The sequence below is a fragment of the Eumetopias jubatus genome, unplaced genomic scaffold, assembly GCF_037043125.1.
Source record: "Eumetopias jubatus isolate StellerSeaLion01/CBP00866 unplaced genomic scaffold, mEumJub1_p1.0 scaffold_10, whole genome shotgun sequence".
In the NCBI taxonomy this organism is placed as follows: domain Eukaryota; kingdom Metazoa; phylum Chordata; class Mammalia; order Carnivora; family Otariidae; genus Eumetopias; species Eumetopias jubatus.
The window spans coordinates 58,516,172-58,651,274 of record NW_028274816.1 but is presented as its reverse complement, the minus strand read 5'-3'; the positions used below and the strand labels follow the sequence as shown (position 1 = coordinate 58,651,274).

The following is a 135,103-nucleotide window of genomic DNA, read 5'->3' as shown; positions in this document are numbered from 1 at the left end:
TAGATGAGTGAAAAGCAGGGCCAAACCTCCAGGTCGGGGATGTGCCTGGGGTGGAAGGAGCCTCCTGAGGCCAGTGTGGCTGGAGCAGGGAGAGGGTGGGAGGTGAGGGCCATTCGGTAAATATTTGTGGAAATGAGTGTATGAAAGGCAGTGCCTCAGTGTGGGGAGTTGGGGCCACGGGAGAGGAGACCCCGCCCCCTCCCAGCAAGTCATAGCCCGTGAAGCCTGGTTCTGCGGGCCAGTCACCGGCGGTGGTGGCTGGGGCGAGTCAAGAGCTGAGCCCCCGACCTGTTTCCTCAGCAGCAGCTTACGAGGAGCCTGGGCAGCCCTTTTCCCAGGGTTCCCCCACCTCAAAAGTTAGGGGACTGTCAATTCTCCGGGCTTTGGGGTTGCTTTCATTTGAAAAGTATTCAGGACAGGGACTGGCTCAGAGGAACACACGTGTGAAGTTGTTTCATCCATCCCTGAGGCTTGCTCTGCCCCTACCCTCCCCCCACCAACCTAACAGCTCCCAGCCTCGCGCACATGACAGGCATCCAGAGAGAGAAGTGTTCAGCTCCCTCTGGCTTTGATGTCTCTCCACCCTCCAGGCTCCAGGCTCCACTTCCGCCCCAGTCCCTCACAGTCGGGAAGTTCTTCTTTAGATCTAACCTCCATCCCTCTTGCTGCGATGGCAGTCAATTTCCTATCTTTTCTCTCACCTTCTGAACTTCCCCCAGAAAAATGAGTATGCCTGACAGGAATGTTCCCTGCCTCCCTTTTCTCCTCACCCCACCTCCCCTGGGCCCCCGAGTTTCCGATCTGCCATCTGCCTGAATCCTCTCAGGCACAGTGCCCGAGATCTCTCAGAGCTCGGGCTGGGGAGGATGGAGAAGCTGGTGAGGCCTCGGCTGTTACGCCTTCCTGTGGTCCTCAGTTCCCTCTCAGGCTTTCTGTGCTCTCCTGCCCCCTCACGTGCACGGTCACGGTCGCGTGTGGTATATCGGTCTCCAGCCTCTGTCTTTGTTCCTCCTCTCGCTATGTCTCTGCCCCTTTCTGCCTTACACGCCTCTTCTCTCTTTGGGGCCTCTTGCCTCTCTGGCTCTACTTCATTCCTTGCACCAGGTAGGGGCGGAGAACAAGCAGAGAGTCCTCTCCCAGGGCACGGGGTTGGAGGGGGAGAGGTTCTGGGCCTTGGTTTCCCGTCCCAGCCATCCCACTCTGCAGGCTGCGTGACCACCAAGCAGTGTCTTCAGCCCGCTGGATCTGCTTCTCCCTCCGTAAACCGGACACGAGAACAGGCCACGGGGAGAAGCCAGGGGCTGGAGGTGTGGGCGGTGCTCAGCACGGCACTGGGCACAGCGTGGGTGCTCAGTGAATACTTCACATCACTATTAGGGATGCAAGGTGGCAAGCAGGGGAAATCACTGACGGGTCACGTGACGTCTACCAGCAGGGTGTGGAGCAGGGTAGCGTTGTCACATCCTGTGCCGTGGCGATGAGGCAAGGCTGGCAGGAGGATGACCGTTGTTCAACATGGCCCCCAGGAGACTTCTGTGGGAACTGTGGTTGCTGTCCTGACAAGCTTGGGGGTTTCTGGGGCCTTTCTGCTCTGGTGAGGCTGACCAGGGAGAGGCCATTTGCTAGCTGGGCAAGTGACTTTGCCTCTCTGTGCCTCCGCTTTCCTATCTGTGAAATGGGGATAATAGCAGCCCCTCTCAGAGGGCTGAGGGGAGAACTACAGTTATTGCAAGTATAACAGCTAGAATGGTGTTCGGGCAATGCCACGTACGTGGTGGACGTTACCAATAATGGTGGTGGTGTTATTCAAGGAGTTGGTACCTAGCCGGCAGTCCTGCCATCTGTTGGAGGGATGGATCTGGGGACAGCTGGGGACAGGCATCTCCTTGGCACACAGCAATATGCAGGAGTGTAGCTCACACAGGTGGTGTCCTAGGTGCAGCTCTCCTCAGGGCACGACGTTCAGTGGGGCACAAGAGCTGCTCTGGGGACCTGCTCTTTGGGACTCTAGTGTATAGTATCTGGGACCTGGCCATCCAGGTAGCACCATGGCGTGGGCACAGGCATCAAGCCGAAGGCAGTTGCGTTTGTGGCATATGGATGTGCTGCCTCCACCGGGCAGGCCTCCTGGGATGAGAGGGGGACCTCAGGATCGGGGACGTCTGAGGTATGAGCTTGAGACATGCAGCTGTTGGAGTGTGTCCTGGGCTGGGTGCACAGAGCGAGGGATAGGGGTGGGTGAGTGTGTCTCTGTGTGACTGTATGAGGGAACGTGGTTCGTCTGTGGGGAATACAGACGAACAGTAATGATAACTTACTCGTTCATTCCTTTGTCCAATGTTTACTGAGCACCTATCATGTGCCAGGCACCACCATAGATGCTGGGAACCAAACTGTGCACAAAACAGATGCAGTACCTGCCCTTGGGGAGCTTACCCTCGGGTGTGGGCTTGTAAGAGGCCAGATGGTGACAGACGTTATACAGAAAGTAAAGGAGAGAAGGTTCTGGAGACGGGCAGGGTGCGCTGTGATTTGAGGCAGTCAGGTTGGCCTCATTGAGAAGGTAACATCTGAGCAGAGACCTGAGAGAAGGCAGGCACACACTGGGGACCCTCTAGCATCCAGACAGAGGAAAGAGCAAGAGCAAAGGCCCTGGGGCAGAAGTGTCTGCAGCCTGTTCTGGAAACTGTGAAGAGGCCAGTGTGGCCTGAGGTCAGTGAGTGAGCAGGGGAGGAGGCAAGGGCTAAAGGTCAGAGAAGAAGCCCAGCCTGCGGAGAGAGGGCCTGTAAACCACGATGATGTCCCTTGCCCTTGTACCTCGTGAGACTGGCCCAGCTGGGAGGCTGTGGAGCAGGGGAGGGGCAGGGTCTGCCTCGGATGTTGACAGAACCCCTCTGGCTGCCTGGAGGAACAGACTGGGAGGGAGGGCAGGGGGGGATGGAAGTGGGAGACAGTGAGGAAGGATTCTGATCTCAGGGAGAGTTGCGGGCGGGAGCGATGAAAAGTGGTCAGATCTGCATGGGTTACTGAGCATTTAGCTAGGCGGCCCCCAACGGCCCCAGGAGGCCAGTACTATTATTACCCCTGTTTCACAGCATCTTCTGCAGCTCAGAACAGTGAAGTCACTGGCCTGAAGTCACACAGTCAGGAAAGAGCAGACCCAGGATTCAAACCCAGCCCGGCCGACGCTTGATCCATGTGCTCGGCTATAGCTATTTGTCTCCTGTGGCCTGTGGGTGTCCGGGTTTTGAGTGTGGAGGCAGCCTTTGTCAGCATCTACACCAGTGCCTGCACGTAGTAGGGACTCAGAAAATATCTGTGGGCTAGATGGGCAGACGGACGAATCCAACAAATGAACGCGCTGCCTTGCCCATTTTGCAGAAGTGTATGGAGAGGCAGTTCTCAGGCTCTGGCTGAGGTCCAGGGGAGAGGGCTGCATCTAGGGCTGGGTTTCTCTGTGGCATGCATGGGGGCTGGCCCTTGGCCGAGGACTGGGTGACGATGTTGTTGGCCCAGGTTCGCTGGTATCTCAGCCATGAGGGTAGGAGTAAAGGGCTGTGTGGTGTGGTGAGGGGCTTGGGGGAGCTCCTGGAGGTGGCTCCTGCAGGGAGACTGTGCTTGGTTGTCAGCCCTTTGGGCTGGGGGCACAGGTGCAGGAGGGGTGGTTGTGGGCAGCAGTGGGGGGTGGGGTCGGCGGTGGCCCAGCCTGGTTATGCAGCAAGTCTGTGCCATGAGGCCTGAGGCCCGAGGCCCGGGCTTGGCACAGCCCACACACCCCCCCTCCCAGGGCAGCCCAGCCAGCAACCTTCCTCCCCCGTTTCCCCGACCTTCCCCTGCCGCCCAGAACCAATGGGTTAATTAGATAACGGAGCCTTTGATTAGCAGGGGAGGGGGAGGCCTCCCAGTGCAGGGAAGGGGGAGCGAGGAGGAGGGAGGAGAGGCGCCCTCCCCGTTCAGAAGGAGAGAAAGAAGGAGGGAGGAGGGAGGGAGGGAGGGAGCTGAGGCACAGCTTGGCTCTGCACTGCCGTGTGACTAGAAACTGTAATCGCGGAGAAAGAGACAGACAGAGCCTGGCCAAGAGAGAGACCAAGACAGACGGACAGACAGAGAATCTGACCAAGACGGTCTCCCCAACCTACCAGAGGGTGATGGGGATGGAGCCAGAGTGAGGAGGAGATGGAGGAGAAGGAGAGAGGGGGCCTGGTCGTCCCGAGGGAGGCGAGACAGTGAGAGGAGCCTGAAGAGGGGCCTGGGGCCCAGGAGGTGGACAGGGACAAGGCCGGGGGACCGGCAGAGAGAAGGGGGCTAGGGGCAGTGGGGGGAGAGAAAAGAGGCTGGCGGTGGGGGGAGAGTGGAGGTAGAGGTGGGGGTGGGGGTAGGAGACAGGAGGAGGCCAGCAGGGAGGGGACGGGGAGATGGCTGCAGTGGCCTAGACGGGCCTCCCCGGGGTGGGAAGGGCGACCGGCGAGGAGGGGGGGGCGCGGGGAGACCCAAGAAACCCCTGCGCCCCCCCCCAGCACGACCTCAAAGGAAGCCCTGGAGAACTGGGAAGGCAGAGCCCCCCGGCCCGCTGGAGGCATGTGGAGTGGGGGGCCTGGGGCCCAGGGAGAGGCCCAGCGGAAGCGGAGTCACCGGGGTGAGTGTCCCTCACTGTGGTGGGGGGGGGACAAGGACGGAGCCGGCTGAGGGCAAGGAGGGAAGGGGCGGGAGGCCCAGCCGCTGCAGAAGCTGTAATGGGGGGGGAGGATGCGGGCTGTCTGCAGGAGAGATGGGGACAGATGCGGAGGTAGGGCCGCCGCAGCGGGCCTGGGCCCGGGGAGGCTACCGGGGGGCCTCCTGGCCTGGGGGTTCTCCAGCTGCAATTTCTGGCCCGTAGGGCAGCGCCGGCCCCTGGGTTTGAAGGGTGTAGGCTGGGTCATCACCGGTCTTGGGAGGTGGGAAAGGGAAGGGCGGGTGCAGGAGCAGGACCGGCAGACAACCCCCCCATCACACTGGAGAAGCGGAGACCCCGCTGCACTCACATGACTTGCAGACAGAGGCACACACAGCCCCTAGCCCCCCGGGGGGAAAGGAGTCCGGGACACAGATTCAGAACCAACCCCTCCCCCCTCTCTGTCTCTCTCGGTCTCTCAGTCTCTCCGTCTCTCACACAAGCATTCAGGCACACAGACTATGCACACGCATTTTTGTCTGAGTTAAAATGATCTTGAAAACTGCAGAAGGAGGGAGTGAATGTGTGTGTGTGTGTGTGTGTGTGCGCGTACACGCACGGGGCGGGGGGTGGCCCTGTGTCCGTGGCTCTGAGAGCCCACTGTCTGAGGGTGTGCCCGTCACTGCCCTGCGGTGCATGCTGTGCAGCCCGCTTCCCTCGGCCCTCCCCGCTGGGGAAGTCGTTCGGTGCCGGAGCGGAGCCTGCTGCTGTGGACACACTTGTGTGTGTACCCAAGACGCTGCGTGGAAGGGAAGGTGCCCCCGGGCCCCAGTCTCCCTCTGCCACCCACCGGCCAGCTCCGTGCTGGGACGAGTTGCGCCCCCTCCTAGCGCCTCAGTGTCCTCATCTGTGGATTGGGCGTCCTAACACCTTCCTCCTCCGGTTTCTGTGAGGCTTAAATGAGAACACCATGTGTGCTGAGTCTGGGGCATAGAAAGGGCTCCCCGCAACGCTGAAGCTATTATTATTATAGTTCTTGCCATTGTTGTTATGATCAGTCCGCCCCCCATCCCCTGGCCCCAGCCGCCCACCCCCCGCCCAGAGCCCCGCCCCCAACCCCTTCCCCACCAGCTGTCCCAGCACCAACCCACCCACTGAGCCACCCACCATCCGCTGCCTTTGCCCTGAGCACCTGCAACCTCAGGGCCCCGGCGGTCGGGGGGGTGGGGGGTGCAGCCCTCCCAGGGCCCCCTCGGCCACCTCCTCCCCCTTTGTCTTCTCCAGTCCGCCTCCTCCCTCCCGCCCCGCGGCCTCCCAGCCTCTCCTGCCCACACTTCACCTCCACCGTTGCCTTGTCTGGCACCTCACCTTCTCCAAGTTCTTCCTTTGAGTCTAACTCAACTCTCTGTGGCTGCTGCGAGGCCACGGCCTGGACGGGTGCCGGGAGTCTGATGGGAGCCTGCGGCGGGGCCCCGCGTGGAGTGTGTTTGGTGCTGGGGAGCTTGTCTCTTGGCAAACACTCCTGGGCGGGAGAAGGATGAGGGAACAGGAGGTCCTGCAGGCGTCGAGAAGACTTGGGAAGCCAGACTCCAGACCCCCGGCCCCCACCCCAGACTTCCGGACCTGGCACATCACCCTCTCTCTGTTCCTTCGTCTGTTTGTCTCTCTTTCTCTCCCTCCATCTCTACCTCTTTATCTACCTTTCTGAAACCGTGCAGAGAACTAAGTTTTGAATCAGACTGACTTCTCCATTACTGGCCAACTGCCTTGGGCAGCCTTTCTCTCCCCACCCCACCCCTGCCTCGGTTGTCAGTTCTGCGAAACGGGTATACTCTTCCGGTCAGGAATGACGAGACAGTGCAAGAAGGGCAGGGTTGGCCGGAGCAGGGAGGTGATGGTGGCCAGCAGAGAGCCGCCTGGGGGTTGGGAAGCAGGCGGGCCACACACGGGGTCCCTGTCCTTCACTGAGCCTCTCGCTCTTTCTCCACCCCACAGCCCCCCGGCGCCCTCGCGGAGCATGAACATTGAGGATGGCGTGCGCCCGCAGCTCCCTGTGCCCCCCACTGCCGCCCGGTAGGATGTCCTGGCCCCATGGGGCCCTGCTCTTCCTCTGGCTCTTCTCCCCACCCCTGGGGACCGGCGGGGGCGGCGTGGCCATGACAGTGGCGGCCGGAGGGGGCTCCCCGCCGGCCACCTCCTGCCCCGCGGCCTGCTCCTGCAGCAACCAGGCCAGCCGGGTGATCTGCACGCGGAGAGAGTTGGCTGAGGTCCCGGCCAGCATCCCTGTCAACACGCGGTACCTGAACCTGCAGGAGAACGGCATCCAGGTGAGCTGGGCCAGCAGCCAGTGGGGGCGGGGGGGCCACAGGTGGTGGCCGGGTCCTCCTGCTCGAGCTGGCAAAGGCCTTCTGGGTGTCCCCTTGGCACTTATGAGATCCTGTTTGCATCCTGTTAACTTGAGCTCAGTCTGTCTGGGTTTTCTCGCGCGAGGTTCCCTGTCTTTGTGCCAGCGTGTTGGGCCTCAGGGGTAGGACCACCTGCCTGCCTCCCACAGTGCAGGACAGGTGAGCCCATGGCCTAGCCCCGGAGTCACAGGTGTGCAGAGCGACCCTTGCACGAGGCCTCTGTGCTGTCCACACGGCTCTACCCGCGACATGGCCTTGGGCTGCTGAGGGCATGACTTTGCGCCTCAGTTTCTTTATCTGAAAAATGGGGGATGACAGAGCCCCTGCCCCCAGGGGCTGGGTGAGGACTGATGGGTTTCATACTTGTCAAGGACTTAGAATCTTCTGACACCTGGTGAGCACTCCTTTGCTGTGCAGCGTGGAGCTCGTGTGCCCGCTTCCCGGAGGTGGTGTGACATTTGGAGATCTAAGCACTCTCACTTGCCCGGTCCCGTGTCGGCATATGGCTGGGGCTCCGATGGGGCACTTGCCATCCGATTCGCTGTGACCGTGACTGAGGTGGGCTATAAATGATGCTTTGAGAGCAGAGCTGTGCGTTTTTAATGCAGGGTCTCTACTCTGTTGGCATCTGGGGCCTGGTGGGCTCTGGCTGTGGGGGCCGTGCCATGTGCTGTAAGATGTTGAGCAGCATCCCTGGCCACTAGACACCAGCAGCAACACCCCCCGCCCACTTCCCCAGATAGCTCCAGATGTTGCCAGATATTCAGGGAGGAGGGATTGCCCTAGTTGAGAACGACCATTTTAAAGACATGTGTCAGTACCCCACACCATGCAAGCCACTCCTGACCCTGGTCCATAAAGCCAGGAGAGAAGAGGGTTCCTGTGTGGTGTCCCAGGCCACTGGGAGCTAACATCCCTTCCCCCATGGCACACCCTGGTCTGTCCCTGGGAGGGGAAGGGGTCGGTGTTCCCCATCGCCCTGTCCTGGAGAGCCTGGGGATGGGGTTCCCCTCTGCAGAAGAGAGGGGATCTTTTAGGGACACAGCACCAAGGGGGCTGCCAACATCAAGAAGGCTGTCCTGGGTGGCCACGGAGCAAGGACCAGTGAAGCCAGAGTTGGGGTCCAGAAACAGAAGGGGCCTTGTCCCATTGCCCCAGCCCTGCTCCTGCGGGATGGTGTCCTCCGGCTCCAGGCCCTCCTCCTCAGCAGCGCCCCTTTCCTCCCCGTGCGCTTTGAGTCCACCCTGCATTCTCAAGCTCTAGTCTCAGCTGACCAGCCCCTGACTCCTGGAGGGGTACTGACACCCTCACTTTGTTCTCCCCTTACATGCCCTTGTTCCCTGGACTCTGTCTGTCCGTTTCCGTCCTTCATTTCCTCATGTGACGATCAAGACGTGGCCAGCGCCAGCTCAGTGCCAAGCCCTGGTTTTGGCCGTGAGCGGGATGGGCAGGCCCCTTCCCTGCTCCTGGGCGGCTCACCTTGCAGAAGGGAAGAAACAGTAAACAGACGGGATGGCATGTTTCCGGAAGGGGCGATGTTTGCGCATTAGGAAGTGCTTCTGTGACGAGGGGCTGCACCCACAGACTCGTCCTGGCGACCAGAGATGCCCTCCCCCAGGCCCAGACCAGCCTCCCAGTGGCCACCGAGGCGTGCTCGCCTCTGCCTAAAACCCCCTGGCAGGTTCCTAGACTCTGGAATGAAGTCCAGGCTCTTTATTGTGATAACAAGTCCTGTGCCGCTGGGCACAGCCTGCCAGCCTTATAGTTGACACCAGTTGCCCTCCCAGGGCTGAGAAGTTGCTCAGGCCACCGCTCTGCCTGAATTCACCTCTCTCTGGCCCTTGGGTCCCACAGGCAAGCCTCTCTTCACTGCCTTCCAATCTGGGCCCACAGACTCCCCCTCCAGACATCCGTGCCCTCGCCCTTGACGCCTGTGTTTGTTAAATATCTCTTGGTTGTCTTCTGGGTAGGGGGCAGTAGTCTAGGACAACCAACACTGCACCTCCCCCAGCCTGCATTCTAGACATAGGCATGGTCAGTAATAAGTAAATGGTGTGTGTTCAGGATGCTGAGGGCTGTGGGAAAGGGAAACAGATGGGGGAAGGGGATGGTGGGTGCAGGAGGAGGGGTGGTTGGCTGCGGCTTCAAAGATGTGAAGTCAGGGTGGCCTCATGGAGAAGGTGACATTTGAGCAAGAGATGAAGGTGGAGCCTTGTGGAAGGGCGTTCCAGGCAGGGAGGACCGCAAGTGCAAAGGCCCTGGGGTGGGAGCCTGCCTGGTGTGTGGGAGGAACAGCGACAGGCTGGTGTGACGGGAACAGAGAGAGCCAGGAGCGAGGTTGGGAGGTGAGGGCAAAGTGACAGATCCTGCAGGGCCTCATGGTTATGGTAAGGACTTGGGCTCTCCTCTGAATGAGACGGGAGCCATTCTGAGCGGAGGGCAGGTGGGCTGCTGACTTGGGTCTCTCTGGCCGAGGTTTGGGAGGCCTGTAGGGCACATGGATCAAGCGCCAGGGGGCCTGGGTTTGAATCCTGGATCTGCTGTTCCCTTGCTGGTGCAGAGTTCGGGAGAGAGATGCCGGGAGCTCGGCTGGGACCAGGCTGGTTGCGGTGGAGGTGGTGAGAAGTGGGCAGATTCTGGGTCTGTTTGGAAGGTGGAGACAACAGGATTTTCCAGCAGAGTGGGTGTGGGAAGAGGGAAGAGAGGATGACTCCCAGGTTTTAGGTCTGAGCTGGCCCCTTTGCTTGGGCCTGTTTGCTTGGGTGTCTGTCACCCCGTCTCCCAGGCCTCTGGCTTCCAGACTTTTGATCCACATCCCTGTCAGAGGAATGGAGCCCCATGGACGTGGGTGAACTTATTTGTGAGTCATGCGCAGGTCTGCTGTAGGCATGTGTCGTGCGCCCTCAAACCGCCTGCTCCCCCAGGGTGGAGAGTACCCTGCCCCCAAGAGTGGACTCTTGTGAACATTCAGTGAAACGGGCCTCCCTTCGGGGACACCCTGCAGCTGGGGGGCGGGAGTGAGGCTGCCGAGGGAACCATCAGAGGAACTTGAGAAAATAACTTTTTAATTATCCAAATAAAAAAACGAAAAAAAGAAAAAAACACCCCTAGTCCCACCGCCTAGATATAAATAACTACTGTTTATATTTTGTTTTAAAGCCTTCCTGGCTCTTTCCTGTGCCCATGTCAATGGATTTTTAAATTATTTATTACAGAATGAATGCAAATTAATTTAGAAAAACTAGGAAATACACCTAAGTAAAAACACAGGGACAAAAGCCAAGCGGAATTCGACAGACAGGTAACTCCCATTAGCATCTAGTTCTTTCCGTTCAGATCCTCTCCGCGCAGGCTCCCGGTGTGCGTCCGGTGGGCAGCCCTGGCCAGCAGATTTCTGCCTTTTTTTTTTTCTTTACTTTTTGGAGAAAAAAATGAAATCACACCACTTGATACTGGTTTGCAGCTGACTCTAGACACCTGAGCGCGTAGTAGGAGCATCTTTCTCCCTGACGCTCGTCTAAAATGTCAGTGTTAGTGGCTACGTGGGATCCCGGTGCATGGCCTTCCCATTACTGCACCGGTCGCTTCTTCCCAGTGTCGGAAGTGATAGAGACAGCCCTGTGGTCAGCATCCCCGGTGCGCATTCTTGGAACTTCCCAGAACCCGCCCCTGGGATAAATTCCTAGAAGCAGAATCTCAGGGTCAGAGGGAAGACGACAGAGGTGCTGCCGACAGGTCCTGTGTGTCCTGCTCTCTGATTGTCCTTCCTCACAATGGCTGGTACTTCCCCCGCACTCGCATGGCAGTGTGTGTGCGTGTGTGTGTGCGTATACAACACACTCACATACGCGGCCTGACACCAAAGCCCCAGAGAAATGGCCAGAGTTCTGGGGATGCGAGAGTCTGCCCTGTCCTGTCCGTGGTCACTTGCTTGTTGTCTGGCTCCGCACTGATGGTCACTCCCACGAGGGGGGGGCCTTCACCGTGCTCCCTGCTGTATGCCCAGCACCTGAACAGAGCCTGGTACACACTGGGTGCTCAGCAGATGTTTGTCCATGGAGAGAAGAAGGCCGGCTCCCGAGCTCCCACCTTGAGGACTTGGCAGTGTGTGTGTGTGTGTGTGTGTCCACCGGCCTCTCTAGAACAGTGCATCCACCTTCGGGGAGGGCTCAAACACTGTTCTGAGACATGACAGGGACAGCATGTGCCCTTCAGGAGCAAAATAATTTTCAACTATCTGCAGTCTTCCATGGGTCCTTAATTGTTTCTGATGGGACAGGGGTGTGCAAGCCCAAAGCTCAAGGAGATACCCTCTAGGCAGAGGCCTGGAGATGCCCCTTCCCCCTACCTCCCAGTCCCCACGCCACTCAGGCCATGTGTCAGTGCCCTCACACCTCACACAGCCCCCCTGCACCCCCCCACAGGCCTGCTCCTCCTCCTAGAGGCTGGGGTCCTCCCTGGCACTGAGGCCTTGTGCCTTCTCCTTCTTCCTCCACTGCCTCGTATCCACGTCCCCACTCTGTTCCCCTCCTCCCCACAGCCAGTTGTCCTAATGTGTTTACTGTGGATCCTTCTGCTTGTGTGTGTTCTTGCAAAATGCTTATTGTTGCTTTGTGTGCATGTATTTTTAATTTATGTAAATGAAGCTGCATTATAGATGGCTTTCTTTGTCTCTCTGTTTTCACCCAGCCCGGGTTTTTAAGAGCCATCCACATCGGGGTGTGTGCGTGTGTGTGTGTGCGTGTGTGTGTGTGCGTGTGTGTGTGTCTACTCTGTTGCTTTAACTGCTGCAGAATTCTCCTTGATGGGTGTTCCCCCCCCCGCCCAGTTCCTGCCCTCCACCTCCTAAGTCAGGACAGACACCTGGGAGGCATGGAGCTGCCTCCACCACAAATTCTCCCTTGAGACCCCTTTGGAAGCTGTGTGATAACATCTTTGGCATACACGCCAGGGGGATCGCTGGGTCAGAGGTCATGCACGTACTTAACCTAACGAAGTACCTGGAGCCATGGAGCTTTCAGGGAGCTGCCCGGGGTCCCTCGGGGTCCGCCATGAGGTCATTTGGGCAGGGTGTGAGAGCACTCGACTAGGAAGGGTGCCTCTGTCCTAAGAAACCAATCCACCCACCCGAAAGAGGGGCTTAGAGGTGCTTCAGAGAGTGAGCTCGAAGGATGGCCCAAGGGCCAGAGGGCGGAAGCCGGCTCAGTTCTTGGGCATCCTGGCATTGGTTCTTACAACAGAATGTTATGCAGCTTTTCAGAACAGAGCTTCAAAGAATATCCAATGGCACAAGGAAATGCTTAGAATAGGCTCCTGAGCTCTCAAAGGATGCAAGTAGGACGTCCCATGTGTTTTCAACACTGCAGGGAAAGCAAAAATAAAATGCGGGGACCACTCAGAACTGTTCATACTGCCTTTCTCTTCGCACTAGTGTTCTGGAGGATATTGAGTTTCTTCTTTTCCCTCTCTTTAACGTCTGAATTTTCTTCAGTGAGGGCACTGCGTACTTTTTGTAATCAAGGAAAAGTTATACTTAAAAACAATACGTACAAAAGGTTGTACAAGCTGAAGACAGAAGTCTGTACTGGGATTTGCTCACCTGCCCCTGGAGAAGGGAAGAGAAACCAGTTTGCTGAGCGCTGACCCTGATTGGGGGGTGGGGGGGTGGACTGGGAGTGCTTTTCCTGCAGGGACCTCTTCATTCCCATGAGGACAGAATTACTTCTCCCATTTCACGAGACAGCCCCTCCCCTGACTCCTCACTTCTGAGCCTCACACAAAGAATCTCGTGTCTACACTTCTGTCTGCCTGGCTTCTGTGTGCTCCCCGTGGCTGCCAGGGCTCCTCCTTGTCCTCCCTCAAAGCCACGGCGCTTCCCCTCTGACCCTTTTATTGTTGGATGATATTCTGTCCCATGAAGTTACCACCATCTCTTCATCCATTTCCTATTGATGGGCATTTGGCTTGTTTCCAGTGTGGGGTTCTCCCTCGTCCTGACTTTAGATTTAGACTCCTCCTGAGCCCGAGCAGGCACAGTGGAACTCCTCCCTGTTCATTCCGTGGAGAGGGGCCTGTGTGCTGCGGGCTGGAGAGGTCCCTGCAGGAAAAGCACTCCCAATCCCCTTGCTCAGGGTCAGTGCTCAGCAAACTGGTTTCCAGGGCGCCTTGGGCTCGGGCCTGACTGCACACCTCTGGGACTGTCAGCGAGCCACAAAGGTGGTGGAGTCCGACACCATCGGAGCTCAATCCCACAGGTGTCCCCCCTGTCACGGGGAACCGTCTGAGCCTACCCAAGACAGAACCCTTCAGGACGTGGCCCCGCCAGCCTCCTGCATCACTGGGCCCTCACGCTGGCCCCCTTCTGCTCCCGCTCAGCTCAGCGCCTTCACGCTTGATGTTCCTTCTTTCTAGAATGCTGTTCCACTCTCCCCTTCATCTGCTCAGCACCAGAACTTATGATTGTGGGGGACAGTGAGGTGTGACTCACAGCTCTTCCTGGGGTACATTATCGAACCCGTCTGGGCCTCAGTTTCATCATCAGTGAAATAGGGATAATAACATAGAGCTGCTGAGAAATTCAGTGCCTTCGTTCTTTGGACAAACAGACTGAGCGCCACTATGTGCTAGTGGGGGATGCTGGTCACATGGGGATGCAGTATCACAGGAGGCAGCGTATGTATATGCGCTCCTGAGGACCTAGCAGGGGACCCTTGCGAGTGGCCTGCTGCTGAGCAGCTCTAGCAAGTGTTGACAGTGAGACTTTTGTCACGGTCACCCTGGTCTTTTTTTTTTTTTAAGATTTTTATTTATTTATTTGACAGAGAGAGACACAGAAAGAGAGGGAACACAAGCAGGGGAAGTGGGAGAGGGAGAAGGAGGCTTCCTGCCGAGCAGGGAGCCCGATGCGGGGTTCGATCCCAGGATCCCGGGATCGTGACCTGAGCCAAAGGCAGACGCTTAACGACTGAGCCACCCAGACGCCCGCCCCCCACCCTGGTCTTTACTGACTCAGGGAAATGTCTCAACCTCAGAGGTGCCTTCCCTGAATTCCCAGTCAGGTCAAGGCCCCCAATGCCCATGGCATCCCAAATGTACTGATCACACTTGTGCACACTTGTCAAGTCACCACTGGCCCAAAACACAACCATGAAATTAACAAATCAGAAAAGGTCTTGCCATCTTACAGAGCCGTGTGGCCTCCCAGGAGAGGGACAGGTGGGGGTCCCCGTGTTTTAGTTTGAGTAGCTAAGGCCTGAGAGACAGAAGAACCATGTCTCCCCCTCCATTAATTACATCACCTCTCTGAGCCCGCCTCTCACCGGGGAGGGTGGGAGGAGGGGGATGTGTGTGGCCCCCAGCCATGCTCCAGGCTCTTTCCACAACAGCCCTGTGAGTAAGTCCTGTTCTTACCCCATTTCACAGGCTGGGGAGACCATGGTGTAGGAGAGGAAGGCCCTTGTGCAAGAGGCCACAGTCCGGAGAGGAATTGGGACTTAGCCCAGGCAGTTTGGCTGCAGAACTGGACATTTTCAACACTATTCCAGACGTTTCCTAATTCGTAGTTATCTGGGCTCTCTGTATCCCTGGTGATACAATCACAACATTGTATCAGAGTCCTGACTCTGTCCACACAGCCAGCCCCTGCTCTGGCCTTGTCCTTCCTCACTGGGACACTCGCCCCAGCTTCCTCCGGTCTTCCCGTCCCCCGCTGTTCCCCGCCCCAGTCAGAGTCACCGCATCATCCCTGGACTTTAAACCGGCTAGTGCTCCCCTTGCAGCGAAGACCCTTCCCAGGCTGGCCTGTCCCTGACCCAGCCGCACCACACTCAGGCTGCCCTCCGCTGGGCCCAGACACTGCCCAGCCCTGCCCTTCCAGCCCTGCGGAAAACACACCTTGACCTTGAATGGCCACGGCCACGTTCTGCACTTGCCTGGTACCAGGCACCCTTCCTCGAGGGTTCCAGATATCTAGTTTAACCCTCACGACTATGATACCCAGAAGTGAGTCTCGCCCCACATAGAAGCAGGCTCCACGCTGGGAGCTGCCCTGAGACCATGAGTCCCTCTCCCTGTACTGCCTGCGCATCCTGTGCCTGCCGGGCCCTGGCTTGTTCACAACCCTGATTCGTTTATTGAGCAACTACCGTGTGCCAGGCTCTGCTGTAGGCACAGTGAACAGGACCTGCTCTGTGCTCCTGATGGAGGTGGGAGCTGAGCAATCAGTGGGGGGCGGGGGGGGCGCGGGGGGCCAGGGAGCCTCCCTGGGAAGGAAGGAGGTGTCTGGCCCTGGCCTGAGCCTTCTCCTGGTCCCGCCCACCCACTGCCTTAGGCAAAGCTGGGGTGTACTTAGCTCCTGATATAGACCTTACCTCTCCTCCTCAGGCATTATCTACACCCAGGTTCAGATGCCTGTCTAGGCTAGGGGTGCCGGTGCAGAGGTGGGGAACAGGCCAGACTCCACCAACAGGGCAAGGCTTGCCGCAGGAGGCCTGAGAAGGCAGCTCCTAGGTGGATGAATGGGAGGAGATGAGGGGGAGGGCAGGAGGGATGAGTGGACGGAGGGTCACACGCGTGAGTGAATGGGGCGGGTACCTGGGAGGAAGAGGTCTCACGGAGCAGGGATGGTTAGGAGGCCTTAGCAAGGAGAAAGGCTTTTTTTTAGGGAGCCTTGAGTGACTAGTGCCCTGAGCAGGTGCAGAGGCTGGGATGGTGTTCCGGGAGGGGACAGCATGAGCCCAAGTGTGGAGGAGGAGAAGGAAAGTGACAGAAGCTCTCAGGCACTAAGCTCCTAATGTGTGAAAAGGCACTTAATCCTCTCATCAATCCTAGGAAGTAGATTTTATAATCCCCTTGCACAGATGGGGAAGCAGGCCTAAACTTGACCCCAAGTCACAGAGGTAGTAAAGGCGCAGCCATCAGGACTCCAGTGGTGTGACCAGCAGGCTACGGGGCTCACGAGCGAGAGCAGCCGGTGGGGCTGGGGCAGGGAAAAGACAAGCCTAAGTCGGCCTGGGGTGCTGAGGAAGAGTGGAGTTTGGGCTCTCTCCTCTCAGGTGAATAGTGGGGGCCGCTGAGCTCTGGCCAGAGCCCTTCCCCACCCACCGCCCCGTGCAGCGGTGGAGGGCCGGCCCGTGGGGGCTGAGAGTTGGCTCCAGCCACCCTCACCCAGCATGGTTCCTGGAAGGTGGGGCATGGAGCCTCTGGGCACCTGCCGGTAGAGCTCAGTGCCAGCATGGCCTGGAACCTTCTAGCAGGTTTAGAACTTGTTGGGCCGCGAAGGGGTGGGGTTGACAGAAACAATTATGGATTTCACTGAAGGAGATACTGTGTTCTAAATGGCCACCCTGCCCCTGGGTTGTGCTGAGTTGCTGTGATACGGGATTGTTCTCACTTAGTCCTCAGGGCCCCTGCACCCATGTTACAGAAGAGGACACCGAGGCCCCGGGAGGCTGAGTCTAGGCCCAAGAAGCTCAGTGCAGGAGCCCCCAAGCCTGCCAGGCTCCCTCAAGGAAGTCCCCACTGAAAAGAGAGGCACAGGGCCCTTATCTCAGGGAAGGAGGAACTACAAGAAATCATCACAAAAGCACTTGGTACAGGAAAACAACGTTTTTAAAATTTTGAATGCAAAAAAACGTAAGAAAAGACAGTAAGCTACTAAACTTTGTTATTGGTTCATTACATTCAAAATGTATAAAAACAATTTATCTTCATAGTGTTAAGATGAACAATTCACTTAATCATTTCCTACCACAGTTAAATTTTTAATAAAGGATTTCTTGACAGTTTAGTTTCTTAAAAACCCCAACAGAATGCAGTGGGGTTTTTCAGTGTTAGTGATGTTTACCTACCATAGCTGAAGTGGAAAGTCCCCTAAAGAATAGGCCAAGTTCCAGGATGAAAGGAGAGGAGAGGTCCCCCTTAGGGTTGGGAGTGGTCCTCGATGGGGCCCCCTTCCCTTGCCTGACCGGCATCTGTACCCTTGATACTGAGCACAGAGCCAGGCGCACGTGGAGGAGGGCTCAGCAAACGTGGGCTGAAGAAGTGAGGGGCTGTGGGTACTTGGCTCTTAGGTAGCTGTCAGAAGCAAGACCCCAGGATTACCTCCTCTGCAGCATCACAGAACATCAGTGTCCTTCCAGGCCCAATGTCCACTCCAAGACTCCAAGAACCAGTCCCCACCTTGTCCATCCTACCCTGGGCCAGTGGTCACAGGAGTGCCCCGGTTTAAGATGATCTGCTTGGGGGGGGGGGGGGCGTCAAACTGTGCTGTGGAGCAGCCCACACCTGCCTCTCCCCCTGCAGGCAGGGCAGCACCTGCGAGCTGTTTACACCATCACCACTTAAATGATCATTTGCATAATTATTATGTTTAGTGTCCTCCCCACTTGAGGTCAGGCTCTGGGAAGTCAGGGCTGCGTCTTTCTTTTCCACAGCTGGATCCCCAGAGCCCAGCAAGATACTTGACACATAGCAGACACTCAAAGAATATCTGTCGAATGAGCAAATCAACACGTGGGGTAATGGTTGAGCAAGGAACAGGTGCCACAGCTCAAAGAATACATTGGAAACAAGAGAGAGCCCAAGCCTCTTGGCTTAGGGTGGACAGACGTGACGGAGACTTCATATTTATTTAGATTGAGGAGAAGCAGACTTCGAGTCCTGGTTCCGCTACTTTGGAGCTGTGAGACCGAAGGCAGGTAACTTTTCCTCTCTGCAGTAAACCATCAGATATGAGGGGAGACAGAGACATGTGGCTGATAACCCCCACGTGACAGGATTTCCACAAGAGCTAAATAAGATCACCACCTCAGAGCATTTGGTATGGGGTCTGGTACACAACAGGCACTTAACAAATAATGGCTTTGCCCTTCTGCCTCATCAGGAACCTGCCCAGGATGATGCTTTATTTCAGAGTAGGGATGGGATCAGCCTTGTATTGCTTGGGAGGAGAGGAGAGGAACCAGCTGACTGTGGTCTTTAGGTATGCATGTTAAATTTTAAGGGTGACCACTGGAAGAAGAGAAAGGGAAAACATATAAATTCTAAACTAGAGGGGCACCTGGGTGGCTTAGTTAAGCATCATGGCTCAGGTCACGATCCCAAGGTCCCGGGACCAAGCCCCACGTTGGGCTCCCTGCTCAGCATGGAGTCTGCTTCTCCCTCTGCTTGCCATTCCCCCTGCTTGTGCTCTGTCTCACTTGCTCACTCTCAAATAAATAAAATCTCTTTTAAAAATTATAAAAAATAGTAGATGAGGGAAATGGACTAAAAAGAAAATCAATGAAAAAGATGGCAGGAAAGAGAAGGAATAGGCTGCAAAAAATCAGGACAAACAAAAAGCACGAAATAAGAGAATAATTCCCAATGTATTAGTAATTACAATAAATGTAAATGGACTAAACATCCAGTTAAGAGACAGAGATTTTCAGACTATATTAAAAACAAAATCCAAAAGACACACCTAAGACACCAGGTCAGAATGGATGAAAGCAAGTAAGATGGCACATGCTGACCAAAAAAAAAAAGAGTAAGTTGGAACCAGTTCTGTCACTGAGGGTTTCAGCACGTTGGCATTGTCACCCAGGCCAAAAGGTGTGCAGTACACAACAGCTGACACAACTGGGGTGCTCTCCAAACCTGAGCCTTGTCCATTCTGGCCACTCACTCAACACGCTTGGCTGAAGTTGGCCATGAACCAGGGGACAGGGAATGCGGAAACCATGCAGATGGCGTCCACTCATAGCCTAGCCAAGAGGAAGGACGCATTAAGCCAGTGTGATAGGAGAATGTGTATGACATGTTGGTGAGCAGGGGAACGAAGAGCGCTTGCTGGAGGAAGGCAACTGGAATTTCCCAGAGAACAAGGAGGAGGATGGCATCCCAGGCAGGGGGCACGGCCTGTGCAAAGGCAGAGCACAGACAGCATGTGGAACCCGTACATCTCCCTGTGGCTGGAGCAGAGGAGAGGCAATGGGACAGTCCTGCAGGGCCTCTGACCCCAGGTCGAGGGTGATAGGGAGCCATGGGAGGACTGTGAGCAAGGATGTGGTGGTGTCTGAACTACATGTTAACCAATGTAGAGGAAAGATGCTGAGGAAGAAACTGGATGCCCAAAGTTGGACAAATGGCCATGCTCACTATGAGCTGAATCAACAATTTTAAATATATATATTACTGCATGTTTGCCATGTCCCAAGCACTCTCGATCTCATCCAAGCCTCACAGTAATCCTGCAGTACCTGTGAAGAAAGTGGGCTCAGAGATATTAGGACACTCACCAAAGGTCACACAGCTGGTCAGGAGCAAAGCCACGATTCAAACCCAGACCCAGCAACTCCCCACTAGGCTGCTCCCCAGGCATCCTGCAGAGGAGGGAGAATTGACTGGGATCCTGGTAAAAATAAAAGCACTCACTATTTAAAGCAACCCTACAGCACATCTTCAATAAAACCAGGCTTCCCTTTGCAGCAACACCCCCGTCCTCCTTAGATCTCAAGTGCATTAGTAAAGTGATTGGGGGGACCCCACCCCCCTTGGAAATGCCCCTCAATCTCCCTTCACACACGCCCTTCCCATCGCTCCTGAGACAAAGCACACAGAGCAGGAGCGGCCTCAGACTCGGCCAGCAAGCACCTGATGGACATACGGTAGTCGTGGTCGCTCTATCCAGAGGACCAGGGAGACGTGGGCTGGAATCCCAGCTGTGCGCTTCCCAGTGGGCACAGTGGGCCGCCCTACCGAGTCACTGGACCTCACTGAGCCTCGGCCTCCGGGTTCACACCCCAGCTCCGCTGCTTCCTCATTATGTGACTTCACTGAGCAGGTTCCTTCTCCGAAAAGTAAGCCTAATGACACCTGCCTTGCAGGGCTGGTGGGGGACAGCTGAGGTGACCAACGAATGCTCAGTCCAGAGCCTGGCATTTGTCACCTCAGCTCAGTGAGCACCTGCAGTGCCAAGTCCTGTGCTGAGCAAATGTCAGCGATTCCCTTGAATCTTGAGGACAACTTTGTAAGGTCGATGTCACAATGCCCTTTCACAGCAAGGACCCCCCCCCCCCCCGCCGCTTGCTCCTTCAGAACTGCTTTATCCCCACGCAATAAAAAGCAATGGATGAATGAATAAATGAGGGACATTTGGTCTGGATCCAAGGGAGTGAGCAGGAATTTTCCAGCAGAAAAAAAGGGAAGGACATCCTGAGAAGAGGGAACAGCATATGCAAAGAGAGTTCCAGGAGTTGTTATTGGCTAAGTGACACTGGAGTGAGGACTGCAAAGGGCAGGGGGCCGTGCAGAAGGGAGGGGAGAGGCAGGCAGATGCCAGGCCAAGCAGGGCTTCTGATGTGGGCTCAATTTCCTCTGAGAGCACTGGGGAGCCATGGAGGGCTGCAGGCCCACCTTCCACCAGGAAGCTGGGCTGGGGGGCTGCACTGAGAACAGGGACCCTGGAAGGAGGGAAGAGCAGGTGGGCACACAGTGCTTTCCTGCTCAGCTTGCAGATGGGTTTGCTGGGAACTGGGGAGGCCCCAGAGCTAAGTGCCACGGAGACTGGATGAGGGCAAGTTGTCTTCGGCTCCTGGGCCAGCAGCCCTTTTGTGCTAGATTTCTCGGACCAAACTCTCACGCCTAACCTTTTAAGAGCCCACTGCATTCTCCCCCTGGTGATTAGCAACAACCGGATCCTCCTCCTGCTGCTGCAGTTGTCCTTACTATTATTTTTAATAGAAACGGCGAGTGAGGGCCTGCTTTGTGCCGCACCAGTGTTTCCCAGGGTGATGATAAAAGGCACCCTGCGAGGAGGGTTCTGTGCTTGTGATGTTTGGGAAACCCAGAGTGGAGCAAAGTGGAACCATCCTTCCCCACAGGACTTCCCGGACTTCCAGCCCACAGCAGTGGCGCCTCCAGGAGGGACTGCGCGGCTCTAGACGTTTGATCAGGGAAGCTTTTTGTTGCTGCTGTCGTGTAGCATCTCATGGGATGAGCCCGGGTCTCCCCGGTGCTCCGTCGTTCTCCCTCCGAGGAGGGAGCCGAGGCTGCAGCCACCCATGTGGCCACGGGAGCCGGGTCCCAGGGCTTCTCAGAGTCCTGGGGCTGCGCCCCCTAGTCTTGGGTACAGGCTGGTTGCCTGCAGAGACCCCGGGCCAGCCCTCCTTGAGGCCAACCTGCCAGCGTGCTCCGCCCCTCCCCTGGCCCCCAGAAGTCAGATCCTGCGGGTGCCACCAGCGAGCTTTAGACCAGACTCCTTCATGTGATAGCATTTACTGGGGTTTCGTCCCGCTCTAAAAGTTAGTCACGTTTACTGCAGGAAATTAGAGAAGGCAGAAGTGTATTTCGGAAAATAAATAACTGACCCTGGCAATTCCATCTCAATGTCCCAAAGGAGGTATAACCCTGGGAAACAATTCTAAATAGCCATGAAAATTGTTTTTGAAGCATATATCATGAAAGGGAAAATACAGTGTAATACTATTTTTTAAGTTTTATTTTTATTTAAGTAATCTTTACCCCCGACGTGGGGTTCAAACTCACAACCCCAAGATCAAAGAGTCACACACTCTACTGACTGGCCAGCCAGGCGCCCCTACAGTGTACTACTACTATTAAGGGGAAATGCAGGGCCAAGGAGAGAATACTATGTCACCAAAATTTTGTGAAATATAAAAAAAAAATGTAAAAAAGAGATATATCCCTGCATTATATGCAAGGAAAAAAGATTAGAAGGATGTATGCCAAACTGTTAAGGTAACATAAGTAGAGGTCCTTTGGCTCATTTTTCTTTTCTTAAGACTTTTTCCTGAAATGAGTATATATTACTTTTATCAGCAGGGGGGAAAAGGCGTACGGAAATTTGCTTTGTTATTCTAGCTCATGTCCACTGAGGCCGCAGGAGGTTTTAGCTGATGTCCCTTCCCAGTCCCTCCTCTGAGCTGTGTTTTCCCCGGCCACCCAAACTCCATCCCCCTGTTCCTGGAAACCATTCACATGATCTGAGAATCACAAAGTTTTAACAGCCCAAATGTATCTCCTCGTCTGTCCCTTTCACCCTGAGCCCACAAAGACTCCCTCCTCAGGCCAGGTGCCCAGGGCTGTTCTCCTCAGGAATCTGGTTTCCACGGAGGGAAGGACCCTAGGGCACCGCTGCGACCCCTGGAGGGGCCTGGACTCTGATGATAAGGGCATATAAACAGCAGAGGCAGGGACTGGGGGGGGTGGCACGGGAGCTGGGTGTCAAAGGACAGATGTCAGGAGGCCAGAAAAAAAGTGGGGAAGGTCTTCCTGGCAGAGCGAACAGCAAGTGCAGAGCCCCAGAGGCTGTGTTCTGGGACCTGCCGTGAACAGGAAAGGGAGGAGGAAGGGGAGGGCGGAGACTGGCTCTTATTATGGGATGGCACTATCGGGGCGTCATTCCTGGTCTGCGTCCGTGTGGAGTGGAAGAAACTTGTGCTGGGAATAATGGGGCTCCTGGAGGGACCAGGGGTGTGGGCATAAACAGAAGTCTGGGACCAGGTATCCAGGTGGGAGAGGAAGAGGCTGAGTGCGGCTGGGCCATGGAATGGAGAGGAGGGAATGGGACAAGCAGGGCCGGGGAGGGGGGGGGGGGACTGGCGGGCCCCAGCGCGTGTCAGGCTCACGTCCCTGATTTTCAGTTAGATGGTGCAGTAGGGGGCTCTCTGAGCTGCCCTCCACAGGCTCCGATCCCAACGGTGCACACGTTACTGAACGCCAACAAGAGCCCCCAAGTGCTCTCCAGCGATCGCAGTGTGGCCTCCAAAGTGGCTCTCATTCTCCCTTCACGGCCAGCCCTGGATGGGAGGCCCAGAGAGTCCAGCCACCAGGCCCCATAGCCAGGAGGTGGGGACGGGATGCAAACCAGGCTCTGTCTTCACTGCGCAGATGGTGTCCGAGCCACTGGCCACCTCCGTGGGCCTCCGTTCCCGCCTTTCGGAAACGGGCACTAACAGTCCTAGTTCATAAAGCTGCTGGAGGATAAAACGCAGCTGTGTTCACAAAGCCTCGAGGAGTCAAGGAAGCGCCTGGTAACCTGCACGGCCTAACAGGATGGCCACACTGGCCACACAGGGCCGCTGAGCGCATGGGCTGTAAACCACACATGGAGTTTCGAAGACTGTGTGCAAAAAGAGGGTAAAATATCTCCTTCGTAAGTTCTCATCTTGATTACATGTTGAAATCGTAATATTTTAGACATATTGGGTTAAATAAACATATTATTAAAATTGATTTCACCTGTTTTGGTTTTGGTTTTCTTTTTTTAATGTGGCTTCTAGGAAATTTAAAAAGTAAATATGTAGTTCACATTGTATTTCTGCTGAGTAGCACTGACATGAGTAGTGGCTGTTGCTACTCTGTGATTATGACAGTGTCAGGAATATTATTGTTCCTTAAGCTGGGTGCCTCTCAAGTACGGTCTTTTTAAAAAATAATTCTTTATTTACTTAAATATCTTTTTTTTTAAAGTAGGCTCCATGCCCAGCTCCAAGCCCCAACGCGGAGCTTGAACTCATGACCCTAAGATCAAGACCTGAGCTGGGATCAAGAGTCGGACACTTAACCGACTGAGCCAACCAGGTGCCCCTAAAAAAGCTTTTTAAAGTGTTTTGCTACTTATTATAAAAGTACCTTGGGTTCATTAAAGAAATAAGTAAATAAAAATTGTCCATAATCCCTGACAGCTGGAGTTCACTGCCAAGAAGAGCCTGGAGTATGTACTTACGGTCTTTTCTTGGTGCATATATGAGTATAGCTAATTCTTCAGCTTCTTTTTAAAATTCTACAAAGTCACAGGGTGCCTGGCTGGCTCAGACGGTGGAGCGTGCAACTCTTGATAAGGTTGTGAGTTTGATCCCCACACTGGGCGTAGGGATTATGTAAAAATAAAAACTTTAAATAAAATAAACCCTACAAGGTCGTGACCACATAGTATGCTGTTTGGAGTTCTCTATTTCCCCTTCAATATTATAACGCAAGCATTCCCTCAAGGCGTTAACCAGGCTTCACAAATGCCATGTGATGCCTGCGTGATCGGCCACGCCTCAGTAGACCCGGCACTGTGACTACTAAGGAGAATCTGGTAAGATTCTGCCTCCCGGGCCCAGCCCAGCACCGCCCCTCCTGTGGCCCCTCAGCCTCTGCCCTGAGAGGTGGGAACCAAGTTCAGGGGCTAAGAGGCGGGACTCTGGAGACAGATGGCCTCAGTCAGATAGCAAGTCTGTCATCTCCTCCTTTGTGACGTTGGGCGAGTCACTGCACCTCTCTCCGCCTCCCGCTAAGATGGAGATAATTCATAATCCCTCCTGTGAAGCCCTTGAGGCCAGATGTTCTGACATCTGCTGGTAAACGGTGAGGCACTAATGTCCAGCGCATATTTTATACCGCCTGCTGGGACCTTCTACCCCTTAGCAAGTGTGGGACTAGTTCTAGAGTGAAGTGTTTGAATAGTCACATGAGTGGGATCAATAAAAGCTCTAAATAGCTTCACATGAGTTCTGATCAGGCTCTACCACCGAATGGTATTTTGGTGCCAAAGTTAGGGAAAATCTTCCGGTTTTCGGGGCTTTATGGATTTCACAGTCCCAGATACTGAGTAAGTACCTATCTCGTAGGACAGTTTGGCAGATTAAATGAGTTGTTGCCCATAAAGCATTTAGAATGGTGTCTGGTGCCAAAAAGGGGCTCAGTGCCTGTTAGCTGTTGGTGTAAGTATTTTTTTAATCTTTTTTCCTGAGGTGTAATTTACATGTCACAAAATGCCCCTGTTTTCGGTATAGTTTGGGGAGTTTTGACAGTCTTATTCATCCAGATAGCCACCACCCCAGCTGAGAACATTTCCATCACCCCAGAAAGCTCTCTCATGCCCTTTGCCAGCCTGGCCTCCCCCCACACACTTAGAGACCACCACTTAGCACATGTAGGACGTGGGATGGACGGGACCCTACCACTCACACTCCTTCACGTCTGGCTTCTTTTGCTCAACACCACGCCCGCCCATGAGATTGGTCGTGTGTATCCATAGTTGCTTCCTTCTCAGGAGCCACAGTGTTCCACGGTGCGGACACAGAGCGTGGGTCCTCGAGCGGTTGGCAGACATTCGGGTCATGTCTGGTTAGGCCATAATGAACACAGGCGCTGTGAGCACCCATCACAAAACCTGGGAAGGACAACTGCTCTCCTCTCCCTCCGGGAAACACTCGGGAGTGGGCGGGCCCGGTCGTAAGTAACGTGTGTCATAACGTGTGTCACGGTGTGTTGAGCCTCGTGAGGAACAAACTGTTTCCCAAAGGGGTCTTCCGGTCTCACACTCCCACCCGCAAAGAGGGAGGGGCGGCCGCTCCGCACTCGCACGGGCCAGGCGTGGGGACGCTGCGGTGATTACCAGTCGTTCAGGCCTCGTTGACTGGTGTCTCCCCTCCCCCACCCCAGGTGATCCGGACGGACACGTTCAAGCACCTGCGGCACCTGGAGATCCTGCAGCTGAGCAAGAACCTGGTGCGCAAAATCGAGGTGGGTGCCTTCAATGGGCTGCCCAGCCTCAACACGCTGGAGCTGTTCGACAACCGGCTCACGACGGTGCCCACGCAGGCCTTCGAGTACCTGTCCAAGCTGCGGGAGCTCTGGCTGCGCAACAACCCCATCGAAAGCATCCCTTCCTACGCCTTCAACCGCGTGCCCTCCCTGCGGCGCCTGGACCTGGGCGAGCTCAAGCGGCTGGAGTACATCTCGGAGGCGGCCTTCGAGGGCCTGGTCAACCTGCGCTACCTCAATCTGGGCATGTGCAACCTCAAGGACATCCCCAACCTGACGGCCCTGGTGCGCCTGGAGGAGTTGGAGCTGTCAGGCAACCGGCTGGACCTGATCCGCCCGGGCTCCTTCCAGGGCCTCACCAGCCTGCGCAAGCTGTGGCTCATGCACGCCCAGGTGGCCACCATCGAGCGCAACGCCTTCGACGACCTCAAGTCGCTGGAGGAGCTCAACCTGTCCCACAACAACCTGATGTCGCTGCCCCACGACCTCTTCACGCCCCTGCACCGCCTGGAGCGTGTCCACCTCAACCATAACCCCTGGCACTGCAACTGCGACGTGCTCTGGCTGAGCTGGTGGCTCAAGGAGACGGTGCCCAGCAACACGACGTGCTGCGCCCGCTGCCACGCGCCCGCCGGCCTCAAGGGCCGCTACATCGGCGAGCTGGACCAGTCGCACTTCACCTGCTACGCGCCGGTCATCGTGGAGCCGCCCACGGACCTGAACGTCACCGAGGGCATGGCCGCCGAGCTCAAGTGTCGCACGGGCACCTCCATGACCTCCGTCAACTGGCTGACGCCCAACGGCACCCTCATGACCCACGGCTCCTACCGCGTGCGCATCTCCGTCCTGCACGACGGCACGCTCAACTTCACCAACGTCACGGTGCAGGACACGGGCCAGTACACGTGCATGGTGACGAACTCGGCCGGGAACACCACCGCCTCGGCCACGCTCAACGTCTCGGCCGTGGACCCCGTGGCGGCCGGCGGCGGGGGCGGCGGGGGCGGCGGGGGCGGCGGGGGCGCCCCGGGAGGCGGCGGCGGCGGCGGCGGCGGCGGCTACACCTACTTCACCACCGTGACCGTGGAGACCCTGGAGACGCAGCCCGGAGAGGAGACCCTGCAGCCGCGGGGGACGGAGAAGGAGCCGCCGGGGCCCACGACGGACGGGGTCTGGGGCGGGGGCCGGCCGGGGGACGCCGCCGGCCCGGCCTCGTCGTCCACCACGGCGCCCGCCCCGCGCTCCTCGCGGCCCACGGAGAAGGCGTTCACGGTGCCCATCACGGACGTGACGGAGAACGCCCTCAAGGACCTGGACGACGTCATGAAGACCACCAAGATCATCATCGGCTGCTTCGTGGCCATCACGTTCATGGCCGCCGTGATGCTCGTGGCCTTCTACAAGCTGCGCAAGCAGCACCAGCTCCACAAGCACCACGGGCCCACGCGCACCGTGGAGATCATCAACGTGGAGGACGAGCTGCCTGCCGCCTCGGCCGTGTCCGTGGCCGCCGCCGCCGCCGTGGCCGGTGCGGGGGGCGTCGGCGGGGACAGCCACCTGGCCCTGCCCGCCCTGGAGCGCGACCACCTCAACCACCACCACTACGTGGCGGCCGCCTTCAAGGCGCACTACAGCGGGAACCCCAGCGGCGGGGGCTGCGGGGGCAAGGGCCCCCCGGGGCTCAACTCCATCCACGAACCTCTGCTCTTCAAGAGCGGCTCCAAGGAGAATGTGCAAGAGACGCAGATCTGAAGCCGCCGGGCGGGCCCCCCCCCCCCCCCGGGGCTCGGGCCACACCGGGACCCTCCCCACGGCCCCGGCCCCCCGCAGGGAAGGTCGGGGAAGGAGGGGCCGCAGCCCCGCCCGCGTGCGCACCCCAGGGCGGCTCACCCCCCGCGAGGACAGGGCGGGGGCTCCGGGAACGGAGCCCCCGCGGTTCTGGCCGCACCCCCCCCATCCCAGGCGAAGGGAGGGGCTGCAGGATTCCGGAGAAGTGGCTGGAACCCTCCGCTTTTCCTCCTCGCGCTCGCAACCGACCCTTCCCGGCCCTCCGCCTTCCAGGAAGAGAGAGGAGCTTTTGGGGGGGTGTCCTTTCCCCTCATCCCCAACGACCCTCCTTTTACGGTTCATTTTTTGCAGTTTGACGCCCGTCCCCCCTCCCGCCCCTCTGCCCTCGAAACTGAAGAGACAGACGCGCGGTCAGAGCCCCCAGACACCCTCCCCCGCCCCTCCGCCCTTCGCCCCCAGCCCTCACCTGCCCCACAGACTCTTTTGATACTGAAGGGAGGTTTGCGTCAACGACTACCTGCTCTGTAATTACTTTAAGAAAAAAACACGGAAAAAGTAAAAAAAAAAATATTTTTTTTGGTCATGAAAGCATGGAGGGCAGAGAAAACAGTGAATGCGGGCGAGGGCACAATGAGGATGGAGAAGTCAAGTGTCATGGGCCCCACCCAGAGGGTCGCAGGGGTCGGCCCTTCTGGGTACTCTGAGGCCCCTCACCCTTGACCTCAGGAGCCCCAGAGAGGGGCTCAGGCACCCAGCACATAGGGATGTACTGGGGCCCTCGTCCCCCACCCCACCCCACCCCACCCCCGGGGTTCCACGGGCTGGGGGCTGGGCAACTCCTAGTTTCGGGATCCAGGAGCCCAGGATCCAGGTGTGGGCAGGGCCATGCTCCCTCTGGAGCCTGTGGGGGAGGATCCTTCCTTGCCTCCTCCAGCTCAGCTACACTCCAGTCTCCACGTGCCCTTCTCCCCGAGTCTCCCCCTCGTCTTCCTTCCACGCATGCTCTCTGTCCAGATTTCCTCTTATAAGGACCCCGGTCATATGGGATTAGGGCCCACCCTACTCCAGCAGGACGTCATCTTAACTTGATCATCTGCAAAGACTCTGTTTCCAAATAAGGTCACATTCACGGGTCCTGGAGGTCAGGACTTCAGCATATCTTTTTAGGGGACACAATTCCACCCAGAACAGCCAAACCAGAGAGCGTCCGGCCCCTCTGCAAACCCACAAGCCACTGCAGGGAGCGAGGAGGTCAGGCCGAAAGGGGGAAGGCAGGCCGGGCCCAGGGAGCTGCTCTGCCGTCCTGCTTACACAGAGGCAGGAGGGAACAGGAGCCAGCAGGTGGGAGCGAACCCCAGGGGTCGGCCAGGACGGGCGGGTGGCTGCTGGTGGGACCCGCCAGGGCTGCCGTCTTGGGCTGTTGAGCCCCGCACAGGCTGAAGGAAGCAAAGGGTCCACTCGGGGCTGCTCCCGGCAGACGCGGCCCATGGACAGGCAGGGCTGCGCCCTCCTCTTCCCCTCGGCGCAGCCGGGCCCCCCCCTCCGCCCCCGGCAGGCCTGGGCCCTGTGTGCTCTGTGCCCCCTTCTCTGGCTGCCTGTGCGCCACAGCGTCTCATGACTCCCCCACCTGGGACTCCTCCTAAAGCACATTCTTCCCTTAGGGGCCCGACATCCACCCGCCTCTGCCGCGATGGCCGTCTGGGGTCTCTGGCCCCGTCTGCGTCTGTCTGCTCCTGCCTGTCGACCTGGGACTCTCAGAGCCCGGCTCCCCGTCGCTCCCTTTCATGGTCTCTTTCTCTCCCGTCCTCTTTTCAGCGCGATCCTGGTTGCCATGGCAATACTGCAGCGGGTACCAGGTGGTGGCTGGGGGCAGGGAGCCGCACCGCCGCTGCAGCCTCTGCGGTCTCTGATGCCAGGCACCTGCAGGGCGCCTTGGCTGGGCCTCATTTGGGGGGAACCTCAGGACCTCCGCGGGCCTCACGGACTTCTCCGTGTGGACAGTGGGAGGTGGGGAGGTGGGCGGGGTGTGGGAGTGAGAGAGTGCGGTATTGGGGGGCTGGTGGCATCGTGGCTGGGAGAGGGGTGGATGAAAGCTGAGGAGTCAAGGTGCACTGATGGGCGACCGGACTGGAGCCGGGCTGGGGGCAGGGGCGACAGGGCTGGGTTGGGCCGGGCTCCAGCTCCTGCTGCCTGTGGGAGACGGGCGCGGCCAGGCCAGGCCTCCCTGGGAACTTGGGGTGGGGAGGAAATGCGGGCCTGGCCCAGCTGGGGACAGAATGGCAGCCAGCCCAGAGAAGGCGGGGCGGGGCTGGAGGGCTGGAGGTCCAGGGAGAGAGGCCCGGAGACAGCGACAGGATGGAGGGAGAGAGTCAGGGACAGAATCAAGGGAGGAAAAGATGGAGGAGGAATGTTGACGAGAAACACCGGTGCTGAGACATGGGGTTGGGGGGTGGGTAGCAGGCCTGAGGGTGGGGACCGGAAACTCAGGAGCAAGGGACAGACTGGGAGCCCAGGGTCCCCATCAGCATCTCCTCTCTCTCGCTCCCAACCCTCTCTACCCCCATCCCAAGCAGGATGCAGTTTCCATGACAACCTGCCTGGCCAGAAAGGGGGGCTGGGGACTGCAGAGGAAATTTTCCACATCAGCAGGAAGGGAGGAGGGTGGAAAGCAGGGAAGGAAGGGTCTGGGTATAGTGGGGGCCAACGCAGGGCCCTGGAACCCCAAGTCATCGTGCCCACTGCCCCAGAATCCTCACCCCCACCCCCCACCCCCAGCAAACCTGCACCATCTCCACTGGGCCGCTGTGGGGAAGGGGGAAGGTTCTGGAGAGGATCAAGGGTCAAATGTCCAAAGATCAGCCACTGCCCAGGCCTCGAGGGGAGGGGGGCAGTGAGCAGCTGACAGAGCTCAGGCCTCATGCAGACCACCAGATTCAAGGGCATGGCTCTCGACAGGGTCCCGAGGAGGGTAGGGGTGGTGGGCTACGGCCGCCTTGGTGAGTCACTGACCCTCTTGGGGCCTCTTCCCCAGGCCCCTTCCTGAAGCCCCCAAAGCCCTTTGTCCTCCACAAACACACTTTCATGTGTGTCTATCTGCACCCTGGCTCTGCCTGTGTCTGCCTGAGCACCATCCACTTCCCACCACGGGGCCCCACCCCCTCCCTCTGGGTCCCTGTCCCCCTCCCCCAAGTCCCTGACCCCCTCTCTCTGGGTCTCTGTCCCCCTCCCTCTGGGTCTCTGTCGCACTCTCACTGAATCTCCCTCCCTCTCTCCAGGACAGTCCCTTGTTTCTCACCTGCTGACTCAGGGACCAGAACTGGGCCTAGAACTTGTTTTTGTCTGGAATCGTGACCCGGGGCGAATGGCAGGGAGTGTGCCCCCTTCCCTGCAGCTCCAGAACCTTGCTGCTCTTGGGGAGAGGTCAGTGATCCCACCATGAAAGACTGGGTCTCCCTGAAGCTCCTGTTCTGGCCTCACTTAGGTGCTGTGATCTCAGGCGAGTCTCTCACCCTCCCTGGGCCAAATGTGAAACAGGACAGGCCAACCTGCTTCCCCTAGCAGGCCAGGGTGAAGAGTGACAGGCCTCTAGAGACTCTGGGGGAATCTGAGGAGGGAAGGTCCAATACCTCTCCAAGGCCCTCCCCCCCATCTCTCCCCTCTCCCAGGCACCCTGACCTTGTGGTGGAAGTGGCCCATCCTAAAATAATCCAGGAATCTGGGGCACAAATCCTGCGCCATGCCAATCTCCTGGTGAGCCCTGCCCAGCCTGCCTCAGCCCCACCCCACCCCACCCTAAAGTGGGATCTGCCCCCTGACCTCAGCCCCTCCCCACCTTCATCCACCCCAGGTGGGGTCCCCCTCAGCCCTGGCTGACCAGGCCACGGAGCAGCAGCTCCTGGAGGCCTCGCACCGCTGGAACCATGCTGTGTTTGTGGCCCGGGGGGCCCTGTGGGGCACTGAGGACATCACCAGATTGGACACAGCTGGGGGCCTCCAGGTGAGGGCCCGCTGGGCTCCCAGGCGAACGGAGGGGGCCTACAGAGACCCCCAGTCCCATCACCCTGGCTGTCACTTCCAGAGTCTTCGCGTCACCATGGCCACGCACCCCGACGGCTTCCGGCTCGAGGGACCACTGGCTGCAGTGCCCAGCACTGGGCGTCGCACTGTGCTCTATGAAGGCCCCGTCCGGGGACTCTGCCCCTTTGCCCCCCGCAACTCCAACACCATGGCGGCCGCCGCACTGGCCGCCCCCAGCCTGGGCTTTGATCGCGTGGTTGGGGTGCTTGTGGCTGATCTCAGGTGAGTGAAGGCGTGTGGGGGGTTCAGGCTGGGGCCGGGCCAGCCAGACTGACCGCCCTGCTTGCCCCAGCCTCACAGACATGCATGTGGTGGAGGTGGAGCTGAGTGGACCCCCGGGCCCCACAGGACGAAGGTTTGCTGTGCACACCCACAGAGAGAATCCTGCGGAGCCAGGCGCTGTCACGGGCTCTGCCACTGTTACCACCTTCTGGCGCAGCCTCCTGGGTGCGGCCCCTCTCCCCAAGCCCTGGGCCCCCGTGCTCCGCCGAGCTTGGGTCTCAGGCTCTGTTTGGTTCTGTCTGTCTTCAGTTGACTGATCTTTATTTCTGTGTCTCCTTCACCTTCTACTCCACGGTTTTGGGAATCTTGACAGATCTATCTCTGTCCAAAGCTCCTTTCTCTGAGTTTCTGTATCCTCCTCTCCCTGGGAGCCTATAACCTCTCTCACTGTGTGTCTCCGTCCCCCTCTGGGTCTCGGTCCTTCTCTGTCTTCCTCCACCCCCCACCCTGGTCTGTCCCTCCCATCAGGTGTCTGTCTCTCATCTCTCGAACCCAGGCTTTTATTCCCTGTATCTCCCCCGCAGGCTGCTGCCAGCTCCCCTCCAGGCCGGGGATCCATCTCTGCTGAGAAGCCTCCTCCTTCCCTGGTGGACATCTTCGTCTCATTTACGTCCCCCCACCACGGCCCTGACCCCGGTTACCCCCGACCTCCCTCCTGTCTCAGTAAACATTGGAGGCTCTTCTGCCTGCATGGCCTGGTGTCTCTGGTCCCTTGTTTCCCTACTGTGACGTCACGCTGCAACTTCACACCAGGATTGGTGCCACCGCAGACGACGAGCACACACGCGCGGCAGCAACGCGCCCGGAAGCTATCGCGAGAGCCTCCCCCCACTACATTTCCCAGAATCCTCTGAGCGCCAGGGGGCGTGGCCGCGCGCGAAGGCGCGGGGCGGGGGCCTCTGTAGGGCATATTTTCAGGATTCACCGCGGCGACGGAATTGCAGTTCCGCCTTCTCGGGGCGACACTGGACTTCCGAGCCAAGCTGCCCTCGCGGGGGCCGCCGGAAGACGTAGTCCGGCACGCGGGGGCCGCCGGGAGCTGTGTGCGTCCGGCCTGGCCAGTCAGCGCCGCGCTGCCTGCCCCGCACTCGGAACCCACAGCCGCCGCCCAGGGGGATGCGGGAGCCTCTGGTTTCGGGGAGCAGAGAGGCAGGCGGGGTGAGGGGCGTTGCCGGGCAACGAGCGAGCGCCGCGGTCGGGGTACGGGCCGGGGAAAGGGCTCTGTTCCTTGGTGTCCGGGGAGGGGGCCCTGTTGCCGAGTGACAGGAGCAGAGAACGCTGTTGCTTGTGAGAGGGGAGGGGAGTCTTCTGTTGCTAGGCGACTAGAGGAGACCCTGTTACCTAGAAACAGGGGAGGAAGATGTCTCTATTGCTAAGTAACCGGAGGAGAAGCTTGTTACCTAGTTGGGGAGAGGGTACTCTGTTGCTAGGTAACCAGAGAGGGAGCCTGTTACCTAGGGACAGGGGAGGGGTTTTGCTAGGTGACCGCCTCTGGGACTCTTTCACTTAGGGATGTGGCGGGGGTGGTCCTCTGTTACTAGGTGAGTAGAAGAGTCTTTTCTTAGCAATAGGGGATGGAGGTACCCGGTTGCCAGGAGAGCGCCTGGGGAGCAGGGTCAGGGCCCCAGTGTCCCTCAGGCTGCCCTGAGCCCCCACCTCAATGGCAGTGCCCCCAGGGCCTGCTGGCAGGTTGGGCCTCCAGATCCCAGGCCCAGTACCTTCTTCCGTCGCCCCCAAGCAGGAGCCGAGGGCGAGGGCGGCATGTCCCAGGCCCCAGGAGCACAGCCGAACCTGCCCTCCGTTTATCACGAACGGCAACGCCTGGAGCTGTGTGCCGTCCACGCCCTCAACAACGTTCTGCAGCAGCAGCTCTTTAGCCAGGAGGCTGCCGATGAAATCTGCAAGAGGTGACCGCCACCCATCCTAACCCCTGGAGAAGCGGGGCTCATGGGCAGAGCGACCAACTAGGTCTCACAGCGAGGCAGGGACAGAGCCGCCCCATCACCTGCCTGGGGAACCCTGGGACTGAGAGATGGAGATGGGGCCTCTCACACCTGCCCTTCGCCATGGCCACGGCCATGGCCCCAGCTCAGGCCTCACCTTCCCTTATCTGGACCCTCATCCCCACATCCCCTCCAGCCTCTCAGCTTCTGGATTTTTTTCTCCACCCGTCCACGCTCTGCACAGCCCCAGCGCTGACCCTGCCCTCCCCTGCTCACAGCCCTCTTGTGGCTCCCCGGCAGCCCTGGGAGAAGTACCAAGGACTGCAGCCTAATAGCCCTGCATGCTCTGGTCCCCATCTTTCTCTTCAGCATCATATCTCACTGCACCCCCAAACCACAGTCCTCCCCAGTCCCCGAATGAGCCCTGCTACAATGCCTCTAGGCCTTTGCATGGGCTATTCTTTCTGTCTGGAACAACTTCCTTCTCTTGGCAGCCTGGGATGTTCCTCCTCACTATGCAAGATTTCAAACATCACTTCTTCATTCCTGCTCTGCCTGGTCTCCTCCTCTCCGTCCCCATAGCCCCGGCCCTAGCCCAAGCCCATCATCTCCTGGATCCTTCCGCCTGTCAGTAAACCCACATGATGCTACCCCCAGAGATGACCCGGCCTCCCCACTCTTGTTTACAGCCCTCCCATGGACCCCGCAGCATCCTCAAGCAGAGTCCCAGCCCCTCAGACCAATTATTTTAGAATTTATTCATCTCCCCTGGCATTCACAACAGCAGTCCATCAACTCCTTTCCACCGAGGCCATCCATGCTGGAGACCCAGAGACGAGTCCAGTAGGAGCCCTGCCCCGAGGGAGGCCAGGCAAACAGATACACAGGAAAATAATACAGATTTTCCCTCTCCAACCCCTCCCCCTGCCCTGCCCAGCCCACCAGGGGCCCAGAGAAAGAACAAAGGTGCCACTGTTCGGAGAAGGCAAGACCCAAAAAGACAAGTGGTGGCAGGGTGGGCCTCCTGAGCTGGGGGATAGCTGGAGGAGAGGCTGGGAGGCAGGAGACAGGTTGAGGACAGGTGGCTGGGGTGGGACTGAGACTCGAAGGCCAGCAGAGGGGATGAGACTTTATCCTGGGTGACGGGGCACCAGGGGAAGCTGGGAGCAGGGGAGCTGCCGTGGAAAGAGCCCCTGGGATGGGAGGGGAGGCTGGAGGCCGGATGAGGGTCCCGGTGGGGGAGGACAAGGCCTGAGCTGGGAAATGTGGCTCCAGGACAGAGCAGAGACAGCTGGGGACAGGAGGAATCAGGCTTGGGGCTGATGAGCCATGCGGCTGAACAAAGGGAAGAGTCCAAAGGCTGGGTGATTCAAGGACCCTGGGACTCTCCTGCTTTGTGGGGAGGGTGAGACCTTTTCAGGGGCCCCCAACTCAGGTCTGACCATCCCCCAACCAGGTTGGCCCCAGACTCCCGGCTGAATCCCCATCGCAGCCTCCTGGGCACCGGCAACTATGATGTCAACGTGATCATGGCCGCCCTGCAAGGGCTGGGCCTGGCCACCGTGTGGTGGGACAGAAGGAGGTGGGACCCCGAGCGCTGCATCGTGTGTGCTGAGCCCGGCACAGTGGGTGCGGTGTGACAGTATCCGTGGGAGACAAAGCAGGAGACGGGTGGGCGGACAGGAGGCAAGAAGGAAGGGCTAGATGGGTGGAAGGCTGGCATGGCTGGACGATGGACGGGTGGCAGACTAATGGGTTGGGAGATGGTAGAAAGATGAGTGAATGACTGGGTCGACAACAGGATGAGCCGAGGGGTGGATGATGGGTAGACAGATGGTAACCTGGTGACTAAATGGATGGTAAATGGGTGGTTGGGTGTGTTGAGTAGGTGGGCGGCTGGCTGACGGGGTGGGTGAGTGGTTGAGTGAATAAAAGATGGATAACTGGTAGGCAGTGGATAGCAAACAGGTGGTTGGATAGTTAGTTGGATGGATGGACGGACGGATGGACAGATGGACGGAGAGCTGGATAGCTGGGTAAAGAGTGGGTGAGGAGTTGGAGGATGGTGGGTACGTTGTTGAGTTGGTGGCTGGCTGGCTGTTCAGTCATGTCAGTAGGTGAATCATGTTCGGGTGGACGACAGATGGGTGGCTGTGGGGAGTGGCCGCTAGATGGCTGGGAGGTTTGGGTGCACGTGTGATCGGGTGAGTGGAAGGAGACGAAGGGCACGCTGAGTGAGGAGCGTCCTTGGGCAGGCTCGGGGGGGCCGCCTCTGCCGCGCCAGCCTGGGGGCCACAAGTTCAGCACCCTTGGGCCAATGGGTAAGCCTGGGCCCCTGACCGTGCTCCTCCCATGCAGGCCCCTGTCCCAGCTTGCCCTGCCCCAGGTGCTGGGACTGATCCTGAACCTGCCGTCACCCATGTCTCTGGGGCTGCTGTCCCTGCCAGTGCGCCGGCGGCACTGGGTGGCCCTCCGCCAGGTGGGTGGCATCTACTACAACCTGGACTCCAAGCTGCGGGCGCCCGAGGTCCTGGGGGACGAGGACGGCGTCAGGTGAGGGGGGGGCGACCCTGGGGCTGGGGCCCCGGCGCTAGGCCCCCCTCCCCCAGAGGCGACACGTGGGCTCCCGGGCCTCAGTCTCCTCATTTCTCTGCCCAGGGCTTTCCTGGCGGCCGCGCTGGCTCAGGGCCTGTGCGAGGTGCTGCTGGTGGTGACCAAGGAGGTAGAGGAAAAGGGCTGCTGGCTGCGGACAGACTGACCCTTCGGAGGAGGGAACCAGGCCACCCGTCCATCCGAGCGGTCCCTGCGCATCCGCGTCTGGCCCCTGAGCGCCGGGGAAGGACTAGGCCCCGCACCTCCTGGACCCCGCGGAGGTCCCAACCCCTTCTCCGCACCGCCCGTTCCTCAAGGCCGCTGCTGCCTCAATAAATCTGCTCATTTGCTCCTGACCTGGCCCGCATCTGTCTGGGGCGCCCCTTTCCCTCGGTGGCCCGCGGAGCAGAGAGGCCATTCGCTAGCCAGGCGGGAATTCCGGGGGGTGGGGGGGCCCCGGGAGCTCAGATGCTCCACCACCTTCCAGCTTTGCCAGCTTGTGTGAGTCACCCACCTCTCTGGGCCTTAGTTTCCTCGTCGGGGCACAGCAGAAAACGGCACAAATCCCCGCCCTTATGAGCCAGGGGGAGAGACCAGGAGCAGATGGACACAATCTAGAGTGTTGGGTGGGATAAAGTGCTGAGGAGAAAGCAAGTTTCTTTCTTGAATCTCAATTCTACTCCATCACTGGCTCCAAGAGATGGCCACACCGTGATCCCCGGAAGCTGCCAGCGTGTTCGGTTACATGGCGGAGGGGAACAAAGGTTGCTAATCCGCCGACCTTAAAACAGGGAAATGACCCTGCATTATCCGGGTGGGCCCCGGGCAATCGTGAGGGTCCTTAAAGGCGGAGGAGGAGGCAGGAGAGGAGAGTCCGAAAGAGACCTGACGAAGGAAGCAGGTCAGAGATGCTACGTGGCGCGCAGCTTTGGAGATGAGAAGGGGCCAGATAGGGGAAATGGAGGCATCCCGAGGGGCTAGACTGGGCCAGGGCCTTAGGAGGAACCAGCCCTGCCCACACCCTGACTCCAGCCCAGTGAGGCTCATGGGACTTCTGACCTCCGCGGGTGTAAGAGAATAAATGTGTGCTGTTTTAAGCCACAGAAGCCGGCACAGTGTGGCTGGAATTCATTTAGGGCAGTGGGCCTCACCGAGGAGGCAAGGAGGCGAGGAGGCCCCATGTGAGCCACAACTGGAAGAAGAGGAAGGAGGGAGCTGTGTGGAGCCGTGGAGGAAAGGCATTCCAGGCTGAGGGAACAGTCAGCGCAAAGGCCCTGAGGAGGCTGGTGTGGCTGGAGTGAGGCGGGGCGGGGCGGGGCGGTAACAAAGGAAGAAGACGGTCCCTCAGGGATTTGAGCAGGAGGAGGATGGGCTCCCATCAGGTTCTCACCTGAGCAGGAACCCCTCCTGTTCTGTGTCCTTCCCCAGGGCCTGCTGTCCCTTGCTGTAGCTTCCTTGTCCTGTCGGCCATTCACATGGCTCCCCTGGTCCTACCTCCGGGTCTGGAGGAACCTCCGCAGATGAAGGCAGGCGCTTGCTCTCAGGCTGGGAGGAAGACACAAGGGCACGGGAGGCCCCCCTCCAGTCCCAGTTCAGGGGGGTAGGCTTTAAGGGGGACCTCCAGGGAGCCAGAGGAAGATGAGGGGACCTGGGGGTACTGGCTCCAGAAGGCTGAGGGGGCCTCTCCAAAGGGGCAGTGAGAGGGAAGCGGGCCGTTCCAGAATGGGAAATAGCCGAATGAGATCTGCAATACAAGGGGGGCAGTCGCTACCGGTCACTGACCAGGGGCTGAGGGATCAGGGTGGGTCCCCGCCAGGCCTCAGGCCACAGGGCCTCCAAGGGGGCGCTGAGGGCTGGACCTTGTCCAGGACAGTGGGTGGGGGCCACGAGGGGTGCAGCTGGTCAGTCCTGGGCTCAGAAAGCACCCTCGGGGGCGGGCGGTATGGGGACAGCCCAGACGCTGGGAGGCCCGGGAGGAGGCTGAGGGTCCAGATGGGAGAGGATGGAGGCCTGAGCCTGGGCCCTGGGGAGGGAGGGGAGGGGCACGGGGAGTCCGAGCGGCTCTGCTCTGGTGGGCTCTGGGGGCAAACCGAGGAGGAAGAAAGAAGCACCCAGGCATCTGGCCCTAGGACCCTGGGACAGTGGGACCACCCCCAACAGATGAGGAGGGGTTTGGGATTTGGTGGAGGCACCGAGCTCAGCAGGATGTAAGGGATGTGACAGACCAGGTGACATCAGGGGAGGGGGCCCCCGGGTCAGGGGCTCCGCAGATGGCTTCAGGGGTCTCGGGCCTGTTCCAGGAGGCATGAGTGTGTGTGAGCCCAGGGAGGTAAGCAGGTAGAGTGGGGCTTGGGCAAAAGTGGGGTGCCCTTTTAGGGGTGGGCAGAAATGGGGGACCGGGAGACACAGGGAGGCCACGGGCAGGGAGAGGCAGGTAGGGCCCGCAGAAGACTGGGGTGCAGACACAGCAGCACGCTTGTAAGGCCAGCAGGTGATGCTGGGACTTGGGCTTGGCGGGTTCGGGGTCCCAGGACTTCTGGGGGTCAAAGGCCAACTTGTAAAGGAAAGAGTCAAACAGCAGGACACCCCAACCATCAGGTCCCCACACCCCGCCCTGTCCCCTCTGTGCCTCTCCAGCTTGCTCGCTCTCCCACACCTGGGTCTCTGACTCCTCTGTCCCTCTCTTGGTCTCCCTTTTTTGGATGTTTCCGTGTCTTTCTCAGCTTCTGTCTCCCTGGGCCCTCTGGGGCCCCCTCCTGCCCTCTGTGCCTGTCGCCGGTCCCCTGCGGTCCCAGACAGCCTGGCGGGACACCCTGAGTGTTTCTATTCTTGGGCCTGAGTGGCCTCCCCAGGTGCCACCTCAGACGTGGCCTAATATGGTCGCAGTGAGGAGCCGCAGCGCCAGGCTGGGACCTTGGGGAGGGGGTGGGGGTCCAGGCCCTCCCTCCCCTCCTGCTCTCAGCCCCCCTCGGGCGCCAACCCCTCCTGCTCTGCACTGGTCAGAGCCCAGGCTGCCGGGCCCGCAGGCTGACAGCGCCCTTACTCTTCGCCCCTCACCGCGCAGTATGCCCCCTGCACCCTCACTAACTCCCACCTGCTGGGGCCGCCGCAGCCCCGCAGGAACCAGGCCTGACTCGGGCCGGCTCCGGGCTCCGGGGAGTGAGGGGCTCCCCGCCGGGGGCGCGCCACGCAGACCCGCAGCGGCCTCTGGGCGCAGGAGGGAGGCTGCAGTCACGCAGCAGGTGCAGGGTGGGGTGACAACTGTCCCTCACACCCCGGTGCTGACAGCTGAGGCCCGATTTAGCTCTTGCAGCCCAGGGCTGACCAGATAAGGCGGTGGGGAGGGGGGTGGTCCCACCCCCAACGCGCCCCTTAAATTGCCCAGATGGGCCTGGGGGGCGGCCGCCGCCGATGTCAGGTGAGAGGGACCGCGCTCCTTCCTCGACTTCCCCACCGGCCGCCCAGGGCTGGGTCCTCTCTCTCTCTCTCTCTCTCTCTCTCTTTCCCTCTCTCTGTCCCGTCTCCCTGCCTGCCCCCTTCTCTCCGCATCTGTCTGTCTCTCTCCCCTGCCCCGTCCGTTCCTTCCTTCTGTCTCTCTCTCCCTCTGTCTTCTCTGTTTCCTCCCATTTCTGTCCCTTTCGCTCTGCATCCCCCCCCCCATCTCCAGATCTCTGCCTGCCCTCCCTTGCCTCTCTCCCTCGTCTCTCGCCTGCTCCCTGGCCTTCCTTTGTCTCTTTTGGTCTCCCTTCCTTCTCTCTCTCTTTCTCTTTCCATCTCTCTCCATCGCTGTCTCTTCCTCCCGCCCATGTCTCTCCCTTCTCCCGTCTCTCCGTCCCTCCCCCCACTTCCCCTGGCCTCAGTCTCTCTCTCCCTTTCTCTTTCGTGTCTCTGCCTCTCCCCCACCGCCCCTCGTCCCTCTGTCGCAGACACAGTCCCTCTGTCTCGTGGCCCTGCCATCGCCCCTCGCCTCCCCCCCCCCCCACGCTCCCCACGGAGGCCTCCAGGCCCTCCGCCGCGTCTCTGCTCAATAAAGCTGTTCGGCCCTCACTCTCGCTCCTCCGCCTCCGACCCCCGCGGCCAGGCCCCGTCCTCCCTCCCAGAGCCTGCAAGAAACAGCCTGAGAGACAGACCGAGAGACTGGGCAGAGAGAGAAATACGGACGCAGGGAGGGGGAGCCAGAGACGGTGAAACAGAGACCTGAACAGGGGGCCACGGACTTAGAGAGGGGAGACGGTGGGACGGCGGGGCACAGAGACTCAGAGACGCACACGGCGAGATGGGGAGATGCAGAGACACAGAGTGACTCCGAGACCAGGCAGCGCCCCGCCCCCAGACACAGCAGCCCTTCCCCGTCCCCAGGCCGAGCCAGGCCTGGACAATGCTCCCTTGTCCTGGTCCGGACTCCAGTTGGGCAGCTGGAGGGTGGGCCGGGGCCCCAGGGGAGGGGCGGCCACCAGGAGGCCTGGCTTTGGCCTCTACCCTCAGACTCCCCCTTCCCTTCTCCCTCACCCTCCTCCTTCTGACCTCCCAGCCTGCTTTCTGCTTTGCCAGGGAAGGGGACAAGCATTTACGGAGCACCTGCCGTATGCACCTGAAATGCCTCCTTGGGAGCACCTGCCGTATGCACCTGAAATGCCTCCTTGCCTCCTCCGGCACCCTCTGGTCTCCCCGGCCCCTTCCTCTGTGTCCTCTGCTGTTCCTCCTAAGCTTCTGGCTCCCATTCTTGAAGGAAACAGGCATTTTTTAAAGTTCCTAGTGTTTGCCGGGCAATTTCCATACACCGCCTCTGCACCTTATACTCTTGCTCTCCCGTCCCTTCCACCCTGATTCCTTGCACTTCTTCCTGATCTGCCTGGTCTCCTGGGAAGAGAATGCACATCTGTGGAGCACCTACTGTGTGCCAGGAAATTTACAAACTGTCTCCTCTCTTGCTATACTTTTTTCTCCCCCAATTCCTTTCTTGCCTCTCTCCTGATTGCCCCTCCTTTCTGACTTTCTGCTCCCTCGGGGTGGGGGAGGGGAGGGAACGGACACATAGTGTCCGTAGTGAACACCTACTGTGTGCCGGGTAGTTTACACATCTACTCTCCCTTCCTCATACCTTCTTCCTTTCTCTTCTCTCCTCCGCCCCCTCCTTGTCTTTCTGGGCTCTCTGCTCTCTTCCAAGACAAGGAACAGACATTTACTGAGCACCTATGGTATGACAACCAATTGCCTGTGCTTTCTCTCCTCTCCTCTCACCCTCCCATTTCACTGACCTGTGGTCTCTGCTACCCTCTGCTTTCTGCTCTTTGCCAGGGCATGAAATGGGCATTTATCGAGCACCTATTGTATGCCATTCTCCTTACGCTCCCCTCCCCCTCAATTCTCCCTGTTCCTTCATTTCTGCTCCATCTGCTCTTTCTTGGGGAAACAGGCAACTATGGTGCACCTACTGTATGCCAGGCAATTAACATCCCATCTCACCTCCTCTTGCCTCTTTCTCCCGGTCCCTCTCCCTCTGCCAGCTTCTCCCTTCCCTGTGTTCCCTAGGCCCCCTGGAGGTTAGAGAACAAGCATTTACAGAGCACCTCCTGCGTGCCCCGTGATTTGCCTGTGCGTGTGTGCGTCCTCTCCTTTGCCAGTTCTTCTCGAGGTTACCTCCACCCTTCTGGCCTGCCAGCCTCAACCTCCTCGGCCAAACTTTCTTTCCCTTTTCCTGTGCCTGCACCTTCCTTTCCCCCTTCTCTCTCTCCCCCTAGGAAGTCAATGTGCATTTATTGAGTGCTTCCTATGTACCCACAGCCTAACCTACAAACACTCTCTTTTCTTCATTTCTTCTCCTGGGCCCCTTCTCTCCTCCAGCTTCTCCCCTCTTCTCTGCCCTGTCTGCTCTCTCCTGGGAGAGGAAATAGGCATGTGCTAGGCACCTACTGTGTGCTGCTCCTTCATATACACTGTCTGTCATTGTTTGCCTCACAGGCCCTGTTCTTCCTTCTCTCTTCCTCTCTGCTTTCTTCCCTCCTCCTGGCTGCTTTTTCTGTGCTCACTGCCAAGGAGGGAAATGGGCATGTATTAAGCACCTACTGTGTGCCCACTGCTTTACATATACTGTCTCCTTCCTTCACAGCTTCTCCTATTCATTCTCTTGGCTGGAGCTTCCCCTCCCTGTCTTTCTTGTTTCTCCTGGGGAAAGAACACTTAATAAACACCTACTGTATGCCCAGCAATTTCCCTCAATGACTCTCTCCCCTTAGGCTGTTTTTCCTCCCATTTTTCCTCTAAGGTGGTTTCTTCACCTTCTTTCTGACTTGTCTCCTCTCTCCCAAAGACTGGAATGGGCATTTATGGAGCACCTACTGGGTGCTGAGCTCTCTATAAAGCGCAGCCTCCCCTCCTCACACTCTCCTTCCCCCTTTCCCTTCCTCTCTGCTGCCTCTTCTGTTCCCTCCTGCTCTCAGTGCTCTCCAACAGAAAAGGGAAGGGGCACTAATTGAGCACCGACTATGTGCTAGGTAGTTTACACACACTGACACCTCTCATTAAACCTTCTGTTCTGCCCTGCCCCTTCTACTCCACCGGCTTCCTCTCTCTTTTTGTTCCTTCTTAGTAGTGGAAGCTCTGAACTTTCCAGGCAGAAGGGATTTAGGGCTACACTAGGAGTCTCTGTCACCACCACTGGAGAAGCAGCAGATCGTCTCCTCCTCACAGTGATGGTGACAACAGATTTCAGCTCCAATTTTATTTCTTCATTAGGAAAAAAAAAAAAAAAGTGTGGATAATAGCCACTCTCTGGTGTAGGGGAGGGACCAGGGGACTGAGTCAAGACCAAGAAAGAAAGATAGAAAGTCCTAGAACAGAACACGGGAGGCAGCAAGTGCCCACTGGAGGAGGCGCTGATTCTTCTGGCCGTCAAGCCATGAGTTACTACCTCTCCCCGCCAAGCTGCCGGCTGCCAGGCTCTCACCACCTGGAGCAGCAGATAAGGAAACTGAGAGTCAGAAGGGGAAAGAACTTGCCTGCCGGCCTCCCTTGCTCTCTCTCCCTCTCCCTCGATCTGAGTGTCTGTCCCACCACAATTCTCTTGTCCGTTCCCTCTCTCTCTCTCTCAGACTTTCTCAGACTCTCTCTTTCTCTCTCAGACTCAGAATTTCTCAGACTTCCTCAGACTCTCTCTCTCAAACTCCCTCTCCCTCTCTGACTTTCTCAAACTCTCTCTCCCTCTCTCTGATTCTCTTAGACTCTCTCTCTCACTTTCTCTCTCTTTTTTCTCAGACTTCCTCAGACTCTCTCTTTCTCTCTCTCAGACTCAGACTTTCTATTTCTGTCTCTCTCAGACTTTCTAAACTCTCTCAGACTCTCCCTCTCTCAAACTCTTTCTCACTGATTCTCTCGGACTCTCTCTCCCTCTCTCAGACACTCTTTCTCTCTCTGACTGTCTCAAACTTTCCCTCTGACTTTCTCAGACTCTCTCAAACTTTCAGACTCTTTCTCTCTTAGACTTTCTCAGAATCTCTATTTCTCTCAGACTCTCTCAGACTTTCTGAGACTCTCTCAGACTCTCCCTCTCTCAGACTTCTCTCTTTCTCTCTCAAACTCTCTCTCTCTCTCCCTGATTTTCTTAGACTCTCTCTCAGAATTTTTCTTTCTCAGACTCTATTTCTCTCTCACTCTCTCAGACTTTGAGACTCTTTCTCTCTCTCAGACTCTCTCTCTCCCTGTCACACTCTCCCTCTCTGATTCTCTCAGACTTTCTCAGACTCTCTCTCTCCCTCTCTCAGACTCTCTGACTTTCTCAGACTCTCTCTCAGACTGTCTCAAACTCTCCTCAGACTCTCTCTCTCTCAGACTTTCTCAGACTCTTTCTCAGACTCTCCCTCTCTCAGACTCTCTTTCTCTCAAACTCTCTCTCAGACTCCCTCTCCCTCTCTGATTCCCTCGGACTCTCCCTCTCAGACTCAGACTCTCAATCTCTCTCTGATCCTCTCTTTCTTTCTCAGACTCAGATGCTCAGACTTCCTCAGACACTCTCGCTCTCACTCTATCTGTTTCTCAAACTCTGACTCTCTCAAACTCTCTCCCTCTCTGATTCTCTCACTTTCTCAGACTCTCTCTCAGACTCTCTCTCTGTTTCTGACTTTCTCAGACTCTCTCCCTCTCTCAGACTCTCTCTCCCTCTCTGATTCTCTCTCTCAGACGCTCAGACTTCCTCAGACTCTCTCACTCTCAGACTCTCTCTGATTCTCTCATTCTCTCTCAGACTCTCTCAGATTTCCTCTAACTCTCTCACTCTCACGCTCTCTCTCTGATTCTCTCGCTCTCACTCTCTCTCAGACTTCCTCAGACTCTCTTTCTCTGACTCTCTCTCGGATTCTCTTACTCTCAGACTCTCACCCTCTTTCTCAGACTTTCAGACTCTCTCTCAGACTCTGTGTCTCACTCAGACTCTCAGACTCTGACACTTTCTCACTCTTTTTCAGACTCTTTCAGACTCTCTCTCTCACTCTGTGACTCTCTCAGACTCTTTCACTCAGATTATCTCACACACTCTCTCAGATTTTCTCTCATACACACACTCTGTCTCAGACTCTCTCTCAGACTCTCTCCATCTCTCAGACTCTTTCTCAGACTCTCTCTGACTTTCTCAGACTCTTTCTCAGACTCTCCCTCTCTCAGACTCTCTTTCTCTCAAACTCTCTCTCTCAGACTCCCTCTCCCTCTCTGATTCCCTCGGACTCTCTCTCTCAGACTCAGACTCTCAATCTCTCTCTGATCCTCTCACTTTCTTTCTCAGACTCAGATGCTCAGACTTCCTCAGCCACTCTCGCTCTCACTCTATCTGTTTCTCAAACTCTCTCAAACTCTGATTCTCTCACTTTCTCAGACTCTCTCTCAGACTCTCTCTCTGTTTCTGACTTTCTCAGACTCTCTCACTCTCAGACTCTCTCTGATTCTCTCATTCTCTCTCAGACTCTCAGATTTCCTCTAACTCTCTCACTCTCACGCTCTCTCTCTGATTCTCTCGCTCTCACTCTCTCTCTCAGACTTCCTCAGACTCTCTTTCTCTGACTCTCTCTCGGATTCTCTTACTCTCAGACTCTCACCCTCTTTCTCAGACTTTCAGACTCTCTCTCAGACTCTGTGTCTCACTCAGACTCTCAGAATCTGACACTTTCTCACTCTTTTTCAGACTCTTTCAGACTCTCTCTCTCACTCTGTGACTCTCTCAGACTCTTTCACTCAGATTATCTCACACACTCTCTCAGATTTTCTCTCATACACACACTCTGTCTCAGACTCTCTCTCAGACTCTCTCCATCTCTCAGACTCTCTCTGACTTTCTCAGACTCTCTCCTTCTCTCAGACTCCCTCAGACTCTCTCTCTCTCTCTCAGATTCTCTCAGACTCTCAATATCTCTGATTCTCTCACTTTCTCTCTCAGACTTCCTCAGACTCTCTCGCTCTCACGCTCTCTCTCTGATTCTCTGACTTCCTCAGACTCACTCTCTCACTCTTTCAGACTCTCTCTTTCTCTCTCTCTGACTTCCTCAGACTCTCTCTCACCCTCTTTCTCAGACTCTGTGTCTCAGACTCTCACTCTGACTCTCAGACTCTCTGACACTCTCTCTTTCAGACTCTCACTCAGACTCTGTCTCTCACTCTGTGACTCTCAGACTCTCACTCAGATTCTCTCTCACACACTCTCTCTCTCTTTCAGACTCACACACACACTCTCTCACTCTCTCTTTCACTCAGACTCTGTCTCTCCTCAGACTCTCTCTGATTCTCTCATTCTCTCTCAGACTCTCTCAGATTTCCTCTAACTCTCTCACTCTCACGCTCTCTGATTCTCTCGCTCTCACTCTCTCTCTCAGACTTCCTCAGACTCTCTCTTTCTCTGACTCTCTCAGATTCTCTTACTCTCAGACTCTCACCCTCTTTCTCAGACTTTCAGACTCTCTCTCAGACTCTGTGTCTCACTCAGACTCTCAGACTCTCTGACTCTGACACTTTCTCACTCTTTTTCAGACTCTTTCAGACTCTCTCTCTCACTCTGTGACTCTCTCAGACTCTTTCACTCAGATTATCTCACACACTCTCTCAGATTTTCTCTCATACACACACTCTGTCTCGGACTCTGACTCTCTCAGACTCTCTCCATCTCTCAGACTCCCTCAGACTCTCTCTCTCTCTCTCAGATTCTCTCAGACTCTCAATATCTCTCTGATCCTCTCACTTTCTCTCTCAGGCTTCCTCAGACCCTCTCGCTCTCACGCTCTCTCTCTGATTCTCTGACCTCCTCAGACTCACTCTCTCACTCTTTCAGACTCTCTTTCTCTCTCTCTGACTTCCTCAGACTCTCTCTCTCTCATCCTCTTTCTCAGACTCTGTCTCTCAGACTCTCACTCTGACTCTCAGACTCTCTGACACACTCTCTCTCTCTTTTTCAGACTCTCACTCAGACTCTGTCTCTCACTCTGTGACTCTCTCAGACTCTCTTTCACTCAGATTCTCTCTCACACACTCTCTCTCTTTCAGACTCACACACACACTCTCTCACTCTCTCTTTCACTCAGACTCTGTCTCTCCTCAGACTCTCTCTCATTCTCTCAGACTCTCACTCTCAGATTCTCTGACTCTCCCTATGACGCTGTCTCTCAGACTCTCTTTCTCTGACTCTTTCACTCACTCGCTCTCTCAGATTCCAGACACTCTCGGTCTCTTTCTCTGACTCTCTCTCAGACTCTGTCTCTCTCAGATTCTCTCTCTCTCAGACTCTGACTCTCAGTCTCTCTCTCAGACTGTCTCTCTCTCGGACTCTCTCTCAGACTCTCTCCCTCTCTCGGATTCTCTCTCAGCCTCTCTCTCCCTCTCTCAGATTCGCTCAGACTCTGATTCTGATTCCATGTCTCACTCTTCATCTTTCTCTTTCTCACCTCTGTCCCTCTGTCCCCCACACAGTTTCTGTCTCTGCCCCATCTGTGACACACACACTTTCCTCCTCACACTAATTTCCCTCACGCTTCTGGTTTCTTTTGCTCACACCTTCTCGAGTGTGCCTTGCTTCTCCTCCTCTCCCTCTCCTCCGTCCCGATCTGCGTCTCTCCCCACACACACCCCCACACAGGTTTTCTTTATTCCTCTCATCGTGCTCCTCAGAGTTACTCTTTATTTCACGAACACGCCTCTCCCATTTCTCCCGAAACGATGCTCTTGTCCTTCTTCACCTTCATCCACCCCAACCCCACTGGCCTGGCTTCCCGCCCTGTGGCTCTCACCCTCTCCGGAAGCTTGTCTCCTTTCCTCAGGACTTTAGTCCCACCTCGCACTGCGCTTCACTCAGCCCGTCCGTTTGCCCCCCGGGTGTGGACGGGGGCGGGGGTGACACCAAGGTGGCATCCCTGAGCCTGGAGCTTCCTGCCCCGTCCGGTGCCCACAGCGGCGCTGACGGGAGGGCCGCCCTGGGGCATCGCGTGGTGGGTCCTCCGCACGTTGGTTTACACTCCGCACGCCCTTCCCTCCCTCTGCTTCTCTGTGCCTCTCCTCTCCCCCTCCTCCTGCCCCCTTCTTCTCCGTGGATTTGGCTCTCACACCAACCCCCGCTCTTCTGGCTGCGGTCAGGGAGCCCATCTTTTCCTTCTGCTTTCCGCTTCCCGTCCCCTTCTCCCCTCTCGGTCCTCTGTCTCCGTCCACGCTCTCACTCGGCTTCCCCTGTACCTTCTTTTCATCTATTTTTTTTCTCTCTCTCTTCTTTCCGCCTCCGTCTTCTCCCCTACTCGCCTCCCCCGCGCCCCGGGTCCTTCCCGCCATTCCGTCTCTACCCTACCGCACGCGCGGGCTTCTCCTCTTTCCTGGACAGCGCCCCCGCCTCCCATTTTCCTTCACCACTTCTCTGCCTTTTCTCAGCCCGGAGCGTCTCCCTCATCCTGTCCCGTCCCTCCGTCGCTCTTCCTCCCACCTCTGCGCCTCGCCCCGCGGGCCGCACCCCTGCGAGGCCCGGGCCCCCTGCTGCCTCCTAGCGCGGGGAGGCCCCGCTGGCACCCGCGGGCCGGGCCGGGCGTCCCCGGCCTCCGAACCAACGGCCCCGTGATTCGTGTTTGACCCGTCCTGCGGCCCCTGTCACGTCCGCCAGCTCCGGGGACCATCAGCCCACGGGTCTCGGCAGCGCCTCGCGCACCGGGACGGGGCCACGGCCCGCGACCTGGGCCGGCGTCACCCCTCGGGAGGCGGCAACCCCCCCCTTCCCTCTTCTCTAGTTCTAGCTCCGTCGTTCCTTCGGTCCCCTTCGTCGCCCGGCTCCTTCCCCACACCGCTGGCTGCGCACCGCCTCTGCTTTCCCAGCTGTCGAGCCGTCCTCTCCCTCGGCGGCGGCCGGGCGCTGAGGAGGGAGCGGTGTGTCCGCCGCGGGGTGTGAGCCGGGCGCGCGCGCGCGCGCCTCCCGCCCTTCCCTCTCCCCTCGCTCTCGGCTCTCCTCGTCTCTGGTCGGCTCTCCCCGGCTCCGCTCCTCCGCGGACCCCGGCCCCGGCCCCGGCCTCGGCCTCGGGGCGCGCGCGCGCGCGCCTGTGCCTGTGCCTGTCCGCGCGCGCGCGCGCCTGTGCCTGTGCCTGTCCGCGCGCGCGCGCGCCTGTGCCTGTGCCTGTCCGCGTGCGCGCGCGCGCTGGCCGCGGCCCGGCCCCTCCTCCCGCCAGGGCTTCCCCCCCTCCTTCCCCGCATCCCTCCTCCGCCTCCTGTCGCTCTCGCGCCGCTCCCCACACCCTGTGTGGCACAGCCACCCCTCACTACACACCTCACTCTTCTCAGTTTGGTCTTCGCGCTCTCTCCTCTCCATCCCTTTCCTTCCACTTCTCTCGCACCCCTCCCCACTCCCGGTTCCTCTAGCCTCGCTCACACCCCTCCCTTCTCGGCCTCTCCCCGTCTCTGCCCTCCTCTTTCCCGCCGGCCCGCTCGCTCGCTCTCCACACTCCTGTCTGCCCTTTTTCTCCTTCTGTTTCCCGTCCGCTGTTCTCCCTTCCCCCGCTTTCCTCCCTTCTGCCTGCTCTCTCCTCCCCTGCCCCGCTCGGCCACGGCCTTTGCCTCCCGGCCGCCAGCAAGCTCTCCGCCCCTTGCTTCCCCTTCTCTACCCCCCTTCCCCTCTCCTCTCCTGCCGTCTCGGCCTCCTTCTTACCCTGTCTGTCTTGGCTGCTCCCGGGCCGCTCCCCCGCTTCGCACCCTCCCCTTCTCCCCCGACCGTCTCCTTCCTCTGCCTTCCATTTCCGACTGTCCCTTCGTCTCTCTCCCTCCTTCTCCTTCCCCCACCCTCGCTCTCCTTTCCTCTCCCCTCTCCGCCTCCTTCTCTCAGGGCCTCCCCCCGCCCCAGCCCGTCTTCTCACTCATCTTCCTTTCCCCCTCCCCTCATTGCGCGTTTTTCCCTACACTTTCTCTTCCAGTCTTTCCTCCTTGCTCCCCTCTTGCTCGTCTCCATCCCTTCTCTCTCCCACCCCTTCTCTCTCTTCTCCCCCTTTCCAATCTCTCTCCCTCTTTCCTTTCTCTCCTCTCTGAATCTGTCACCTCTGCTCTCTCTCCTCCGAGACTTCTCCCCCCCCCACTGGCCTCCTTTCCTCTGCTGCGCCTCAGTCTCCCAGCTTCCCTGTGTCAGGGAGGCCCCTCCATTGTCAGCCAGACGCATCCTCAGCAGGAGCTCTGAGATCCTCTCTCCTTCCCTCTCCCTCCCTGAGGTTCGGAGCTGACATCCTCCCAGGGATCTGTGCAGGGTTTGTGCCAAGAGGCTGGACAGCCTGGAGCAGGGCTGCCAAGCCAGAGGCCCCCCTGGATGGAAGGGCCTCTGTGACACCCACTTTCTCTCTTTTTTGTCTGTCCTGGATGCTGGCCACTGCCTGGATTGGAATGAGGCCTGCTCCCAGCTCAGGAAGGAGGATACGAGGAACTGGCTTAGAGACAGGGAGTGAGTTGCCTAAAGACACTTGCACGTAAGTGCCAGGGCTGGGCTGGCTGGGCCACCCTGCAGTTGGCCAGGGATTGGCTCCTCCACTCTCCTGATCCCTGGACTCCTGTCTGAGCTTGGTGAGAAGGGGGCTGCCTCCCTTCTGCCCCGTTCTCCTCCCCAACCTGCCACCATCTTCTCTTCCTCAGGCAACATGGAGCATGGGAGGACTTCACCTGACTCCCATTTCACAGATGAGAAAATAAGCATCGGTGTTCCTGAAGACCAGCATCTGCTAGGACAGAGGATTCACGGGAACCCCGACCTTCCCAAGGGCCAAGAGTACCCCCTGCAAGGCACTTCTCTTCAGGGAGAGGGTCCACGTGGACCTGACCTCCCCAGAGTACCCAGGAGAGCATCCTGTGGGTCTGAGAGGCATTCTCAGGCAGGGTGAAGTCTTTGATCACCACCTACTGATAAAGGACGGAACTGTAACCCAGCTGTATTAGACACCAGGCATGGTGTCAAGCAAAATTCTGTAAAATTTTTACTCCTGGCCAATATGTAAACATCACACCCGGCAAGCTTCTTGGTATACCAATTTACACCTCCAGACTTCATGTTTTTAAGTCATCCTATGGGTGGATTCTCTTCTGCGTTGCCATGGAAATGCATACATGCCTACTATGGGAAACTAAGGAAAGTGGGATTTGGTTTACAGAGTTTGCTTGGTAGCCTATTTCTAGGAATTGGGCCAAATTGAGTTTTCCTTTGTAACAACACCATTATGCCTTGCTGACTGGGAGGTGGGTGCAGGCAGAGATGAGTGACAGCTAAAGAAGCCCTGGGATTGGTCTCCGATCCTCACCATGGAGTCTCTCTGATGGGTTAAATAAAGGAGCTTATAGAACTCATTCCAGAAGCCACCTGCTACAATGCACAATTCTGGATAGTAGAGTCTTAAAATATACTAAAATTAGCCTTATATATTTTAAAAGATTGCCTGTCCTATAACTCTGTGCTAAGTATACCTAAATGACCATATGAAACGCTGGGCTGGGAAAGGGGTTTCCTAAATGCCAGGAAGCAGGTAACATTTTGTAGGGCAAAGGGCATCCAAAAGGCAAGGCAGGAAACTGGGGAGGGACGCAATCCTTTCCCTGGGCATTTACCTTGCAGATGCTCTCCCACCTTAGACCAGAGGTCAGGCCAGGGTAAGAGTGCAGGAGGGAGAGAGTGGGCACTGAGCTCCATGGGGACAGAGAGGGAGGGATATGGCAGAAAGGTGGATGGGGCCATGGGGGCCCAGAGGGTGCCCGCAGCCTGGCTGGGGGTTATCTGAGGGACTCATTCATTAAGGTTGGGGGGTGCTCGTCAATGAGACTGAAAAGGAACAGACTGGAAACTAACAGACCTCCAAGGTCAGGTTGTGGGGCTGCGACTTTGTCCTGAGGGCACTAGGCAGCCATGAGAAGGCTCGGAGCAGGGGAGGCGTGGGGGGCAGCTCTGGTGTCAGAAGTCCCCCCGTGAGGCCAGGGAAGGAGGCCGGGCTGATGGTCCAGGTGGGGGCAGATGAGGCCAGGACTGGGGCTGAGGGGGACAGGAGAAGGGGTGAGGCAGGAAGGAACAGCGGAGTAGGGCACCCCAGCGCTCTGGTCTGTGAGGCCAAGCAGGTGGTGGCACCACTTCCTGGAGTAAGGATTCCTGCAGGGGCTCCGACTGGGGGCAGATGGGTGGCAGACTCTCCCAGAGGCATAGCCTGGGGAAGGAGCCAACGGTCTGGAGACCAGGAGGGGCGTCTGAGCGGGAGACGGGTTTGAGGATAGTCAGCACGAGGGGCTCCAGTGTGGACGGGAGGTGGCTGAGGCTGCCCCCAGCAAGTCCCCCTCTGGCTGCGTGTCCTGCAGACACACGTGCATGTGTGCGAACAGATGCGGGCGCATGGGGATTCCTGCAGCACTGCTTGCAACAACCTGAAGGTCCCTCCACGGGGACCGACGAAGTCAACTCCGAGCCAGCTACATCACAGAATGAGGATGCACTTTATATCCAAGATGGAAACCTCTCCAACTTAGATAGGGAGAAAAAAACTAGAGCTACAGAGTGCCTGGGTGGCTCAGTTAAGTGTCTGCCTTCAGCTCAAGTCACAATCCCGGGGTCCTGGGATCGAGTCCCGCATCGGGCTCCCTGTTCAGCAGGGAGTGTGCTTCTCCCTCTGCCTCTCCCCATACTTGCGCTGTCTCTAATAAATAAAATCTTAAAAAAAAAAAAAAAAAACTAGAGCTACACACTTTTGTAAAACTATTTACATGGATGTTTGCTTGTTTATGTAGAGAGTATCTCCAGAGCAACGAGCAGGAGACTGGAAACTCAGGCTGCCCCCAGTGAGGGGAACAGGTGCCAGGCTGGGGTGCGCGGAAGGCTCTTTGCTTTGGATCCTATGGTATCTTTTGAGTTCCATGCTATAGCCCTGGATACCCTGGTCAATAAAATGAAATAGTAAGTGGGCTCTCCAGGGAGAGGCAAGAATTAGAAAATTTTAATGAGGACAGAGCCCCAAGGAGCCCGAACTAGCTCCGACAGTGACTGGAATATACCGCAGATTAACTCTGCCGGCTCCAGAGTGATTCAAAGAGTCTTAGAGGAAAAGAAGGTAATCAGATAGGTAAAGAGCTCAAGCTCAATCCATTAAAAAATTACAAAGTGGTCCGACAAATGACTGGGGCAAGAATGCACCTACCAGTGAGACAACGGGTTAGGAACTCCAAGTCCGAACCTTGTCCAAGAAAGCACCAGGAAACACCATGGGGGCAATTCACGTGGAGCGTAGAAGGGAAAGAGGGCCAAGTCAGAGCACCCCTGGAACACTGTTTTATGTATTAAAGCCACAAAGAAACGGGTCGAACGATAACCCCCAATGCTGGCAGGTGTGTAACACAACAACACAGTTGAAGAAAATACTGAGGAATTGCAAATCGGTGGGACTGTTTGGGACTCTCAGGCCACTTGTCACAGCACAGCAAGGAGTGGCTGGCCCCTGGGAGCAAGGTCTGAGGGAAGAGAAGGGCCAAAGGAAGGGCCACAGCAGGACAGGAATCCAGAGGAACCAGAAAACAGACAGGGTGCCTTGAGGCGTCAGACAAATCACAAGAGGAATTCAAAATCGTTAAGTGCTGCCCTTGAGCAAAAGGACAAGAACGGTTCCCGGAAAATCCCAATTGGTACTACCAGGCTCCACTTCCCTCTTGAGACAGATGCAGAGCCTCACAACACGGAGAGGTTTGAGCCATCTGCTGGCGAGGTCATGGGGGAAGGGGGACTGGTGTTTGCTCCACGGAGAGCAACTTAGCAACATGGGTCATGTCTACAAACGCCACCTTCCTTTGGCCGGCGCTGGGGTTCCATCTTGGTTACATCTGCATCTGTGAAAAGGGTGACATCCGTAGGTGGAGGCCAGGTTGAATGAGCTCTGGCGCACGTCTCTGGTAGGGCACAAAAGACGAGGCCATTCCCCCACTAGGGGAAGTCTCCAGAATATATGGTGCAGGAGCAAAGAAGCAAGGGCAAGGCCGTGTAGGGGGTTCGCTACTTGTGCGTTACAAAAAGAAAGGACAGCGTGTGTCCCTACCTGCCCGCGCCAGCACAGACAGACACAAGGAGGGAAATGAAGCAAATAAGAGCAAGCGGGGGAAACAACTGTCCACCACACACCTCATGTTGTTTTGACAGCAGAGCCACACGAATGCACCACTTTTTCATAAAAGTGTTTCCAATCTGCCATCGTAATTCCACTTTTGGTCAAGCATCCCCAGGAAATAATTCAAACTCACCAAAGAGAGCCTGGAGAGTGCTCGCTGTCGTGCTATTTATAACCACATCCAGCAGGAAGCTACATGTTGAACATTTGGGGAACGGTTTAATAAACTGCCATACAACACCACGGAGCGTTACACGGCATCACAGGGACCGTGCCGGCCATTTCTGCGTGCTTCTGAGCGATACACAGAGCCGCGCGTGGAACTCAATCAAGCCTGTACACCAGGACCTCCCTGGAACCAAATCAACGGGTGCATCTGGTTGCTGGCAGTCGTACCTTTTCAAAACCTTGATGTATCTCAATATATTGTCGATATTTTTAAATAGACAAAGGGGGGGGTGATAAATAGGAAAGGCCAGCACTCCTCTCCTGGTGGCCCGTCCCAGGGAAGACATTCCAGGCAGGGGAAGGGATTCTATTTACATCATCCGGCCCTCGACTCTACTAAACATTAGTTTTCTCTTTACTTTAAAAATCATTTCTTCATGCCCCAGAGCCTGTGGGAGGCCTGGCATCCTGACAGGGCAGGACACCTAAACTCCTGCTCAGAGCCATGGGCAGATAAAGGCCGGAGAGGGGTCCCAAGGCAGGGCTGCTGGGAGGAATGGGGCCCAGGGGGCGCCCATGGCCAGCCCACACCTGCTCTGTGCCAGGCCCCTCAAGGGCAGACAGGTGGGAAGTGCGTGGCCCAATCCAGTGTCAGACAAGGTAGAGGGACCCTCTAGCCTAGCCAGGGACAAGCAGGGCGAGAAGACCACGAACAAAGGCACAGAGGCTGGAGAGAACTCGGCATGTTCCCAAAGTACGAGGCTCAGGGGAAAGGGGGACAAACACAAGGTCAGAGCTGGACCAGGAGCTCGAGCTCCACGCTGTGGGCAAGAGGAAGTCTTTGGGGCCACGGAGGGACCACAGGGGAAGGCAGGGTGCACCAGAATCTGGCCGCCCGTCTGCCCAGAGGGAAAGGACTCCTGGGGAGGAGTGTCCTTCTACCCTCCTGGGACGGGGCTGGGAGGAGCTAGCAAATCCTTCTCGGGATGATCAAGGACAGGAGCACTCTGGCCGGAAGGGAGTTGCCTGGACGAAAAGAGGACCAGGCACTGACGGCCCGGCCCCTCAGCGGCCACTGCCCCCACCGCCACCCCCGCCGCCTCCCCCTCCCTGGCCCCCGGCGTCTGGAGCTCCTGACATCATGAGGAACAGGACGACAGGAATGATGTACATCCACTGCGGGCCAGGTGAGAGGGTGGGACGATGGACAGACAGACAAAGAGAGAGACAGAAAGAAGAGAAGTGAGTATGAGTCACATTGCCCCAGGGCGGGAAGGTGGGGGAAGCCGGCGTGAGGGGAGGCCACGTGAGGGAAGGGGGCCCAGGTCCCCTACATCACTACAGGTTGGGGAAGGGCTGGTGGGGTGCAGGGAGGGTAGAGGCGGGAGGGGGCTCAGTCCTCACTCAGGCCTCCTGCGGCGGCGGCGTGGGCCCCGGGGCGGCAGGACGCAGGGCTGTGAGCAACACAGCCCCCCCGAGGATGAGGTGCCACTGAGGAGGGAGGGGGCATAGGTCAGGGCCAGGGGTGGCCATGGGGTCCTGTGGCCATTGGGGAGGGCAGATCTGGGGCAGTGGGGTCTTGGCCTCTCTGGACCTCAGTTTCCCCACAGTGCAGCTGTCTGGAGCTACTGGCAAACCAACGGAGGCCCCACAGGTGCCACACTCCGGGCAGTAGGGCTTGGCATCCTCCCGCCCACAGTGGCCTCCGCTGTCTCCCGCCCTTGCCTCGGGTGGACCAGCCTCCTGCCCCAGTGCCCCCAGCCCCCCCTCCCCGCACCAGCCCCAGCCTGGCAGCACAGGCCCGCGCCCTCCCAGCTCCAGACCAGCCTCCGAGCACCTCCACTCATAGCCCTACCTCCCCTAACTGCCCCTTGTCAAAGCCACCAGCATCCCAGGCCCGGCCGGAGGATCCCACCCAGCCTCTCCTTTCCAAAGCTCCCCGTTCCATTTAAATCTCTGTCTCCTTCCCTTCTTCAGCCTCACAGCACTGGCCCAGCTCAGGCCTTGTCCCGGCCCCCTCCCAGTACTGACCCCATCCCTCCCCTGACCACCGCCCTCCTCACTGCCCTTCCTCCAGACAGGCCTCTGTTCAAGACCGACACTGCCTGTACTGCACCTGCCCCCAACCTGAGGCAGGCCTGGCCTGCCACCAGGCCCAGGGGACCCTTCCCCTGTCTCATCCCACCACCTGGCTCCAGGCTGGCCGTTTGCTGAGCCTGGACGCCCTGTGACCGCTGCCATGAACAGACCCAGGCACAGGCAGGGCGCATGGCTCCACAGTCCTCACCCACTCCGCCCAGGCCTTGGGCTCAGCCCAGGTGCCAGGGGACGGGCCCGGAGGTGACAAGCAAGCCCCACGCACAGGAGGCCTGGAGGATGAGGAACAGGCCGAGGGCCACAGGGGAGAGAAGGGCAGAGGGGGACTCAGGAGGAAAGGGAGCAGGGGCAGGCAGAGCTCCACTCACATATTTGGCGAAAAACGACTTCTGTTCCTGGGGGTTCTTGGCCTTCTGGGCCTGCTCCATCTCCAGGCGCTCAATGAAGGCTGCGGTCTCAGGACTAGGGGTGGGGGGAGAAGGAGAGAGGGTAAGGGGGCTGGGGGCAGCCAACGAGGACACGGCAAAGCCAGCAGAAGGACGGCTGAGACAGAGACTGGGCTGCCCACGCCCCTGCCCTGTACCCGCACCCCAGGGCACCCGCACCCCGCGTGCCCTCACCCCAGAGCACCTGTACCCTGCCCACCCTCACCCCGGGGCGGTGGCCGGCGGCTGTAGCTGCACAGAGGTGTTGAACAGTTCCAGGTCCACGTCTTCCACTTCGTGGCCCCTGCAGCCCCCAGGGTGCGTCACCACTGACACACCCACCACGTTGCCAGCCACGTCCACGTGCAGAGTCAGCTGGTCCGAGAGGTGCGACTCCACCAGGGAGCACTAGGGGGAGCAGGGGGATCAGGGTTGCCACCCAGACCTTGCCCGCGCCAAGACCCTGAAGTCTCCAACCCCTCTCACAGGGCCCAGAAGGATCTTTCAAAGCCCTTCATGGGTTCCCCCTCCCTCGGGCACAAGTCCAAGTGCAAAAGCCTCCCCATGAGGTCCTGTGCTGTCCCATCGAAGGGCCCGCCACCTGGACTGTCCCCCTCCAACCCAGGGGACCCTTGAGGGCAAGGCCAGGTCTGAGTCCTCCCTGTCCATAAATGTTGGGGCACAAATGGTGGAAGCCAGGCTGGGGCAGGTGGGAGGCACAAGGAAGGTCCCCGTCACCGACTCACCGCAGGGACAAAAGAGGAGACATAGCTGCCAGCTTCTGGGCCATCAGGGGCCCCAGGGCGCTGAGGCACCCGGACACGGTACAAGCCATTCAGGGCTGCCACATCCTGCAGGGCAGAGGAGGGTGGCAGTGAGAAGGACGAGCGGCCCCCGCCAGGCCTGGACTGCCACCGGGCCCAGGGGACCCTTCCCCTGCCTCACCCCACCAGCACCCCCCTAATCCCTAGCCCAGAACTTTTCCCAGTGGGTGGCCCCGCTGGTGAGTGAGGCCAGGAGCCACCGGGTGCTCCACCTGGGGGAGAAGCCACCTTAAGGGCAGCAGAGCCCAGCCCAGGGATGGAGTGAGTCCCAAGGACACTTTCCTCACACCTGGATCCAGTTGCACCTGGGCCCACCCCACACCTAGACTCCCCAGTCATAGGAGTGACAAATTCTCTTAGGAGGCAGCTGTGACAAAGAACCACGTGGGAAGCACACAGCAAGGCTGGCTGGGGTGGACCACCTCCCACAGAGAGGGTGCCCATGGGCACGTGCCCGCCCACGAGGAAACCTGCATCCCCAGCCTCCCTGGCAACTACGTCCGGCTAAAGGAAGAGAGTGCAAGTAGACTGTAACAGCTTTTGTGGGCCGTCCCCAAAAGATGGCTTCTCTCTCTGCCCCTCCTTTTTCTCTTCCTCTGGCCCGCTGCATCTCCGTGCACCATCCCTAGGGAGGACCAGGCCAGGCCAGGGAGGAGCCCAGCCTTGAGGAAGCCACGAAGCACGCTATGGTAGAAATAACCTTCTTTTGTTTAACTGTGGCCTTTGCAGGGATCTCTTTCTCCTCCCCAGCAAATCTCCTCCTAACTGACTGTAAAGCATCTTGGCTGAATCCGGAAGGGTGAGACAAGCTAACGATATGGCATGGCATGCTCCAAGACACAGGTTCCCCCCACACCCCAGCTAAGCCCCGGGTCCCCACCTCACCCGAAGCCGGCCCCGCTCCTCCTCATTGAGCTGCCGCTGCGACAGGGACAAAGTGCCATCCTGCTGGTTCCAGAGCAATGAGCCCCGCTTCCGAAAGTGGGCACTGTCATCTGCGGGGAATCAGGGCTCAGCAGCCACCCCGTCACTGAACCCCTCGACCCTTGCAATGACCAGGTTGCTTCCCCCTCCCGAGCCCCCATTTTCCCACTTGCAAAGTGGGGACACCCCCCCCCCACCATGCCCTGCCCTCCTATCTCACAGGGCAGCCCACGGCAAATGTCTAGACACCACAGCTCCGAAGCCCGGCCTCTGCCTTGCCAGGTGACCCAGGGACAGTCACCTAATCTCTCTGAGCCTCAGTTCTGCCAGCTGCAAAATACAGGGGCTTCCAAGCACTGCGCCATGTCAGAACCAGTGGGGCTTTCCCGGGCAGAGGCCAGGGTCTGAATCAGGAGGTCTGTGGAGGGTCCCAGCTTCCGCGTTTCTAACAAGTGGCCCAGAGTTTGGGGGCTCGGACCTCTGGGCCATACTGACCTCTGTGCTCTGGGAATCTGAACACCTGAATCGTAGTTATTTAAGCTGGGCTGTACAGCAGGTCCTGGCTCTACCATTCACTTACAGAAGGACCTTGTGTGGTGCCCCTCTGAGCCTCAGTTTCCCCTTCTGGAAAATGGGGCTATATCTAATACCTACTACGTTGCATCACTGCGGCAAGGGCAAATGAGTGAATACACGCAGAGCATCTAGCCCCTAGTGCCGGGCACAGGGTGACTGGTCTAAGAAGTCTGCTCTGAGTTTATTACTGCTGCACTGGCCTTTCTGAAACTGGGATTTGTCTTACAGATAAAGGGAGTATTCAAAGGTAGGGTTCCTTCTCTCTCATGTCCTCCCTGCCCCAACCTCCCCAGAATAATGCAAACACACTCTGAGGGGCAAAACTTTTAGTAAATGTATGGCATGTCTCACACTGGGTGGCACCCAGACCCAAGTTCTTGACTTCACGGGGCACCACGAAAGTGCCCAGACGAGGACGTTGCTGGACTCACCGATCTCGAATGAGTGCTCCAGCAGCAGCCCCACGGTGCCGCAGCCCTCACCCTCTCGACCTTCTGCTCCCGCCTGCAGGTGAGAGAGAGGCCCCAGATGAGGACCATCAGAGCCCTCAGCAGGGCAGGACCCACGGACCCCAGGGCAGACGCAGGCTGAAGGAGGAACCTTACTTTCACATTCATATCCAAACACTGACACTTGTCCACCATGATTCCACCAGGAACCGCCCATTTTATGAAAATTCATGATCTGGACAATCCCCAGAAAACCAAAGCCTGCAAAGAAGCGTAACTTTGTTTCCAAGGCAACCATCTCCAGTCCCAAGGCAACTATCTTCACGGCTGGCATCGTAAACATTCGTGGGTTAAAGGATACCTGAGCTTCCTTCCCAACCTAATACACAAGTGGCCTCGTTTTCACCGTAACAGCCACTATAGCGACGCTGCCGCCCGAGTTCCGCCCCTTATCAAGGCTCCACGCCTTCCATTTCTCCAAATTCAAATTTCTCCTACCTCTGCGTCCTCCAACTACGCCCTGGCACCTACGCAACCCTCACACCTGCGCAACCCCGTGTCCAGATTTTAATCCTCCAACTCAAGATCCCGCCCTCCTTATGCATATTCAGGAGGCAGAACTTTATCCAATCACTCCAGAGCTTCTCTGCCCTTTTCGTTTTAGCCGCCCCTACGTCTGATTCGCCAAGGTTCCACCCGGGCCACACCTCCTCGTGCAAATTCAACGACTGCGGATTCCCTAGCGTTCCAACGTGAACAGGATGTTCTTGCCCCAACCTCCTTTGGCGCATCCTCGTTTTTACAGCACCGAAAGCCCAGGGACCAAGATCCGATCCAAGCCCCGCCCTGTCATGCATATTCACGCGCTAAAGCCTTCCTAACTATACTCACTTCACCCCTTCTTCCCTCTTGGCCCTGCAATGCCTCATTCCCACCTTACCCAACCTAAACACCCGAGGCCCAGGATTTCCGTCAGCCCCACCCCCCGTGCAGAGCCAATAAGTACGCACCCCCCGCAGAGCGGTCCCGGACCGGCAGCCACTGCCCCGGGCCCGGCTGGGGGCTGCTGCCGCCATCAGCAAGAGCAGGAGCAGCCGAGTAGCCACAGCGCCGGCCGCCGCCATTTTGACCCCTTCCCGTCAGGCCAGGGGAGGGAGTGAGCCGGGCGGTATGGAGCATGCCGCCCATGCGCCTGCGCCAGTTCTTTGCGCATGCGCACTACCGCTCCCCGGGTATGACGTAAGCCGGGTGGCGGCAGCTTTTTCGAGGTCTCTGGGCACCGCCCCTATGATGACGTCACAATAACGGGCGTCTCTTCGGTGACGTTAAAGCCGGGTCGGCCGCGTTGTGACGTGATAGAGCCCGCGGCCCCACCCACCGGTTTTCTCCGCCGGCACCTCCCTCTGTTCTCCCCATGGGGCGGGGTGTTGCGATGATGCGGGGGCACGAGACTAAGCCGGCCCCCAGTGGAACAGGTGAGGAGGCACCGGGTGGGATGGCCGGCGAGAGGCGGAGCCGGGCCTGGCGGGGTTGCACCAGGTGAGGGATGGGGCCGACGATACGAAGATTGATAGCCCAGATTCCACTACCCTCAGAGCGGGACTTCCCTGGGCCCTACCGGCTGGGGGGACCCCGGCCCAGTCTCCTGGACTAGACCCCCCGAACCTCGCCTCTCTAGAATGCCCCCTGGTTCCAGCCTATCCCACGGGCCGGCTCGGACGGCTCCAGCGCCACCTCCTGAGCGGCGAGTTCGACCAGCTGCGAGACTTCCCCATCTTTGAGAGCAACTTTGTGCAGGTGTGGAGCCCCAGAACCCCCTGACACCGAGCCTGGGCTTGAGCCCTGTCCTGACTTGGGGAACCCCTGCTCTGCCAACTTCTGACCATTCTCCTATAACGTTCATCCCCTGGGATTCTGGATCAACCCCCACCACCCCCATGCTTCTAGACCTTTAGCTTCTCTATGAACCCTGGCCTCTGATTCCCTTGGTTCATTTTCCCTGACTTCACACCCGGCTAACTCTTGACCTCTGACCCCAGGATATCTGACCCCGGACTTGGTGTTTAAGACACTTGGCTCATGACCCTTAATCCCACCAATCCTGCCTTCCATCTATCTGCCTTCTAACCTCTAATCCCTGGCCCCAGGTGACCCGGTTAGGAGAAGTCGCCAACAAGGTCACCATGGGGGTGGCAGCCTCCAGTCCAGCCCTGGAACTCCCAGACCTGTTGCTGCTGGCCGGCCCTGCCAAGGATAACGGATGCCTGCAGCTCTTTGGGTGACTGCCCCCATCCCAGCCTAGACCTCCTCCTTCCCCAGCTCTGGGCATCCTGAGCCCCCACCCTGCAGCACCTCCTCTCACACAGATGACTCCCAGGGCCAGGAGTCTTGGATGGCTGCCAGCCCACTGTGGGCTGCTGTACACCCAGGGGAACAAGGGGAAGGCAATCCATGGGGGCTAGAAATCAGAGATAGATGGACATGAGAGGGACAGTCCTCAGCCTTACCCTGGCAAGGATCAGAAGAATAACCATGTATGCAGTACCTGCTGCATACCAGGCACCCTGTAGGCCTTGCAGGTGATCTCATCTCTGGCATACTCATATGGTGGGGCCCCTTAGCCCCATCCTTTGAAGAGATAAACCAAGGCTCAGAGAGGGGAGCCAATTACCCAGAGACCCACAGTGGTTCAGGGTTTGGGTTGGGATTGGAATCTCAGGTACCTTGTCCTTACTGATCTCATGATTCTTTTTTTTTTTTTTTAAGATTTCATTTATTATTTGACAGAGAGAGAGAGCCAGAGAGCATAAGCAGGAGGAATGGCAGAGGGAGAGGGAGAGGGAGAAGCAGGCTCCCCACTGAGCAAGACTCACATCTCACACACACCCATGCTCAAAGGGGTCCACAGTTCTTTGTCTGCCGTTCTGAAATCTAAAAAGTTCTTTTGCAACCCACTTGGTGGCAGAATCTGATTCTGACCTAACTAAATGAAGGCTACTTACAGCCTTTATGTATTGTCCCTGTAGAAGTTTAGAAGATTCCACAAAGCAGTACGCTGACGCCTTACGGTGCACTGGGACATTTTCTCTTCTACACTGCTCCTTTTCCTTTCGGTGCTAATCTATCCCACCAATTGACCTCACTGCTTACTGAGTCATGACCTTCAGTGGGAGGGACACTAAGGACAGTGCCAAGGGGTGCTTGGAACCCCCATAATCTCCTTCAACACTGTCCCCCAAATAAACATACCGTCACAGTAAAAACACTGAGCTTGCTCTGCAAATAAAGCATCAAGACTCACTCAGCCCCTAATCCCTCACTTCTAACCTGCTTGCAGCCCGGAGCTAGCCTGGGCCAGTTGGGATGAGCGTATTGTGGGTGTCTGCCCTTCCTTTAAAACCAGCTGCAGGGGCATACTACTTTTCCACTCTGCTTATTCCCTCAGCAGCACCATATCAACATTCACTTCATATCAACATAAGTGCAACCACCACGACCTTTTTTGGACATACATGAGCTTGGACCCCAAGCTTGCATCTGGTGCTGTTACCATCCTGCCTGGGTTCAAATCCTGGCTTCACCTCTTCTTCACTGGCTTTAGCCAAGTTCCCTGTCTGTGCCTCGGTTTCCCCATCTGGAACATGGGGATAAGAGAAGAGCCCACCTTCCAGGGCTGTCAGGGATAAACTGAGTAAACGTTTGTGAAGTGCTTAGAACAGCCCCTGGCACGGGGTCAGCGCTTTGTAAACATCAACGGTTATTCTGCCATTTGGGGAATGTCATAACAGATGGAGCCACCTACCTGAGGGACAATAGTGTTGTGCCCGGTGTCTTGAGATTATAGCCGGTGTGGTAGGCAGAGGGCATCCATGCATACAGGCATGAGGATGTCTGTAAGATCAATTCCTAGAGGTAGTATTGCTGGGCCAGAGGGTGGTATATGGCTGCCCCATGTTGTGGTTAAAAACGTGGATAAGACTTGGGTTCAAATCCCTGTTGTGTGACCTGGGCCAAATTATCCACCGTCTCAACAAGCATCCATTGAGCACCTGCCATGTGTGAGCTCTGGGTACTCGGGGAACAGCTGCGAACAAAATGGGACCAAAGTCTCTGTCTTCAAACAACCCCTCTGGGAAGGCAGACAGAATAAATGACAATCTGTCCAATGGGGTAAGGTCTATGGAGACATATCAGATGGGGTAGAGGGAGTGGGGAGGTCTGCAAGGGTGGACATGGTTGCAAGTAAGCCACGGGTTGTAAACAGACCTTCTCCCAGAGAAGGCGCTTCTTGAGAAAAACACAAGATTAAGGCGCCAAGCCACAGGGCTGGCTGGAGGAAGATTTCCCAGCCTGTGCAGTGGTCGTGAGGTTGGAGCTCTCCTGGTAGGTTTATGGAACAGCAACGGGGCCGGTGTTGCTGGGGCTGAGTGAGTGAGAGAGTGAGCAGAGAGGTAAACAGAGGAGGCAGATCCTGCAGGGCCTGGCGGTGAAGGTGCTGCGGACTTTGCTTTTACGCTGAGCCGCGGGAGGGACGCGAACTTGGGTGTTGGCCGGCGCCCTTTGGCGGCCGCGTGGGAACAGAGCGGCGAAGGCTGAGGCCGCCGCCCAGGCGGGAAGTTACGGTGCCGAGCCAGGGAGCGTCAGAACCTGAGGCTGCCCCTTCCGTCCTCCCAGGCTGTTCCCCTTGCAGTTCGTCCAGCTCTTCGTCCACGACGAAAGCCGCTGGCAACTCAAGGTCAAGTTCCGCACCGGCCGCGCCTTCTACTTGCAGCTGCGGGCCCCGGCCGAGATCCGAGACCGCGAGTTCGGCCAGTGGGTGCGGCTGCTGTACCGCCTGCGCTTCCATTCCGCCGAGGGAGCCGTGCCTTTCACGCAGGAGTACTCGACGGTGGAGGACGGGGAGGACGACCAGGACGACGATACGATAGAGCGGGAGGAGGTGGGGCAGGGGCGGGGCCGCCAAGGAGGAGTGGGGCGGGGAGTGGGCGGGGCTGGGGCTGGACTCCGGGGTGGCCGGGGGAAGCCGCGGAGAATTTGGACTACCCCGAGGTAGGGCTGGGGACCTAGACTCCTGAGTATGAGGGAGGGGCTGGGGGCCTGGATTCCTGTGTTCAGAGCGCCGGGCACCTAGGAAGGCCCGACTCCTGAGTCCTGAAAGGGTATGAAATCTGTGTGTAGACACAGCAAGATCTCAAGGCAGGGTCTGCAGGGCCTTGAGTACACTAGCCAAGGTGGCTATATAGTTTCCTAATTGGGCACCCCTATCCCCCAGCCTCTCTCCCCTTGACCTACTTCGGTGGAATATGGAGAGGGGACACCTGGGCCTTGAAGGGCTAGGGTGGGCCAGACCAGAAGACCCGTTCCCTATAAGGCCTTGGGGAGGGGAGGAGCACCAATCTTTGAAGGTGGGGGCATTGAAACCTGTGGGGGCCTCTTCCTCTGGAGACACCCCACTCTCCCCACCTTCCAGGTAAGTACAGAGTCACCCCACCCACCCATCCCAAAACTGCCAATACATCTGCAGGTCAAGGCCTCTGAGACACTCTTTCTTATACTCAGCTTCAAGCCATGGAAGCCAGACTTGACCCACAGACCTCTGAACTCTGGGGACTCTGATTCCTCCAATATCCGTAAGGTCACAAAAGGACCAGAGATCAAAGTACCCTACCTCAGGGCCAGAAAGATGAATTATTGAAGTTAATAAAGATCAGCCACTTAAGAACTTAAGAACCAGGTCATGAGCACTTTTGTCAACATCACCAATTCACCATTGCCTCAATATGGTGTTCAGTTCCTCGTGTGTGGCTCCCCGGGCCACCATGAGACCTAGTGCCCACCATTCCATCATGGCTACCTCACTAGTCTTCCCCATCTGGGCTTTGGTTCCTCTCTAACTCATTGTAGTTGCCACTGCAGCCAGCCTGCCTCCTTCCCACGCATAGTAGCTAGTCCCAGAGGGCTGCCTCCACAAGGTCTTGGTTCACCTGTGACTTGTAATTGCCATGGAAACATGGTAGCGTCACTAAAGTAGCTATTCCAAGACGGAGGCCTCAACGTGGTCTGTTTCATCAGGGCTGCCTTATCATGGTTGCCATTCCAATCTGCTGTCCCCATCACCCACCCCCAGGTGACTAAGCCCCTGCAGGAAGAAGGAGGCAGAGCCACAAATTCAAGAAGGAGAGACAGACACACGCAGGTTGTAGACAAGGCTATTATCTTCTCAGTAGTAACGCTGGAAAGGGAAACAGTGTTCAGGGAGGTCCGGGTTGGGACCCAGCAGCCAATCATCCTGGCAGGTGGAAGACAGTCTTACTGTGGCACTGTGGGGGGAAATGAGAAAAGAGTGGGTAAGGTGGGCTGGGCTTCCCAAGTCTCTGTGCCCCAGCCCCAGGCTCCTTTGCCGGCTAGATTCACACGGCCAGGAGGGGGAGCACATTGATTTTTCACATCTCCATGGGGCAGTCAAACCACTGTCATGGTGTCTGTGACTCCTGTAGCTTTGAACCCCAAACTGGAATGTTCTCATCAGGGATTTCTAAGCAGCTGCTGGTGACAGGCTGTCACTGGAATCCCAAAGTAGGGTTATTTCCAAGCTGACTCAATAATTAATAAAGGGGATAGCAAAACATTAGAAATTGGGTCAGCCTGGAAGAGCAGTGTTCAGAATGACAGCCAGTAAGGCTTGGGGGGTGGTCTCGCTTATTAAGGGTCTACGGCCACTTCTGTCTTCTGGGCGGTCATCAGGGCCAGGGGGAGTCACAATTGGGGAGGGACACTGGAAGCCCATATTTAACATCAGTCACATCAGGGAATTGGGTAACAGCCTCTCCAATGCGCCTTGATTGGCAGTTTGATGGGCTGCAGCAGGGGAGATGAGGAAAAGCATTCCAGGTAGAGGGAGCAGCATGTGCAAAGTCCCAGGGACAAGAGAAAGCACAGCCAGTTTGTCCAACTAACAGCTTGGTGTGGCTGGAACAGTGTTGAGGAAAATGGCCCCCCAGAGCAGGGCATGTGGGAGAAGGTGCAGGACCATGGACACCAGGCTGAGGGGTTTCGGGGCTGCTGGGGAGCCTGGGGAGGGCCACAGGCAAGGGAAGGGCAAGTCAGCACTGGAGAGAGAGCCCCTAGGGCCCTGCGGGGGGGGGGGGTGGTGGGATGGAGGGAGACATGGGAGGCAGGGAGGCCAGGGAGGAGGCCGGGCAAGAATTCCAGAGGAAGTGGTGATCAGGGCTGGGGCTGAAGGGTAGAGAGGAGGGTACGGGAGGGACAGCTTGGGGAGGAAAAGCATTTTTCTGGGCGCCTGCACATCTCCCCACATAGGCCAGGCCCACCAGAGCCTTGGTGATCATCTGCCAGCTCTTCTCGATCTCATTCACCTCTTCTCTGTCCTTCAACTCCTTTTGGAAAACTTCCTCAGACAACTGCCCCAGCTGGATCAGGTGCTCCCCCAGCCCCATCCCTACAATGCCCCGTGCACATGTCACCCTGCATCGTTCTTGTTGGGGTCCAAATCCAGCTTCCTCATTACACACCTAGGGGCCCCGGGCTGACTCAGCTCTGCGCTCAGCATGGCTCGGCACGGGGCCTCTGGGTAGCTGTGTGAGAGCAGGAGTGAGGGGCAGCCAGGTGCTCACCTCGGACCTCCAGCTTGCACTCGGCCAGTGCCTCCCCCAGCTCATTGACAGCCCTACAGGAGTAAGTCCCTGCGTCAAAGGGGGATGGGCGGCGGATGTTGAGCGTCAGGACTCCCTGGTAGTTGGTCATCAGGAATTTGGGATCTTCGCGGATTTCCATGTGGTTCTTCATCCAGACCACCTTTGGCTGTTGAGCAGAGTGGGAGAAGAGGCCAGCTTAGGGAAGTTCCCTGGATGATGGCAAAGTGGGCTTTGGAAGACAGATCTGGATTCGATTCTTGGCTGTGCTGCTGCCAACTTTGACTGGGTGACCCTGAACTCGTCATTTCTCCTCTCTGACCCTCAGTCTCCTCTTTGTGAGAGGAAGAGCTCACTCTCTTTTGTGGCCCACAGAACCCTACGTGATTTGGCCCCATTACTCTTCTGCCCTCACCCCATCCTGTCGCTCCCTCCCTCTGCTCCATCCATATGGGCCTCCTCACTCTTCCTCAAACAGACCCGACAGGCTCCCACCTCAGGACCTTGGCTGTTCCCTCTTCCAATACTGCTCTTCCCTCCTCTTTTCCCCTAATCAGCACCAGCTTATCTTTCCGATCTCTGTTCACACGTCATTTTGGGCCCCTAGGCTGCAGCAGGAATGCCCACTGTATGTTCTCAACTACCCTCCGAGCTCTGACATGCCTCCCACCCTTCATGGTTTTATAGTCATTTGCATGACTTCGGATTCACGTTGGTCTCCCCCAACATCCAGGAACTTCCTGTCCAATTCACCAGCACACACAGCCTCTGAAAATGTGTGTTGAAAGAATAAACAGACTGTGAGAGTGAGTGATGTAAATAAGCAAACGGAGTGAATAAATGAGCCGAGTAAATGAATGGATTGGTAGGTGAGTAAATGGGCGGAATGAATAAATGAGTACAGTTAGTGAATACAGTGAGTAGATGGAGATGGAGGAGGTGAACTAATGAATCCGCGGTGTGCCTACGGGGGTGAAGCTGAAAACTTGGGAGTTAGACCAGAAGTCGGCAAACTTCATCTGTAAAGGGCCAGGTAGTCAATATTTCAGGCTGTGCAGGCTCTGTGGTCTCTGCGGCCTCAGGCAGTACTAAAGCGTGCACAGCCACGTCCCCATAACGTGTTTATTTAGAGAAACTGGTGGCAAGCAGATTTAGCCCGCGAGCCCTCATTTGCCAGCCCCTGGTCCAGGTGAGCCACTGGAGCTCAAGGTTGCAAGTGTCCACATTCCCAACAGCTGTCGGGAAACTGGACGTAGCAGAAGATGCTGGGGAGCCCCGGAGGTTCAGACCTCCTCCCGACTCCCGCCAAAGTTTTCTGTTTCCAAGGGAAGCCAGAGTGTGATGATCTGAGACTCGGGCTCTGATCAAAGGGGCGAGAGACGGGAAGTGGGTTAAAAGTGAGTAAATCCCATGAACAGAAGAGAGAGAAGTCAGGGGGGGAAGGAGGTGGTGTGGCTGCATCTGGGTGAAGATTTCCCTCTAGGGTCACGTGCACACATGCACGCGCACGCACGCACACACACGGCACCTTTGGGTGGCCTCTGACCGCACAGTTGAGAGCTGCAGTGTAACCAGCCACGACCACCCGGTCTGGTAGAGGCGTAAGGAACTGGGGAGGTGTTCGGAAGTCATGCTCCTTGTACTCAAGCGGCTTGAAGGTGATACCTGGCGAAAACGAGATGCACCTGTCAGGTGACCAATCTGGACTGGCCCCTGACTGCCTCTCCTCTGTCACCAGGTGCCATCAGCTTTGAGTCTGGGGGTGAGGGGAGGAGTCAAGGTAGAACCCCAGCCAAGAGAGGAGCCCGGATCCCACGGAGTGGGGTCGCGGTACCTGTCTTGAGGATCCGGGCTGTGTTCTTGGAGACGCCAGGTGAGTCACTGAGCCCACAGATGTTCTCGCTGAAAACGCGGAAATAGTATTCGTTGCCCACGATGAGGTCAGGCACGGTACAGGAGGTGTGCCGGTTGTGTTCATAGACAGTGAACCACTCCTGGGGGGGCGGGGGGGGAGGCAGGGAAGGGCCGGGGGAGTCGGACACAGGGACACAGAAGGACCAGGGCGTGAGCAAAGCACACCAAAGTGTGAGTCCGCTAAGACAACCTGCCGTTCATAGGAGCACTGTTCACAATGGCCCAAAAGGTGGGAACACCCCAAGCAGATCAACGGAGAAGTAAAACGTGGTAGATCGAAACCACGGACCATCACTCAGCCACGGAAAGGAATGAAGCACTGATCCACACTGCAATGTGGGTGGACCCAGAAAGCTATGCTGAGTGAAGGAAGCCAGACACAAGAGGCCACATATTGGATGACCCCATTTCTATGAAATGTCCAGAGTAGGTAAATCCATAAAAAGAGGAAGCAGATTAGTGGTCTTGGGGGTTGGGGTGGGGGTGAATGCTTAATGGGTATGAGGTGTCCTTTCGGGGAGATGAAAATGTCTTGGAACTAGATGTGTTGGTGACACTACAGTGGGAATGGACTAAAAATTTTAAAAACGTTAATGCTTAATTTTAGGTGAATTTTACCTTAGTTTAAAAAAAAAGAAAAAGATCTCTCTATCAAATAAATAAATAAAATCTTTAAAAAAAAATGGGGCGCCTGGGTGGCTCAGATGGTTAAGCGTCTGCCTTCGGCTCAGGTCGTGATCCCGGGGTGCTGGGATCGAGCCCCGCATCGGGGCTCCTGCTTGGCGGGAAACCTGCTTCTCCCTCTCCCTCTACTGTTCCCCCTGCTTGTGCTCTCTCGCTCTCTCTATCAAATAAATAAATAAAATTAAAAAAAAAATAAATAAATAAATAAATAAATAAATAAATAAATAAATAAATAAATAAAAAGAAAAGAAAAAGAAAACCCATCATGCACCGTATTTCTGCCAAAAAGCTTCCCTGCCAGCCGCAGCCCATGCTCCCAATCTCTCCAAGCCTCGGTTTCCCTTTCCCAGCTGTGAACCGGAAACAATGGCATCTACTCTGACCATCTGGCCCACCCCACCCCGGGCCCTTCTGGTCTCTCACCATGGTTTTCTTGTCGGCTTTCTGGACAAAATACCCTGTGATCTCACTGTTCCCATTATCTCTGGGGGGCTGCCACTCCACCAGCGCGTTAGTGCCCCACACCTCCTTCACCATCACGTTCTCTGCTGGTCCTGCCTTTTCTGGAATGGGGGCGGGGGTTGTCAGACGTCCGCCCCTCGCCTCCTCTCCCCATCTCTGCCCCCCTCACCTGGTCCCCGGATTCTGATATCGCTTAGGCTTTTCCCCGCTCCTTCCTCGCCTTTTGGCGCCATCCCCGTCTCGCACCCTCTTTTCCATCCCAACCTCTTCACTTCCCGGCTCCTGGGCCGCAGTGCCTCCCCCCTGCCCCAGCTGGCCGCGCACCCACGACCCGGATGCGGATGGTGGCCGTGTCCTTCATGTTCTCGATCTGCACGGTCAGCTCGTATTCCCCCGAGTCCGAGCGCGCCGCCTGGCGCACGAAGAACACGGTGTCGAAGTCGCTGGTGCGCAGGTGCACGCGGTTGGGGTCCACTGGCGCCCCGCCCTTGGTCCACACCACCTGGGGCCGGGGCTTTCCCTGGGCGGGGGCGGAGGGAAGAGGAGCAGAGAGGTCAGCCCAGGTCTCGCCCTGGCCCTGACCCTCTGAGCCCGACCCCAGCTCGGCGCACCTGGAAGGGGATGACGAGGTTGAGGTGTTCCCCCACTTTGCGGACGTAAGTCTGGCGGAGGTGACGCGGGAGTCGGATCTTGGGTTGCTCTGAGGGCACAGACACAGGAACCGGGGCTCAGTGCTGGGCTGGGGGACACTCGACAGAGAGACGGTGGCAATGACGTTCTCGGGGGTGGCCCTAATGATGGCATGGCAAGGGCAGACCAGGTGACAGCAACTTGGTCTTTAGGAGAGCGGGCTCAGAGTCACTTACGCACAATCTCCCGGATGGTGACCGCCTGGAACAGGGAGGCGGGCTCGCTGCGCCCCGCAATGTTGACCGCCACCACCCGAAACAAGATTTTTGCTCCTGTGGGGAGATTCTTGACGGTGAAGCCACAGCGCTCTATGGGCTCCGTGTTAGCAGGGACCCAGTCCTCGGCTACAAAAGAGAAGCAATGCTGGGAACTTTCCTAGGAGCCCCTCAGAGGGTTGTCCCTTCCCGCCTTGGGACCACCGCAATGGACAGCAGCAGCTGACATTTATTAAGCACTTACTATGACCAGGTTGGAAGAGTGGCACACGTGTTAGTTAGTTCATTAATTTCTGCCTCTGTCCTATGTTATCCCCCATGTTAGAGATGGGGAAATCAAGGGTCAGAGGCGTAGGAAATCGGGGGGGGGGGGGGTGGTTAGAGACAGCTTCTGGGATTTCCTGCCTCCTTGGTTTCCATCTTGGGTTTATTGCCATAGGTTGGTGAACCAATGTAGGTCAGACCAACAACCACCAGAGTGAACTCTAACAAGAGTGAAATATCACAGTGCCCTGGCACAGATTGGGGAGGGATGGGCAAGGGCAAGAATGGGGTAAAGAGCGCTGGAAAGAGAAAAAGGGAAGAATCTGACAAGAGTCCAACCATCCATCATTTACATGCATTAGCAAAGGCAGTCATCACTGTACCCTGTCAAGGAGGCAACTGTCTTCGCCCATTTTTAGATGAAGAAACTGTTAGAAAGTGTCGGGGCAGGATGGGAACCCACGTCTGTCTGACTTTAAGGCCTGGGATACGGTGATGAGATGATCACGCCTGTCTTCCCAATGAGATGACCACGTTGCTGGTATCCCCATGGCCATGGCACTGGGCCTGGCATGGAGTCCAGCGCTCAATACATGTTTGTTCAGTGGAGGATAGAGAGTTGGATGTGTGGAAATATGGATGGATGGATGGATGGATGGATGGATGGATGGATGGATGCACAGAAAGATGGAGAGATAGCAGACAGAGGGTTAGATGTTTCTATAGGGAAACGGATGAACGGAAAGAAGGAAAGGAGGGTGGAAGGGAGGGAGGGAAGAGGGAAGAAAGATGGTAGTGAAGAGATAAATACACAGATGGAAAACATGTTACAGGATAGATGGATAGTTGCTTGAGCCAAAAGATTTTCAGATGGATTACAGATGGTTGGATGGATGACAAATGGATGGGAAGAAAGCAGGAAGGAGGGAGGGAAGGAAGGACGGACGGACGGATGGACGGGTGGGCGGATGGATGGATGAGAGAAAGAATATAGGTAGTAGATAAATACAGGGATGATAGATGAATGGATGGATGAAAAGGTATTACTGTAGGAAGATGTGTACAGAGGAAGGAGGATGGCAGGGAGAGAGGACAAGCTGGTCAACGGGGGGCCTAGCCTGAGCCACCCCATTCAGGGATTCATGCAAGTAGAGACACAGAACCAGAGCAGCCCTCCCCATCAGAGAGCTCTCCTGCACTGCCCTATGTGCAGTCCCATGGATTATACCCCCAAGCAGGGCTCTGTGTGAGCCACCGCACCCCGCCTCCAGGCCTGATGGGGCCACTCACAGCCCTCCAGGCAGTACTCCACCAGGTACCCATCGATGCCGCCTGCCCCAATCCTATCTGGGGGCCTCCACTTGAGAGTGGTGGTGGTGTCTGTCACGTCTTCCACCGTCAGGTGCAAGGGTTCACTCGTGGGCGCTGTAAGAATCCAGGGAAAGGGGAGGTGGAGGTAAATGAGGTGTTGGCGCTCACAGGGAGGGGCAGGGATCAGAGCCGGAGTCACTGATCAGGAGAGGGAGAAATATGGTGGGCCAGAGGTCAGTGAGCCAGGACGTGTCATTATGAGTCATTGAAACAAGATACATCAAGGGACGGTGAGGTCTCCAGGAGCAGGGAAAAGTGTTAGTCTGGTGTTAGGTCAGAGGCCCATGAGGTATTTGCACAACAGCACAGAGTCTAGGATCATAGAGATTGGTGACTAATGTGCTGGGTCAGTAAGAGGTTGGGAGGTTGGTTAGGGCTGGAGGGTCAAAGGCCAGGTGTAGGGTCAGAGATCAGCGACAGGCAGGACAGGGGTCGGAGGTGAACAGGGGTTTGGGGAGGGTGCAGAGGAGCATCACCAATAGGCATGAAGGGCTTGGTGTTCATGCTGGGCTGGGAAATGCCGATGGCATTGACAGCAAAGACCCGCATCTCATACAGGATGCCCTCAATCATCTTGGTGGACTCATAGGTTGTTTCTGTAAAGACCTCAAAGTTCAGCTTCATCCAGCGATGAGAGCCCTTCTTCTTCCGTTCCAGGAGGTAACCTGGAGCCCCCCCCCCACAAAAGAGAGGAATGAGTGCTCATGGGGAGGTTATGGGGTCACAAGTCAGTTGGAGCAGTGAGAAGCCATCAAAAGTTCACATGACCCAGAGAGGTCTGAGGCCATGAATCTTGGGTTGGTCTCAGGGTCATGGAGTAGTCAGCAGTCACCAATCATGGGGTTGGGGATCAGGAACGGTCATGAGTCATGAATCCAGGAGTCAGGGATCACAGAAAACCCTAGGCTATTGACCAAAGTGAAGATGCCCAGGTTGTTGGGAAGCAAAGAATAAGAGGGAAGACCAAAGAAATTGCAAGGTATCAAAGATGGAACACAGATCTCCGAGGGAGACCACCAAGGATGCTAAGAACTCTTAGAGGCCAAGGGATCATTGGGGTGGCAGGGAGCTGGGGGAGTAGGAGAGGTCAGAGGTCATGGGGATTCTGGCACACGAGCACTCACCAGTGACTGGCTGCCCCCCATCATACTTGGGTGGCTCCCAGACAAGAATGGCCCAATCCTCTCCAACGGAGGTGACACGCACAGCCTCCGGGGGGTCTGGGACATCTGTGGGAGGCAAGATGGTCAGGGGGTCCCTCAGGGCCTCAGGGAACCACCCCTCGCTCTCCCTCAGCTCCTTCTGCTCACCCACAACCCTCACGAAGATGGAAGCCACATCCTCGCCCACGGGGTTGGTGACCTTGATGGTGTAGCGGCCCTCGTCCTCTCGATCGGCACTCTCGATCAAGAAGCTGCTGGTGTCTGTCTGATTCTCGATGCGGATCCTGCCTTCGGTGGTCGTGAACACCTGGACACCGCCACGGGATGGCCTTGCTCCATCTCTCCCCAAGCCCAGACCTGCCTCCGCCCTCCACTGCTCAAAATTCTCCAGCAGCTCCCCATCACCACACAACACAAGGCCTTGGACCTAGCGCAGGAGGACCCGTTGGATCTACACCCAGCCTCACCATTCTTCCCTGCTGCCCTCCTGGTCCTCCAAACACCACCCTTAATTAAAAATCCCCCAAGATTTGGCATGCAATGCCCTCACCCACTCCTCTATTTGTTCTACTCTTACTCATCCTTTAGGACTCGCCTAGAAGTGGCCTTTTCTGGAAAGCCATCTTGGAAGCCCCCAGCTGAAAGTGATGGCCCTACCCCCTGAAGTCTCATAGTTTCCAGTACCCCCTTTTATCTCAGCCCTGGTCACCCTGGACTGTGACTGCTTGGGCACGCTCTGCCTCCCTCCAACAGTGAAGGCTCCTCATGTTGGTATCCTCAGTGCTATACACAGAGCCCCGCACAGAGGAAGCCTCAGGGGAGTGTTTGCTGACTGAAGAAATGAATGAAGGTTGAGTCAAGTCTATCCATTTTATAGACTAGGACTCTGAAGACCAGAGAAGGGAAGAAAAATTGAACCGTCCAGGGCCTGGAACATACAAGATAAAAATATTTGTTGGATGGATGGATGCATGGGTAACTGGATTGTTTGATGAATAAATGGACAAATGGATTAATTACTGGATGAGAAGATGGCCGGATGAACTAAGTAATCAATAAGTTTATGAATGGAAAGATGGGTGGATGGTTGAGTTGTGGATAGCTGGATTGGGTGGCTGACTGACTGATTAACGGATTAATGGATAGATGGATGGATGGATGGATGGATGGATGGATGGATGGATGGAGCACCCACCATGTGGCAGGCCTGTACCATGTGATAGATAAATATAATCTCCAGGGGCGCCTGGGTGGCTCAGTCGTTAACCGTCTGCCTTCGGCTCAGGTCATGATCCCAGGGTCCTGAGATCGAGTCCCACATCGGGCTCCCTGCTCGGTGGGAAGCCTGCTTCTCCCTCTCCCACTCTCCCTGCTTGTGTTCCCTCTCTCGCTGTCTCTCTCTCTCTGTTAAAAATTAAATAAATAGGGGTGCCTGGGTGGCTCAGTCATTAAAGCGTCTGCCTTCGCCTCAGGTCATGATCCCAGGGTCCTGGGATCGAGCCCCACATCGGGCTCCCTGCTCGGCAGGAAGCCTGCTTCTCCCTCTCCCACTCCCCCTGCTTGTGCTCTTTCTCGCTGTATCTCTCTCTGTCAAATAAATAAATAAAATCTTTAAAAAAATAAATCTTGAAAATATATATATATATATAATCTCCAGTCTTCAAAACAATTCTATGAAGAAGGATCATCATTCTCATTTTACAGACAATGAAACTGAAGCTCAGAGAGGGGAAGCCACTTGCCTAAAGTTGCCCAGCAGAGCTGAGAGAGAGAAGTGAGGGCACAGGGGGAGCCCCACCATACCTCATCTCCCTTCAGCCAGGTGGCGACAGGACGAGGCTCCCCAGTGATGGACACATCAAGTCTCAACTTGTTTCCAGCCACAACCACAATCGAATTCTCTGAGGTCTTCCCTGAGCAGTCCAGGTGGATCTTCGGTGGTTCTAGTGGCAGAGAAGAGATATTAGGGAACTTGGGAGTGGGCAGCTGGGTCATACCAATCCCCACCAAGGCAAGCTGGGTTCCCCAGGAGCTGGGCTCCAACAGCCATAAAAACCCTGGAGTCCTGCCCCCAGCCTCTCTTCCCTCAGACCCAGGAATCTAGACCCTCAGCCCCCTCCTCCCTCAGACCCAGGAGTCCAGACCCTCAGCTTACCACAGCAGCCCCTGGTCCTTACCTTGCTTGGGTACATACTCCACCTTGATTTCTGGAGGACAGAGAAGACAGCTCTGTTAGGTCTAACTCCAGTGGGCTGCTTATCCCACCCTCCCGCCCCAGAGGCTACAGGGAAGGTCTGGCATCACCCAGGGACCTAGGGGGCTGGGGATGGGTCCAGGCCCATGAGTGCCCTTCCTCCCAGGTGGACACCCTTCAGAATATTCAGTGCTCTTTCCCTCCATCTTCTCATCTGACTCCTCCCATGAGATCAGCAGACGCCTGCTGTCACCCCTAATACACATTAGGGAGACCTAATCCTGAAGGAGGGCATCTGGGCCCTGGGGTCTGGAAGGTGGGTGCTCTGGCCCCTGGGGAACACAGAGGGGCATCCTCACCCAGGAAGTTGAGCTTGGCCGAGAGGGACAGGGCATAGCCATCAGGCACGAATGTGTAGTCTCCCTCATCCTCAGGGTGGACATCATCAATCACCAGCTTGTGGAACCTAAGGGGTTGGGGGGGAAAAGGCAGGGGTCAGGTGGGTCACCCTGAGGATCACCATGGAGAAACACCTTCTTTTTTTTTTTAAGTTTATTCATTTAAGTAATCTCTACAATCTCAATCTGGGCTCAAAGTCATAACCCAGAGATCAAGAGTCGCACACCTTTCCGAATGAGCCAGACAGCCGCCCGGAGACACACCCTCTTCAATGCAATCTACGTCCCCATGCCCACCATTTTTTTTTTTTTTAATTTGAGAGAGAAGCATGAACGGGGGTAGGGGCAGAGGGATAGGGAGAAGAAGGCTCCCCAGTGAGTGTGGAGTCCGAGGCAGGGTTCGATCCCAGGACCCCGAGATCATGACCTGAGCCAAAGGCAGCTGTTTCACCAGCTGGGCCACCCAGGTGCCACCCCCCCATTACCACCATTTTTATTCTGGGTTTTGAAATGCTATCATCTGGGTTCAAATCTCAGCTCTGCCACTTATTAGCTGTGTGACCTTGGGCAGGTCACCTAAGATCCCTGTGCATTCAATTTCTTCATCTATAAAATAGATATCATGATAACGATCTACACCAGGGTTGTTGTAAAGCAAGTAAAAATCTCCCTGGCACATAATAAATGCCCTATAAGCGTTAGGATTCATTCTCAGAATTATTGACACCACCGGCAGGCAGGGTTCCTTACACAGAACCCGGAGAAAGCCTACATTCTGCCAAGAGCTATGGTCAGGAAATGCAATCACCACTGTGTTGGGGCACGAGCATGTTCGGGCACGCTGTTCTGGCGTCACGGTGGCTCTCCATATCCCACAGATTACCCAGGTGCTTCTCTTACATGTCCCTGTGCTACATGTTGAATTCCAGTCCCTTGTTTCTCCAGCTAGACGTCTCCCCCACTTTGTAGGAGACCGTTTGCCAATATGGCCACAGGTTCTCCCCTCCCTGTGCCCATGCCCCTTGCGATAAGACCTTGCAGCCTGTGGCTTCCTTCGCCCAAGAGACTACAGCAGAGGTGACACGGAGACCATTCCCAGCCCAGGCCACAGAGGCCTTGTTTGCTTCTGCTCTCTCTCGGGATGCCTGCTTCTGCCCCGTGCATGTGCCAGGACCGGCCTACTGGGGGATGAGATGTCACATGGACCAGAGCGGAGGCAGCCCAGGTGTCCTGGCCGAGGTCCTGACGGAGCCCCAGAAGACCAGCAGAGCAGACCTTCAGCTGACCACAGAGGCCTGAGAAAGGCCATCCTGGATCAGCCAGCCCCCAACCAACCCGCAGACTCATGATTAAATACATCCTTTTCCCCTTAAACCGTAGCTAACCGATACACACGCCCCACCCTGCCCCACCCCCAGCCACCTCCCCAGTCTATTCCGCACCTCCCCACGTGGGAGATGGTGATCCTCTTGCTGGGCCGCACTTCGATCCCGTTCTTGTACCACTTGCCTGTCACCTTCTCATCAGACACCTCGCACTTAAACATGGCCTGTTCTGAGGCCTTCACCGTCAGATCTGCAATGTCCTGCAGGACCTCCAGCTGTTTCTCTGGACAGGGAGAGAAGGATATGGGACCATCACAACTCTAGTCAGCCCACAAATATTTGCAAGCACCTGCTCTGTGCCGAGCACTGTTCCAGGCACCGGGGATATAGCTATGAACAACCCAGAAACATCCACTGGCCTTGTGGAGCTCATATTCTAGTGGGGAGACAGTCGGTGAACAGGGAAACACATAAGTGTATAAGAGGGAGTGACGGGGCCCAAAGAGTCCCCCAGGTAGCGGGAACAGCATGTGCAGAGGCCCTGTGGAGCAGAGCAGGCTTGGTGTGGGAAACAGCGAGGAGACCAGTGTGCAATGACTGAGGCAGACGTAGTAGGAGATGAGATGGCAGGGGCAGACAGGGCCAGATCACAGACCTTGGGGGCCCCACAGTGGACTCCAGCGAGGCAGGAATCACTAGAGAATGTTGCGAAGACAGCTGGGATCGGACTTTTTTTTTTAACAAAATGATGCATTTACATGGTTTAAAAAAAAAAGGAAATGGGGGTGCCTGGCTGGCTCAGTCGGTTAGGCGTCTGCCTAACATGGTCCCGGCGTCCTGGGCTCGAGCCCTGCAAGCCTCTGTGCTCAGGGGGGGAGTCTGCTTCTCCCTTTCCCACTCCCCCTGCTTGTGCTCTCTCTCTCTCTCTCTCTCTCAAATAAATAAATAAAATCTTTTCTAAAAAATAAGGGAAATGGATTTAGATGTAGAGGGGCTATCTCCCACTTACCCACCTCCAATCCTCCCTTCTCCAAGGGCACTATCCATTTAGTCTGTCACAATGAAAGCAAAGAGGTATATATGTTTCTCTCCTCCCCCCCCCCTCCCTCTCCTCCCCTCCTTGCAAACTGTAGCATATTTGCTTTTTCACTTAACAATACAGTATATTGGAAATCCTTCCGTATCAGTACATTTCAACCTGTCCTTTTTTTATGGCTACGTATGGACAATACCATAATTGATTTGGCTCATAAATACCTTGGTTTGGGGTTTGTTTTTTATATTTAAGGAATGATAGACTCACAAGCATTTGGAAAAGCAGTTCATGGAGTCCCATGTGGCCTTCAGCCAGCTTCCCCTGGTAGAGAGGGTGACATCTTATGTAACAGGAAAGTGACCTGGGCCCTAGAGGGCAGGGTGTGCTCAGTTTCCACCATCTGACTTACATTTTACAAGGATCGCTCTGGCCGGTGTGTGTGAGTGGGGGAGGGGGGTGGCCATGAAAACAGGGCACCCAGTGACCACTGCTGTCGTTCAGGCACGGAGGGTGGAGGCCCGGGGCAACTGAGGGCAACGGAGGTGGGGAAGAGTGGTCAGACCCTGGATATCCTCTGAGCGGGGAGCTGCCAGGACTCGCTGGCGAACTGAGTGCAGGGTGGGAGGCCAAGGGAAGAGTCAGGGACAACTGCAAGATTTGGGGCCTGAGCAATTTTTTTTAAAGGTTTTATTTATTAATTAATTCATCTGAGAGAAAGAGCCGGAGAGGGAGAAGCAGAGGGAGAGGGACAAGCAGACTCCGTGCTCAGCACAGAGCCTGACACGGGCTCAATCTCAGGACCCTGAGATCGTGACCTGAGCTGAAACCAAGAGTTGGACTTTAACCAACTGAGCCACCCAGGCGCCCCTGAGCCATTTTTTTAAGTTTATTTATTTAATAAACTCTACCCCCAACTTGGGGCTCGAACCCACGACCCCGAGATCAAGTCACACGTTCTTCCCGCTGAGCCAGCCAGGCACCCCAGGGCCAGAGTAATTTTGAGCTGTGAGGAGAAGCACGACCTAGAGTGGCCGCCAAGCCCCCCAAGCTGGAGGCCCCATACCTTCCACAATGAGCTCGGCCTCACACTGGCCTCCGTTGGTCAAGACCTGGTAGTGACCCCCATCCGCCAGGGTCACATCCGAGTAGATGAGAATGTGACGATTCCCATCCTTCTTGAAGCGGTATTGAGCCTGGAAGGAATCCTCCCGCGTCATTTCCACACCGTCTTTCATCCTAGGTGAAGGGCATATGAAGGGGAGAAGTGAGGGACCCGCACAGCCCTGGGTCTGGATATCAGAGGGTGAGGGCCAGGGAGACAGTCCTGAGCAGAGGTCAGGGGTCACAAGGGTCCCGGGAAGGAGGAGAGATTCAGGCTGGCAGAAGCATCTTGAATAGATGGGTCACAGGTGGGATGGTGGGTCACAGGAAGTCACAGGCCACAGGGAGATGCTGCAAGGTCCCGCTGGAGGTCAAGGGACACAAAAAGGTCATTGGGAGATGTCAGGGCATGGAGGGAGTCCTGGGGTCCCAGAGAGATGTCAAATATTGTGGCCTCTCTAAATGGTACTTCCCTGCCTGAGAAACTCCTCCCCTCGCACTTCTTTTCTACCTCCTCATCATTCAAATCTCAGCTCCATTGTCACTTCCTCCAGGAAGTCTTCCCTGACCTCCTGAGTCCCTTCTTCCTATTAAAAAGTGGTTATAGCTTCAGTTAGTGCTCCTCTGAAACACTTGTCAAAATAGAACTTTTATATTTATTCATGTGATGACGTGACTAACGCATATCTCTGTCTCCTACACATACACCCCAGAAGTTTACCAGATTATAAACTCTAAGAGGGTGGGTGACATGTTGATATATTTTCTTCCCATTATATCTCCAATACATTGAAGAGTGCCATCATATAATAGGTACTCAGTAAATATCTGTTGGATGGGTGAATAGATGTGGGGATGGATGAATGGATAAGGAGATGGGTGGGTGAGTGGATGGATGGATGGACGGATGGATGGATGGATGGATGGATGAATGAATGGTTGTTTGGACAGATGAAACAATGGGACAGATGGGTAGATGGATGGGGTGATGGATGGGTTGATGAATACATGGATGGATACATGAGTGGACGGACCAAAGGATGGATGGTTGGTTGAACGGATGAGTAAATGAATCTGAAATAGCAGGGATCAGGGAAAGGACCTGGAAGAAGATGAGATGGGTAGAGGTCAGAAGTTCCAGAAAGATATCATGTGTGAAGGTCAGGATTTATAGAGAAAGGCTGAGGTCTCCTGGTGACTACTGGGTAAATTTCCAGAATCTCTAAGAGGGCTCATAAAGATCAGAGCTGAGGCAAAGAAGCTGTGGGCACCTGTACGGAGCTCAGGGATCAAGAGACACTTACCACATGACATGGGCACCATCTTCTGACACCTCCACTGACATTTCTACCCGGTCACCCACAAACACCTGCTGGTCCTCGAGGGGTTTGACAATCAGGACTGGAGGTTCTGTGAGACACGGAGGGACAGGAGATCAGTAGTTTCAGGACCCCCTCCAGAGCCCCACTCCCCAAGCTCAGGCCCAAATCTCAGCCTCACCTCTGACAAAGAGCTCAGTGAAACACTTCTCATCTTTGACAGCGACCTCATAAGCAGCATCGTCCGCCAATGTGCACTTGTGGATGGTGAGAATTCGCTTCTTACCAACGTTCTCAAACACGTACCTGGTGCAAAAATCTTATCTCAGCCTAGAGCCTGGAGGAGAGCCCAGCCCTGGGGTAGATCTGCCCACCAGTTCTCAGGGAAGTCACTCCCTCTCAGAGCCAAATTGTGTGGGAGGGGACAGATGGTCTAATTTCTAGTATTTAAGTAACCACAGAGGAAATCCTAACTGCCCCCCCATATCCATCCTTCCCTTCCATTTAGCAGTAGTGCACAGGTACCCACCTAGAGGACAACATTTCCCAGCCTCCTTTGTAGCTGGGATGGTGCGCCACTGAACTTGGGCCAATGGAATGTGAGTGGATTCAACAGGCATAACTGCCAGGTCATTTTCACCTTTGGGTTGCTTGCTCTGGACTTCTCTCCTTCCCCCTTCCTGTCTGCCAGTCACAGATGTACCCATGACCCAGCTTCAATCTTGCAGATGAGGACAATGCCACAAGAAATGGTGCAGCCAAAAATGTGGAACCTGGGTCCCCAAACAATCTCTAGGAAGAGAGCCAATCTACCAGCCTCAATCAGTTAGAAATACATTTCTATGGGGCGCCTGGGTGGCTCAGTTGGTTAAGCGACTGCCTTCGGCTCAGGTCATGATCCTGGAGTCCCGGGAGTCGAGTCCCGCATCGGGCTCCCTGCTCAGCAGGGAGTCTGCTTCTCCCTCTGACCCTCCCCTGTCTCATGCTCTCTCTCTATCTCATTCTCTCTCTCAAATAAATAAATAAAATCTTTAAAAAAAAAAAAAAAGGAAATACATTTCTCTCTCACTTAAAGTAATGTAATCTAGGGACTCTGTTACAGCAACTTAACCTGTACCTTAACTAACTTAACTTTTTATTTTATCCAACATGTTCCTGATGAGAAACTTAGAAGACGCAGCCAGGGTCCCTGGCTAGCTCAGTAGGAAGAGCACGCTGACGCTTGATCTTGGAGATCCTGAGTTCAAGTCCCACATTGCATGTAGAGATTACTTCAATAAATAAATAACTTTAAAAACACACACACACACAGCCAAGAAAGAAATAATAAAGCTAGAACCCGTCCAAGAGATAACTGTTGCAAACATTTCGGCCTCTGTCTTTCTAACATTTTTATCTATACATACGTAGATTAACATTTTGTGAAGCAGAAATGGGAACCATGCTTCTTCCGGTTTGCTAATTTTGACCAGCTTCCCATATTATATATTTTAGGATCTCTTTTTTAGTGACTACACATTAAAGATTTTTTTAGTAAGGAATCATACATTTTGGTTGTTTTTCATTTTTTGCTAAAATAGCAAATGCTTTAGTGAACATCCTTACAGCTAAATACGTGCAACCGTGATAATTCTCTTAGGATAAATCCCTCAGAACTGCCCTTTCAGAGATTTAGCAAGTAGAGTAACCTCTACACCCAATATGGGGCTTGAAAACTCACGACCCTGACATCAAGAGTCACAAGCTTTGCCGACTGAGCCAGCCAGGCGCCCCTCCTTTGTCAATTTTTTTATTGAGGTATTTGCACTTCTCATATGGATGAGGGAGTGCTCTTTCTGGCTTAAGAGGGGTCAGCCTTATATCTGGGCCCTCTCTGGGACCCAGACCCTCCCCTCCCCGCCGAGGGACTATCCTTCAACACATACTTGCTGCTTGGTTTGATCTCCTGGCCGTTCTTGTACCACTTAAGGGGAAGGTCTGGGTCACTGATCTCCACCACCAACTTGATCTTCTTGCCCCTGTCCACTTGGTAGGCTGGATCCAGCTTCTTCGTGAAGGCTGGAGATTGAGGGATGCAGCGGGCATGGAGCTGAGAGGTTCTCACTGCCCTGGCCGCCCCCAGAGCTGCCACGTCTCCCTTCCCAGACCATGGGGTCTCCAAGGTCAATGTCAGGAAGCCTCCCATGACAGCAGGGTCCTATTCCTCCTTAGATTGGGACCTTCAAGAGATAGGTCCAGGGTCCAAACATCCAATATCCATGACGCTGGGATCCCCCAGGCAGGGCCCACCTCCCCTCAGAGCCATGCTGACCTGCACTCTTCTTGACCTCGACCTTGGCCTTCTTGAGCCGCTTCAGCATGCCCCGGAGGTCAGTGATGCCATACTGGAAGGCAATCTTCTCATACTCGCTCTTCTTTGCCCCTTTCAGGAGCTCCCAAACTTCAGGGGGGATGCCTAGGTCATCATCATCTTTCTTCTTTTTCTTCTCTTCCTCAACCACCTCCCTGAGGGCAGGAAGAGCGGGCAGGGGCCGTGGATGGGGGGAGGGGGGACGGGCAGTTAGGATTAGAAGGTGAGGCGCTCCCTCCACCTTCACCCACTTGCTGTGCCGCTCTCTCTCTCTCTGGGCCTGGTGCCCCTTCCCTCTCTGCCTGGGCCACAGCCTCAGCCTCCTCCCTGACCTCCTAGCCTCCATCCTGCCTCTTCCCCTCCAGCCTGTTCCCCACATGGCCCCAGGAGGGTATTCCTCACTTCCACATCAGATGCCACCCTTTCCTTGTTCAAAATTCTCCCATGGGTCCCCCACTGCCGTCAGGAGGAAGCCCCAACAGTTCAGCCTGATAGTCATGACCCCACCCACCATGTTATCACCACCCCCACAACCACCCAAGCATGTTACTTGCCTTTCCTGAACCCTCCAGGCCCCTCCTGCCTCCCAGCCTTTGCACAAAATGTTTCCCTGCCCAGATGACCTCTCCCTACTTTCCCTTCCTGTTGGACTCCTCTTCAGACCTAGTGCCAAAGCTCCCTCCTCTGTGAGCCACTCCTGGTCTTCCCAGGCAATGAGTTGCCTTCCCTCTGGGTTCTCACAAGGCCCCTGGGGGACCCTCTCTCCGATCCCACTAAACAGTCTTGGTCTCTTTCTATGTCTGCTGGACCAGACCCATCTCCCCAAACCAACCCATGACTCAATGTCAGGACTGATCTCAGCCCACGGCCTGGGAGACAGGAGGCCTCCGAAGATGTTTGCTGAGTGAGAAAGTAAGTAGATCTCTGGAAAGAAGGAAGGAAAGGAAGGGAACAAAGAAAGGAGAGATGAGTGGGGAAACAGGGGACAGATGAATATTTGGAATGATGTACAGGGCACTGGGTGGGAAATTAATACAGACATGGGTCAAGGGCCTGATGGATGGCTAAGGTGATGGATGTGTGGGTCCATGGATGGGTGGGTAGGTGGAGGATGGGTGGCATGGAGATAGGTGAGTGGGTGGACGGACGAGCTGGTGGCAAACGGTTGGGTAGGCAATTGGGTGGATAGATTGAGGGGAGATGGCCAGGCAGGTGGTTGGCTGGGTAAAGACAAAGAGATGAATCTATCAGTAAATGGGATTGTTGTAGATTTGGTTATGGGGATAGATGAATGAGTAGAAGAATGGATGGGTAGACCAGCCGATAATGAATAACCAAGAGAATGGACCAGACTCATGTTGAACACTATAAAATTGCCAATATCCAATCATTTTTACCTAAAGAACAGCAATTTCATATAGATCAATCAAAGAGAGAGCTATCTGGTTAGATGGATGTGTCACTAAAGAGGTGAAGAGCTGATAAAGGAAAGCCTGGCTAGGTAGGCAGGTGGGATAATGGATTCATTTGGGAGAGAGACGCAGGTACAGATGGATACACAGGTGGGAAGAAAGATGGATGACAGACAATGGGTGATGGAAAGGTGGATAGATGGTGTCTCCATAGGCAGGAAATGGGATTATGGGGTGGGTGGGTGACGGACAAATGGATGGGTTCCTGAATGGGTGGCCGAGTGTAATGGCAGACGCCTGGAGGGACAGGTGGGAAGATGGCAGGTAGATGAATGGATATGTGGGCAGATGAACGGGCAAATGGGCAGGTAGGTGAATGGCTAGATTAGCCAATGGATACAGAGGTAGCTGGTTGGATGGCTGGATGAGATTGGTGAGTGGATGGGTAGATGGGTATTTGGCTGGGTGAACAGGGGGATGTACAAGTGAATTAGAGCCTAAGTGAACAGGAAAATGGCTGTGAGGATGATGGATTGAAGGGTCGGTAGGTAGGTAAACTGGCCAGCAGACGGCTGAGTGGGTGCGGTTGTAGGTAAAGGTGTAGGTAAATGGTGGCTAGGTGGATGGACAGATGGCCAGGTCGGTGGGGAATGGGTAGACGCAGGAGGTTGTAGAGAGGGAAACGGGGAGTCCAGAGCCGGCAGGGGAGCCTCACCCACCACCCTTCTCCTCTTTGAGTTCCCATCTCCCCTCTCTAGGCCAGGTGGGGTAGACTTACCTCTTCTTCAACAGGCCACTGAAATCCAGCTCACCCACATCTTCTGACTTCCCTTCACCCCTGTGGCCATTGAAAGGGTGTGTGAACCCCACAGAGGTCCTGTGCCCTCAGGACCTCAGTGTCTCCCCACTCCTCCCTTCTCCCACAGCTCCCACTCCCATAGTCCTGGGCACCAGCAGACACCAGCACCCCCCCTCCACCCCTTCCCAGCCTCCAGGATCACTTACGAACGCTTGAAGCTTTCTAGACCCTGCCCAAAGGCATCCTGACGGGGCACTGAGGAGAGGAGATGATGGGACAGAAGGTGAGCTGGAGGCAAGGCCTGATCGAAGACCAAGAGTGCCCCTCCAGGCCTGCACAACCTCCACCCGGGCCCCCTGTCTTGGATCAGCACACCCTGTCACTTGGACGCGGATACCTGTTTCCCTCGCTGCCGCACCACTCTCAAGTAGCTTCTCCTGCCTCACACTTGGGCCAACATGCTCTTCTCCCCAGGCCTGGGCAACCGCCTTCCTTGTGTCCTCCACATTTAAGCCCCACACATCCTGGGCTGTAGACCCCAGAGCCTGCACACCCTCAGGGGTCCACACATATGCCCCCAAATCTGCAATAGCCTCCCACTAAGCCTGTACACCCTCGCCCTAAATCTGGACACCCTTGCTTCCCAAGGTAGCTTTTATGGCTACCTTCTCAAGCCTGTGCACTGTGACCCTGGGATCGACTTAACTCACCTTCTCAGCCTTCAAGTGGGCACCCAAAACTCTGCTCCCTCTTACCCCCAAGTCCACACCTCCTCATGGTCTAAGCCCGTAGACTATTTTCCCAATTTTGAATGCCCTGACCCCTGCATCTGCTCCCTCCTCCCCAATCTCACCCCCACATCTGTACGCTCTCCTACACCAGACTGAAACATCTGCGCAGCCCTGCCCCCCCACAACCCTGTGCTCCCCACCCCCACCCCCCTCCAGCGCACCCTCCACATCGATGCTGAAGGCACAGCTGTCGCAGAAGTCCTTGGCTTTGACCTCAAGGCGGTAACTCCCGCGGTCCCCCAGGACCACCTTCCCAATGTGCAGCTCCACGGTGTACACCTGAGGGCCGGGGCCAGGGGTGTGGGTGCAGGTGACTGCTCCCCAGCACCACCCCACACCCCCCAGAGCCCACCTCACATCTCCCTCTCTGGGTCCTCACCCTGATTCCACTGGAGGGGCCAGCTGTCTCTTCCCATGACTGGACAACCCTTGCCCCTGGGGGGCCCACAGCCCTGACCCCTGAGACCTTTCTGGGAATGCACACACTGGTCAAGTGCACCCTGCCCTAACCCAAACATTCTCCCAGACTGTCCCCCACAATCTCCACCAAACAGCCCCGCGCAACCTCTCTCCCTAGAGGTCCTGTTTTCCTCTAGGGGAAATCTACAGGGGCTCCAGGCCTCAGGCAACAGGGCTTCTGAGAAGTGGGGACTGCACAACCTCCATCCCCAGCCCACATGCCCTCAGTGTCCCCACGGGGTCCTCACATTGCTGGCCGAGTCATGGGACTCCTTGAAAGAGAATCGGGCCCCGCTCTTGCTGCCCAGCTCCAGCCACTTCCCCTTGAACCACTTGATGGTGGGTTTCTCCGGGAGCTCATTCCCGTTCACCTTGGCCAAGATCACCGTGTCTTTTCCTGGGTGGGGGTGGGGGGTGGGAGGGAGTGGCCGGACAAGAACCATGAGACTCTACAGAGAGGACTGTGAGCTTCTCCTCCCTCAGACCCAGGAGCCCTGGTCCCCAGCCCCCTCCTCCATCAGACCTGGGAGTCCAGACCCCCGGCCCCTCCTCCCTCAGGCCCAGGAGTCCCGGGCCCCAACCCCTCCTCCCTCATCCCCCCTCACCATTCTCCACCGACACAGAGTCTGGCTTCTTCAGGAAAATGCCAGTGGGCTCCTCAGCAGTGGGAGACTGGTCCTCAGGTGGGGCTTCTGCTCAGGAGACAGGATTAGGGGATCTGAGGCAGGCTGGGGAAGGGGCAGTAGGCCACTTAAGGAGCGGGGCTTAGAGCCTGTGAGGGACCCTCTGCTCAAATGCCAAAGCATGGAGCAAAGTGGCTTCTCCTGACTTGGGAAATACCATGTGTCACCCAGGTGGCTGCATGATCTTGGCCAGTCTCCCCCACCCCTTTGGGCCTCAGTTTCCCCATTTGTGAACTGGAGGGAGGTGGACTGGATTGTTTGAAGGTGGCTTTGGGGTAGGAGAGGTGTGGAGATAGATTGTGGCATTCAGAGCTGGGCAGAACTCAGAGATGAATCAGCCAGTTGCCGGGGGCTTGAGGGCCAGGCTGAGGGGCTGGGCTCTAACCTGGAGGCACTGGGGAGCCATGGAGGATTGTGAGCAGGGGAAGGATGGATTAGCTCTGGAGGCAGGACTAAAGGAGAGAGAGCAGGGTGGGTGCAGAGAGGCAAGGGGAGCCTGGGGGATGAAGAGCCAGGTTCTGCAGGTCCCACAGGAACATTGTCTCACCTTTGGGGGCCTCTACAGGAGCCTCCTCAGGGGGGGCTTCCTTGGGAGCTGGTTTGGCAGCCTCTTTGCCTTTGGGGGCCTTTTTGGCTACTGCGAGGTAAAAGATGTTCTCAGTTGAGCAAGTGCTCAGTGCCTTCCTCTTCCAAAACCCAGGAGTCCAGGCCCCGTCCCCCCCGCCCCTCCTCCCTCAGACCCAGAAGTCCTGCCCCTTTAGGTGTAAATTTATTTCTAATCCTGAGTCTGAGCTATCAGGTTTCCCCTTGCCCCAGGCAAGCCATGTCTCATCCACTCAGGCCACCAGGCCCTGACCTTTTGGGTCCTGGGGGTATAATTAGCTCTTTCCCTGGGCTGGAAACTGGACACCTTGTGCTGACCACAGCATCTTTCACCTGCCCTGCCTACTGGCTCCTGGCCCACCAGCGCCCCAGCTGCAGTGAGGGGCTGGACCCCCACTCCACAGCCTGGTTGGCCTAATGCCAGCAGTCTGGACACCCCAGGAGGAGGGTCCCTCCCAGGGACGCATCTCTTCTGTTCAATTCTTCAGAGAGAGAAAGCAGCACCCCCATGTAAACAAATGCCCCCTGTCCCATTCAAAGAAGAGCATCAAACTTCACATAAAGGGTCACATAAAGGGCCCCTATATGGAGAAGGCCCTCTAATTCCTTCACGGGGAAGCCCAGATTCCTATAGGATTCCTTATACAGTCAAGAGCTCTCCTCACCACAGAGACAGGACCCCTTAATCTCTATACACACAAGGACTCCACTCCCCTACAGAGAAAGGACTCAGTCCTCACTCAGAGAAGCGTCCCCGATCCCTATGAAGAGGACTCCATCCCCAAAGATAGAGGACACCAATCACCATGCAAAGACTCCCTGGTCTACATACACAGCACTCCCATCCCTATCGAGAAAAAGGACTCAAATTCAGAGAATCTTCATCTGCACCCAGAGATGGACCCCCCAAATCCCTACAGAGAATGGAACACCCTCACTGCACAGGGAAGGAGACCCACCCACCCAACACAGATATGGGACCCCCCACCCCACACAAGGAAGGGAACCCCTCCCCACCCAGAGAACATATCCCATTCTCCCAAACCTACAGAGGAGCCCTTAGCCCCCATTCAGAAAAGGGGACCACCTCTCCACCCAGGGAGGGCAGTCCCGAAAGCCACCTGGTTTTGCCTCAGGCATGTCAGCAGACCTCCTCTGGCTCCTCGCTCCTCGGAGGCAGCTTGTCCCTCAGGGCCCTAGGGAGGACAGGTGGGCCCCCAGAGGGAGCCCTTTAAGGAGTCCCGAGACTCCCAGGAGGCTGTGGGAGGCATCAGACTTGCCTCCCCGCCCTCCCTTGCTGCCCCACATTCCCGGAGCGAGTTCTGAAGGGTGAGAAATTAACATCTGGACCAGGAGACATGGCTGAATGCCAGGTCCCCGGGGAGAAGGGGCCTGGGGTTCAGACACCCGGGTCCCAGTAAGGGGGTGCTGGAGGCGGAGGACTCCCACTGAGGGAGGAGGGCCGGGACTTCTGGGTCTGGGGCTCAGATTCATGGGTCCAGGAAAATGGAGAAGGATGAGGGCCTGGACTCGTAACTCCTAGGAGGCGGGAGAGGAAGGGGCTGGGGTCTAAAATGGGTGAGGGCTCCGAGCCAGAACCCTGCCGTAGGGGCAAAAGGGGAAGACGGTCTAGAAAGCCATTCTTAGTATCTGCAAGTCAGGAGTTTTCGGGAAACCGGAGCTGCGAGGGAGGGTCCGGTTTCCCAGCGTAGGCAGGACGGCTGCGGGGGGTGGGGGGAGGTCTCTGTGCCAGCAGGAAGGGCACTGAGGCTCGGGGCCTCTCGAGTCCCTCCCCTGGGCGAGAGCACATCCGAAGGCCTGCGGCCCCGGCCACCTGGGACCCCGGATTGGCCGCTGCCCCTCCTGGGACCGAGCCGGCCGGCTCCCCGCGAGGGTTCCCGGAGCGGGCGCGGCGGGCACCGGACGCGGGGGAGGGAGCGAGTGCCCCCAGCGGGGCGGGGGGGGAGACCGGGAAGGCCCTGGAGGGCTGCCCGGACGTTGGCGCCCTTCCCGGCAGGGGGACCTGTGGCTTTCAGAATGGGGGTGGTGGTGGCTGGACGCCGGATGGGGGGAGGTGAAGGAGGCCAGAACGGGGGGATTGGGGGAAGAGCGGGGTCTTTGAGGGGCTGGCTGTAGGTATTATGGGGAAGAAGGCGAGGTGAGTGTGAGAGGCAAAAGGGTGTGGGGGCTTGGGGTTAAGGCGGAGGGGAGAGAGGAAGCAACTGTGGGTGAGGGAGCAGGTTTGAGTGAAGACAAGTCCCTCCCGATTTTCTTCCTGTCCATCTGCCCCCTCACCCGCTTTTCCAAAACCCCCTGCGAGCCGGAAACTGCCCCGCCTCCCGGGAGCGTCGAGCCAACCCGGCGGCAGCCTCTCTGTGACGACACGGGTTGCCAGGCAGACTGCCACACCGCTCCCGCGGGCCCGGCTGTGAGGTGTAGCGGCGGGAGCCAGAGGGCGGCGCTGCCACCAGGAGCCTCCCGCCCGGCCTGCCCGCCCGAGTGCTATATCCAGAGAGAGGGGGGCAGACGTACAGAGGAGGACAGAAATGCAGAAGTGGGGACAGAGACCTTGCCGGAAAAGGAAGCAGGGAGACGGTGGGGAAGAGAGGGAGGACGCCTGGCTGGCTCAGCCTGGAAGAACAGGCAACTCCTGATCTCGGGGTTGAGGGTTGGAACCCCATGTTAGGTGTAGAGATTGCTTAAAAATAAAAAAATCTTTATTAAAAAGAGAGAGAGAGAGAGAGAAATTGAACCGAACCAGCAGTGCCTGCATCTGAAGCCCTTTACCGCGGCCTTCAAAGCTCAAAGCTGAGGCTCTTACGCCTCATCTCCTGTCTTGTGGTTCGCCGACGCAGCCGCGCAGTGTCTCTGAAGGTCAGCAGGCCTGGGCCGACAGACAGCATTGCCGTCCCTAACAAAGGGTCCTAGGAAGTCTGTCTACCTTGATTTGTTTTGCTTTGTTTTGTTTTATTTTATTTTGTTTTATTTTATTTTATTTCATTTTATTTTATTCCACTCTTTGGGTGATGAAGATAGTTTTTGCAAAAGGTACCTCATTTGCAAGAGGAGGCCCTGGGGACATTTCGTCCCTGGCACTCTCTTCCCACCCTGCCCCCATTCCAGGGTGAGGGTGTGTGTGCTGTCCTTTGGAGGGCAGGTCCCAGCCTGGGCTCTGCTACCAGCAGCTATGTGCCCCATAAGGACCTCTTCCCTGTCTGGGTCCTTGCAGCTCTTTCCTTGTCCTCCTGCTCCTGGACATCAATGAATGGGTGGTTGGGTAGATTTCCAGAAGATGTATCAAAGGCTCAGCAGGGCTGCAAGGGACTTTTTCTATCTTCCTCCCCCTCCTCCTCTCCCCTTTCACAGAAGGGACAAACTGAGGCCCAGAAGCAGCAAGTCTTTCACCTTAGATCCCCCAGCCACGAAGACTCAAGGACCTGGGACTCTGGCATCTTAGCCCACAGTCTGTGACACCCCCACAGGGTTCGAATCAGAGCTCCCACGGTGAACCCAATTTCACCTCCGTGGGTTCATACCAGGGTCAAAACGCAAATGGTTGGGGGCCAACAGGCGACCAAGAGAAGCCACTGGGGTCTGACAGCCAGCGGCAGCAGGGACTGGGACAGATTGGAGAACAGGTGCCCTGTTAGGAGTGGCTGCCCCCCTCCTCCAGCCTCTCTGCACTGCAGAGCTGCCCACCCTTGCTGGATTGTGCAAAGTTTGAAAGGAATATGCAAAATCTCCCTCACTGTTGCAGTGAACTAAAGAAGGACCCACCACCAGAGATCTGATTTGTCCCAAAGGGATCTGGAGGGGTGGGGGTACCAATGTGAGACCTCTGGTTAGAGATGACATGGGAGGGCTGCCAAGATCACCCAGAAAATCAGTTGACTGGCCAGAACGATCCCTAGCTTGGCCCTACGGAGGGCACCCCAGGAAAGGGAGGGTCCCCGTGAGAATTCAGGTCTGCTGATGGGGTCCCCAAAGGGGCCTAGCGGATAGGGGATCCCAGGAAGGCCCCAGATGGGATTGGAAGGATCCCAGACAGACAAGGGTATCCCAGAGGTGGCCTGGACAAGACAGGGTTCACTGAGGTCCCCCCTTAGACCTGACAAGGGTGTTTTTAGACATGGCCAAAGGATCCCAGAGGCACCCTAGATGTGATTGGAGAATTCCAGACACACACAAAAAAAGTGATAGCACAGTGGTTCCAGAGAATTGGGGATCTCAAGATGACAAACGTATTTGGGGGAACAGGACAAGAGAGTCACAGATGGGCACAGAGATCTGAGATGTGATAAAGGGTTTCCAGAAGGCCCCAGACATAAGTAGGAGATCTCATATCTGACAGGAGAGTGTCAGACATGAGAAGGGGATCCCAGAGAGACCCTGGCTGGACAGGGCTTAGGGTCGCCATCAGCAACCCCCTCCCTGTGTGATGATCTGTGGGCTCACCCTTCCCAGATGAGATTAAGGAATCTCAGACACACAAGGGAGCTCAGAGAGGTCCCAGGCTTGGTTGGACGATCTCAGACACCACAAGGGGATCCCAGAGAAGCTCTTGGGATTCTGGAAGCACGGTCCTGCCCAGCCCCTCCACACAGACATATAGTATAGTCCTCTATGGGTCCTGTGACCCAAGACATGAGGATCCTGGGGATCCTGAACATGACAAGGAAATCCTGGAGGGGCCCCAGACACGATTGGGGTGCGGGGTGAGTGTCCCAGAGGGGCCCTGAGCAGGGCTTAGGGATTAAGGCAGCTGCCCCCCCCCCCCGCAGTGTGGGGAATCCACGGGTCCTATGACCTAGGGTGTGGGGACGCCAACGTGACGCAGACGTGGCGCCCCGGAGAGACCCCACGGGGCTCAGGCCCGGCGGGCGGCGGGCAGCAGTGCACTGTCAAACTGGTAGGTGAGCTTGCGCTTGACCTTGCGGATCTCGCCGGTCTTGGCGTAGTTGCGCAGGGCGCGCGCCAGCTTCTGGTAGGTCATGCGCTTGCGGTTGCCCTTCTGCTGGCCCCAGCGGCGGGCCAGAAGCTCCTTGTGCTTGGACGAGAACTGGAAGACGCCGGCGCCCGGCTCCACCCACCACACGCAGTCGCGCATGTCTCCGCGCGTCAGCAGCCCCAGCAGAAACTGGTACAGGCGCAGCTTCTTGCGGGCCCCTGCGGTGGGTGGGGACGCGTTAGGGGGAGGTAGCCTTTGGGCGCCGCCCCACACCCACCCCGCTTCACCCCCCGCCCCCGTGCCCCCAGCAAGCCTCAGTCTCCCGGCCGAGAGCATTGGGGCGAGGGAGGTGGCTCCGACTGGTGCGACCACCACCCCCATCGGAGGCCGGCCGCTCTCCTCCCGGAAGCTGTTACCCCGGAGCTCCCATCCCCCTGCTTTGCTTTATGTTGAGTTTGTCGGTCTCTCCTCTGCCCTGCCGATGGCCAGCGCATAGTAACACGTATCTGCCCTGCGTATGGATGAGAGGATCTGTGAAATGGGCTGCCAGGGCTCCTCAAAGGCTTATAACAGGGCGCTGAGTGGTGGTGAAGAGATCTGGAGTGGGTTTGAACCCGCCTAGCCATTTCTCAGCCCCAGAGGGACTGGGATCCTGGAAGGTTCGGGGGTCTGACTCTTGGGCCCCTACAAGGAGCAAAGGCCCCCCGAAGCCAGAGAGGGGGCTGTTCATAGCAGGGCATTGGCCACAAGAACCCCCCGTCTGCCATTTCCCAGCAGTGAGTGACCTTGAGGTGGCGACGACTTAACCTCTCTGAGCTGGCCTCTCCTCAGCTGTAAACGAGGCTGTGTGTGTGTGTGTGTGTGTGTGTGTGTGTGTGTGTGTGCGCGCGCGCGCGCGCGCGCGCACGTATTACCTTTACAAACCTTCGTGAAGCACTTAGTGCTAGGCATTTACAGTTATGAGCTCATTTCATCCTCAGAACACCAGGAGATAGGGCTGCTGCCGCCCATTTTACAGATGGGAAACCGAGAGCCAGGCAGAGAAAGTAACTCATGATCCTAACTGCCCAGGAGTTGAGCATACTACATGTCAGGCACATGGGTGGAAACAAGGGTTCCATGGGCTGGTGATGTGGTGATTATGTCCGTCGCTGTTGTTTCAAATAACGGTGGAGACTTACTGATTGCCCGCTCTGTGCCAAGCACTGCTCTCATTTACCTGTATCATCCCACTTAATCCCCCCCCCCCACACACACACCAGTAATAGACACTTACTGTCATCCCCATAGTGGATCGGAAACTCAGGCAAAGAGAGGTAGTCATTTGCCCCAGGTCACACAGGGAACCGCCCTCAGCACTGGAGTATACAGTAGGTGCTTGAGCAGCCGGGGGGCTTCCTTTAGCCCCTCCCCCATCTCCATGTGAAGCCCCACCCCACCCCTCCCCACTAGCTCCTACGTACCTGCCTCAGATCCCCTCCCCTCGGGGCCAGCCATGAGGGCCTCATCCGACTCGCTGTCTGAAACTTCCAGGGTGGGGCTGTCCAGCAGGAGATCCTCCTCCTCCGACAGCACAGGGCTGGGGTATGGGGCATACGCCGGGGGGCCCATGGTCTGCAAAAGGTCAGGATCACCTGCAGTCCAGGGACCCCCTTCCCTCCCTTCCTCTGCTCTCTTCCCTCGGCTCCCTCCTCTGGGTCCTCACTGTGGCCCTCCCCACTCTTTACAGCCTGCACTCTGGCCTTGATTTAGATCTCTGTGGCATGGCCAAGGGACGCCCGGGCCCCCTCCCTGAAAGCCTGCCCAACACAGATCATGGCCTTCTAGGCTGCCGCTTGCCTAACATCCGTGCCTGTGTTGTCTGGTCCGTGCAATGGAGTGAAAACGGTGCTTAACCTCAGAGGTTTACAAAGGCTTTCACAAGCTGCCTGGCATCTAGTGAATCTTGATCAAACGATGGGGATGTTAATCGTGTCCCTTCCCCTCACCTGGCTGGTGAAGTCCTCCGTGGGGTACGCTGGGAAGCTGGGCCCCGGGGCTTCTAGGCTGGGGGCCGGGTCGAGGTTCCCCACGGGGCTGTAGGTTGAGGGTCCGTAACAGAGCTGGACACTCTGGGGGTGGCTGAAGGTAGCCACAGCTGGGTTGAAGGCTTCATAGGAGGCGGCCGGGACAGCTGGACTGAGGTCCCAGCCCCACAGGGAGTCTGGGGGAGGGTGGGAGGGCGCTGAGTCAGAAGCCAGGTCTGGCCTCAGCCCCTTCCGCTCGAAGCCCCCAGCACAGAGAGGCCATTGTGGGCCTTGCAAATCTCTGGCCCCAGAATTTGCATGGGCAAGAGGGTGGGTGGGAGAGGAAAAGGGGAGGAGGTCTGGAGACCTGGGCTAACCTTATCCTGCTGAACTAGGTGACATCCTCCCCTGGGACTCAGCTCCCCCATCTGTGAAATGGGCCCAGGGTCCAGGTCAGGCGGATGGCTAGGGCAGGGCCACTCACCAGAAGCCCCCTCTGAGTCGGGGTAGCTGGGATGTTTGCAGCTGTCCAGGTCATAAAAGACGCCATCTGGGTACTGATGGGGTGGGGGAGGAAAAGGGGTCATCCCAGGCTTCGGGGAGCCCCCACCCCATCCTAGGCCAGCAGGAGGATTCTGACAGGGACAGGGGAGAAGAGGGGAGGGCTGGGAGAAGGAAAGAAAGAGACACAGAGACCACGCACCAGAGACAGGGGCCAAGAGATAGATATACAGAGACACAGAAAGTGGGGACACACACAACACAGCAGGAACACGCGCACAGAGAATGAAAGACACAGGCGGAGATGCGCAGAAACCCCGAGACCCAGGGTCTCAGAGAGGGACATGGCGGCCGGCACCTGCTAAGACCGTGGGCTCCAGGAAGGCGTGGGGAAAGTGTGGACCAATTCCCCCAGGCTCGCCTGTTGCAGGGGTGGCAGTGTTTCTACAGAGGCAAAGAAAATCTCAATGCTTCTTTATTCACCTCTGTATTGCTTTGATCTACCCCAAGAATCGTGTGTTGCTTTAGCAATTATAGTAAAGACCAAAGCTAGACACCCAGACATCCCAGCAGCCCTCTCCCGGGTATTCCCCCCAAGGGACGGGAAACCTACGTCCACAAAGTAGCTTTGTTCGAGAACAGCTTTTCTAATAGCCCCAAGCGAGAAATAGCCCGTGGACGGGAGAATGGACAAACTGGTGGTGTTGGGGTGTGTGTGTGGGAAGGGGGGGTCCTACAGCAGAGTACTGTACAGCAAGGGAAAAGAACCAAGGCTGTCAGTGGAGCACGCAACTCTCGATCTCGGGTCATGAGTTCGAGCCCCACGTTGGGGAGAGAGTTTACTTAAAAACAACAACAACAAAACAATGCCCGATACACACTGAACGTTGATGAAGGAAGCCAGACCCAAAAGGGGACATCCTGCATGATGCACTTCAGATCGAGGTCAAAACCAGGCAAACCTAATCCGTGTTGGCAAAGATCCCAGGGGGGAGGGGTGATTGTCGATTGGGCATCTTCCAGAGGGAAGGAAATGTTCTATGTGTCGGTCTGGTTAGCTGTTACACAGGTGTGTGTGTAATGTGAAATGTCACCAGGCTGCACACAAGACCTGCCACTTTGCCAACTTGTAGGTTATACCTCCATTAAAAAAAAAAAAAAAAAAGGCAGAAAACTTGTCAAGTTGGAGGAAGGTGGGACATGCTGGTGGTGGGGGGGTGTCCACGAGTGAGTGAGATTTTAGTTCCTGGACAGAGTTGTGGGTTATGGGTGGTGAGTATAGTATCCTGTGTGTCTGAACTATTAGACTACGCTTTTGAAAATACAGTTTAGCAAAGAAGAGAAGGAAAGAAGGAATAAATAGGTTTGCTGAATGTGGGGTGGGCGGAGGAAGAGACACAAAGCCAAAGACACAAGGACCCCCATCCCGCCCCATGCCAGGAAGTGGACCCAGAGCCCGAGCGCTGGCGAGAGACGGCGGAGAAAGGTCCATGAAGGGGTTGGGGCAGGTGAGGTGGAGGGTGCTGGTGGGAGATACGGAGGGAGAGTCAGAAAGACAAAGTGACGGGAAGGAGTGGAAGGGGAAACTGAGGCAGGGGGTCAAGGTGGGCCCTGTGGGTTCCCCCCCCACCCTCCCTGGCCCCCGGGGCCCCGACTCACCAGACAGCTGAAGTGTGGCCCGTCGAGCCTGGAGGGGGAGAGACACAGGGGCATGTCAGGGGTGCCTTCAGCCACCTGAGTCTCGGGGGTGGTTGGGAGCCGATGGGGCGGGGCTGGGGGGGGGGGGAGGCGGCTGCAGCTGTGACCACCGCAGCTCTTTTGCTGTATGTCCTTGTGTGAGACCAGCCCCACCACACTCGAGCGGGGACAGGAAGTGGGGGTGGGGGGGAACAGGCAAATGTCCCCCCTCCCCTGGGATTTGCATAGAGAGAGGCTGGTTTGGGGGCAGGGAAAGTGAGGGAGAGAAAGTCCCTGGAGAGGCGGTGTGGGCGCCAGTGGGCCGGTAGGGGCAGGGAGGGGGCCTCCGTCAGCGAGTCGGTTAAATGGGTCCACCTTGGACCAGAGGAGAGATGGAGAGCCGCTGGGCAGGGATGGGAAGCAGATGGGAGAGGAGGGAAGGATGGAAAGTGTGGAGAGAGACATTCGCTGATGCAGGAAGTGGTTGAGTCCCAGAGATAGGCAGATGGGGCCAGGGGAGAGACAGGGAGACAGGAGGAGAGAGCAGACAGACAGACCAAGAACTGGAAAGAGACGGGGACAGAGACAGAGAGGGAGCAAGAAGCAGAGAATAGAGCCCCAGAAACAAAAATGATGTGGCAAGCAGCAGAGTGGGCAACGAGTGAGCAAGCCAGAGGTTTGGTGAGGCCCCGTGGGAGCCTGGGGGGGACGGAGAGGCCGTCAGCAGGAGGGGAGACAGGAAAGCATCCCAAGGAGAGATTGGCGAGGTCGGAGAGAGCCCTCGCCAGGGGGACAGGATGGAGGAAGGAAGCCGAGGTAGGAGAGGTAGAGATCTAGAAGGGGCAAAAGGCAGTGTGGACCCCCTCCCTCCCACCCCCTTGCCCCCTGGGTGGGGCAGACCAGCCCCTTGAGGGAGGCCTGGCAGAGGGGCCTAAGTGCAGGGGGACGCCTTCCTTTAGGGAACCCCACTTACTGTGCGGCCTCCAAGGCGAGCATGGTGGTGCAGGGCTGGGTTTGCTGCCTGCTCCAGCCACCACCCCTATTTATACCTTGGCCCAGCCCCCTGGGGGGGGGCAGGGGTGCCGGCTGGCCTGCACAGAGCACAGCCCTCCTCGAAAATCCCCTCAGGGAGGGTCAGGGGAGGGGGCTGGATTGCACAACCCCTTGGTCACATGGTGGAGAGGGCAGGCCCAGGGGCCATCTCGATTTGGGGATCCCCACAGTTGGGGTGGGAATGGGGGGCTGACCCTGAGGGGTGGAGATGGGAGAGGAACTGGATTCAGGGGGACCCTAAGGAAATAGGGAAGCCAAGGGGTCCTGTGGTCAGTGAAGTGGGGGTCAGTAAACGGGGTGGGCTCTGGACCCAGGCCCAGGAACCAGAGGGGGAGTGGGTTGCTGGGGATGGGGGGCACATGACATCGAGGGGCAGATTCAAGCACCAATGGGGTCGGAAGGCAAGGCGGGGTGGGACTCTCGGGAGTGCATGTGGCCGGGGGGCGTCTCGGAGGAAAACCCAGGCCCAGAGCCGGTGAGGACCCCAAGGTGGAAACATCGTGGGTGTATGACATAGAAAGGGGGGGGTCCCCTGGGTTGTGCCAGGGAGTGGGAGCTTCCGTGTGAGGGGCTGCCCCAGGCCTGGAGGAAACAGGTCAGCACCTGGAGGGCGGGGCGGTCCAGGCAGAGGAGGATGTGTGGTTAGACGTTCACTCAGGGCCTTGAGGGAGGGTCACAGTGGGAGACTGAGGCAGGCATGGCTTTCATGGGGCTGGCAGCAGTGCTGGGAGCCCAGGGGTCTTGGAGGGAAGGTGAGGAAGTCAGCGGGGGTTTCCTGGGGGTCAGGGGACCCCAATGAGTGGAGATGACCCACCCGGGCCAGGGTTCATGACAGCGGACCCCACCCACCAAAGACCACAAGGCACCAGGAAACAAAAGGCCTGAACTTTATTAATTCTCTGCCAATACTGCCCCCCCACCCCCCAGCCCTGGTGAGACGCCTGCCCTGGTCAGAGGTCACCAGGCCTCAGGGCCGGGAGGGCCAAAGCGCCTCAGAAGCTGCTCCTGGTCTTCTAGGTCCTTCCGCACCTTCTTGCGCATGTAGAAGATGGGGCAGTCCCGGCTGGGGGCAGGGTGGGGGGTCAGGGTCAGGGCTGGGGCGCTGCCCGGCCCGGTGATGGGGCCGGGGCCGTTCCCAGGACTTTGGCCCCCGCCTGCTGCCCACCCAACCCCCCCTCCAGGGGCAGACTGTTTGCTCAGCGGGCATGGGGGGAGCTGTTAACAGCGGGTACCCGCGGAGGCGCTGGGCTCCACCAGCCGTATATCACCTGTCACCTGGCGTGGGAACCAGCCCCGCCCACCTGTTCCCTGGGGAAAGCCTGGCCCGGCCTGGGGGAGGGGGCCAGGGCCGAGGTGCGCGTGCGTGCGTGCGTGTGTACATGTGTGCATGTGTGTGCAAGAGCAGGAGAGAGAGAACCGCGGTCATTTCCTGGGCAGGTGCTGGCCCCCGGAGCGAGCCCTCCCCGCAGCAAGGCTGGGACACCTAGAAAGTCAGCCAGTGCGCCCCCCAGGGCCTTCAGGTCAGGGCTCTGGTGCCCAGGCCCGGGAGCTGGGAGGGTGGGTGGCAGGCGGGCCCCCGCGTACCTGGTGCAGATGACATCCTCGTGCAGGCTGCCCTGACAGCGCTGGCACTGGGTCCAGAGGCGTGAGAAGCGCTCCTCCAGGGCGTTCAGGTGGGACACCTGGGGGCAAGAGGGCTGAAGGTAGCCCCGGCCGCCGCCCCCCCCCCATCACCCTCCCTCCCCTTGCCGCCCCGCCCCTCACCTCCTTCTGATACAGCTCGGACTCCCGAGGCCGGCAGAACTTGCACACGGCTCCTGGCAGAGGGGGCGGGGCGGCACAGGGGAGCTGGGGCCCGGCCAGGGCCCGGGCTGCCCTATCCCTGCTCCTTCCCCACCCGCTGCCCATCCCGGCTTCTGAAAGTCCCCGGAGACAAGAGAACAAGGGAGCAAGTGTGTGGGAGAAAACTCCCCGGGGAACTCCCGGGGCGGGGGGCCCAGGACCCTCGAGGGGGTGCCTGGAAATGGGAGCCCCCACCCAGGGGCCAGGGCCCATCCAGGTGGCACTGCCAGCTCGTAGGGCGGGGGCCGGGAACCTCAGCGATGGAGGAGCCCGGTGGAGGGTGGGGGGTGGGGGCCCAGGGCCAGGGCCTGGCGCTCACCCTGGTGACCGAGGACCGTGCGGCAGCCGATGCAGCAGCTGTGGCGTTTGGCAAAGGCCAGAAGGCCGCCCACCTTGCCCGTGAGCACAGTCTTGCAGCGCGTGTGGTCACCCCCTGCAGGTGAGAGCAGGCAGTGGGCCTGGGGCTCTCTGTGCCCCCGCCCCCCCCGTGCCCCCCATCCCGCTCCAGGCGTTTCCCCCGGAGTACTCAGCAGCACAGCCTCGGCGCGGCCCTCGCCCAGGATGGGCTCGAAGATGCGCAGGAGCGGCTTGGCAAGCTGCTGCTCCAAGTAGTACTGCGTGTCGATGGGCAGGCTGTGCTCCAGCACAAACAGGGGGTCCTGCAAACACAGCGGCCGGGAGGGGTCACACCCAGGGGTCAGGGGGCCCGGGGCTGTGGTCAACAGCAGGCTGCGTGGCGAAGGGCACTGGGAGCCGCTGGGGTGGGGCTCCCAGTCGTGACCTGTGGGCAGCGGTGTGGGGCAGTCACCGGGCACAGGTGCTGCCCTGCGGGGTGTAGCATCAATGGCGGGCCTGGGTCTGGGATGGTGTCAGAGACCATGAGGGGTCCCTGGCCATGAGCTGTGATCCATGGGTGGCAGTCCTCAGGGTTACCAAGCAAAGGTCAGAGGTCACTGCTGGGGGGTGTGAAGGTGGACAGTAGCGGGGGGGGTGGTGAGGCGGGTGAAGGCTAGAAGCCAAGATATGAGGGGGCGGGACCGGAACTGGCGACTGAGGAAGGGGTCATGGGGGTCAGAGGTCACTGGCCCATCAGGGTGGAATGGGGGAGGACATGAATCCTAGAGAATTATGGGTTGGAGAGCAAGGACCAAGGAGAGAGAGAGACACAGAAACAGAGACGGTTAGAGCCACTGTGCACGGTGAGGCTGGGTCCTCTGTAGGGGGAGTGAAGGAGGGGTCAGAATAATGGGGGGGGCCTCCAGAGGGCACAGGAGGCCTGGGAGAAAGGCATCATGAGCCAACTCCCAGGGGTGTGATAGGGGCGGTTCTCAGGGCCCTGTGGGGCCCACAGAGGGAAACACCCCCCCCAACCCGCCAGGCTTGGAAAGCAGAAGTGAGAGCTGAGGGGAGCTGGCAGCCCAGGTGGGCCTGACCTCGGACTTCATGTAGGCAGCCACGCCCTTAGCAGCGCCGATGATCACGTAGGGGACACGGTCGCCCAAGCTGGGCGCACTCCCGGGGTCCCGCTTCCTCATCCTGCGGGGAGACCGGGGCGGCCGGGCGGGTGAGGGCAGGTGGGACGGCGGGGGCGGGCGGGGGGCATAGGAAGCGGCGCCCAGCTGGCAGGAGAGGGGCTATTTCTGGGCGGCCCTGCACCCCCCACCGTGCCGGGCGGACCTCTCGGCCAGTTCCACATGGGCCTGTTTGCCGGCGTAGTCAGCGGCCGCGCGGGTCAGCTCCTTGGTGATGACCAGCTGGGAGATGTCAATGCGGTTACACAGCAAGTCGGAGATGACGTCCTGCGCGTGGGCCACAGCACCTGCGGGATCTCTGCAGGGACCAGGGTTGCGGGGGGGGGGGGGGAATGTGTGTGTGTCACCAGTGGCTGCCGCGGGCCGGGCTGGTACCTCCACCACCCCTGAGCCTGGGGGGCCAGGATGTGCTCTGGGGGCTGAGGCCCAAGGCGGGGAGGGACGGGGCCAGGCCACAGGCTGCAAGGAGGCAGAGGCGGGGCCTAGACCCACAGCTGTCCAACCCCACACTCTTTCCACCGTTCCCCCACTGAGGACAAGCTGGGCCTGACACCTGTGTCCCCAGGGGAGGAGGAGGCTGGGGGCCTGGACCCCTGGGTCTGAGGGAGAGGGGCTGGGGGTAGGGTCGGGTAGGGTCCCACCCACCTGTCAATGAGCAGGCGGCGCAGGGAGGCAGTGACGAGGTTGGCCACAAGGGGGCAGTTGTCCCGGCGCACGGCCTCCAGGCCCTTGCAGTCCATGCGGTCATGAGCATCCGGCCGGGAGGAGAAGAGGAGGCCAGCATAACGCTTCTTGCTGATGAGCAGGTAGGGAAAGTAGACCTGGAGGGGGACCCATGGCTGAGACCCTCGAGACTTCCAGAGGCCTGAGACTTCCCTCAGAAACAGGACACACAGGGCTGGTCTGTGCAATGTGGGATTGGGACACTGGGGGGCCTGGACCCTAAGACCCCAGCGCCTGAGCCCAGGGACACCCTCAGCATTCCAGGGGCCTCAGATGTGAAATAGAGAGACTGGGATAAACCTAGAGATAGGTCCTAAAGCACAAGATCCAGACATGGGGGTGTAGCCTGGAGAGCCCCAAATCTGGGTCTGGAACAGACCTGAGGCAGACAGGGGTACAAGGAGCTGAGACTTAGGCCCAGGAGTGAGCCCTGAGGTAGGGGCTTCTCAGAATTGGGAAGCTCCAAATTTGTGAGCAGGTATACCCAAGACCTGACCCCAAGTTTGAACCTTGGGAATAACCTGCAGTATGAGTCCCCAGACCCTAGCCTGATTCCTGCTGGGCGCCAAGAAGCACTGGCCAATGGTACCCCAATCCAGGATTTGCCCCATCACGGTCCCCAGTGCCCAAGGCAGCCCCCACACCCAAAACCAGAGATGCTCTAAGACTGACAAGGTTTTCAAAGATAGACACTGTCCTGTATAGCAAAGCTCAAGGCTTTAGAGGTTTTCAAACTCAGGAGAACTCAGGCAGCCAAATACCTCAAAACCGGGGCATGTGAACATAAGGAATGGGATATCCAGAGTCCCCAGGTCAGGGCACCCCAAAACGGAGAGAGCCTGAGCTACACTGGGGTTCTCCAGATGCTGACATACCAGGGGAACCTCTCGTGAATGCATTCTTAAACTTCGCAGGCACCAAGAATCAGAGATCCTCTGAAACCTGCAAGGCCCGCACCTGCCCACTCCAAGCCCCGAGGGAGGCTCCCACTTACCTTTTCAAACTCAAGCCGGATAGGCGGGGGAAAGTGGCCTGACACCCAGTCCGCGGCCTCCCGCCCCAGAGCCATCGCCTCGGCCACAGAGGAGACACCAAATCGGCACATGACGGAGTCAGTGTCACCATACACCACCTGGGGAGGGGTGTGTGTGACGGGGAGGCAGGGGGAGAAGGGGGCCAAGCTCCTGCACTCCCCCGACCAGCCCCAGGCCCATCCCTGGACAGCAGGTGGGGTGGCCTCTGACCTTGGCGTGGGCACCATAGCCGTTCTCCACCGTGTACTTGGACTCCACCAGCTGCTTTGTTTTCTCAATCATCTGGCGCCCGAACCCAGTGACGCTCTGTCAGGGAGAGAACCAGGCAGTGAGGGCCCAGGAGCCATCTACAGTGAACACGGGCTCAGGGTGCCACCCGTGACCTCCTGGGGGTTTGGGTGAGTGACTCCGCCCCTCTGGGCCTTGATTTCCGAATCTACAAAATGGGGCTACTAAGCTGCTCCTTAGGTCTGTTGGAAAGAACTGGCTCCCTGGCCCAGAGCTCTGGGTACAGAAGAGGAATGACTGCAAAAAAAGGCATGTTGGCAAGGCCAAGGCCAGAAGAGGCCATCAGCACCCCGTTTCCCTCCACAGAGGTGCCGTGACATGTGGCGATCCTGCAGGCAGCTCTCCGTGGTGCAGGACCACCAGCACTCCCGGCCCCCTCCCTGAAAGCCAGCGGTGCCACCCCCACATCCTTGGGCAACTGGAAATGACCCTACACACTGTTAAATGCCCCCCAGGGTCGAGAGTTGTGCTAGCCTCATGGAGAAACTTTCCAACAGTCTTACTTTACAGGAAACTGAAGCTGGGGCAGTGGGGGGCCAGGGGGCACACACCAAGGAGAAATGGGTGTGACTCTTCTGTTTTGGTTTGTTTGGACACAGTCAGAAGATCTCTGTCTTTTAACTAGAGGCAGCTCTATCTATTTAGGTGACTTACATTTAGTGTAATTATTGATCATATCTGGGCTTAAATCTACCACTTTACTATCTGCCTTCTGTTTGTTTCACCTGTTCTGTGTCCCTTCTTCTTTCCTTCATCTTTTCCTGGAATGATTCTGTGGTTTTTGTTTTGGTTTTTTATTCCGTCTCCCTGCCCCTATAAGCCTGAGAGACGGCACTAAGAAAGGAGGCTAAGAAACAGACATGACAGAGGGACAGAGGGAAGGGTGGAGAAGGAAAAGACAGACAAAATGAGGAAGCAGTAGCCCTGATGAGGGAGCTCCAGGGGAAGAAAAGCCAAACCCGCCTGGTCTGGCCTCTGCTCAGGGGCTGGAGTCTGACAGCCAAACACCCACCTCTTTCCACCAAGGAGGCTGGGGACGCCCCGAGGAACTATGAAAGGCCAATGACAGCAGTTTCGGTGGGATGCACTACGGGATGAACCTTGCCCAAAGAGAGACCTGGCTTTTAGAGGGAACCTCTAAGCCCTTGGAACGTCCTAAGAGAGTGTCTTTGTTCACCTAGGACCTTAGACTATACTAACAACATGACTCACACTGAGGCCTTGGGCCACGGTATCAGCCTGACCTCTGTCTGCAAGGGCCGGAGACCAAGTAACAAAGGTCAGTCACACAGATGCTCTGTGCCTACGTGATTGACCCCAATAAAAACCCGGGACACAGAGGCTCCAGTGAGCTTCCCTAGTGGGAAGCACTCTGTGCACGTTGTCACACATCGATGCCGGGAGGAATGAGCACTGTCTGCATGACTCCACTGGGAGAGACAATTAGAAGCTCCGTGCCTTTGCCCTTGGCTGATTTTAATCTCTATCCTTTAACTGTATTAGGTCATAATCACGAGTGTGATGGCTTTTCTGAGTTCCTCCAGTCCTTCTAGTGGATCACTGGATGGGAGGGTGATCTTGGGGGCCCTGGGACTGAAGGTGGGTGGGTGTGTACACAGGCCTCTCCCACCAAAAAGCCCAGTCACCGGCAATTCTTCCAAGTCTTCCACCCAGAGCCACCTGAGGACCGACATAGTGCCAGATACAGAGGGAGCTTCCCATGGCTGGGAGCAACCAAGTTTGGAATGTGCCGAGACCCAAACCCCAGGGAAAAGGGCTGGACAGGAAGACCTTTCTAAGGCCATGAGCCAAGGTGCTGATCCCAGCTTGGCAGAACCTCAGACCCAGATAGAGCTGCCTCTGGGAAAGAGGCCTGAGACACTCCTACGGGGCAGGGAGGGAGGCGGCGGGCTCTCAGAGCAGAGCACTGACCAAGCACCTTCCAAGCACCTTCACACCCGGGGCGGGGAGAAGCACCTTCACACCAGCTCCTTCAGCGCTGGAGCACACACAGCAAATCAAGTGTCAGAGCCCAGCTGTGTTACTGCTTGGCCCCGAGCACTGGCCCAGCCCCCACGAGCAGAGACACAGCCCTGTTCTCCCATCAGGCGGGAGGGAACCGGCCCTCTGCATCCCCACCCCGACCAGGGGAACAGGTGGGTGGGGTCTGCCAGATCGACTATGACAAACGGAATGAATGAGCAATGAACAAAGCCTCTGCTCTCCCCACCACTCCCCCACCCCGCCCCGCGTCATCTGCCTGCCGAGCCCTCAGCACCAACTGCCTTCCAAACGCATTTACTGCTGTCACCATCTGTGTACCCACGAGGCTGCACGCTGCAGGAGGGCAGAAGCCCTCATCCGTTTTGCCACCTGCTGGACCCACAGAGGATGTTCAGCAAGTTGGGGCAACATGACCTCTACCACACGGAGACCTGGTTCTCCTAGGGAGGGGCCTGTCTGCTCCCCCTTGCCTACTGTGGAAACCGAGCACTCACCTGAGAGATCTCCAGGCAAGGCAGCTTGCCCACCTGGGCACCAGTGAAGCCATAGACAGAGTTGGCGCTCACTTTCAGTGCCAGCTGCCGCCCGTCCAAGACCTGCCGACGCAGGGGGTCTGTCTCCTTGGCCAGCTCAGCCTTGGCCCTGGAAGGACAGGAAGCCAAGGCCACTGACACAGTGCCCCAGATCTCAGGGAGAGATGAGAGGCCAGGGCTGGGCACCGGTTAGGGTGCCTTTCTAGAAATGGGTGCTGTGTACTGGTGTGCAGGCTGTGCACTGCACAGAGGCGCCCAGCAGAGGGGGCAAATGGGAGCAGTCTGGAGGGGCGTCTTGTTCTAAGTCACACACGGCTGCAGTCAAGTGTGGCCTAGCAATCCTGGGTGACCCACAAGGGACAGGGACTGACGAGGAGCCTCAGCAAGTTTGAGCAGGGGTGGGTGTGATGCTCAAGAACCCACCTCTTCCGGGCGCTGAGCAGGTTCTCCAGGATCTGGGGCAGCAGCCCTTTCCGCACTGAAGTCTTCACAAACTCATCCCCTGTGGGTGTCTTGATGAACTGATCCTCAGTCAGGCTGGGTCGGAGGATGTGGGGGAGGGGGGAGGATGTGAACCTGGCTTCCCCATCTCTTCCTCCTCCAGACCCTTCAGGCTCTCCCCACCTCTTGAGTCTCCCCTCCACTCCCCTCCCCACTATTTCTCGGCCCCCGGCCCTGCCCTGACTAGAGCCGGCCCCCAGGCAGTCCTGGGGTACACAGGATGAAGAAGGGGCCATACCCTAGTTTCTGGGCAGCCCCGGGCCGCAGAAGCGTGGTGTAGCACAGATTGTGGGCCATCATGATGGACGGGTACAGAGAGGAGAAGTCCAGGGTGGTGATGGGCACATCGTAGTACCTGGGAGGGTGTGGCGGGATCAGGCCCGGGAATCCCAAGCCACCCCCCCACCCCCTAGCCACGGGCCTCACCCTTTGAGGGGCTCGATGACTGTGGCTCCCGTGTAGTCCTCGCCGCCCTCCGTCTTTACCACGGGCATCAGCAGTCCCTCGCGCATGGCCTGTGAGGGCAGAAGTCGGTAAGTGGAGGCAGGAATGGGCAGGGCAGACCGGAAGAGGGAGGAGGAGGAGCAGGGAAGGGCATCCAGGTGTCATGGCCCAGGAGCCACAACGAGTGACCAGAGGCCAGGAGTGGGACTTGCTGGGGGTGTTGTCACCGGGCCCACCCTCGGCTCCGCCCACTGACCTGCCGCAGCAGCTGGGACACGACCTTGACCTGCTGGCCCCGGCTGAGCAGGTAGCCGAGGGGCACGCCAGTGACACGCGCCATCTCCATGGCGTTCACCAGCACCATGAGCCGCTCCAGCAGCCGCAGGGGCAGGAAGGCGTCCTTGAGGCAGTACACAGCCAGCCGGCGGCGCGTCTGGTCATTCCCATTCTGGGGACACGCACGGACGGCATCAGGGTCAGGGAGAGGGCGAGGGTCTGGGTGCGGAGCAGGCAGGGGGGAGCTGAGGAAGTTGACAGGGTCTGAGCGAGGAGGGCGCCATCTGAAGGGCGAGTGTGGCCTAGAGGGGGCGGGCAGGAGAGCGGAATAAAGGTCGCAGCGCCAGAGGTCAAGTGAGTGGGCAGGAATGGGGAGTCACACCTGCAGGGTGAGGTCACAAATCAAAAGCAAGAGGTCAAGGTGAAAGCCGGGAGAAGAGCTGGGAGGCTGAAGCCCCCGGTCAGGAAGGCGGGAGAGGCTGAGGCCAGAGCAGGTGGAAGGAGGGGTCAGAGGTCACAGGCCGGCAGCCAGGCACCTGCAGGTCGGTGATGATGCTGTGCTGCACGTCCTCCTTCTGCTCGCCCAGGAAGTGGAAGCTCACGGCGTTGAGCGTGTAGGAGCGGAGCTTGTACTCCCGCAGCAGCACCTGAGGCAGGGGGCGCAGGGTGGGCCCGGGGCCCCGGCAGCAGCCCTGCGACGTGGGCCCCCGCCCGGCCCGACCCGGCCCGCATACCTGCAGCATGTCCATCTGCACGCGGCCCACCATGCTGACCACCTTGCTGTCCCGCCGGCCCGTCTGCTTGGACTGGAAGGACGAATCCCGGATGTTGGAGCGGAGGCCAGACACGCGGCCCAGGAAGGGGAATGTATGTACCTGAAGGCAAAGCCCGCGGGCAGGGCGGAGCTGTGGTGGGGAGCGGCCAGATCTGGGGACCTGCCCCCGGCCCAGGGCCACGCCAGAGGAATGGAGACCGGAAGGGCCAACGACGCCACCCGGGATGCCGCGCTCTTCCTGCAGGGAACCCAGGGCTGGGTGGCCGGAAGCAGGGGCAGTTCTGATGCAGAAGAACCCTCTGGGGCCGGGGAGGCGTGGACTGGAGGCGAGAGACAGGAGGCCGGAACGGGGAGAGTCAGAGGCCTGATGGCCACGGGGCTGAGAGGCTAAGGATGGTGCCCAGTGGCTGGGGAGCCGCCCTCAGATGGGCAGCTGGAGGAGGAGCGGAGCTGGGGACGAGGCTGAGCTCAGTGCGGGGGGTGTGTGCGTGGGCTGGGGGACCTGGGGGAGAGCTGGGTGGGAGCACAGCAGGGGGGCAGCACGGAGAGCTAGGCCTGAGGTCAGGAGAGAGTGGTACCGGGAGGGAAGGCGGGAGGGCCCGGGGAGAGGCGAGGCCTGAGCCGGTGGACTAGCAGGTAAGGGGGCAGAGGGGAGAGGAGCAGTACCCCGTGTATAAACGCCGGACGGACAGGGATGGACTGCTTCCTGGCGCCATTGGGGGCCGTAAACGTGATTTTTTTTTTTTTTTATAGCATTCGATTTGATTTAAGTCGGTTCCATGCCCACGACCCTGAGATCAAGAGCCGCACACTCTAGTGACTGAGCCAGCCGGGCATCCCAAACGTGATTTTTATTTTTCATTACAAAACAGGCCAAACATAAGGAAAAGGAAGGAATGATATAATATAACCCCCGTTGTGAGCTAAACTGTCTCCTCGCCGCACCCCCCAAAGATGTTGATGAAGGCCTAACTTGCCAACGCCTCAGAGTGTCACCTCATTCAGAAATAGGGTCTTTACAGGTGATCGAGCTAAGGCGAGGCCACCAGCGTGGGCCCTGATCCCCTACAACCGCGTCCTTAGAAAAAGCGGGGAAAAAAAGAAAAAGGGGAGATTTGAGCAGAGACACACGTAGCGGGAAGGCAAGCTGAAGAATTAGGGGGATGGCCTTCCACACCCCAGGAATGTCTGAGACAACCAGAAGCTAGGAGAGGCCTCAGAAGGAACCAGCTCTGTGAGGCTCTGATCGTGGGCTTGAGATGACACAAGTCTGCAGTCCTGGGTTCTGGCAGCCCTAGCAAACGAATGCACCCCACACAGTCACCCCCAGATTCAACACGCCTCAAGGCATTGCCACACGCTTCGAGGAACACCCTCCCCTTTTCCTTATTTTTTTTACTAACGTATTTTAAAGTCTAGAAGATAAGACGCTATACCTGGGCACGCTCAGTCTGCCCCTCAAACACACAAGCCTTTCCTTAACCATAAATGCCCGCCTTGCCTCTGCAAAGACCACGATAACCTTCTGGACTTGGAGCAGGGCAGGGATGGGGCCAGGGCTGTTTTCAGCGATGTCCCTGGAGCCACTGGGGGGCGGTGGGCTGCAGGTACACAGCAAGACAGACCACCGCAGGGGACAGAGCCACAAGGGAGAAGGCAGCGAGGAGGAGCAGGGTGGCCGCCCACCCCTTGAGCCCCCAGTGGGGCTTTTGAAGGCAAGCCTTCCCCGCCTGCCTGCCCTACCTTGAGAGTCTGGGCCCGGGAGATGAGGTATGGAAGGTCAAAGTTCTGAATGTTGTAGCCGGTGATCACGTCAGGGTCCATGGTGCGAATGAAGGTTGACCATGCCTGGGGGCAGGAGCACACCAGGTCACCCCGGTTTGTCATCCTGATTGTCCCCCTGGCATGGGTCCTCCCCACTCCTGGAACATTCCAGAAGCCCCCCAGAGCAACCCTAGAGCCCTTCTGCCCACTGGAGAAAGACTGAGCAGGTGCTTCTGAAAATAACACAGAACCCAGAGGGGAAATGTTCACCCCTGCAAAGCAAAGGGATCCGAACCCGTGGACTGGGTGTCTCAGCGTCCAGAGGCCTTGAGCCTGGGATGCGGAGGCTGGGTGGGGAGTTCTGAGGAAACGAGGGGAAATGAAGCAAGGGCCACCTGGAGCAGTTCCTCCTCCCGCTCGTAGCTCTGCACTTTGGCACCCAGGATAGGGGCGCAGGGCCGTAGGGTGAGCGCCAGGCGCAGGAAGGGCTCCGGCTCACCCCAGCGCAGGCCCAGTGAGCAGATCTGGATCACAGGGTCCCGCTCGGGTTCAGGGAAGATGCCTGCGCAGGGAAGAAGATGGGGGATGGACGCAGGGGACGAGACTCCTCCTTTTCCTTCATGACACATCAGGGTGGCTGCACCTCCAAATCTCCCCAGCCTGTCTACTCTTCTCCACCCCCACTGCCTGCAGACCCTGCACAACCCACCCTCGTTCCCCTATGCCATCATCTTCTGGCCCTCTCCCTGTCCCTCACAGACTGGGATGGCCCCGCCCCAGGGCCTTTGTGCTTGCTATTTTCTGCAGAGGGTGTGTGTGTGTCTGTGTGTCTGTGTGTGTGTGTCTGCTCATCCCTCTTCACAAGGCTTGCCTCATCACCCGAGGCCTTCCCTGCCCACCTGTCTGAGCTGCCCTGTCACTGTCCACCACCATCCGCCTTCGATGGGGAATCTTATGATGACCTATCCATTTGCATGTTCACTCCCTTCTTCCCAAGAGTGAGCTCAAGAAGTATGGGGGCTCCTGGGGCAAGACCGGCATGTCACCAATATCTAAAGGGAGGGCAGGAGGAGCTCCTGGTCCCGGAGACAGACCTTTGCGGCCAGCACACTCGATGTCAAAGCTGAGCACGCGGAGGGGTGCGATTCGCTGCCATTGCCCTTCTGGCGGGTGACTGACTATGTCAGACCACAGCACGTCCACCTCCAGCTGACACAGCGTGGCCTGTAGGGATGGGGACTGTCAGTGGCTGCAGGGTCCCGGCTCTGTGCTCCCCCCCTTCGCCCCTGGGGAGCCCCATACCTTCCCCTCCAGCCTCAGCACGTATCTCTCTGCTGGGAGTTCCAACCAGTTGCAGCCGACGATGTCTGTGTCCACCATGAACCTGGAGGGAGACGAGGACCAGTAGGTGGAAGCTGGCTGGGGGCGGTGGGGATGGAGGCTGAAGAGAGGCAGGGGCTGTACCGGATCTCAAAGTCGACGTTGGCCTCATAGGGCGCGAAGCTGGGGGTGCCCAGGCCTGCCACACGGATGCCCTGCTCCAGGAGGCGGCGGGCGGGGGCCATGAGGCGTGGCAGCGCCAGGGTGATGCGCAGAAACGGGGAGGGGCCGTGCCCATGGTACCCGAACATGCCTGTGGACAGATGAGGCTGGCACCGGCCCAGACGGACCCGTACCCGCTTGGCCCCCGGGGCGGCACTCACTCTCCCGGGAGCACAGCTCCACAGACAGCACCGCCGGCCCCGCGAGCTCTTTCCCTCCGCGCTGGTCCCTGCTGATGGCAGCATTCAGCTCCCGCTGCAGGTCACCCAGGTGCTCAGGCCCAAAACCTGGTATGGGAGAGCTGGTCAGAAGCACGGGGGGGGGGGGGGGCCTCCAGAGGGGCGGGGGCGGGAGTGGGTCTCAAGGGTCAGGGCCACTCACCAGGGGGTGCTGGGGTATAGAAGTAGGGCGCAAAGCCGTGGATGTGGCAGCAGACCGACACGCCCTCGTCGGTGACTCCAAAGGCACGGAGCACGGGCACGGAGCCGGGGGATGGTGGGGGTGCTCCAGGCAGGGGCTGTGCTGGGCCTGGGGGTGTGACGGGATAAGGCAGGAGTGACCCCTTCAGACTCCTTAAAGCCTTGCTCCCCAGGCTCCTCCTGGGCTGGGAACACAGCCCCCTAATTCCTGCAGTTTGGGGTGCATCTGCCTGCTGTTCACTCCACCTTGACCGCCTCCCCACTGGCCTCCGTTTCCATCTTTGTCCCCCTACAGTCTGTTTGCCACTGTAGAGCTAGCAGGAGGCCCCTGCCTTTTTTTGCAAAAAAATATTTTCTTTTAGAAAATAACACCGACTTTGTGTGTACGGTGTTATGAGCTTTAACACACATACAGATTCGTGTGACCACCACCAAAATCGGGGTGCAAGACAGGTCTGTCACTCTAAACAGCTCCTGAGAGACGTGCTTTTGTCACCACACCCCCTCCCACCACAAGCCCGGGCACTGGTGGTCCGTCTGCTCTTGGTCATTTACTTCTGTCTTTTTGAGACTGTCCATAGAACAATGGACACTACACGGCCTGCTGGCTCCTGTCAGAGGAACCCTAGGGGAAGTATCAAGGCAGGGAACTGCCTGGTCCTATGAAAAGAGTAGATTTAACTCTTGTATCTCAATAAAGCTGGGGGTGGTGGTGGTGGGAAGGGTAGGCTGAACTCTAAGAAACTTCCAGGCTGTTTCCCAGAGGGGCTGCAACCCAAAGCGTTCCCACCGGGAGGGCACGAGCAAGCGTTCCAGTTGCTCTGCATCCTCATCAGCACTGGTGTCCTCGGTGTGCGTGCACGTGTTAGCTCTTCTGATAGGAGTGTGTTGTGTCTCACCGTGGCTGCCATGTGCATCGTCCTGACAGCCAGTGACACGGAGCGTCACCTCCAGGGCTGATTTGCCACTGCGCATCCTCGAGTGAACTGTTCAAGTGTTCTGCCCCCTCCCAGACTGGACTGTTTAGATCTGAACGTTCTTTACATATTCGCAGTACTGGTTTTGCGTCAGATATGTGGACTGTGAATGTTTCCTCCCTGCCTGGAGCTTGTCTCTTCACTCTCTTAGAGGGGAGCCTTCTAACCTGCGAGTTGGCCTGGGTCTCTCCAGCGCCAAAGGCTTTCCAGCCCGCACAGAATGGAGCCCCCAGGTCCTTGCCTGGGCAGACAGGGTCGCACGTGCTGCCCCTACCCCCGTCTTCGCCCCCTGCTCCCACCGCCCTGGGCTCCTGGCTGTTCCTTGAACATTCCAGACCTCTCCCTCCTCAGGACCCTCTGTCCGGAATCCCTCTTCCAGACCGCCCCATGGCTCCTTGGTGCCTCCTCAGAGAGGTCTCCTCAGACCTCCGACATGCGCAGTCTGGCACCTCTGCCCTACTTTAGGTCCTTCCATAACCCTTATCGCCACCTGAGGTTCCATTTCCTTTTTTATTTTGCCTATCCTTCCAGAAGGTGAGCCTCGAAGAGCAGGGACCTGGTCTGACTGAAACAGGGCCCGGCTCAATGCAGATGCTGTGCTCCTGACACTGGATGGACAGATGGACGGATGGACATCAAACCACACGCGTGTCCCCTCAGCAAGGAGCCAGCTCTTACCTTCAGGCCTCAATTGGGAGACACTCCCCACCTCCAAAAAGCCCTGTGGGACACCGTGCCCCCTTCCCCTCTTCCTGCCCCTCTGGGCACCCACAGCCCTGGCCACCTGCATGGGCACTGTGTCCATCTCCTCCCTCAAAGCCCAGGGCCCTTCCTCCCACCCACCAGGCCTCTGTCCACCACGCTCACCCACGTAATGGTCGATCTCCAACTGCTGGAAGATGAGGGGCTCCGTCTGGGGGTCCAGGGGGGGCGGGGTGGGCCGCAGCCAGCGGGCATCTGTGGCCGTTGGGGAGAACTGCCCTGGGTTGGGGGGAGGGGAGACAAGCAGGCTACATGGGAGTCGTGGTCCGCCCAGCCCAGCCCATGACCTCTCAGGTGGCATCTGATGTGTGAAAGGAAAGTCAGGTGGACGTGGTGCTCTGGATCCGGCAGGTAACTCAGGAGAGATTAGGGGGTCAAGGTCAGAATGGGAGCTGCAGGCAACAAAGGTGGCATACTGGCACAGGGTCAAAGGTCAGCACTCTGTGGGGGCTCAGTGTGGGCCAGAGGTCAGAGGTTACAGGTGAGCTCCATGGCTGACGTGGTTCCCAGGCACGACGGGTGTGGGGGTGCAGGGGGTTCCCGCTCCAGGCCTCACCATCTGCTGCTCCGTCCAGGCCCGGCTGCAGCAACTCCTCCTCCTGTTCCTGCAGCCTGTGTTCTGCCTCCATCTCCTCCATCAGCGCTAGCTCCTCCTCGAACTGGGATGGCTGACATGGCTCATCCTCATCCCAGAGGCCCCCACGGGCGCGCTTCGGGGGCACCCCAGACCCCGGGCCTGGCCGCCGCTTGCCATCCATCCCGCTGGGCTAGTCAGGGCTGGGGGAGGGTTCCTGTCTTCTTCCTGGCCCCCCATGCACCCACCATGACCGTGAGCCTTTTAATTCCCAGGAGTCGCAAGACTCTACCCGCAGGCTCACGGGATGCTGGCACAGTTGCCATGCCGAATAATCATTAGTTACTATAATTACAGCCCACTTCCCGCCTCAGTTTAACCCTTTCCTCACACGCTCAAACCTTCCACATCCCTTTACCTGGCTGCTTGCCCTCCACCCAGCACAGACTTGGTCCTTAGCACATCCCTTTCTTTCCCATAAACCTCTGTCTCCGATGTCGTCGCCCACCCGTCTCCCCACCTGCCCAGGCCTGAAACACAAATCTGATCTGGTCCCTTCCCAGCCCAAAACACTTCAGAGGCTTCCCATCTCCCTTCAAAACAAAACAAAAAAAGAAGCCCTTTCTCTTTTGAAATCATTTCACATTTGCAGCACTGCATACCCTTCACCCAGATTCCCCGAGTATCAATTTGTTGCCACACTGGTTTCATCAGTCCCCTGTATGTAATATGCACACGTCATTATGTTACTTATTTTCCCAAGCCATTTGAGTTAGTTGCCTGTCAGATAGATAACATGCCCCTTGACCTCTGCATACTTTAGCATGTATTGCTGAAGAGCAAGGACATTCTCTCTCTCTTCCTTTTTTTTTAAGTACGTTCCACACCCAACATGGGGCTTGAACTCACGACCCTGAGATCAAGAGTCTCTACCAACTGAGCCAGCCAGGCACCCCAAGGACATGCTCTCTTTTTAAAGATTTTATTTATTTATTTGAGAGAAAGAAAGAGAGAGCGAGCGCGCACGAGCAGGGGGAGAGGCAGAGGAGAGGGACAAGCAGACTCCCCGCTGAGTGGGGAACCCAATGCAGGGCTTGATCCCAGGACCGCAAGATCATGACCTGAGCTGAAGGTAGACGCTTAACTGACTGAGCCACCCAGGCACCCCCTACTAAGGACATTCTTTTAAACAAGCACAGTGTGATGATCAAATCCAGGACATTTAACAACGACTCAATAACAACATAAACAAAGAGTCCATTTTCCAAAAAATGCCTTTTATAGTACTCTCCCCCATCCAGGATCCAAGGTAGCAAACACAAAAAACCAAACGGAGACTGCAATTTACACATTTATATGTTTTGTTGTTGTTCTATTTTTATAAACTTGACTATTTAAGTTTATTTAAGTAATCTCTATGCCTAACGTGGGGCTCGAACTCACGACCCTGAGATCAAGAGTTGCATGCTCTTCTGACTAAGCCTGTCAGGTGCCCCTGTTTATGTTTTCTTAATTGCAACATAAAAAAAATTATCTTGCGGTATGTTTTGACAAGATATATTGCCATGAAAGTACATAACCTCTGGTAAGTTTGACAAAAGACTGTATTTAAATTAAGCCCATTCAGGTTGGTAACTTCACTCTGGTTCAGTAAGAGAATATACTAAGAAAATACATACTCAACTGTTTAAGGGTAAATAGCCATGATACATGCAAGCTATTTTGAAAAAAAGTTTTTAGGTGGTGTATGTGTAGAGAGGAGAAAAACAAAAGCCTGAGCACGTGCAAATCATAAAACAAAAAGAGCATGCCTTCTGAAATGTACGCCCTTATTAACTGTGAAGATCACTTGGAATTGTGATCTGTAACCCAGTGGGAGTTTCAAACCTGCTCTGTGTTCTGTGATACCTTGGAGGGGGGAATTAGTACCACCACGATGCACGGCACTTAGGAAATGAAAGAAGTACCTGTTTAAAAAAAAAAAAAAAAGCAGAGGGAGAAATGTTAAAACACGTAATCTGGGTAAAGGGTATACAGGTGTTCTTCGAGTTATTATTCTTTTGATCTTCCCATAGTTTAAAATTATTTTAAAAAGAGAAAGAAGTTTTTAAAAAGTACATGGCTCCCAGCATCCAGGCCTAGAGAGAGATTTATAGGAACCTACAGCAGACTCCAGACCCAGGTGGGAGGGAGGGTGGGGAGGGGACAGGTCAGCTGCCCTGGGTTCCAGTGAATACCTCTGGATCCCATAACTGCCCCCACCCAACCCCGTATCCAGTCACCCCTTCATCCTTCTCGCAACCAACCTCTTGCCTTGCGGCTGCCACAAGAAACACAACCCAAGACTACATTTCCCAGGGTGCACTGCTAGGGATGATCACATTGTTATCTCATGGAAAGAACCACTGCGAGGTGTACAACTTCCGGGACAGCCTTCAAAGGAAGCTTGCCTCTATAGCCTCTTCCCTCTTCTTGATGGCTGGAACATGGATATAGTGGTGGTGACCAACCTTGACCACCGGGACGTGGACAACACTGCAGGGAATGCAGGGCTACAAGACGGAGGGAACCCAGGCCCCTCGACAACCTTCTGAGGCAGAGCTGCCTACCTGAGGGCAGTTGTATGGAGAAATACACTTGTCTTGCCTGGGCCACTGTGCTGTAGGGTCTCTGTTACGGCAGCTTAGCCTAGACCTTAACAAATACAGCACAGAAAAATTCTGAACTGACTGGGGATGTGTTGTTGCAAATGTTTGGGTTGGTAGCCACTGGAATACTCCTCAGCGTTAGAGAGTAGGCAGCTACTGACACACAGGATGGACGAATCTTGAAAACATGCTGCACGGAAACAGCCAGACGCACAGTACATATCGAAGGAACGGGGAATGATTGCTCAGGGGCATGGGGTTTCCTTTTTGGGGGGATGAAAATGTTCTGGAAGTAGACAGAGATAGTGGATGCATAACACTGTGAACATACTAAATGGTTAACCTCAGGCGCCTAGGGGCGCCTGGGTGGCTCAGTCATTAAGCGTCTGCCTTCGCTCAGGTTGTGATCCCGGGGTCCTGGGAGTCCTGGGATCAAGCCCCGCGTCGGGCTCCCTGTTTGGTGGGAAGGCTGCTTCTCCCTCTCCCACTCTCCCTGCTTGTGTCCCCTCTCTCGCTCTTGCTGTCTTTCAAATGAATAAAATATTAAAAAAAAAAAAAAAACCCAAACCTCAGGCGCATGGGTGGCTCAGTCAGTTAAGTTTGCCTTCGGGTGGCGGGGGGGTGGGGGCTGGTGCCTGGGTGGCTCAGTTAAGGGTCTGCCTTCGGCCCACGTCATGACCTCAGGGTCCCTGCTATGCAGGCGGGAAGATGCTTCTCCCTCTCCCACTCCCCCTGCTTGTGTTCCCTCTCTCGCTGTCGCTCTGTCAAAAAATAAAATAAAATCGTAAAAAAAAAAAGTCTGCCTTCAGCTCAGATCATGATCCCAGGGTCCTGGGATTGAGCCCTGCGTCGGGCTCCTTGCTCAGCGGGGGAGTCTGCTTCTCCCTCTCCCTCCGCCCCCACCCCCATTCATGCTCTTTCTCTCAAATAAATAAATAAAATCTTTAACTTACCTACAACTGTCCACTTGAGAACCTGTGCATTTCACTGTATGTAAATTCCACCTCAATGAAAACATGAAAGCTGGAAGGCCACAGTTCTGCATCTAGGGGTTTATGCTACAGATAGACTATCACATATGAACATCTGCATTTATGAGGTTATTTCCGGCAGCATTGTTTGCGATCACAAAAGACTGGAAACCACCTAAATGTCCTCCCCTGGGGGACTGTTTAAATAAATTAATTAACTCTGTTCCATGGAATATTATGCAGCTGTATAAAGGAATGAGGAAGCGCTCTATGTACTGATGTGGAGGGCTCTCAAAGACCCAGTTAGAGAAAGCGAGGTGTAGAATGGTGTACTTACTTACATTGTTATCTTCTTGTATTAAAAAAAAAGTCTAAAAAAATGTTTGCCCTGATTCTTTCATTAGGAAACAATCAAACCAAAGTAAGGACTGGGCTGCAAAACTACCTGCTGGGAATCTTTGAAAATGTCAATGTCTTGAAAGGGGGTGGGGGGGAAGGGGCAGGAAACTTAATTTTTTATTTTTTTAAGATTTTATTTATTTTTGGGGGGGGACAGAGGGAGAGGGAGAAGCAGACTCCCCACTGAGCAGGGAGCCCAACAGGGGGCTCGATCCCAGGACCCCAAGATCACGACCCGAGTCAAAGGCAGATGCTTAACCAACTGAACCACCCAGGCGCCCCAAAGCATGTCTGTTGTCAATGCCTAATTCTGGAAAAATCGGTAATAAACTGGTGACACTGGTTTCCCAGGGCGGGGGGGAAAGGGGGACCGAACGGGGCAGTTTTACTGAGATAGAATTCACATACCATATGACCCATGCGTTTCAGGTGTATAGTTCAATGGCTTTTAGTATATTCAGAGCTCGTGTGACCATCACCATGGCCAATCTTAGAACCTTTTCATCACCCCAAAATGAAATCCCACACCCCTTGGCCATCACCCCCACCCCAGACCATCCCCACCCCACTTCTCCCAGTCCAAAGCAACCACTAATCTACTTTGTCTGTTGCTATGGATTTGCCCATTCTGGGCATTTTCTAGATGTGGAATCTTAGAATACGTGTCCGTCGGTGTCTGGCTTCTTCCACTTAGGATAATGTGTTCAAGGTCTACCCGTGACGCAGCACGGGTCAGTGCTTCGTTCCTTTTCATGCCTGAGTACTTCCTCACCGTGTGGTCGTATCACGTTGTGTTTATCCTTTCGTCTGTCAGTGAACATCGGGGCTGTTTGCACCTTTTGCCTATTACGAGTAGTGCTGCTCTGACCATGCATACAAGAGTTTTGTAGAAGGAGGAAGACTTGGAACAGACTCTCCTCTTGTGACTTCTGAATGCGCACTGTGTCTACAGGTGGCTTATCTCACAGGAAGGAAAAAGCCTGGAGATCTACGCTCCAGCCTCGCAAGCAGCCAGAGAGACACACAGAGTTCTGACCTGCAGCCAGAGAAACACACAAGAGTTCTGACCTGCAGGTAGGGACCTGGCGGGTGTGGTGGGAGGGACAGTCAGGCAAGGTAGCATGAGAAGGAAAGAGGCCCCTGTGTGTCCTCTCAGCTGCCCAGGCACAGGACAGCAGCTGGGGAAACACGGTGATCTCTCCCTTTCTGGACCCTCCACTGGCAAAGAGACAAGAACGCCAGGTGCACACCCCTCTCCCCCCGCCCCTGGCTAAGATGCTGGTTTCTGGGACGCTCCCTCCCTCGGTGTTCTCATCCCATCTCCCAATCCCACCGCTTTTACTGCCACCTCTATGCTCACCAGGCTTCCCCTCCTGATTCTGGCCCAGACTGCTCCCCAGGGCCCCAGCCTGACAGAGGCAGCTGCTCACCATAAGGATGTCTGCTTAGGCATCCCGCACTCCAAAGCCAAGCCCCTCATCTCCCTGCAAACCGGCTCCTTGCACCCCCCCAGTCTCCCCCAGTTCAGCAAAAGGCAGCTCCCATCAGGTCACCAACCTTGGAGTCACCCCAGCTTCTCTCTTCCCCTCAGACCACATGCTTGATCCACCCGCAAATCCCATAGGCTCTTACGAGACCTGAGTCTCACCACCTCCCAGCGCCTGCACAGTTCCCAGCCTGGTCCCTCCGGCTCTCTAAGATTGTCTGCAGCTTTCTTTTGCGCATTGCTTTTGGTCTATCTCCCCCTGCTGGAAGACGAGCCACGAGCCCAGAGCGGGCAGGGATCTGGTCGGTTTTGTCACCAGACCGTTCCAGAGTCTGCCACAGAGCCTGGTACACAGTAGGTACTGAAGAACCATCTGTTGAATGAATGAAGGGCCTCCCCCCAGGGTATCACTCATTCCACCCTGCCCCCATCAGTGTATTCTTCACACAGTAGCCAGAGGGATCCTGTACGAATAGGTCAGATGATCCCATCCCTCCTCCACTCAGAACCTGCCCCTGGGTCCCATCTCATGCAGAGCTGAAGCAATGTCCACAGGGTGGCCCCCCAGGACCCTGTGCAATCACCCCCTTCCTTTTTAGACACTATCTCCTGCCCTCTCCCTCTTGTTCATTTGGCTCCAGCCACCTGTTTCCTCTCTGTTCCTTAAGCATTCCAGGCTTGGTCCTACCTCAGGACCTTTGCACAGACTGTTCCCTCTGCCCTACCAAATACTCTTCCCCAGATGTTCCCATGGCCTCCTCCCTCTCCTCCTTCAGGTTTTCGCTCAAATGTCACCTTCTCAGTGAGGCCTGTTTATTTTTTTTTTTTAAGACTTTTAAGCAATCTCTACACCCAACGTGGGGTTCAAATTCACAACCCTGAGATCGAGTTGCACGCTCCACCGACTGAGCCAGTCAGGTGCCCCCAGTGAATCCTGTTTAAAAGGACAATCTCCACTGCCCCAAGCTGATACTCTCCAACCCCTTTCTCTGCTGCCTTTTTCCAGATGGCACTTATCGCTGTGGGATGCACTGTATCAGTTCTTAGTGTTCTCAAAGCGTGGTCCGGGACCTGCAGCTTGAGCTTCAGGTAGAAACTTGTTGGAATGCTCAGGGTCAGACCCCACAGAATCAAACCCTCTGGGGGTGCGGTCTCGTAATCTGGGGTAACAAGCCCTGCAGGGATTCCAAGGCCACTTGATTCTGAGAACCACTGCTTATTTATCTTGTTCACTGTCCGTCCCACAATGTGAATGAAAAACTCTGTGTGACCAAGATTTTGTCTTGTTTCCTATGTCTCATGCACCCTGAAGAGGGCTGGGGCAGAGGATGTGCTCAATATATTAACATCTACCTAATGAAGAATGAAGGAACTCACAGAATCTTCACAAAAACTGCCAAGATAAGCAGAAGTTACCCTCCAACACAATGACTAGAACCAAGGCCCAGAGAGGTGAAGCTACCTGCCCAAGGTGGCAAAGCTAGCTTGGAGGGTTCAAAGAGAGGCAGGCTCATTCCAGAGCCCCACTGTTAACGAGCATCGCAGACTGCCGGCCTCCACGGGTGAACTGCTCTCTGTCCAGCGGGGGACACAGACTGGAGATGGATTCCTCTGCTTGCTCAGCCCTTGTATCCTGGCTCACACACAAAAGTAACTATTCACTCTTGCCCTCCAGGAAACTACACACTTTCCATGCTTTGGCCTTGTCCCTCCTGTGGGCCTCCCTGACTCCCGCTACCCTTGTGGCAGGCCAGAGACCATCTGGGCCTGTGTCTGACTCCCTCACCAGACAGAACCCCTTCAGGACAGGGCAGGGCCTGCTGCTTCTCTGGGTCCTCGACGTTGCCCAGCACAGGGCCTGGCTTTGGGAAGTGTTTGCCGGATGAGATCGCCCCTTTTTCCAGCCACTTAACTGCTCCGCATCCACAGAGACTCAGCTCCAGTTCAACTCTTCCAGGACACTTGGCAGCCCCTGGGGGCACCCACTGCACCCGGAACTGCTTCAGAATGTGAGCTCCTCAAAAATAGGGGTCAGGGTCTCGCTCAAGTTGGGGTCCCAGCATCACTCAGCACAGTGCCTGCAACACAGGCCACTTCGAGTTGTGTCAGTTTAGACTCCTCTCGAGTATCACCAACTCTACAAGTCTTCCCTGAGCCCCTGCCGCTTCTCTCGCCTCCCTGAGACTAGTGCTGCCTCGTATTGGTTCAGAGCACTCTGGATTGAGATCTCCTGTCCTCCCCCCAACCAAACTGAATTATCATCGGCTTCCCAGTGCCCAGCAAAGGGCCTGCCATAAGAGCAGCTGACTGAAAGAAGGACTGAAGAGAAGAAAGAGCATTGCAGGAGAAGGGAACAGCGTTGCAAAGGCCGTCAGTGAGTAAGGAACCTCTCTGGTGGACGGGAGGCTTGGGTGATGACATACAGCAAGGAGGGGGAGAGACAGGTAACCACAGGTTCCTGGCACGGGTGGGGCTATGAAGCTGAGAAATTGACATCACTCTGCCCACTCACTGCCACCTCAGAGTGGCACCCCAAACCCATCCCGCCTCAGCCTTCTCCATCCAACCTGTTGCTCAACCACATATCCCAGCCATCTGAGCTCTTCTTCCTTTCACCCTGCTGGCTCAAACCCCAAAGACAACCTGAGACTGATAGCACTGCAGTCTGAACCACCTACTATCCCCTCTTGCCTCCTAACTGGCCTTCCTCTTTCCACTCTTGTTCCCACTACAATTCCATCTTCACTCTGCAGCCTGTGAATTTTTCAAAACGCAGGGCGGGTCCTGTTGCTCTGATGCTCAAAACCTTTCATGGCCCCCTGGGGAAGCTAGAATAAAAGCCAAACCCCACGCCAACCTCTATAAGGATCGGGTTCGCAACCTGTCTTCCAACGTCACCTGTTTTCTTGGCTCCAGCTACGAACACACCAAACTTCTTCCTGCCTCAGGGCCTTTGCACTTGATGATCTCTCTATTCAGGCCTTTCTTTACATGGCCGACTTCTCTGTCAAACGTCACTTCCCCAGAGGGGCGGTTTTTGATCACTCCAGCTAAAAAGGCTGGCTACCCTGTTTTATCTCACTTCGGATAATATATCAAACCCCGAAAGTACTGCTTTACCATTATTACTTATCACTTGTCTAGTCTCTGTCTTCTCCCCAAGCAAGGGCTTTCTCTGACTTGTTCGGGCTGTAGCCTTTGTTTCTAGAACAGTGCCTGGCACAGGGTACTCAATGTTTAGTGAATAAAGGATGACACCTTGCCCCCATGTGCACCAATTCGGTCCTCCAACGCGTCCGGGATCCCGTCGCCCCAAAGACCCCCCAGGGTGCATCCCCCAGCTCGCCCCGGGGGCCAGGCGCCCAGCACAAGCGCCCCCCGCACGTCGAGGGCCCCCCCAGACCCAGTCATCTTCCCGCGCGACCCGGCGCACGCTCCCACGACCACCGGCCTTTGCCCGTGTACCGCGCGCCCCAGAGCCAAAGGGATCCCTCCCGTCTCCTCGCCCCTCGCCCCCCTTCCTCAGGCCTCCATGCCCAGCTCCTCCATCCTCCTTCCCTGTCAGGCCGAATCCCTGCAGTCGCCCTACTCCCCTTACTCACCCGCTTCAAACAGCGTTTCCCGCCACAGCCTACGCCGCCTTGACCCCTGACTCCGGCGCGCGCAGGCTCAGAGCCACCGGGCGCGGAGCTGGGCCACGCCCCTCACGCCCAAGTAGGGCGAGACCACGCCCCACAGGGGCTCGGGGCCGCGCCTCTCCGTTCGACTGGGGATAGGCCACGCCCCATCTTTCCAACTTGGGAGGTGGCCTCTTTCCATTTTCTATAAATTCTCGCCAAACCCCTTCCCGTCTTGACTGAGTGCAACTCCTCCCAAACCACGCCCCCTCCTTACGGTACCTTCGCGGATTTCTGCTATCTGCGCGCGCAGCTGGGCGGCCCGCCGCCTATCTTTCTGGCCCCGCCTCCCCGCCCGCCGGCGCCGCGCGCGACTCCTCTGCTTGACCACGTGCTGTCTGCGGGAGGCTACGTCCGGAGGACTTCCTGGGCGCTGTCCCGCTGGCCACCCGACGTCTGCCCTTCCCGCGGAGGGGAGGTCTGGTCAGCCTCCTGTCTCAGGGCCTCAGTTTCCCCAAACGTGAACTAGACTCCGCGCAGGGCGGCCATACCTGGGGGCGCCAGGCAGACTGCTTGCAATGGGACGATGGCTTGTTAACTAGTCACTTCCGTCACCATCCCCACCCCCCCAACCCGCTCTAAAAAACATACCTTTCAGTACCCAGCCCATCCCTCCAAGCAACACCCCCTTCAACCTTAGCCAGGGCTGTGAATCCAGCTCACTGCGGTGACTGCTCAGGGCCTGGCCCACGGGAAGGAGGAACTAAGAATTCCACAGCCCGACCCGACCGGACTCTGAATTCACCTGAGCCTCTCACCTTCCAGGCTTGGCATGTGCCCTTCCCTCAATTTGGGGGCCAAGCCCCCTCGTACTGCTTTAGGTCCCAGCTGGGTCATGATATCCTGTGTGAGGACAGGACAATACTTCTACCTCTAGGTCCCCACACAGCAGCCTGCTGCCCCCCCCATTAAAGCCCCTATTCTCTCACCCTCTAGCTGGCCCCTACCGTCCCCACACTGCCAGCCCTGACTGGTAGCCACCTCCAAGGATTTTATCTTGTTCTCCCACGTGTCCAGTGCCTAAAATTATGTTTGCCACATAGTAAGTGCCCCATATATATTTGTTGGACGAATAACATCTGCATCCCCCCAAGGGCCAGCACAGTTCCTAGCCCACAAGTGGCTTCAGCAAATATTTTTTGCCTAGTGAAAGCCCTGGTCCCTTCATCCACTGAAATTCCCTTTGTCCTTCAATAGGCTCCAACTCACCTTGCACACGGAGAGGACACCAAGGCTGTCAGCCTCTCCTGCAATTCCCCCCTACCCCCTTGCAGAGCCCAGTCACATCACCCTGAACCTTCCACCAGCCTAGTAAAGGTTTGGGAGGCTGGTGTCAATAAAGACCCTATCAGCCCATCCCCTGTATATATGCTAGACTCACTCTGGCTCAGGGCAGATTTCTAGTCATACTTTATTTTCCTGTTTTTGTCTTTTTTTAGTTTTTATTAAATAAAAGGAACACAGAGAGGGGGCCTGTGGTTTCTCAGGCTGTAGGGGAGAGCCACAGGCCCCCCAATCCCTCTGTTCAAGGTGCATTGCGCAGTGAGCTTGAGGTGTAAGCTGGGTGGGGAGGGCAGCTGGTAGTGCTAGGAGAGTCAGAGGTTGGGATCTATGACCCATCCAGCCCTCCCAGGAAGACTCAGTGGGCAGGGAGGGAGCCTCCTGGACCCTAACTGGGCTCATCCGAGGGCTGAGGGCTGGTGTGGCCAAGGCTTGTGCTCTAAGCCACAAGGTGGGACCCCAGGCCTGGCCTCTTCCCACTCCAGGAGGAGGAAGGGGTGACAATGTCCATTCGTTGGAGGGTGCAGGGCTGTGGGGCAGAGTGGCCAGGCCCCTCACTCGTGGACGTCCCAGATCTCAGAGAGCAGAGGCGGTAGCTTCTTGTCTTGGAGCCGCAGGGCAAAGACCTGCTCTGAGTGCACAGAGCTCAGTGTGCGCAGGCTCACAAGCTTCATCAGCATTCGAGGGAAGCGCAGCTGGTCCTGCAGGGGGACGGGAGGAAGGTGGGCGCTGGCCGGGCTCCTGCCTGTGAGGCTCTGGTCAGCCCACCTGGACCACCAGGAGGGCCTCCCTCCCTGGGCTGAGCCAGGACAGCAGTGTAGGGAGTGGCAGGGCAGAGTGTGGGGCCCTCCCACCCCTATGCCTGCACCAGGCCTGGCTCCTTAGTCAGGGGACAGAGGCCTGAGGACAGACTCTAAGGAGAGGACATCAACCAGAGCTCAGAGTGGCTGCCAGGGGATCCAGGCTCAGATGAGGAAGCAAGACCTCAGCCCCAGGCTGACTCCACGTGGGTGTGGACTTCCTGGCCCTGCCAGGGCCTCAGGAGGGGCTGGGCTCTGGGTAGCTCCAGGAGCCGCATACCTGTGGCCTCTTGATGCGCGTGTAGGAGAGCAGGGCCTCCACGTAGGGCTGCTGCAGGGCCTCGACGCGGCTCGGCTCCTGCACGTTGGGCCGGTCAGCTGAGAAGATGTTGATGGCAATGAGGAGGGCGTACTCGGCGTCGTCCAGGCCCAGCCGCCGCATGGCCCGTGAGAACTCGAAGATGGGGTTGATGAACTCCACCTGCAGGCCTGTGGGGGCAGGAGGCCTGGCCTGATAAGCTCCCCCAGCCCCAAACTGGCCCCACTCTCGGGTCCCGACGCTGCTTAGTCAGTGGGGTGAGGAAAACGGCGGTAATTCTAGTGTCCTTGTCATGTCTGTTCACTGGTGTCCCCACTCAGACGAGCACCCGGCACATGGTTAAGTGTGCCCTAGCCCTTGCCTGAATCAAGGAATGAGTAACAAGAGCGAACATTTATTCAGTATTTCCTACTACCCCATCCTGCCTTCCCTGTACCTAAGGAAAAGGAAGGATTTTTCAACCTAGGTCACGCTGCATCACCCTGCAGTGGCTTCCGTGGCTTAGAGTAAAGCCTAACCTCATTCCCAAGAGTGGTTCATTAATTCAGTCATCAAACTTCATCAAGCACCTACTAATGTGCCAAGCCCCGGGGTAGAGCCGTTTCCAATTCAGAGCCTCCCCTCCTGTGGAACTTGCATTTGCGGGTTGAGAGGACAGACTAAGCAAACACGTAAGTAAACCATCCAGCCTGTCACAGGGATGGGCGCTGCTGGATCAAGGTTAACGCACAGAAGGGTAACGGGGGCACTGAGAACCAAATCAACATCTTAGACAAGGTGGCCACTGCCAGGTGACACTGTAGGAAGGCCTCACTGTAGGGGGACCTTTGAGGGACAACCCAAAGGAGCAGAAGCGACGAGTCCCGAGGATGTGTGAGTGCTCCAGGTGGGTACCACCTGTCTGTTCTGCCCAGAATTGGGCAGCTTTGTGTGGGCCTCAAGACTTTCAATGTTGAAACCACGAAGCGCCCACGCAAACCAGGATGAGCTGGTCACCCATGCTGGCCGAGGGACCAGCAACTACAAATGCCCTGAAGTGGGAGCACAGCTGGTGGGTTCAAACCAAAGGAAGGAAGCCAATGTGGCAGAAGGAGGGTGACCAATGGGAGAAAAGTGCGGAGAGGTCCCTGCAGGGCCTGTGGGCCATGGCAAGGACTCTGGCTTGTCTCCCAGTGAGACAGGAGCCATGCAGGGTACTGAGCAGAGGAGGGACATAAGCTGACTTGGTATGAACAGGACCCTTCTGACTGCTGTGTGAACAGACACATTCGGGAGAACCCAGTGAGGGCACCCGGCAATATTCCTGGGAGAGACGTTGGACAGTGGCAGAGCATGGAGGGAAGTGGTAGGACCCCAACTTTCTCTCCAGCCCCATCTCCCTGTGCTCCAGATGCCTGGGCCTCCCTGTAATTCCAGCTCTTCCCTCACCTCAGGGCCTTTGTACATGCTGAGCCCCCTGCCAGAAACATTCTCCCCGCCCAGTGCTCCCCTATCATGCTCATACTCAAAGCAGGTTGAGATGGTCAGGGATTAGAGGAAGGGAAGAAGATGGGGTTAGGAACGCACATGTGAGAGTACAGACAAGTGCCCCAGGAAGAAATGATGGGAGAGAGCAGAACTTACAGAGGAAGCTGAGACTGAAGAAACACAGCCTTTTTGTACATGGGGTTCCCTGGTGGGCAATGCTATTCCCCAAATCCCTTTTCCCTAATCATTGACGTATCTCACTGCCTCAGGCCTCAGTTCAACCGCACTTCCTCCAGAAGCCCACTGCCTAGGTCACATCCCTAGGTAAGTGCTCTTGGAGGGCAGGGACCAGGACTGCCCCATATAGTTGAGCCGCGTCCTTCACAACAGACTTGAGATCCAGCCTCCCTACAGTGACACCAGGTTTTGGGAGGAAGGAGTGTCTTCTCTTAATTTGTATTAAAATGTCCCGTGTGAGAGCAGAAACCCCCCTGCCTCGTCCTGCACTGCATCCCACTGCGGAGGCATGACACTCAATACAGATACCCTTAACTCAACGCGAGGCTGGCTCACCCGGCTTTGGAAAAAAGGAATGGAGCCTCAGACAAGAATGAGGCGCCCAGCAGGGGCACCGGCCCTGCACCCTCCCAGCCCACTCTGCCGTACCTGCGCGGTGGAAGTCATCCTTGCTATAGGTGAAGTCCTTCAGGAAAGTGATGCACTCCGTCTCATGGTTGTAGCGTCTGGCTGTCTCTAGCAGCATGATCTGGGGGCAGCAGGGAGAGGAGTAGGCAAGGGTAGGGGCTCCAGGAGTCCCTATGACCCTTTAGCCACTGGTCTCTCCTCTCGTGGCCTGTGGGGGGGACCTAATCTCACCAGGATCATCCCTCGCCCCTCTGCCCCTGCCCCTGTTCCTTCAGCCACCCCAGCCTGCAGTCAGCGTGTCAGACACTCCAAGCTCTCTCTCCTGCGGGTTTAGTGCCCACGGCACCCTCCATTTAGGCTTTCACCCCCCCCCCCCAGCTGGTTTCGAGGCATGAGGACACTGTCTTTCGTTCACTGCCACATACCCAGCACTTGGAATGGAGCCCGGTATACGCTACGAACTCAATGCCGATTTGTTATGGTGGCTTTGGTTTAAATGTCAACTCTCCCGAACAGCCTTCCCAGCACCACATTCTTTAAAGTGCGGCGTTCCAGCCCAATCCTCAATTTTTCTCAGCCTCAGCCCGTTTCCTTTTTCTCCTTGGCTCATGGGGGGCTCGGATGACCTGTTTAGCATTTTCACATCCTCCTGTAGGGTATCCTCCCAACAAGGGCAACAACGGGAGGAACGCGGCTCATCACCATGCTCCTGACAGCTGTCCTGAGGCTTAACCCTGGGCTTCCTCGTGGGCAGGAAGGAAGGGCCTTGTTGAGGATGGGCAAGCCAGGCTGCCCATTACCTCAATGGTAGACGCCTTCAGGAGGGCGATCTGGTCCTCGCGGCCCAGCTGCAGGAAGCCAGGCACCTGTTTGGCGAAATCCACAATCTCCTGGACTGAGATGATGGCTAACTCCGTGAAGTGGGCGAAACGCTGTTGGCGGGCATCGCGGGACTGGGGGTCTGCACCCAGGGGCCAGGGCTGGGGATACAGGGGCCAGGGTCACTCTCCAGCCTCCTCCCTTGAGCCCAAGGCCGTGGGGACACCTGGAGGCAAAGAGCGCGCCCTGGGAGACCCTCGTCTGCAAGGCCCTGCCCCCTGGAGCCTGGCTCCCTCCTGCCCTGCCGGCTCCACCCCAGGGGGCTCACGGCGGTCCCACGGGGCTCAGGGCCGGCCCGGCCACGGGAGGGGCAGTACCGTGACTTTGGGCTGGTCAGAGAAGGAGCGCTTGTTACACTGCAGCTGCGCAGCCACCAACTGCTGGATCATTAGTTCCTGAGCAGCGGTCAGCTGAACACCCTCGCCTTCCCCGGAGCCCGGGCCGCCTCCGTCAGACCCTCCAGGGGAGGCCCCGGGCCCAGAGGCTGAGCTGCTGGGGCCCGCCGGCCCTGCGGGCGACTGTTGCTGCTGCTGCTGCTTGCGAATCTTCTTCTTTCGGATCTGTTCTTCCGAGAGGACGCCTATCGGGAGACACGGGCCTCAGCAGAGGCCCCAGGGCTGGGCAGCGGCCCGGCCAGCACGGCTCCCGCCCCGGCACTCACACTGCTCCCTCATCCCCGCCTCCTTGCATTTGCGCAGCCGGCACTGCTGGCACTTGCGCCGCATGAAGGCGTCCATCTGGCAGGTTCCGCCACCCCGGCAGGCATAGCGCCGGGCCCCGCCTCGGACCACGCTGCGCCGGAAGAAGCCCTTGCAGCCTTCGCAGCTAAGCACGTTGTAGTGGAAGCCGGAGGCCTTGTCCCCGCACACGCGGCACAGCTCATGGCCCAGCATCTTCGGGGCCGGGCCCTTCTTCCGCTTGCGCTCTGGTTCCTCTGCAGGGTCTGGAACGACTGGGGCAGGTGCACAGAAGCCATGAGACACGGAGCCACACAGAAAGAGCAGCCAGACGGTGAGCCCCGCAAGACAGAAGAAACAAAGAGCCAGAGTACAGAGAGTGACCCAGGGAGATGGCACTTCAGAAGGCGCGTGTGTCAGTGAACCCCAAAAAACAAACAACGATAAGAGGTGTCAAGTAGGAAAAAAAAAATCTGCTCACACGCCAAAAAAGAAGTGGCAAGTAGGTATGGAAGAAAAAAAAATCAATGAGGAATTGGGAGGCTCCCATCCTCATTCCTGATCTTTTTCCCTTCCTAGATCCCCTTCCCATACCCCCCATCAACTCCCAGCCCCTGCCCCTGAGCCCCAGCTCACCCACGCTGCAGGCTGAGCGGGCCCAATCACTGCCCGGGACATCAGGGTCTGGACCCGCAGGCCACAGTTCAGGACCCTCCTCCTTTATAGCTGGCGAAGAAGAGGGGGCGCTGGGTTGAGGCGGGCCATTTCCTGGAGGAGGGAAGCACAGTGAGTTCTCCTGACAAGCGTGCGATACGGGTACGGACTGGGCTGGTAAAGAGGTCACTCACCAGGCAAGGGGGTGTCCAGGGAACTGGTGGTGGGGGTGGACATGGTGGAGTCACGGAGCAACCTGCGGAATACAGGGGGACTGAGAGCCTTGTGGGGCTAGGAAGGGTCAGGTTAGGCCAGCCCCAGGGCTTGATGGGTCACTTCTGTCTCCCATCTTTCCAGACTCCTCCTTTACTGCATACAGACTCCACCTCTAATCCCTGCCAGCCTATAAAGCCTTTCCTCCGGGTCTGACACAGCCCACCCCCTACCGCTCCAGGTCTCTGCTGGGTCTCACACCCTGACCCCACCTAGACTCCGCCCCTGTAAGCTCCACCCACTCCAGATCCCGCCCACTCCCTCTTTCCAGGTCGTGCCCTTTCGGCCTCAATCGTGCTCCGCCCTCACTTCCTCCACCCCACCAAGTTTCACCTTACCTACTCTTACTCCCCACCTCTGCGGAAGGAGCACCCCCAATCCCCACTCTGACCCCACCTCCTCCCCCACGCTCCGCCCCCATCTTTTCCTTCTAAGTCCCGCCCAAACCTTCCAGGTTCCACCCTCACTCTACCCATAATGCTCCGCCCCACCCTTTTGCCCCGCCCACCGGTACCCCTCCTCCAGATCCCGCCCCATCTCCCATCATGCCCCGCCTCCCCCTCCTCCCATCACGCTCCGCCCCCACACCTCGCTCCAGGTCCCGCCCCTCTCCGAACACCAGTGGGGGGCGGGGCTCATGGCTGCGTGCGAGGGTCTTGTGGGTGGCCTCTCGCGGGGTCTCCTACTCCCGTTGCCCTGGAAACAACCGGAGGCAGCGCGAGCTACGGAAGGGAAGGGGGCAAAGGAGAGAAAGGGGGCTGAGCGGAGCGGCGCGGGGAACGCCGGGAAGCCCCGGGCCCGGGGCACCTCCCGCGTCTCCCCATACTCTAATGCACCTGCCTCTGTCCCCTTGCTCTGCTCCTCCTCCTCCTTCTCTGTATCCTTTGGCACGCCGCCGCTTCTCGGATCCCCTCAAAAGTAACTTCGCCACTTCTTCCGGCAACCCCGCCGTGCGTCACTTTAGGAAAGGGGCGGGTAGTCAGGAGTGACGGACTTCCGGTCCGCTTAGGACTAGCCAAATCGGCTGCCCCGCACGGAAGTTGTATACTCACCGGAAGTTTACACTCTGGGGAAGCTCCACTGAGGCCTGGCAAAAGAGTTCCGGACCAATTCAACCGAGCGCGGGCCGGAGGCGGGGCGTGGCCAGTCCCAAACCTTCCGGCCCGGAGCTGGGCGGCTTTAACTCATCCCTGTGCCTCTCGGGGCTCGCGGCCAAGAGTTTACTTGGCATAGCTCTCCCGACCTTTAGCTCCTTTCCGCACACGTTTGATTTGAAGCATGTTTGTCCTTTTTTGGTTGTTAACAAGTTTCCTGATTTTATAGGCGCGCTGCTTATTGGTTTTAAATGAATTGATTTTAAAGCAGCGCGATTACAAACTTAGATCCAGGAAAAATACATTTAAAAAAGTAACTTGTTAATAGGAAGAACTAAAAACAAAACAAAAACAAAAAAAGACATAGTCTCATACCCAAATGATAAAAATCATAGCTTTTAAAGAAAACTCACAGTACTTGAAACAAGTCAATCAGAGAAAGACATGTATCATATGACCTCGCTGATATGAGGAATTCTTAATCTCAGGAAACAAACTGAGGGTTGCTGGAGTGGTGGGGGGTGGGAGGGATGGGGTGGCTGGGTGATAGACATTGGGGAGGGTATGTGCTATGGTGAGCGCTGTGAATTGTGCAAGACTGTTGAATCACAGATCTGTACTTCTGAAACAAATAATGCAACATATGTTAAGAAAAAAGAAAAAGAAGAAGATAGCAGGAGGGGAAGAATGAAGGGGAGTAAGTCAGAGGGGGAGACGAACCATGAGAGATGATGGACTCTGAAAAACAAACTGAGGGTTCTAGAGGGGAGGAGGGTAGGGGGATGGGTATTAAAGAGGGCACATTCTGCGTGGAGCACTGGGTGTCATGCACAAACAATGAATCATGGAACACTACATCAAAAACTAATGATGTAATATATGGTGATTAACATAACAAAAAATTAAAAAAAAGAAAACTCACAGTACTTGAATAGGTAAAAGAAGGAAACCGTCCCGAAATCTTTCCTTGATGATAATCAGATCTCTATGGAGCATATATCCATTTCTTTAAGAATTTGGAACGTATGAGCCACGCTCTTTTTTTTTTTTTAAGATTTTATTTGTTTGACAGAGAGAGGGAACACAAGCAGGGGGAGCAGCAGAGGAAGAAGCAGAATCCCCGCTGAGCAAGGACCCTGATGCTGGACTTGATCCCAGGATCCTGGGATCATGACCTGAGCCAAAGGCAGACGCTTAATCGACTAAGCCACCCAGGCGCCCCAAGCCATGCTCTTTTATAGTTTGTCTTGTTCCTTCCCACATGGCCTTGAAGCTACGAATCTGAGGATGTTACCAATAAAAGGAGTGATTACTATGACGTATGAACCAGTGTTTTTCACTTCCTTGGCTGTGTAATGTGGAGCCAAGCTATTTACCCCGTGCCTGTTTTCTCTTCCAAAGTGGGTTCAACAAGAGCTCATTGGATTGTCATTACAATTAAATGAGGTTAAAACAAAACAAAACAAAAACAAAAACATGAACCAGGCCAGGTTCAAATAAGGAGCCTAATACATGAGAACTGTGTTCTTGGGGAGCCTAATACGTGAGAATTGTGTTTGTTCTTGGGGATGCCAGAGTTGTTTTTAACTTCTCACTATAGAACAGTGCAAAAGCCTGAAGTAGACTGAAAGTAAATTGTAACAGCTTGGGGGCAGGTCGTGTCACCCTTAGTCTCAGTTGACCTACCTGTAAAATGGAGGAAATTATTCCTAGTTCTTAGGAAGGGTGTGAAAATTCAGGAAGGGCAGTGCCTGCACATCTAAGCATCCACTGTGAAAATTAATAAAGGAAAACCTCACTAAAATGGAGCGGGAGCTCTCCTGGGGAGAGAGAAGACCCTGGGATCATGACCTGAGCCGAAGGCAGACGCTTAACGACTGAGCCACCCAGGCGCCCCCACAAGTGTTCTAAAAGTGATTGTGGTGACCACTCCGATGGTCAATCACAGGAAGAAGTGTCAATTACAGATCCCAACAGAAGAATCCTCAACAGGAAAGAATCCTCAGTGACAGGCTCCACAGGGGAAAGATGTACATTGCGTCTCCTCCAAGAAATTAGCTACCCCAGACTCAGCCAATGAGAAACCGTCATCACCTTGAACTCTTGCTTTTCTCCAATGGACTTTCGATCAAAACAACCCCTCCCAACTTCCTCTTTCTTCTCCATTAAATAATGTTCCTCTCTTGTTGGGCTGGCCTGTGGTTTTTGACCATAGCATGTTTATCCAGAATTGCAGTTCTCTGCTATTCCCAAATAAGCCCCCCCCCCACATTTTTTTTTTTGCTGGTAAAGTAACTTTTATTTTTAAGGTCAACACTGTCAGTGGCAGTTTTGTTATCTGACCCTAACTGCAGACCAATGTCTTCATTAATAACTAATCCAATGTCCCCTAATTTTTTGGTAACAGCTTAATTGAAGTATAATTCACATACCCATAAAATTCACCCATTTAAAGTGTATAATTCAATGGTTTTTAGTAGATTCACAGAATTGTTGCAACTGTCACCACAATCACTTTTAGAACACTTGTGGGGGTGTCTGGGTGGCTCAGTCGTTAACTGTCTGCCTTCGGCTTAGGTCATGATCTCAGGGTCCTGGGATCGAGCCCTGCATTGGGCTCCCTGCTCAGCAGGAAGCCTGCTTCTCCCTCTCCCACTCCCTCTGCTTGTGTTCCCGCTCTCGCTGTGTCTCTCTCTCTCCGTCAAACAAATAAATAAAATCTTAAAAAAAAAAACACTTTTGTCACCCCCCAAAAAAGAAATTCCATACCCACTAACAGTCACCCTCCAATTATCCCATCCCCCAAGCCCCAGGCAACCATTAATCTACTCCTTGTCTTTATGGATTTCCCCATTCTAGACATTTTGTATAAAGGGAATCTTATATCTGTTCTTAGTGTCTGGCTTCTTTCATTTAGCATAATGTGTTCAAGGTTCACCTATGTTGTAGCACGCTTCTGTACTTAATTTCTGTTGTGGCTGAATAATATTACATTGTGTGCATAGACCACATTTTATTTATCCATTCAACAGCGATGGACATTTGGATTGTTTCTCTTCTTGGCTATATCACTGCTATGAACATTTATATATACAAGCTGTTGTGCGGACATACCTTTCACCTCTCTTGGGTAATTTCCCCTAGAAGGGGAATTACTGGGTCATGTGGTAACTGTATGTTTAACCTTTCGAGGAACTGCCTAACTGTGTGCACCTTTTACAGTCCTACCAGCAATATTTAAGAATTTCAATTTCTCTACATCCTTACCAGTACTTGTTTTTATGTCTTTTTGACTATAGCCATTTTAGTGGGTGTGAAGTGATATTTCACTGTGGTTTTAATTTATACTTCTTTGATGGCTAATTCTATTTCCTTTTTCTCACAGTCATTTTGTAATGTGTAATTCTGCCTTTACTATTCTTCTTTTAAAGATTTATT

General features: G+C 56.8%; 9 protein-coding genes across 18 annotated transcripts; 4 read left to right on the top strand and 5 right to left on the bottom strand.

The window, feature by feature from the left end:
- Positions 1–6,681: 6,681 nt before the first annotated feature.
- Positions 6,682–27,345, top strand: LRRC4B (leucine rich repeat containing 4B). The gene is made up of 2 exons (XM_028091489.2): positions 6,682–6,978; positions 25,492–27,345. Exons 1-2 carry the CDS (start codon positions 6,682–6,684, stop codon positions 27,343–27,345), a joined length of 2,151 nt encoding a protein of 716 aa, XP_027947290.2.
- A 2,567-nt stretch (positions 27,346–29,912) lies between these two features.
- Positions 29,913–32,308, top strand: ASPDH (aspartate dehydrogenase domain containing). The gene is made up of 7 exons (XM_028091534.2): positions 29,913–30,377; positions 30,657–30,801; positions 31,047–31,131; positions 31,229–31,378; positions 31,460–31,680; positions 31,751–31,905; positions 32,265–32,308. The coding sequence occupies exons 1-7, from the start codon at positions 30,299–30,301 to the stop codon at positions 32,306–32,308; spliced, it is 879 nt and encodes a 292-aa protein (XP_027947335.1). The 5' UTR covers positions 29,913–30,298.
- Positions 32,309–32,636: 328 nt separating this feature from the next.
- On the top strand, positions 32,637–36,631 carry JOSD2 (Josephin domain containing 2). Of its 4 annotated transcripts, none has more exons than XM_028091566.2 (5): positions 32,637–32,898; positions 33,482–33,647; positions 35,140–35,265; positions 36,042–36,162; positions 36,342–36,631. In XM_028091566.2, exons 2-5 carry the CDS (start codon positions 33,502–33,504, stop codon positions 36,609–36,611), a joined length of 663 nt encoding a protein of 220 aa, XP_027947367.1. In that variant the 5' UTR covers positions 32,637–32,898; positions 33,482–33,501; the 3' UTR covers positions 36,612–36,631. The 4 variants fall into 4 exon arrangements, with proteins under 4 accessions (XP_027947367.1, XP_087883874.1, XP_027947366.1 ...); XM_088027748.1 differs by having other exon boundaries at positions 32,637–32,940; positions 33,479–33,647; XM_028091565.2 differs by having other exon boundaries at positions 32,638–32,940.
- A 17,440-nt stretch (positions 36,632–54,071) lies between these two features.
- On the bottom strand, positions 54,072–60,508 carry EMC10 (ER membrane protein complex subunit 10). Of its 3 annotated transcripts, XM_088027747.1 has the most exons (9): positions 60,346–60,432; positions 59,492–59,596; positions 59,318–59,390; positions 58,272–58,381; positions 57,309–57,413; positions 56,789–56,970; positions 56,506–56,599; positions 55,445–55,531; positions 55,137–55,216 (listed from the first exon to the last, which is right to left on the bottom strand). In XM_088027747.1, exons 2-8 carry the CDS (start codon positions 59,528–59,530, stop codon positions 55,445–55,447), a joined length of 690 nt encoding a protein of 229 aa, XP_087883873.1. In that variant the 5' UTR covers positions 59,531–59,596; positions 60,346–60,432; the 3' UTR covers positions 55,137–55,216. The 3 variants fall into 3 exon arrangements, with proteins under 3 accessions (XP_027947350.1, XP_087883873.1, XP_027947351.1); XM_028091550.2 differs by lacking the exon at positions 59,492–59,596 and having other exon boundaries at positions 60,346–60,508; XM_028091549.2 differs by lacking the exons at positions 55,445–55,531; positions 59,492–59,596 and having other exon boundaries at positions 54,072–55,216; positions 60,346–60,507.
- A 229-nt stretch (positions 60,509–60,737) lies between these two features.
- GARIN5A (golgi associated RAB2 interactor 5A) lies at positions 60,738–64,951 on the top strand. 3 transcript variants are annotated; one of them, XM_088027209.1, is made up of 6 exons: positions 60,768–60,837; positions 61,014–61,132; positions 61,483–61,613; positions 64,010–64,274; positions 64,520–64,540; positions 64,895–64,951. In XM_088027209.1, the coding sequence occupies exons 1-6, from the start codon at positions 60,768–60,770 to the stop codon at positions 64,949–64,951; spliced, it is 663 nt and encodes a 220-aa protein (XP_087883335.1). The 3 variants fall into 3 exon arrangements, with proteins under 3 accessions (XP_027947371.1, XP_087883334.1, XP_087883335.1); XM_028091570.2 differs by lacking the exon at positions 64,520–64,540 and having other exon boundaries at positions 60,738–60,810; XM_088027208.1 differs by lacking the exon at positions 64,520–64,540 and having other exon boundaries at positions 60,750–60,837.
- Positions 64,952–65,555: 604 nt separating this feature from the next.
- MYBPC2 (myosin binding protein C2) lies at positions 65,556–89,375 on the bottom strand. Its single transcript, XM_028091433.2, has 29 exons — positions 89,342–89,375; positions 88,165–88,254; positions 87,540–87,626; positions 87,183–87,331; positions 86,637–86,754; positions 85,891–85,939; positions 85,664–85,723; positions 83,435–83,628; positions 83,049–83,181; positions 81,305–81,429; positions 81,109–81,214; positions 79,767–79,939; positions 77,785–77,950; positions 76,304–76,410; positions 75,928–75,957; positions 75,554–75,693; positions 73,898–74,057; positions 73,712–73,816; positions 73,064–73,252; positions 72,507–72,641; positions 70,914–71,081; positions 70,659–70,747; positions 70,372–70,567; positions 70,009–70,148; positions 68,822–68,981; positions 68,516–68,652; positions 66,970–67,156; positions 66,652–66,794; positions 65,556–65,624 (listed from the first exon to the last, which is right to left on the bottom strand). Exons 1-29 carry the CDS (start codon positions 89,358–89,360, stop codon positions 65,556–65,558), a joined length of 3,624 nt encoding a protein of 1,207 aa, XP_027947234.1. The 5' UTR covers positions 89,361–89,375.
- A 1,544-nt stretch (positions 89,376–90,919) lies between these two features.
- SPIB (Spi-B transcription factor) lies at positions 90,920–98,364 on the bottom strand. Of its 2 annotated transcripts, XM_028091552.2 has the most exons (6): positions 98,326–98,364; positions 97,335–97,362; positions 95,659–95,731; positions 95,157–95,371; positions 94,632–94,782; positions 90,920–93,386 (listed from the first exon to the last, which is right to left on the bottom strand). In XM_028091552.2, the coding sequence occupies exons 1-6, from the start codon at positions 98,346–98,348 to the stop codon at positions 93,088–93,090; spliced, it is 789 nt and encodes a 262-aa protein (XP_027947353.1). In that variant the 5' UTR covers positions 98,349–98,364; the 3' UTR covers positions 90,920–93,087. The 2 variants fall into 2 exon arrangements, with proteins under 2 accessions (XP_027947353.1, XP_087883872.1); XM_088027746.1 differs by lacking the exon at positions 98,326–98,364 and having other exon boundaries at positions 97,335–97,403.
- Positions 98,365–99,274: 910 nt separating this feature from the next.
- Positions 99,275–123,595, bottom strand: POLD1 (DNA polymerase delta 1, catalytic subunit). The gene is made up of 27 exons (XM_028091469.2): positions 123,502–123,595; positions 114,378–114,623; positions 113,927–114,040; positions 112,045–112,191; positions 111,825–111,950; positions 111,586–111,754; positions 111,424–111,505; positions 111,216–111,345; positions 110,517–110,683; positions 110,101–110,205; positions 108,317–108,457; positions 108,119–108,229; positions 107,563–107,754; positions 107,289–107,377; positions 107,101–107,217; positions 106,785–106,898; positions 106,323–106,470; positions 103,747–103,842; positions 103,497–103,634; positions 102,425–102,600; positions 101,925–102,077; positions 101,681–101,783; positions 100,774–100,906; positions 100,567–100,680; positions 100,170–100,222; positions 99,990–100,087; positions 99,275–99,468 (listed from the first exon to the last, which is right to left on the bottom strand). The coding sequence occupies exons 2-27, from the start codon at positions 114,577–114,579 to the stop codon at positions 99,363–99,365; spliced, it is 3,324 nt and encodes a 1,107-aa protein (XP_027947270.1). The 5' UTR covers positions 114,580–114,623; positions 123,502–123,595; the 3' UTR covers positions 99,275–99,362.
- A 1,375-nt stretch (positions 123,596–124,970) lies between these two features.
- On the bottom strand, positions 124,971–131,555 carry NR1H2 (nuclear receptor subfamily 1 group H member 2). Of its 2 annotated transcripts, none has more exons than XM_028091510.2 (10): positions 131,408–131,555; positions 131,160–131,293; positions 130,493–130,554; positions 130,281–130,412; positions 129,629–129,919; positions 129,285–129,547; positions 128,889–129,068; positions 128,110–128,209; positions 125,938–126,146; positions 124,971–125,558 (listed from the first exon to the last, which is right to left on the bottom strand). In XM_028091510.2, exons 3-10 carry the CDS (start codon positions 130,533–130,535, stop codon positions 125,412–125,414), a joined length of 1,365 nt encoding a protein of 454 aa, XP_027947311.1. In that variant the 5' UTR covers positions 130,536–130,554; positions 131,160–131,293; positions 131,408–131,555; the 3' UTR covers positions 124,971–125,411. The 2 variants fall into 2 exon arrangements, with proteins under 2 accessions (XP_027947311.1, XP_027947310.1); XM_028091509.2 differs by having other exon boundaries at positions 131,412–131,555.
- Positions 131,556–135,103: the final 3,548 nt, after the last annotated feature.

Coding starts and splice junctions, on each gene's coding strand:
- LRRC4B (XM_028091489.2), top strand. CDS start 6,682: ATGGCGTGCGCCCGCAGCTCCCTGTGCCCCCCACTGCCGCCCGGTAGG. Junction 6,979..25,491: donor TGCAGGAGAACGGCATCCAG/GTGAGCTGGGCC, acceptor CCCCCACCCCAG/GTGATCCGGACGGACACGTT.
- ASPDH (XM_028091534.2), top strand. CDS start 30,299: ATGCAGACCACCAGATTCAAGGGCATGGCTCTCGACAGGGTCCCGAGG. Junction 30,802..31,046: donor CTTGCTGCTCTTGGGGAGAG/GTCAGTGATCCC, acceptor CCCCTCTCCCAG/GCACCCTGACCTTGTGGTGG. Junction 31,132..31,228: donor TGCGCCATGCCAATCTCCTG/GTGAGCCCTGCC, acceptor CATCCACCCCAG/GTGGGGTCCCCCTCAGCCCT.
- JOSD2 (XM_028091566.2), top strand. CDS start 33,502: ATGTCCCAGGCCCCAGGAGCACAGCCGAACCTGCCCTCCGTTTATCAC. Junction 33,648..35,139: donor GCCGATGAAATCTGCAAGAG/GTGACCGCCACC, acceptor TCCCCCAACCAG/GTTGGCCCCAGACTCCCGGC. Junction 36,163..36,341: donor ACTGGGTGGCCCTCCGCCAG/GTGGGTGGCATC, acceptor TTCTCTGCCCAG/GGCTTTCCTGGCGGCCGCGC.
- EMC10 (XM_028091549.2), bottom strand. CDS start 60,459: ATGGCGGCGGCCGGCGCTGTGGCTACTCGGCTGCTCCTGCTCTTGCTG. Junction 56,971..57,308: donor TCTCCTCTTTTGTCCCTGCG/GTGAGTCGGTGA, acceptor TGCTCCCCCTAG/TGCTCCCTGGTGGAGTCGCA. Junction 56,600..56,788: donor CCGCCGGCCACCGCCCCGGG/GTGAGGGTGGGC, acceptor CCCCACCCCTAG/TCCTGAGACCGCAGCCTTCA.
- GARIN5A (XM_088027209.1), top strand. CDS start 60,768: ATGATGCGGGGGCACGAGACTAAGCCGGCCCCCAGTGGAACAGGTGAG. Junction 60,838..61,013: donor GGCACCGGGTGGGATGGCCG/GCGAGAGGCGGA, acceptor TCGCCTCTCTAG/AATGCCCCCTGGTTCCAGCC. Junction 61,133..61,482: donor TTGAGAGCAACTTTGTGCAG/GTGTGGAGCCCC, acceptor CCCTGGCCCCAG/GTGACCCGGTTAGGAGAAGT.
- MYBPC2 (XM_028091433.2), bottom strand. Junction 70,748..70,913: donor CACCATCCGGGAGATTGTGC/GTAAGTGACTCT, acceptor CTGTGCCCTCAG/AGCAACCCAAGATCCGACTC. Junction 65,625..66,651: donor CTCTGGTGGGCCTGGCCTAT/GTGGGGAGATGT, acceptor TCCACCTGCCAG/GATGATTGGCTGCTGGGTCC.
- SPIB (XM_088027746.1), bottom strand. CDS start 97,388: ATGCCCCTGTGTCTCTCCCCCTCCAGGCTCGACGGGCCACACTTCAGC. Junction 94,783..95,156: donor CGGAGGACTTCACCAGCCAG/GTGAGGGGAAGG, acceptor GACCTTTTGCAG/ACCATGGGCCCCCCGGCGTA. Junction 93,387..94,631: donor GGGGAGGGGATCTGAGGCAG/GTACGTAGGAGC, acceptor CACCCACCGCAG/GGGCCCGCAAGAAGCTGCGC.
- POLD1 (XM_028091469.2), bottom strand. CDS start 114,579: ATGGATGGCAAGCGGCGGCCAGGCCCGGGGTCTGGGGTGCCCCCGAAG. Junction 114,041..114,377: donor CCTGGACGGAGCAGCAGATG/GTGAGGCCTGGA, acceptor CCCCCAACCCAG/GGCAGTTCTCCCCAACGGCC. Junction 100,681..100,773: donor CGCCGAGGCTGTGCTGCTGA/GTACTCCGGGGG, acceptor TCTCACCTGCAG/GGGGTGACCACACGCGCTGC.
- NR1H2 (XM_028091510.2), bottom strand. CDS start 130,535: ATGTCCACCCCCACCACCAGTTCCCTGGACACCCCCTTGCCTG. Junction 129,548..129,628: donor GGCGGGGATGAGGGAGCAGT/GTGAGTGCCGGG, acceptor GTCTCCCGATAG/GCGTCCTCTCGGAAGAACAG. Junction 128,210..128,888: donor TGAAGGCGTCTACCATTGAG/GTAATGGGCAGC, acceptor TGCTGCCCCCAG/ATCATGCTGCTAGAGACAGC.